Source organism: Crocodylus siamensis, chromosome 7, assembly GCF_052110815.1.
Source record: "Crocodylus siamensis isolate JL-2025a chromosome 7, ASM5211081v1, whole genome shotgun sequence".
In the NCBI taxonomy this organism is placed as follows: Eukaryota; Metazoa; Chordata; order Crocodylia; family Crocodylidae; genus Crocodylus; species Crocodylus siamensis.
This window is the reverse complement of record NC_143401.1, coordinates 92,155,181-92,277,076: the sequence shown is the minus strand read 5'-3', so window position 1 is coordinate 92,277,076 and position 121,896 is coordinate 92,155,181. Positions and strand designations below refer to the sequence as shown.

Genomic DNA, 121,896 nt, shown 5'->3' with positions numbered 1-121,896 from the left:
GCTGCCCATCTCCCTTCCCGTGTTGACTTTGCCAGCACATCCCAGAAAGGTCTTCTCCCCTCTTTCTTTCCTCCTCTCCTCCCCGCAGTCCTACATGCCCAAAGCTCAAGGGCCCAGTTCTGCATGGTGTCATTTATGGGAGCACGTTGCTTCTCGGGACCTTGCCTCGCAACCAGGTTTGAGTTCAGAGCCTGCTCACGGGAGATTTTAGAGATCAAAAAGGACCGGTACCATTTCTAGCTCCACTGGGACTTGCTATGCAAGCCCAAAAAAGCCACATGGCTGCCCTGTACCTCAGGTTCCCTTTCTGTGAAGCAGACTGCCCTTGCCTGGGCAAAATGCGAGAGGCCGTAGATGGTTTTGTTGTTGGCTCAGATGCTGAGGTCCTTGCTCAGTTTGCATTCAGCGCTTATTCAAGTCCTAGCTCAGACTGGCTGTAATGGTAGTTAGATGTAGTCACGGCACGATTTCATATATGCCTTGTTCACTCTGTGGTCGGCATGAAGAACAGCTGCCCTTGAAAAATGTTTTTAAAAAATGGACAAAGCATCACAGAAATGTGATTCCTACATATCTGGTGGGGATTCCTCCTCGCAACATCCATCCTAGCCGGGGGAAGGCCCTTGTTCCTTCTAAGCCGTTGTCTTGCCTCACCTTTCAGCAATAGCTGCCCCACGGATGGTGACACCCTTTCTCCTGAGAGTAGCAACTGCAGGAGTTTGCTGATACAATGTGCTTGCAAAGCAGAAAGCTCAGATATGCTCAGCTCAGGAATCTTATCTCTACGTGTGTTTGTGCCGCAAGCAGCTCAACAAGGACCTGGATGTGGGGGCCAGAAGTAACAGTATGCAGATACTGAACAATATTACTGGATTTGCTAAGAGCTACATGGGCTGTCTGTTTTAAATGGTTCCCTCAGTTAACTGAAATTAAAATCCTGCTGCAAGTGCAACAGGAACACGGCAAGATCTGGGTTACATGGACTTTATACACAAACTCCTGGACTTCGTACGCGGACTCCATTGCCACTCGCTGCCTTGGAGAGCATTAAGGCCTATTTCATCCTGAAGGATGAATGGGTCGTGTAAGTCACATATGTGGCCCTTTAATTACGAGAGGTTAACAGGAAAAGAAATAACCTTTGGGCAAATTCTTCCGGGGTGTAACTCCCCCAAATATGTACGATGAATTTGGCACTTTGGGCCCCTCTGTGAGCTTTGGGACAAGTGTTTTCTCCTTGAGTTTTTCCAGCATCATAATTATCGTGTGCCCCACCAGGCTTGTTTTAAGGATCAGTTGTAAAAGCTTTGACAATGAAACAGGCAACATAAGGATGGGTGGCAGAAACATTTAGAAAATGAAAAGCATACAGTTCTTAAAACAATAATAATTACAAATCCTCATATTCCTCCCTCCTACCTTCCTTTCCCCTAAGTACTGTTCAGACTCCAAATCGTTATCTTAGACATGTAAATGGTTCCTGGCCTGTAGTTCTGATGCATTATAGTGGTTCCCTTAAAACCGCAGGGATCGTATGTGTGAGCAAGGTGTGTGGTATCAGACTGACCAATGTACATAAAAATAGCTGTGTTAATCATTGTACCAGCTCCTGGCAGCACCGTGCAGTCACCTGAGCTACAGGTTCCTCCTATAGAGTCATAAAGGGAACGTAGGTTATGGCCTAGCGGTGTCAGCTGTCATGGAGCTCCAGCCAGAGCAAATGCATCAAACCACCCGGGAGCAGGAGGCTATCTGAGATGAAATCGGTCAGGATGGCAGGGAGGTGGGCGAGATATTCAGCATCAGAAAAGGCTCAGGAAATCGTCACGCTCCTTCCGAAGGGCATATACTCTCCCTCCCCTGAGCAGCACCAACCGAATCATATTTCAGATGATTTACAGGTGTGTTGCAAAGCCACCAGCAGTGCCTATTCAAATACCGCCTGTGCCGTTGGCCCCAAGCCCCACTGAAGGGGAGTCGATAGAAATAGGTCATTTGGATCCAGTGACGCCCATGCTGCCCACGTCTGTGCTCCCAGATATACCTGTCTGGGCTTTTATACCTATTACTTCGGTATCTGTTAGTCTGGTGTTTCCTGTAAGGCATTACTGCACCATGCACGGGGTGATACATTAAGCAAGGAAATGACACTGTATTGCATTAAACACTCAGAAATGCACATCAAGAGGTTTCAGGAGTCGCTACTTTTTGGAAGGAAATAACTTACAGCCAGGTGGATGTCCGTTCATGTTTTTAGGGGGCAAATTCACAGATAAAATCACAGACAATGAGGGTTGGAGAGACCTCAGGAGGTCGCATCTAGTCTAACATCCAGCTCAAAGCAGGACCAGCCCCAACTAGATCATCCCAGACAAGGCTTTGTCTAGCCAGGTCTTAAAAATCTCCAAGGATGGAGAGTCCACCACCTCTTTAGTTAGCCTGCTCCAGTGCTTTACTACCCTCCTGGTGAGAGAGGTTTTCCTACTATCCAACCCTAACATCCTCTGCTGCAACCTGAGCCCATTGCTCCTTGTCCTGTCATCTGCCCCCACTGAGACCAGTCCAACTCCATCCTTTTTGCAACCCCACCCCACAGGGAGTTGAAGGCTGCCATTAAAACCCTCCTCGGTCTTCTCTTCTGCAAACTAAATAAGCCTACTTTCCTTGGTCTCTCCTCATACATGCCAGCCCCCAAACTGTTGTTGCCCTCGGCTGGACTCTCTCCAGTTACAGGAGGCTTATCTTATTCCCCTGTTTCACGGCATCTGACAAAGTAGGCTATACCCTAACAAAAGCTCAGGTTTGTGAATGAGTTAGTTTATAAGGTGCCACCCTGCCCTGCCTTCTTCCCCAAGTATGTTCATCGTCTTTAGTAAGACAACTCGGAGGAAGGCGATTATACTGACTCAATCGTAGGGTTGGATCAGGCGTGTTTTGTGTTTTTTCGCCCTGACCGTGCTCAGCCAAGGAGGGAGTCCTGGTCCCAGTAGAGTTGACGGGAGCTGCACATACATATACAAGAGGGAAAGCTGGCATGCCTGTGCACAGATGCCATGGTGATAAGGCTTGGTATAAGAGCCCAAGGAGACAGCGTGCAAAACAGCTCACTAGAAATATTATGGCCTCTTTGAGCAATGTCAAGCGACCTTCTCTTTATCCGCCAGCCCAGACTCGTTTTTCAAGAGTGGATCAATCAAAGTATTCCTCAGAGTGGTGTGAAATTCATATCGCAGCAGACAGAGGACTGGATCATCCGTTTGGCCTGTCCCGCTGGGGATATGATCTCAGGGCTTTCAGTATCACTCCATCTATCAGGGCAGATCCCATCAATTCCCATACAAAGCCACCCCGAATGAAAAGGCATGCCTCTCCCCTGCCAGTGCATTACAGCAGTCAGCCTCAGCTGTATTTTCCTTTTCAGGGTGTTAAGAGGAATATTATTATTTATTAACTTACATTTCAGTAGTGCCTAGCAATGCCAATCACAGGCTAACTGTGCTAGGCATGGATGAGCAAGTAATAAGGACAACAGACCTTTCCATCTAGGTGCCGGAAAATCTGCAACAGGTCAAAAAACAGGAGGATGAGGAGTGTGAAAGGACAATAGAAAGAGGGCTGTGACTGTACGAAGCTGAAAGCACTGCCAGTGCAGGGCAAATCTCGTTCAGAAATGCAGCTTTAGTGAACAAGGATTTGCAGATGCCCAACCTACTGTGCTGAGCATGCACCTTTGGAAAACCCAGGGCCTTTTCCAAGCAATGAAGCACTAACTAGCCTGGTTGACTCCTTAGGTCTATCGAGCCAGATTTCTTGAGGGACATCTAAAATCTTTGTATAAGGGGGTATTTGGATGAATGACATCCATTTCCCCTAGGAAACCAAGGACAGACTGGTGTTTGCACAGCCGGAGTTCAGACCTCTTTGGTTTCCTTGCAGCTTTCTGGAGTCGCAACAAAACTTGCAGCTTGCGACTGGAGATCAGCCACGGGAGAGGTAGGACTGCAATTTTCCCCACAAACCTGTGAATCTTAAACTGGAAAACAAAACAAAAAAAACAGTACAGGTTAACGGCTGCATAAGCAGAGATGCCTCTGACCCACCTTCCAGTCCCCAGAGCCGTAATAAGAGCAGGTGAATGTGGAGAAACGAGATGGATCAAGGCCTGGAGGATGCACGCCTGGGGCTTGTGATCTCCATCTAGACACGGAAGCACTTCACGTGCTCTTGCCGCCTCTTGGGCGAGGACCCAAGATTTGGAAATGATGTGATAAAGCAGAAGGGAATATTTTCCTTTGCTGCGTTCCCTTTCAACCTCTTTCGGTGCTGAGAAGCTCTTTCCTTTTGAAGTTCAAACAGTAAAATCGGCGAGGATATTTTCCAGGTTAAGGAGCCTGTTGCATTCACCTCCGTGTGATTCAGTCTCTGGCTGATGTGATTCATGCTGAAACTCAGTGGCCATAATTTCGGGCTGGTCATTCTGCAATTAGAAAGTAGGCGTCTCTGGGACCAACGGTTTCACGAGGCTGGTTGACAGGGCACACGTGTGAAGCAGGGGCTGTGTTGTCTCTGTTAGCTGGGGCCATAAATGAAATAAAATTCCATTTCAAAAACTGCTCAAAGATGTTTAACACCATCTGGGGGCCACGTTTCACCTCTCCTCTCGGTTGGTGATGTTCACATCTACTTCTTCACTCCTGACCAGGCCCTTTCGTCCAAACTAAAATCTCTCCCTGCCTTCCTGGCACCTCTATGTGCATATCCATCTCACAGCTCACAGACAAAATGGGCAAAAGGACCTCTTTATACCTCTTTTCCCCTTGCATCCACTTTCTCGAGCATCTGACATCCTTCTGGCACTGGGGGGTCAGCTTCGACGCAGCCCTCTCTTCCCATCCTCGTGGCAGTCTGGGTCCTCGTGAATTCTTGTTCCACATGGCTAAGATCCAGCTTTTATTACTTCTTCTGTACTGTGACCTCACCCTCTCCGGCCGTCACAAATGCAACCAGGTACCTTTGGTTCCCATTAAAAATGCTGGAACAAGGGTTATTTTCCTGGTTCAGGGCTCCTAAGGGTCACCTTCACTTAGCATCTCTTCACTGGCTCCCTCTTCCCCATGTCCTCACACACAAACCGCACGTCTTTGCTGTCCAAACCCACTCTGGCCCGCTCTGACCATATGTAGCATCTCTTCTGTTCTCTGGGTCAGGGACTGGACTTTCTCCTGTGCCTGTATAGCACTTGGTCCAGCTGGCATTCACAGGGGCTCCTAGGTGCCCATGATAAGAAATGATAATAATCAGATAAGTAGTATGTAAATCAGAAATTGGAGGAGACTGATGGGATGGTAGCATCCGGATCACTCGAGTGCAGAAGTGTCCCTCATTGCATAGCCTGTTCTCCAGTACTCAGGCCAGTTTTATATGATCCTTCAGCGATTCTGTGCTGTTTCAGGGAATCCTTAATACATAGTAAGGATGTCTAAAAATTGCTCCCGTTAAAGCAAGCTTCTACGTTTAATCAGTGGAACAACTTGCTTGCGTACAGGCAGGTGTTTGCACGTGCACCCTGCTGTATCGGGGCCAAAGCAAGCAGAGCTTTGTTTAGCAGTTTGCTCTGCAGCACTCAGGACTGCTATCAGGTGCATCCGCGAGTCCCAAGAGCACAACGGTCGTGGTTCTCATCTCGGGCTGTCGAGCACCTGCAAAAGATGATGCTCCTCCGTTGGGGGCAGGTCTCGAGTCCGGCAGCTGAGAATCGATCCCAATATCCCCACTGAAAACGTAGACGGAGGGATTCTCCCACTGACATGGAAAGCTTCCACGCGCGGCCCAGGTCTTCAGAAACATGGCGTTCCTAGTTTAGCCCCACTTGCGTACGTGACCTAACCACAGCAAGATGGGAGGAGAGCGTTCTCCCATCTCGGGGTGTGACGGCCTGGAGCATGGGTGCATCAGCAAAGGGAGGGAGGGAGGAACAATTTGGAGATCACCCATCTGTTGGATCTGTTCTGGTTGGCACATCACGCTTCACAAGAATTAGCTGCTGGATTGCAGCGAGGAAAAGGGAGCAGGCCCAGGTCAGAACTGTCTTCTAAAGGGGTGAGTCATTTTGTTTGTGGATCACACCCACAGAGACACCCACTTCTTTTGACACTAGAAAGGATCCTGGGGGGGCAGGTGCACTGCTGCAGCCTCAGTTGCTTCCTGCTCCACCCAAACTATCAAACCAGCTGCCCGGCAGTGGAGCAGCATTTCTATTCAGGCAGCAAAGGACTCAATTGACTCCACAGCTCATTACAGTGCCGATCCTTTCATCCCACACATACGAATGTCCCTCTCTCCTTTGAAAGGTCTTGATGTTCGGTTAATCAGATTTGCTTTTCTTCTGTGTATTTGCTGCTTGTTATCTGCCCTCGGTAATGCACAGCCCTGCAGATTGTTTTGGACCCTAGCTAAAATCACCTCAAGGGTGGCAGTAACTGTCTGTGACACATCGGATGCAGCGTCAAGATGCTCAAAGCAGGCTTTTGTTTTAGAGGTGCACTTCATTCAAACCAGCGCAAGACTAATGAAACGATGTATTTGGGTTATTTTTGCCTTGTTTGCTGTGTTTTTATGGAGAATACACGACAGAGCAAACTAATGCCCATTCCAATACATTGCTATTTCTTTTGTGCTCCAATCATAAACTGCATAATAATTATTAATACAGCCCTAGCTTATCACCAAGTCTTCTTATTTCTCTTTAATTTGATAAAAACATGCGCTGTGTTACATGTGACGATGCATCACACCATACGCACCCCCCTTTTTGAAATCTTAGATCCACCCATATGTTCATTATTCACCTCTTTCTTCTAGTGTGGTCATACTGAGCAGTGTCTCCGTGAGGCCCCGCAGCGGTGGGTTGTGTACGAGCCTCCCTCGATTTGCAATGCAGACATCTCTAGGATGGAAGACGGGTGACTGAGCTGCAGCTTGGGGTGGGGCTGTGAGATTTTCACCTAACTGGCTTTGTCTGAAGCTGTCTGCAGCTGTGCACTTGTGTTTGGTCATGGGTAGCAACTGCTTTCTGCCCCCAAATGGGGTGCAAATTGCCCCTGCGTGACAGGGAGCTTTGAATCAAGGTAAATCCCAGCTGTTATGAAAATCAGCTGAGGCTCTGGGGGCACACGGCATTTATGGTTGCAGCAGCGCCATGACCCCCCTGAAACGAAGAGCATCTAGTCCAGGCTGCCAGTACACGTGTGGGGATGACAGGCAAAGACCTGCAATCTCCGTCCCCAAAGAGGAGATGCAGGGAGGCTTGGGGTTGCTTTTTCAGGTCTCATCAGCATGTCTGAAGTGTTGCACCCCCCTAGGTCACGAGGGGAAATATTTCCCCTGTTTCCTATATGACTAAGAGTGCAGAAGGGGGTCTCAGCTGTGTCCCTACCCCAACACGTCGAGGTGGCAGGAACAAAAACAGCCAGGCAGTCGAAAAACGAGCCAGACCTGTGTAGGGCTCCAGGGGTGGGAGCCAAAGCCATGAGACAGCAGGTTTTCACCCGATGCAAACCGGGCCCCGGCAGCAACCGCGCGGGGGGCGCGAAGAGCGAAGCGGGGCTGTTGTGCAAGCGCTGGCGGCGTCCTCCCGGGAGAGGCGGCACGGCCCCGCCTGCCCGCCCTTCCCCGCGCTGCGCGAGCAGGCTCGGGAGCGCTAGGACCGCGGCGCCGCCCCGCCGGCAGGACGGCGCGGCCCGGGACGCGACGCCGCCCGATTCATTCAGTGCGGCCCGCGCACCCGCACAGCTGCGGCCGGCGCGGGGCAGCGGCGCCCGGGGCCCATGGGGAAGCGGGGCCGGCCGAGGAAGGAGCTGCGGGGCGAGGCGGGCGGCGCGGGGCCGGCGGCCGAGGGCTGGCTGCCCCGCTGCCCGCTCGGGGACATCTGCAACACCCGGGAGGCGTCTCGCGAGCAGCTCGGCACTTTCCTGCACAACGTGCAGCTGCTGCTGGAGGCCGCCAGCTACCTGGAGCAGATCGAGAAGGAGAATAAAAGTAAGCGGCGGCGGCGGCGCGGAGCGCTCGGCCGCGTCCTGAGGCGGGCTTTCGGGGGCGTCCCGGGGGGCGGTTGGAGGTGTCGCAGGAGGGACACGAGCGCACCCCCCCCCCCCCCGCCATGACGGATGAAATGAGGCTTTGTTGGTGCTTTTACCGCGCACGAGTGTCCGCGTGAGGGGGAGCGCTCCCCGCCGGCGCCCCTCCTCCCCGCTCCTCTCCTCTCCTCAGCGCCAGGCCCCGCCCCCCAACAGCGGCCACATGGCTTCCACATGGAGACGGGCTCCTCCGCGCCCATTGGCCCGGCCGCGCTGGGGGGGCGTGGCGGCTCGGCCAATCGCGGGCGCCCGCAGCCCCGTGCCTGACGTCACGCGTTGCTGAGCCCGGAGCGGAGGGGGCAGCTATTGGGGTGGGATGATGTCATGGTGCTTCTTAAAGGGGCCGCGCGGCGCAGTCCTGGTGGGGGGGGGGGGGCGGGTTGTCCTGAGTGTGCAAACTGGGTGCAGGGGGGGATATACTGGTGTGAACCGGGCATATGCTGCGTTGGGGGCAGTGTTCTCGGTGTATACTAGGAATGCACTGGCTGGGGGGTATATACTGGGCATGAACTGGGAATGTACTGGCTGGGGGCAATATGCTGGGTGTATGCTAGGAATACGCTGGCTGAGGGACATATACTGGGTATGGACTGGGAATGTCCTAGTATACACTGGGCATATACTTACGGGGGGGGGGATATGCTGGGCATGTACTAGGAGTGTGCTGGCTGGGGGGTATATACTGGGCATGAACTGGGGATATGCTGGCAGCAGGGGGATATGCCGAGTGTAGACCAAGAATACACTGGCTGGGTATATACTAGGAAACTACTGGTGAGGGTGTATACTGGGCACAAACTGGGAATATGCTGGGTGTATCCTGGGACTGTGCAGGCCCTGGGGGAGGGGGGCGGACACGTACGTCATTTCTTTGCAGAAAGCGAGTGAAACAATTGCGGTCGTGAGAGTCCTGGCAGCTCGGTGCCCTGATGCGATTCTTTTCCCCTAAGAATCAAACTCGAGTCCTTTTGTTTTTTCCCCGTCTTTGCGGGAACCTTTGCAGCTCTCTGCTCTGCTTTCCATTCGTTTTTGTGCTGAAGGCTCGAGACGCTTGTGAATGGCACCATACACATTAATTACCGTATATCTTTGTGGGCAGGGAGCTCCCCTGATTAGCAGCTGCACGGTTACCATGCAGTTCTGAATAGAGGATGCCCTTGTTTAGCAGGCACAGCTTTATCTACCCGAGCTGCAAGAAAAAACGATCACGTTTCAGAGAAGCTGCCCTTCTATCAAAGCCGTGGGGGGGATTAATTGAAAGCCATGGCTTCTCTGTGCTGACATACCCTTCGGCTAATCATAAATACACGGATGGAGTGTGTTCATATTTTTAAAAGTTAAATTAATTAACTTGTATTTTCTTGGATTTGCACGATGCTGTTGTACTCACTGTCTCCAGAGAGCAAAGCGTTTGGCTCTATAAACAATTTAGATCTCGGTGAGAAGAGAGGAAAAATGACACACGATACCTTGCAGAAATAACGACCTTATTTTTAAAAACACTAACAGCAATCGAGTCTGCTACTGCTGCATTTTTTTTTAAAGAATCTCATCTTTAAAGGATCAGAGAGGTTTAAAACCAAGGTTTTCTCTTCGTTTAGGCTGAGAGCACCAACGTTATGTGTAGGGGTTATTTTTAATAATTGCTGCCAAATTTCTTGCTCGGTCTTTGCATTGCAATAAGCTTGGAACAGGAAGACGGATGGGTCTGTTTCACTTTCTAAACCATGCGCGCTGCTGCTTGGATTTACGGTGCAAAATCCCACAAAGGGAACGTGTCCATCTAAACAGCCCTCTTCCGCACTCCCTGCCTTCCTTGAAACTTGCAAATATTACAGTTCTTTAAGAAAGAAAATCTGTTCGTAGCAGGTTTAGCAAAGCTTTCCATTTTTATTTCTAAAAACAGCACCAGGCCTGCGCGTGCAGTTCAAATGTTCGGTATTGCAGAACTGTATCCATCTCATGCTGTCTTGCATTTACAGTTCAAAATACGATCATCATAAAACAGCTGGATAGCGCCATGTGAGCATGTTGCTCCCAAACAAAGGAAAAAGGCTACCTGGATTGGAAGATGATTTGCCAGCATTACAGGTCCCGGGCATCTACTAGGGAAGGCTCTATCTCCAAGTATATTCTCGTTCCTAGTGGATGGAGACTTACATCTTCAGCTCAGATTATTACAGCAAAAGGGAACTGCGCCCTTTAGCCTGTTGGGGCAGGAACTATTGCACCATTTACAGGCCAGCTGACAAAGACATCAGTAACAAGGAGGAATATACTTCCTCGTTAATTAGCATGGGGGTAGAGGGGGGGCACTCTGAGGTGCTCTGGGTTAGAGTAAAAGGCAGTCCAGGGGAGAGAGACTTAACGGTGGGAGTCTACTATAGACCTCCCAACCAGGGAGAAGAGCTCGACCTGGAATTCTTAGGTCAGCTCACAGAGGCAGTGAGGGCTAAGGATGTGGTCATCATGGGGGACCTGAACTTCCCAGACATCTGCTGGGAGGAGCAGTCAGCCAAGTCTGATCGCTCACGTCGGTTCTTAGCCAGACTGCAGGACCTCCATCTAACCCAGGAGGTGCACAGTCCCACCAGGGGAGACGCCTTGTTGGACCTAGTGCTGGCCACGGGTGATGACCTGGTGAGGGGGCTGCGGGTGATGGGCCACCTGGGAGACAGCGATCATCGCTTGCTGGAATTCACCATCCAGCGTAAGGTGGCAAAGGGCTGCAGCAAGGCAACAGCCCTAGACTTTAGGAGGGCTGACTTCAACAAGCTAAGGAGGATAGTTGGGGAAGCGCTGAGGACCCAGAGGGGAAGGGAATCAGATGTCGAAGGTGAGTGGTTGCTCCTTAAGGAGACGATCCTCCATGCCCAAAGGGAGGTAATCCCAACAAGGGTCAAAGGGAGCAGGAGGGCACATAAACCCCCATGGCTCACTAAGAGCATCCGGGAATGTCTCCTTGCTAAAAGGGAGGCATATACCCAATGGAGAGATGGGGTCATCGCCAAGAAGGACTATGTTATAGTCGCCCGAGGATGTAGGGGGGCAGTCAGGAGGGCCAAGGCAGAGTTGGAGATAGGACTAGCTTCCCGGATTAAGGACAATAAGAAGTCCTTCTTCAAATACATAGGGGGTAAAAAGAGGGTCCCGGGTAATGTGGGGCCCCTGCAGGACACGATGGGCAACTTAGTCATCACGCCAGATGACAAAGCTAACATATTTAACGATTTCTTTGCCTCTGTCTTCCTAAGTAGGGACCAGTTCAGCCACCTCCCTGCTGGGCCCCCCTCGGGCCCCGAGAGAGACACGCCTGGGCCAAGGGTTAGCGAGGAGTTAGTTAGGGTACTTCTGGAGAAGCTGGACGTGTTCAAGTCCGCTGGTCCGGACGATCTTCACCCTAGGGTTCTACAGGAACTGGCCGAGGTCATTGCGGGACCCCTGGCACGGCTCTATGAGCACTCGTGGTGCTCTGGCGAGGTGCCGGAGGACTGGAAGAGGGCCAATGTGGTCCCTATCTTCAAAAAGGGAAAAAAAGAGGACCCGGGAAATTACAGGCCAGTTAGTCTGACCTCAATCCCGGGTAAGCTCTTTGAAAAAATTATCCTGGCACACATCCAGGAGGGCCTTGCGGGGGAATGCATGCTCAGGGGCAACCAACATGGGTTTATCAGTGGCAGGTCTTGTCAGACCAACCTGGTGGCCTTTTACGATCAGGTCACCAAATCATTAGACGCAGGGGTTGCTGTGGATGTAGTCTTTTTGGACTTCCGGAAGGCTTTCGACACTGTCTCTCACCCTGTCCTCATCAAAAAGCTGAGAGACTGTGGTGTCGATGCCCACACGGTCAAATGGGTCGCCAACTGGTTGGAGGGCCGCACCCAGAGGGTGGTAGTGGATGGGTTCTTCTCGACCTGGAAGGATGTGGGCAGTGGGGTTCCGCAGGGCTCGGTCCTCGGGCCCGCGCTGTTCAACATCTTCATCAGTGACTTGGATGAGGGGGTAGAAAGCACCCTGTTCAAGTTTGCTGATGACACTAAGATGTGGGGGGATGTGGGTGCACTAGAAGGGTGCAATAGGCTACAAGCTGACCTTGACAGGTTGCAACGGTGGGCGGATGAGAATAGGATGGGGTTTAACACTGATAAGTGCAAGGTGTTGCACATGGGGAGGAAGAACCGGCACCACACTTACAGGTTGGGGAACTCTCCTCTTGCCAGCATGGAGACGGAAAAGGATCTTGGAGTCGTCATTGACTCCACGATGAACATGGGCCGGCAGTGTGGGGAGGCAGTCAAGAAGGCCAATCGTACCCTATCATGCATCCACAGATGCATATCGAGCAGGTCCAGGGAGGTGATCCTCCCCCTCTATGCGGCACTGGTCAGGCCGCAGCTGGAGTACTGCGTCCAGTTCTGGGCGCCACACTTCAAGAGGGACGTGGACAATATGGAAAGAGTTCAGAGGAGGGCCACTCGTAAGATCAGGGGTCAGCAGGGCAGGCCTTATGAGGATAGGCTACGGGACCTGAACCTGTTTAGCCTCCACAAGAGAAGGCTAAGGGGGGACCTTGTGGCCTGCTACAAACTGGTCAGGGGGGATCAGCAGGTATTGGGGGAGTCCCTGTTCCCCCGTGCGCTGCCAGGAGTGACCAGGAATAACGGTCACAAACTGGCGGAGGGTAAGTTTAGATTAGATATTAGGAGGCGCTACTTCACAGTCAGGGCGGCTAGGGCCTGGAACCAGCTTCCAGGGGAAGTGGTGCAGGCTCCTAGCCTGGGGATTTTTAAAAGGAAGTTAGATGAGCACCTTGCCGGGGTCATCTGACCCCGGTGCTCTTTCCTGCTAAGGCAGGGGGTCGGACTAGATGATCTACCTAGGTCCCTTCCGACTCTAGCTACTATGAAACTATGAAACTATGAAACATCTGCACGCTTATCTTTGCAGCCTGGAAGTGCTGGTTAGCAATAGCAGAGGTAAACAATGCAGAAAGGTGGACGATGGAGGAGCGTCCCAGCAAAATGAGGGGTGATCAGCGCTGACACCTCCCCCCGCTTCCTGCATCGTGCTGATATCACTCGACCCCTTCCATTTCTTTTTCGTCAGGTCATTGTTATTTCACATTTCTATTATGCTATGACGAAGAGGACAGGCAGGTCACGGTCCTGTTGTGCTAAGTTCTGGGTAGATCCCAAAAAACGATAGTGCCTTGCCCAAAGGGCTTCACACTTGAAAAGACAGCATGTTGCAGAGGGGTGCAAAGGAAAGCGGGTGAGCGAAGGAAAACGGGTAACAAAAAAAATAGGATGTGCAAGTGTCTTAACTGGGCAGGAGGCAGAATTGCAACTGTTACCCTGTAACATTACTCTCCAGTCGTTAGAATCACAAAATCATAGAAGTCGGGTCAGACGGGACCGTGTAGATCTTCAAGTCCGACCCCCTGCCTGGGCAGGACAAAAACTGGGCTCAGATGACTCCAGCCAGGTAGGCATCAAGCCTCTTCTTAAAGACCCCCAGGGTAGGAGCCAGCACCACTTCACTTGGAAGTTGGTTCCAGACCCTAGCCGCCCTGACCATGAAGTAGTGGCTTCAGATGTTTAATCTAAACCTCCTCTCCAACAACTTGTGGCCATTATTCCTTGTTTTGCGGGGGGGGCGCTGGGGGAAACAAGGTCTCTCCCAAACCCATCTGGTCCTCCCTAGTGAGTTTATAGACGGTCACCAGGTCCCCCCTCAGCCTCCTCTGGACCCTCTCCATGTTGTCCACACCCCTCCTGAAGTGGGGCGCCCAGAGCTGGACGCAGTACTCCAGCTGCGGCCTGACCAGTGCCGCATAGAGGGGGAGGATCACCTCCTTGGACCTGCTTGAGATGCACCTGTGGATGCACGACAAGGTCCGGCTAGCCCTGCCAACCGTGACCTCGCATTGTCGGCCCATGTTCATCTTGGAGTCAGTAATGACTCCAAGATCCCTTTCTGCCTCCGTGCTCTCAAGAAGGGAGTTTCCCATCTTATAAATGTGCTGCTGGTTACTACTGCCCACGTGCAGCACCCTGCACTTGTCAGTATTGAAACGCATCCTGCTTTTGTTAGCCCACCCCTGTAACCTATCTAGGTCTTGCCGCAGTCTTTCCCTCCCTACAAGTGTGCTCACCTCACCCCAAATTTTGGTATCATCAGCGAATTTAAACAGGTTGCTTTTCACCCCATCGTTCAAATCACTGATTAAGAAATTGAACAGCGCAGGCCCAAGGACCGAGCCCTGGGGGACTCTGCTACCCACTTCCCCCCAGGTGGAATATGACCTGTCAACCACCACCCTCCGAGTGCGACCCTTCAGCCAGTCTGCAACCCATCTGACTGTAGGCATCAATGCCATAGTCGCCTAGTTTTTTAATGAGGATGGGGTGGGAGACAGTGTCAAAGGCCTTGCTGAAGTCCAGAAAGACTACGTCCACAGTGACACCTGCATCCGTTGCTTTTGTGACCTGATTGTAAAAGGCAATCAGGTTGGTCTGACATGACCTGCCCCTAATGAAACCGTGCTGGTTGCCCTTGAGCATCATCCCTGAAGCCGGCCCATCACAGGTGTGCTCCTTGATGATCTTCTCAAAGAGTCTCCCTAGGATTGAGGTAAGACTGATGGGCCTATAGTTGCCCGGGTCTTCCCTCCTCCCTTTTTTTAAAGATGGGGACCACGTTGGCTATCTTCCAATCATCTGGCACCTGGCCCGAGCACCACGAGCGCTCGTAAAGCCATGCCAAGGGCCCTGCAATAACCCCTGCTAGCTCCCTCAACACCCTGGGGTGGAGAGCATCTGGACCTGCTGATCTGAACACGTCCAGCCTCACCAGAAGCTCTCTAACCCGGTCCTCCCCAGCCTGAGGTCTGGAGGCATTCCCCTCGAGTCTGTCTTGCATCACGGTGGGGAAGTCCCGGTCCCTGCCCAAGAAAACGGAGGTGAAGAATTGGTTAACGAGGTCTGCTTTCTCCTCTGGCGCAACCACCAGATTGCCCAGAGGATCTTGCAGGGGCCCCACATTTCCTGGTGCTTTCTTCATCCTCGCTACATATTTGAAAAAGGACTTTTTATTATCTTTGATCTTGGACGCTAGTCCTAGCTCTATGGCCGCCTTAGCTTTCCTGACAGTCCCCCTACGGGCCCGAGCAGAGGAGGTATACTCCTCTTTGGAGGTAGCACCCCCCTTCCACCGGGCGTACGCCACCTTTCTGGCAATCAGGCATTCCCGGATGCCCTTGGTGAGCCAGGGGGCTTTTGGGCACTCTTGCCCCCCTTGCTTCTTGTTGGGATGGTCACCCCTTGGGCCCTGAGTATCGTCTCCTTAAGGAACGACCACTCATCTCGGGCACTGAGCCCCCCTGCTCTCGGGAACCCCAGCACCTTTCCCACTAATCTCCTTAACTTGTTGAAATTGGCCCTCTTGAAGTCTAGGGCAGTGGTGAATTTGGAGCAGCAGGTCGACGGAGGATAATGTAGCAAGTTTGAATTGTGCTGGGAATTTATTTTTATGCCTTGGTGGCAGCATGGGAAAAGGTGTGACAGGGAGAAGGGGAGATGCAGGTGATAGAAGTTGCTGCTGCTGTTTAAGAAAAGGCTGGAGTTATCCACACAATTTAGGTTAGATATTGGGAAGGACTTCCTAACCGTGGGGGTGGTTAAGCGCCAGAACAGATTGCCTAGAGAAACTGTGGCTTCTTTGTCACAGGAGGTTTCTAAGTGCAGGTTAGACAAAAACATAGCGCGGATGGGTTAGACCAGAGATCCTCTACAGCAGTGCTCTCCAAAGTGGGGTGCACGCACCCCAGGGGTGCGCAAGACGATCTGTTGGGGTGCAGGAAGAAAATATTAGAACTTCTATTGCAGTTACGTGTGCCCGGTTAATACATATATTAGGGGTACGTGCTCAAAAATTTTTTACTGATAGGGGTGCACAATCAAAAAAGTTTGAAGACCACTGCTCTACGGGGTGCTGGGGTACAGCCATATTCCCTGCAGGGTACTGTGAGATATAAGGAAATAAGTGAGGGGTGAGGAGATGAGTAGATAGCAGATAAGCCAGGGTCAAGCTTCTCCTTGCCTGGGTGATCCCCAACCCTGGTGTACAAAGAGAAGCACTGTAACATATACATTTGTTTTTGAAATTGGGAGCTGCTCAGGTCACAAAGGTAATGGACGGGTGCCTCGACCCCAGAAAGGTCGAGAAGCCCTGGTTTAGAAAGAGCCGATCCTGCATTGTGCAGGGGGCCAAGATGACCTTCTGAGGGCCCTCCCAGTGCTATTTTTCTGTGAGTCTGTGATGAGATGATAATGCAGCTAAGGTAGGGACTAAACTGTGATGGACTTCGAAAGGACCCTATCCATATACATTTGACTTGCAGTGGAAGAGGTGGAACCAAGAAAGGGATTCGTTAAGGGGTGGCATTGATCAGCCAGGAACCTGATCTTAATACAAGTAGCGAGATCAAGTACCAGTTATGTTCAAAGGCCGCTCCTCTCTCAGGGTGTGCTCCTTCATACAGATCCCCAGAAAGTTCATGCTCTCAAAACACTATCACCAACTTTCTTCTTGGGAGATCAATCAAGCAAGGGAACGGAGCGTTTCACCCGTAGGGCAGCATCTCAGCCAGGCTGGTAGTTTGTTAGCAGTTTAGTGGCCTAGGAAAATGAGCTGCTGATTTCTCCCCAGTCCCTCTTAGGTCCATTTATACTTCCATCCCCATAGTTGCATTCGATAGTAGAGAGGCTGGGGACTGAATGGGTTATGCGGAGACTGAACAGCCCATTTGTTGCTATTGATGATCTGTCCGGGCAGAGATGAGGTGCCGATGCAGCCGGGTGTATTTGCTGGTACCCTGCTGACCGGGAGCTGCTAAGAGCTCCCCACTCCATCCAGCACCTGTTGCCAGTACTAAAATAATGTACCGTTTTTAAAATCCCTTCCCCTTTTATTAAATAGGGAAGCTTTGCTTGCCACAGAATAATCTGTATGGGAATGCTAGGATTTTGTTAGAAATGTCTTTGTCAACTGCAGCATTTTAACTATTGATTTAAAACTGAAGTGTGTTTTCCTCTTAGGTTTCTGGAAGCAAGTCATATTGATGGCTGGCAGAGTTTCTCACTGTAACCAATACTGCTATACCTGGCTAACTGACAGGGATAGGTTTCCAGCTGACTGGTTTCTAGAAAGTTAGCCTTGGTTTGAAAGGGACAGAAACCTCACATAGGGAAAAAAAATGCCAATGGCGATTTTCTGACGTTGAAGATTTGCTGAGGGCAATGCTGTTGGCTTATTTGTAGCCTCTGGAAGCTCCTCTCTAAAAATAATGACAGCTGGACATCCACAGCAGCCTCCCGAAGTGGCTGAAAGAGAGACAGCAGCCATGCTGGATTTGAGGCTAAAAAAAAGCCTTTTGAAGGACACGGAGGTAATTAAAATCATCTGTGGGAAATTATGGCCCCACCCTGCCTTTTGCACATAGACGTGAGACACCAGCATATGTCGCACGCATGTGTAGTGACCTCATTTTCTTCAGTGACCCGATGTGTAAGAGGTACAGTACATGCCATGCACTCTGCTGATTACAGATCTGCCTATCTGTTGCCAAGCTCCTGTTGAAATGCAAGGAAACCATCGTCCATGGCACTCATGCCCAGGTTTGGATTCCTATCCATGGGACAGCTGACTTTATCCCCTAGCATAAAATAACTACAACGTACTAGAAGTCTGGCTTTCAGGGACTAGCTACGTTTGCTGACCTTACACGCTAGTCATGGTGAGTGAATGACTGTAGATATGCCCCTAGCCACCAAATAGTAATTTCCGAGATTGAGAAAAACTGAGCCCTGAAGGCGACTCGACAGACTCTCAGTGCAACTCCCTCCATTGGCAGTCACTTTTTTTACTGCACAGAGGTAAAGATACAGTGTGTTTTGGCGAGCTGTAGTTAGCAAAGAGCACAGAGTGCATAGACATCTCTGCACGTGTGTGCACAGCTGCTGCTAAATCACTGGACCAAAGACAGGGTAGATAGCCTCTGTATATGGCCTTAGCCTGTAAAGCAACAGAGCCATGGAGCACTGCAGAGTTAATCACCCATCTGGCTAGCAAGACAACGCATCATGACCTCCACAGGGGATTATGCACTATCCAGGTCCAGGTTGTATTACTGTGTCCTGGACCTAGCAATCCGGTTCAGGAGGAAGCCAGAGCAGGAGAAATACAACAGGGCAGTCCAAGGTAAAATCCTCTGATGAACACTATGGAGGATTGATCATGCTTCATGACAATAAAGCATTCTGAGAACCTCCTGAAGAAATATCCTATGAATTTCCTTGCATCTTATTTAGTCAGGCTGTATCATCTTGGATGCATTTTTTTAAGTGAAGACCTTCTCTTACATAATTTTGCAGCTGGATCAGACAGGGTTCAAATCAGTCAAATGACCCGTGGGAAGTCGCAGGGTGAGTTGCTGAATCAGAACAACCTGGGGTATAGTGCAAGTCTGGGAGAAAAGCGAGCCGTCATCCAGTATAATGGCCAGAGTTGACTGAGGAACCCGTGAGGCTGGGGGCTACTTTCCAGCCAACTTGCTGGGATGCATCTTGTTGAAACTCTGCTTCTTGCAGTCAAGCAACACAGAATCCCACCAGAACTGAGGGCAATGCAATGTGTAACTGAGGGAGATCTCTTCAAATGCAGCTGACTGAGCTGAAGATGATTCTGTGGCACCTTGTAAGAGGCTGGTTCAAGAGCAGAAATACAAACCATATTGTAAGGCAATAGTAGGTTACTTAATGAATGTTCTGCAAACACTTGGAGTGATGCAGATCACAGGTGCGCTGGCAAAGTCCTCTAGCCATGGACTGTTCAAAGCAGTGAGCAGTGATTGTCAGTGTGGTATACAGTGATAGGAGGCTTCGCTTTTGGGCATCGAGCACAAGTCAAACTAGTTCCTGCAAATGTTTTGTCTTTAGGCCCCAGTGACCCCTCTGACTGATCAAAGAAAAGATCCCCTGGGGATCTCTGTTTTGGTCACAAAGCTGTTAGCTCTCACACAGTGCTTTGAAGGCAGGATTAAAAATTGCAGAGGGTTGCCTGGCACTCAGGTACTTCCCCTCTACTTCATTAAGTGGGGGTTGGACCTGATGATCTGTTTAGGTCCCTTCCAACCCTAAGCACTATGAAGCAGGAAAGAAGCAGTTGCTGTATGTCAGCTCTTGCACAGAGGCAAAGTGCATATGTAATGCGGCCATTATCATGTTTGTCTTGAGGATTGCAATAACTACCAGGAAAGGAGGGGTTAATTGGTCTAAAAAGAATCAAGGAATGGATGGAACAGCCAAATAATTTTAATAAAAAATAATAGTGCAGTGTGAAGATGACTTTCACATTTTGCTGCACTATGTTTTTTTTTCCTTAGGGATTAGTGGTAAGTGGTTAGAGCTAGATGTAGGCCACCATAATTCCTGTATTGGATCTCTGATGCTCATATTAGCACTGTATGTGACCTGAATAAATCGGTAACTTCTCTGTCTCAGTTTATCCATCTGTGAAATAGGGAGAAGACAGTCTTGTGTCCCACGAGTCTCAAGAGGCTCAATTCATTGCTGCTTGTACAGGCGGAGAGTGGGATCAGTCTATCTGCAGTTCATGTCCCATGCCTTGATGCAGATGAGGAAGCAAAAGATGCTATGGTAAACGTGACCAAGACCTGCGATTTGTCCCCAAAGAAGTTAAGATAATTCTTGTTGGAAATGTCAGTGCTGGAGTGGGCAGGGACTCTGTACTATGGAAAGAAACACTTGGAAAGGAAGAGGTGGGGAAAGTATATACAAATAAAAATCTTCTCCTGCTCAAAACACTGGCACCTGATTAACGGCATCCTAGTGTGCATCAGGGGCTGTTGCAATATCTGTATCACCAAAGCCATGACAAGCGCAGACAACTGCCAGATGGATCATTGTCGGATATATTTTGTCATGTCCATACATATCTCCACAAAATTACATAAACAAAAGAAGCAACAGCGGAAGAAGTTCAGTATTGAGGGCTTAAAAGACCTGCTAAATGAGATCATCTCCAGCAGTACCTCGGTGAGAAACTGTCTGACCTCCCTGATGATCTTGCAAGGTCCCTTCCAGCCCCTCGCATCTGTGAAACTATGACACCACTGATCACTGGGATAGCCTCACAAAAGGTATCCATGAGGCATGTGAAGAATATTTAGGCTTCTCCACAAGGAAACATCAGGATAGGCTGGATGAGAATGATAAGGAACATCAAGCTCTCATTGATGGAAAGAGGAGAGCCTTCAAAAGTTGACAGAATGGCATCATCTCCCCAAAGAAGCAAGACGGTTATCATTGCATTAAAGCTGAGATCCAGAGGAAAATTTGAGAGTGAAAGAACAAGTGGGAGGACAAAGCAAAAGAGATTCAAAAGTTTGCTGACAGCCACGATGTGTAGTTTCTTTAGCACAACCAAACCTATCTATGGGCCAAGCACACAAAGAGTGAAGTCCACTGCTCTTTAAAGGGATGGAACAACATTTTAAAGACAGCAAGGTGGAAGAAGCACTTTCAAGAGCTCCTGACCCAAGATTATGATGTCAAAGACAATGCTATCAAAGCTGTGCAACAGCCCGCTTATTAAGGATTACCTTGCAGATCTACCAGTTTATCAAGAGGCTTTGAAAGCCATTAAGCAGGTGAAGAGCAACAAAGCCAATAGGTCCTGATGGAATGCAAGCCAGTATTGATAAGCAAGGTAGAAAAAAGCTTTCTTACTATCTACAAGTTACTATGAACATCTAGAAAGATGAACAGACTCCTTGGGACTTGAGAGATGCCAGAATCATTACCATATTCAAGAAAGGAGATAGATCAGATTGCAGCAATTATTGAGATATTGCTGTCCTGTCCATAGCAGGGAAGATCTTTGCCTACCTTCTCCTCAAGAAACTCACTTTCCTAGCTGAGGGGATTCTACCCGAGTCCTGATGTGGCTTCAGATCACTCAGAGGTACAACCAATATGATCTCTTTTGCTAAACATTTGCAAGAGAACTGCTGCAAGATCTTTACGTGGCCTTCATTGACTTAAGCCTTCGATTCAGTCAACATAAAGGTCCTGGGGATGATCCTGATGAGAGTTTGTTACCAAAATGTGTTACCATTATCACATTTCTTCATGATGACATGACAGCAACTGTCCTAAGCAATGGTTTGGGAATGGCTCCCTTCATTATTAGGATTGGTGTCAGGCAAGAACGTATGATTGCACCGACCCTCTTTTTCCATCTAGATCATAGCTATTCTGCATCTCATTGCTGATGGATTTCTATCTGGAGTCAGTATCTGGTACCACCTGGAGAGGAGTCTCTTTAACATGAACCAGTCACATTCCAAGTCCACGATAACCAACACCGCCATTTCTGACCTTCAATACGTGAATGATTTTGTTGTGCTTCCCTACACGATTGAAGAGCTCTAGGTCACTCTTGATTGCTTCTGTGAAGTGCATGAAATGCTTAGGCTCACTCTCAGCTTCACGAAAAGCAAGATACTTTATTAACCAACCAGCTACTCCACACATTACAATTAGAGGGCAATCTTTGGTGAACATTGAGCATTTGCCCTACCACGGTCGCCACCTTTTCCAAAAAGTAGACATAGATGATGGTATTCAACACCAGATAAAAACTGCCTGAGCTGCCTTTGGACAGCTCTGAAATCGTAGCTTCAATGATCGCGACATCCAAACGCAAAGCAAACTTCTTGTCTCCCAGGCTGTTTTCATCCCTACCCTGTATAGGTGTGACGCTTGGATGACGTATCAGAAGCACCCAAAAGCTATGGAACATATCCATCAGTGAAGTTTTCAGAAAATCCTCCGTACTAATTGGAAGGAAAGAAGAACGAGTGCCAGAATTATGGCTGAAGCAAACACCACCAGCATTGGAGCCATGTTCATACAACACCAGCTCCACTGGACAGGATGTTTCATAAGGATGCCTGACAGCTGGCTCCCAAAATAGGTCCTATGCTCCCAGCTCACCAATGTTCACCTCTCTAGAGCGGGCAAAAAAAGAGATTCAAGGACACGTTGAAAGCCATTCTGAAGAAATGCAATATTAACATCAAGACCTGGGAGACTCCAGCACTGAATCATCCCCAGTGGTGCTGTGATGTGTGTCAAGGAGCAAACTCACCTCTCTATGGAGGCAGCTAGACAAGAGAGACCAGTGGAGAAACCAGTGACCCAACATCATCAGGATCTGCTCCTTCCGTCTGCAGCCAAACATGAAGATCTTGGATTGGCCTCCTCAGTCATCTATGGACACGCCAGAGACTTCCCTGTTTGCAGGAAGACTGTCACCCTTGTATCAATGGACTTCTGCCATCATCAACACAGATAGGGAGAAGACAGTCTCAGGCCCTAGGGTCTCAAGAGGCTTAATTCGTTGCTGCTTGCAATGGGCAGAGGTCCTCTCCCAGAAGGTTTTGTGTTAGCACAAAGCATTATTGCCATTGCTGTAACCCAGACCAAATGTATTCTCCTTGATTAAAACAGTAAGGCAGCATTTTGGATGTAAATATTAATTGATTTCTGCACTGCACGTTTCTCCTTGGACTTTAAATTGTCGCTAAGGAGGAGGAAAAGGCTATCAGGGAGATTAACAAATCCATTATTGAGGCTAGAAGCGGAGGGCTGTCGAAGTGCCATTTAATAAAACATAAAAAGCCCCTTTCAAAAGGGCGAAGCAGCACAAGACAATGAAAGTGAATCACAGCTGCCAGAGGAGATGCCAAGCAGCAAGTACTTCTAATCAGAAAGCCGGGCTTGCAGATCCTCCCGAGCCAGTAAATTCAATGATCTCACTGTCCCTCAGAAGAGTTTCCTCTCTTCTTCTCTGCAGCCTTGCACATGTACGCTCGACAACGGGTTTAACGTGACCGTGGATTTTTACTCCGTATCTGAGAATGGCAGTGAGCAGCCCTGACCTTCGCCATGGGGCCTTTTCCTGCCATCCATTTTATGCCCGCGCGTGTCTCTGGCACACACATCTGACCCTCCCCGTACCACTACTTGAAATGAAAGCCAAAATACTTTCCAAATACTGCGGTTTGCCTGCATGCCTCCCAACTTGCTCCTCGTTCGGGGTGGCCTGCGTCTTAGTCTCAAGTAGGCCTGCGCCCCGTACAGACCGGCTGTGATATCTCTTGTTATTGTTGACTATTTGCAGAAGCTGCGTTGGCTCACTGACACTTTTAATCGCTCTAGATTTACACATCACACGACAGGTTTATACGTCACACGTATCATGTGTAACAAGAGTTACACGTTTAATTTAACTTTAGAGTTACATTTTTAATTGTTTGTTTCCTTTATTTTTCTGCCTTCCCTCCTCTTGTTTTTGTGTCTCAGACTTCAGGAGGAAGAGACAGCTGTTTTCACCCACGCGTATCACCAGCCTGTTGGGATCTTGCCATGGGCTCCTCCACTTCAGTGGCAACTATTCCCAGTTGGGGCCCTCTGAGAAGTCAGTCTTAAGGCATGCTGGTAAAGGCCTTACTCTGTAATCAGGTTCAAAGTGTACAAGAATTCCTCCATTTGGGTGGAGCCCGAATGGGTTTTGCAGGGATACAGGCATCCAAGCCAGTTGAGCAGCTTTAAGAAGCACACCTGGAGGTGCTCTGGGGCCATGATGTGCTTTTGAAAAGAGCTCACAGGGAGTAGCTGAAGTCCTGATCAGAAGAGAGTTAGGTTGCTGAATCAGTGCAGGGTGATGGAGGGGAAATTCTCCTAGGGTCAAGGCAGTTTGACACCGGTATATCTCACACCGGTTCTGTGTCCTAACATAAATGACTCTGGGTTCTGTGTCCTAACATAAATGACTCTGGGATCTGGAGCAGATCAATGTGTAGGTATATTGTGGCGGCTGTTGATGGCTGTTAAAATGCCTTGTCTGTAGCTGGAAGGGGAGTAGGTAAATAGCCTGTCTGCTTTAAAGAAGTGGCTACTTCAGGGTAAGTTGTAGCCACACAACACCTCCTTCAATGTAACTTAAAACTGATAACATTTTCCCTCTGTCTTTTCAGCAGTAATTCTTCACTGAGGTGGGCCTGTTTTGGGTTCAGTGTTACAAAAAAGGCTTGTCATTTTAGCTCCTAGCATTGTATTCCTATTTGGTCCTATAGCATGAAAAAAAGCAGTTCCTGCAGGAGCCTCGGTAGTTTATAGCTGAGTGAGACCTATTCGATCATTGAGGTCATTACCCTGCAAGAGAGGATGTAGCTGATATTAAATTGATCTTACTTTTGAACTAAGCCAAAAAGCCATTTCAGCGTCATTTAACAGTGGCATGGGATAGCACTCTGTTCTCCGTCCCCTTTTTAGATTTTGGAGGACATGCAGGTTTTGCTGAGTACTAGTGAGCAATAATGACGCTCCAAAAGGAGCATCCTCCTTTGTTTGGGAATGCTGATGTGTTGCCAACTCTTGTAATATTTGCTGTTTTTTCTGAAAGTACTAGCTCTTGGAGTCAGGTGATTTTGGATTACGGATCTCCTGCTTGTAAGGGGAAGCTTGTAAACATGAGCTCCAGAGGCTGAAAAACAGAAGGCCAATTTAAAAAAAGCATTATTTTTAAACATCTCATTATTTTTAATAATCTCATCATTTTGGAGGTCTAACTTGTGATTATTTTTAATGCATGTGGCTGGCAGTACTGAAAGAGAGATGATTATATGGGTTTGGAAGTCCTTACACTGAAAGCAGCGTTCATCTGTAAATGTTATTGCACTGCACCACCGATGATGAGGCAGCCACACATCATAAATCCTGATCCTTTCTTACACTCACCTCCTGCTTTACTTGTGGCAAGTTGAGGGGGGAGGTCTTATGGTTTTTGGGCACCGTGCCTGGAAGTTGGAGGTGGGGGTTGCTCACGCAGTTTTAAAGAATAGGTCAGGCAGACACTTGCATAGGATGGTTTCAATAGAGATGATCTTGTCTTGAGCAGGAGGTTGAGCTACATGATTTGCTGAGGTCCCTTGCAGCCCTGCTTTTCTATGATTTTATGATTAAGCATGTGAGTTGTTCCAGTGACTGCTTGCATTTGAAACTTTCCACATCCTTTTCTCAAACAGCAAGCAGTTTTCAATGTGAAAATAGAAACCAGAATGCTTCCTCCCCTGAATTTGTCCTCATTTTCTCACAGATTTCTACAAGCATTGTGTGTCCAGCTCTATCTGCCGTACTGCTGGCTGTTCTGTGCAATAAAGCAGCACTTTCTATTTCTGTTATTGAAAATGAAAAGGAAGTATACCTCTGTGTCTAATTAAGAGATGCTTTGGTCTGCTTTTTTTTAAACTCTTCTTTCTGAAGTGATTTGAGATTTGCAGGTAGAAAAAGTGCCATATATTGCACAGTATTCTTATTTTAGGCCCCTGTTCACCCCCATTGTTTTAAAGCCTGCAGATTTAACGGAGACCCTCATAAATGGTGAATCAGCAAAACACGAGGAAGAAAAAGGTAAAGAAACTAAAACCTACATTATTTCAGGCACTCTCTTGTTCGTTGTTGCCGAGTCTTGCAGTTTTATTATGAGTCTCATGATGGCTGGTGTTTCATTTAAAGCCCTTGCTACTACAGACAAGTCATTAAATGAGACTCTCAGCTTTCCTTTAAAAAGTGCTTTTTTAGCCCCCACGTTGGGGAAAGATGCTTGAAAATGTGACCCAAAATGGCTCAGAAAGTATGAAAGTAACTCTGATTTTAAAAAAAAAATGCCTACAAATTTTTAAGACAATCTTTCAGACTTAAGACATTTGAATACTCAGGTTTGGCTATTCGGAACAGATCGTCTCTGTGCCTCATCCCATGCCTGGGTCAGATATTTTAAAAGCCAGTTTTATGCATGCAGAAGGTTCAAAGCTCTGCATCAGCAACCTATAAAGATGTCAGCAGGATGCTAAGTCCCTCACACTGCCCAGGACAGTTTGTCCTAAAAAAAAAGATAGGACTAAACTAATTCAAGACCTGGACTAGGAGCAATGGCCTCAAGCTGCAGCAGGGGAAATTTAGAGATTAGATGGTTATCGTTGCATTCAAGATAAATCTCTACATGTAGAGATTAGGAGGAGCTTTCTGACGATGAAGGAGGTCAGGTATTGGAGCAGGCTGCCTAAAAAAGCCGAGGAGTCGCTGTCCTTCAGATCTTCCAAGTTCCTGGCTGGGATGAATTAGGACGGATCCTGCCTTGATTGTGGGGCCTGGACTAGATGACCCTGTGAGGTCCTTTCCAGCCCTACTTTCCTATGATCCTAAAGGCACTGAGTGGTGGGGAATGGCCAGCAGGGTGTAGGTGACACCGGCCATCTCAACTGGTTGTTCACTACTCCGGCTGCTTAGCATTTGTGTTGCGCTTCATCCATAAAGAAACCCCCCAAACTCCTTTAAACACGTAAAATCATAGAGAAGTAAGGCCAGAAAAACCCTCCAGCGGTCATCCAGTCCAACCCAGTGCCTGAAGCAGGAAGGATCATCCCCCTCCAAATCTTCCTATACACTCAGCGCTACATAAGATTAAACCCTCTCCAAACCTTCCTATACAGGAAACCCTACATAAGGGTAAACCTGCTCCAAGCCTTCCTGTACAGGAAACACTACATGAGATTAAACCCTCTCCAAACCTTCCTGTACACTACATAACTATCAGCCCCAATACAGCATAGACTGTCGCAGGTGAAACCGGGGAACCACAGCCGCCACCGTCCTGCTTGTGTGCCGGGTCGTCTATGTGTAGACGTTAGGGCCCGAAGGGATCCAGTGAGATGATCGGGTCCAGCCCCTGCCCAAGGGGCGGGAGGTCGGGGGGGGGGTCACAGGATCCCGGCAAGATCAGCATCCAGATGTTTCTTGAAGGGGTCCAGAGTCGGCGCTTGCACCACAGCCGGGGGGGGGGTCTGTTCTGGGCCTTGGGGACGCGGACAGTAAAGCAGTTTGTCCTTGTGTCCAGGCTAAAACGCTCTTCCAGCACTTTGTGACCGTGGGCCTTGTCTTCCCGTGGGGTGCCCTGGCGCGCAGGTGTCCCCCCGACCCCGATGTACTTAGAGGCGGCCACCAAGTCTCAAGAGGTCCTGAATAAAGGGCCGGGCCCCGCTACGAAGCAAGGCAATCCCGACCCCGAATCCGGTGGGGCGGCCATCCCAGAGGCCAGTCCGGTTGTCCCCATCCTCTACTGCTACAAAACCGGACGCCCGCATGTCCTCGGTTTTTCTCTAGGAGGAGGGGTTCTTTTTCCTCCCCCAGCCTTCCTTCTCCAACCGAAAAACGGCGGGGATGGGTTTCGTGTCAAACCAGCGGAGGGGGCAAGGCCACGGGCGCAACCTGAAATCCCCCCCAATTCCCACACCCTCTGAGGGAGACGTGAAAACCCCCAAACGCAGAGACCTTCCCTAGGCCCAGGCATCCCGGACACGATGATTGGGTTTGAATCCCCTCGCTGTTGGCGCGTGAGGCAGGGTTTTGCGTCTGTTTTACAGACGGGAAAACTGAGGCCCGCCGAAATAACCACAAATACCAAAGCAACAGTGCCATGAGAAAGAGCCCGGGGGGGGACGTGTGTCACGTGCCCCTGGGGCGCCTTCCCGGCGTGCCTCGCGCGGCGGCGGGCGAGGACTCCATTTCCCAGGCGCCCCCGTGGCGCAGGCCCCGCCCCCTCCCCGTGGCGGCGGCGGCGGAGGTAAACAAACGGCGGGCGGGCGGGCGGGCGAGCGCGGGGCCGGGCCATGGAGCGGGTGCAGCTCATCAACGTGCAGCGCCTGCTGCAGGCGGCCGAGTACCTGGAGCGCAGGGAGCGAGGTGAGGGGGTGCCCCGAGCCCCCCGGGGGCTGCCCCGCGGCGGGGGTCGCCCCCAGCCCCCACACGGGGCTCGCAGCCTGCAGCGGGGCTCGCCGGGCCCGGGAGGCGGGGGAGGAGCCGGGCTGCCGCCTGTCCGCCGCGCGTACTCACCTGTCCGCCTTGTGTTTGTGTGCAGAGTGTGAGCACGGCTACGCCTCCGCCTTCCCCGCGCTCCCCAGCCCCGAGGCCAAGCCGGCGCGCAGGCTGAGCCGGGCCAGGAAGCACAGCAGCGGGGGCAGCACCGCCGGCACGGCCAGCAGGTACCGGGCGTGGGGCGCGGGAGTGGGGAGGCTCGCGGGCTGCTGAGGGGCGAAACCGGGGTGGCGGGTCGCGCCGCGGAGCGTCCGCAGCAGAGTCTCCGCGGTAGAAATGCAGATGATGGAGGCAAGTTGAGCGCTGGGGTCCGGTTGCGCCTGCCGCGCTTGTCGCCGTGTTGCCAGCCCAGGAGTCGCAGCTTGTGGAGGCTTTTGGGATCGTGATGTTGCCGATCGTCCGTCCCACAAGTTGCTGCATTTCGGTGCAGATGCATCTTGTTAAAGGCCTTTGGGATCGTGATGTTGAATAGCACCCATCCCACAAGTTGCTGCATTTCAGCGTGGTTCGTAATGTATGTTAGATAGCATCCATCCCAGAAGCTCCTTCGTTTTGGCGAGGGCACATGCATGCAGCTTGTCAAGGCCTTTGGGGTCGTAATGTTAAATGTCATCCATCCCACAAGCTGCTGCATTTAGGTGAGCGTGCGTGTATACAGCTTGTCAAGGCCTTTGGGATCGTAATGTTAAATAGCACCTATCCCTCAAGTAGCTGCGTTTCAGTGAGGTTCATATTGTTCAATTGCATCCATCCCAGAAATCTGCTGCATTTCAGTGAGGGTGCCTGTATGCAGCTTGTAAAGTCCTTTGGGATCGAAATGTTAAACATCAGCCAGAGGAAGGAACAGGTGTCTGCAAAACGGATCTTGTAAAATCAAAGGGAGGATCTTCACTGGCTTTCCTATGCGCTTCGTGAGCTTTCAGGTTTGGGAATCGCGGTCTCTTTCACTCATTCTTGGCTTTTAGAAAGGTGGGATTTCAGCCCCTCGCCCCTCACCCCCTGTCTTAAGAAGCTCTCTGGTTTGTGACGGCTTGGTGGTCTCAGATCGCCAGTTTGGGAGTTCACCGTTTTATAAGAACGCCGTGTTGCCTGCCTAGCCAACCCTTTCAATCCAGGAGATAGCCAGTGGAGGCCCCACCATTTTGCCTCTGACTATTGCTCATACTCGGCTTTTCTGCTGCATTCTTGTCTGGCTCTGGTCCCTGAGGAATTGGCCCATTCTTACTGGTTCCTTATGGCACGAAGAAGCTATGGAAGCATAAATACCTCTTATTCAAAGGGGGTGCTTCCAGTTTAGGCAGCTGTTCTTTGCACAGAAATCTTCCTATTTATTTAGTCAGCTTGCATTATCTCACGTTCAAATGATACTGCTTCCCCAAAGCTGTCAGGATGGGGCGGTAAGTAGGGGTGTTTTTGCACGTTCATTTTTCATTCGCTCCAGTTCCCTGAAGCTTCGTGATAAACATGGCTCTCGGTAGCGTTGAGACATCTCGCGATGGGGAAGGTTTTCCTATCCGGGCCAAACGGCATCCTTAGTGGTTTGCTGTGGGCTGAGAGGGGGTGGGGGTGCTCCCCTGCATCCTGCAGCTCTGCAATGCTTTCCCTGGTGATTTTTTTTTTCAGGGCAGTTCTGCTCACTTCCAATTCCCCCTTGATCCCAGACCCGAATCTCACGTAGCTTCTGCCTCTGCTGGGAAGTGATTCTGCAGACCTGGAATCTGTTTTGCCCTGTGTAGGATGCCCTGAAGGCTCCCTACTCCTCTTCCCCTGTTCTTCCTCTCAAAGGCTTTGGTAATGGTGGCTTGGCCATTGGCAAAAGAGGGCTGGAAGCAGAGCCCTCGGCGGATCCACGGTTCCAATTCCTGCATTTGCTGAAAAATGGCGCAAGTCAGTCCTACTCCCCGACAGCTGAGTGCTCGGACTGCCCTGCCAGTATGGAGCCCTGAGATGCGTCCTTCGTGCTGTGCTGCTATTAGACCAGCAAGTTAGTTGGCAGGATGTGCACAGTATCTCAAGATCTCCAAGGCCACAAAGAAATAGAGAGGATATTTTGTGGGATTATTTAATGCCTTCTTTGTGTGCCTGGTATGAAGGACAAAGGCTTATGTTTAGTTTTGGTGTTGGCATCAGCTTTGGTGCCATTTAAGAGAGCAGCAAACATTGTCAAGAAATGGCTTGTGTGGTGTATTCCTAGTGATCGCTACTGGGTGAAACTGGGCAAAACTGGGTCTGGCTGGCTGCGTGTCGCAGACCTTATGCTGCAAAGAGAGAACAAATGTCACTCAGCTCAGATCATAGGAGCCTGGGCCTGTGGTAAGAAATCACTGGCGTTTCCTGCATCCGTAGTGTGCAGGGTAGTGACAGCTGTGAAGTCCCAGGTCACTCGTGATTGCTGCAGTCTGTTTTGTGTGACTTTTGTAGCATTAGGCCTTTTTAAAATGGGGCCCATTTTAGTCTCTTTTTGAGAGAAATCAAAGTCTTCTTCACCTAGGAACTGTGTGTCTAGACGGAGCATCTGAATGAGCTTCAATGTTCAAAATGTGGTTTTGCTTAGGGAGTGAAAACCAAAGTTTGTGCTTGTGTTTCTTAAGACATTCAGTTTTACCTTGAGATGGTAGCCTCTTCACCAGTAACAAAAACGTTAGCAGCCTGTGTCTGAGTGCAGGGATGAACTTGGCAATATTCAGCATGATGGACTGATGTTTCTCTCAAGCAGATCTAACAAAACACAATTGCCTTCTTTGTTTTCCTTAGTTGGTGTGTTTTAAATGAACCGAGTGTCCTCATTTTAAATCCATCTTGGGCTAGGTGGCTAAGACTTTTACAAAGCCTAGAGGCTCTTTTTTTCATTAAAGAGAGAAAATGGAAATAGATTTTTATGTATTTCAATCTGAGCATTTTCCTAAATCTGCAACTTGGACGTTGCAGCTGTTTTTTCCCAATTTGCTTCCTTGCACGGTCACCCAGGCACTTCAGAGCAGTAGAGAGCCTGTCCTTGTGCATGTGTAAAAAGGGAAAAAAAAAAAAGACTTCTCCACTACCCTCTGAACAGTGCTGTCGTGTGTGTGTGTGTGTGTGTGTGTGTGTGTGTGTGTGTGTGTGTGTAGAGAGAGATCTCTCTCCATATGCATGTGTATGTACATGTACTTACATAACTATGCAAGCTTTTCCAAAGCATGTGGGGTTATTCTTTTCTGCTCATACCCCAAATAGGAGTGCAGTCATCTGAAAAAAGCAACATCTGTTTTTTTTGTTTGTTTGTTTGTTGGTGTTTTCCTTTACTCACTTGATGTGGCTTTAAGTAGGATATTTTGGTTCAGGATGTCTTCTCTGCTTTGGCCTGATCTTGCAGTTGGCACAGCACACCAGCTTGCTGCATCCGTGGGGCAGTCCCTTGGAAGCCAGAGTCACTGGTGGGTTTGGAGCCTGTGTCTGTTTTGCATGGGAGTTTTCAAGGCCTTCTGTGGCTGGCGTTGCGGGTCCAGGTCACAGTCCTGCAGCCACGGCACTCGATTCAGTCCATGGTCAGTTCTGTGGAAGCCAACAAGACTGCATGTGTGCTCAGTGCTCGAGGAGCTGTGTAAGTGCAGGATGAGGGCCAGCACAGGCCAGCATGGCTGGTAACAAGGGAGGCAGCAGAGTACAAAATGCCTTAATGTTTAAGTAGATCAAAGGAATAAGTTAAATCCCTAACATCATTTGATGTTTTTTTTTAAATAGATTTAACAAGTCTAGGATGATTTCCAATCCTCTGAGATGAAAATGAGTTGCTCTGTGTTGTTTATTTGCTGTGTGCGAGGGAGCAGCCATTTGAGGGACAGTGCTTGACTTGTGAGAGGAGAATAAAACATACGGAGTGGGGTTACGCTTTGATCAATGGATTTGCGGCCCTTTGTCTGACCGAGAGATGTTTCTGTGAACCTTCTTGCTATCGGTAGAAATGAATAGTCCCCCTTATTTGACAGTTGTTGAACTGAGGAGTGTCCTGATTTTGTTTATGAATTCTGAATAATGGTATAGGAAGACTTTAATCCATTTAAAATGCTACATGAGCAGGAAATGCAGTAATCAGCATGGATGCTAACTGATAAGTTTTGCCCCCAAAATACAATCAGTTTTAACGAAGTTAAGATTTGTAATAGAATCAGAAATTCAATTATAATATTAGCTCATCATTTGCATTTGTAAAACTCCCAGGCATTCTGCAAAGCCCATGTGATCTCAGAAACATTTGGGGGCTGATCCTGGGAAGTGCCATGCATCATCTGATGGGTGCTGGGAGCTCTTGGCTCCCATGTAGTACCGTGGGTGATCAACACCCTGAAGGCCGAGTACATGGAGCATCTTCCCACCACTCTCAAAAGTTGGGATTGATTGAATTATGGCTCCTTCTCTTTGTTCTGTTCTCTTCGCCCTGTCTCTGCTGCTGAGCACAGAGGCAGGTTTTTCAAGCCCTTGCAATGGGGTTAGGTATTTCAAAGATCCATCTGCATTGGAGCTCTTAAAAATCTGACTATCTGTGTCTCTTCTTCTGTGGCTCTCATCCCTACCAAACCTTTTCTTCTCTCCATTTAACAGTCCTTTCCCACTTGCGTTTTGTACCCCAGTTGGCAGTGTTGTTGCTCACACTTCTAACGTCCGTTCTCAGGTTGTTTCCTGCTGCTTTTCTGCAGCTGTGGTGCCCAACTCTCATGCCCTTTAAAGCTCCTTTGGGAAGGGAGAAGAGATGCTGGTTCTCCCAGGACACGAGGGTTCAGTGTTCAAATGAGTTTGTACATGGTGTCCTGACTACCTGCCCAGGGAACTGCCACTGCCTCGGGGAATAGCCTTACATGTCACAGGTTCCCAAACGGTGGCATCGAAGATAAGAAGATGTGACTTGTGTAGCCACAAGCAAACCTTGAGCTGTCTGGGGCTGAAGGAAGCCAGACTTGACCCCATATGGGGTGACTTCACCATCTAGCCAGGATGAGTAGAGGGCCAATTTTAGCCTCGGGTAGGCCAAGCAATTCATATCTAGATGCTACTTAGTTGGTTGGTAGTGTTGGAGCTTCTCTTGGTCTTTAACATATTTTCCCTTGCAGCATCCTGGGGAGGCGGAGAGGTGAAAATAACCTATTATCTCAACAGATGAGGTTATGGAGGGAGGTAATGGTTGTTTCAGTGTAGAATGATACCTGTATAAGTTGTTGTAGTGTAACTGTTCCTATAAGTGTAGCGCAACCCTTGTCAGGTTAACACTTCTGTTCAGGGTTAATGTCACGCTGGTGTAGTGGCCTTGTCACTGAAGGAGCCCATGGAGGTGACAGCTGGTGGCTGCTCACGGGGCGAGTCCTTCCCCCACCTGATGCTGAAGCATTGGAAAATGATGTCCGTCTTTATCGCTGTGAATTGAACAAGTAGCAGGGGTGCCATGAGAATCTGATCCCGGGTCTCAAGTCCCACATCGACACCCTGACCACTACACTTTGTGCTCAGGTCATAATTCCAGCTATTTTTTTTCCCCATTATTACACAATGCTTACTCCTTCCCCTTCCCCCCCCCCCCCACTCCTGCTTCTCTTCCTCTTTAAAACAATCTTCCTTATTTTTACCCTTGCTCTTTGTTCTTCCCCAGTCTCCTGCCTTCCTGCACTTCAGTGGGCTTCAGGCAGAGGGGGGCTAAGTGACTTGGCCAAGGTCATGCAGGGAGCCAGTGGTGGAGCAAAATGACTTATCTGCTGGGAATGCTTCCCCACTTCCTTTTAGTTGGTCTAATAAATATATCAGATTTACCCAAGGAACGTTGTCTCCCACTTCTCTGTACCTAACACCCACCCCTGTTTTGTTCAGGTCCCTTCTATCAGTGCAAGAAGTGCCTTCATACCGAAGTCTCCATCCTGCTTCCAAACCTACATGGATTACTTGTTTTGAGATCTCATTTTGATGCATGTGCTCATGCTCACTGTCATTGTTCTCCAGAAACAGTGAGAAGAGCCAGCTTCTGCTCGGGAGTAAGGGGCCTTGACTCAAACCCTACCCCCCTTTGTCTTTTCCCTCTCTAGGGTGCAACTTGCCCAACACTGGGAGGGTGTTTAAATAATTCGGCCTTGCAAGACCAAATAGTCCTTGCTACAGAGTAATATTTTGCAGTTGTTATCAGCCGTACTGTAGCACCTTGGGACTCCAGTATGTTGCACAGACGTGTGCGAGATACTGTCGGGCTGTTTTGCTTGTGACCCAGTTTGATGCTCTTTAGTTTTGATGATGTAATGAGCAGATCCAAGACGGCTGGAGGCTGGGCTTGGTGACTCAAATGGCTTCTTTCTGTTCCATGATCCACTGTCAAAGGAGGAATCCACTACTGTTTCTTTGGTTTTGAGACCTTCACAGTGTCTCCTTGATGTCCAGATGGACTATGTCCTGCTTAGCTGGGGGTAGGGGGCATCTGTGCGATCACATTCACACGCAGCCTTTGGGAGGACTGAGGAAGAAGATCATGGTTTATCAGATGGAGGCAGGCCAAACAGTTAGGGGAGATGGTTTTCCTTATTTCAGGTGGTGTGAGGGCATTATGAACAAGAAAGAACATGGCCAAATGCAAATGGGCACGTTGCTTTAAGAAATGTCAGTGAAGTTTTAAATATTCTGATGTGGAAAGCAACCGCTGATTTCCCCCTCCCTCCGTTCCCTGTGTCCCTAAACACCTTGCCTCAAATTCTGCCTTCATCAAGAAGAGGCGAGCATGTAAGCGCTCAGTGCCAGAGCTGAATTCATGCTCAGCTGGATTACTTGCTTGTTAGTACAGGAGCATGGGTGTCCTCTGGAAGCAGTTTCTGGTTTGATTGCACCAGCATTGGTACCATATTACTCTGTTACAGGTATGACCCAAGGCAGTAGAGAGCCCTGGACAGCAGGGAAACTGCTATGTACACGGTGGGCCAACTTCTCCCTTGCTGTAATTCCATCGGCTTCAACAGTTGGGGATGGGTTTGGTCAGTAGAAGACCAATTTCCAAATCTGTTCCTCAAGACCTCATCCACGCGTGTGAGAATAGACAAGGAAACCGTGTGCCATGCTGGAGCATCTGGAACCAGCAACATGAGTTGTGGCTTTCCTCATCTGTACTTGTGATTTTGCATCCGTGACTGGCAGTGGAAAAAATTCCCAGTGTATGGGTTTTCAAGCCATCTCTTGCAAACAGTTTGGAGAGCACCATGCTGTGATACCGCAATTGCCACGGTAAGAGGAGAAACCAAGAACATTAGGAAGGTCCCAGCTAAAGTCAGTCAACAGTGTAAGTCGTGGTACAGAATTAAAAAAAAAAAGAAAAAAAAAAAAAAGGCCTGGCTTTAGCAGGTCTTCAGTGTGTGGCTCCTGTTACCCCTTGTCACCTTGCTTATTTTACAACCCTTCGTGTGGGAGAAGCCCACAGAGCTAGAAATAATGCTCTCCAGGTAGTGCTTTATTTATTGTTAACATGGCCCATACAGCCCTGTACTATGGATGAGCTGTGCAGTAACGCAGCAGGGATGGAGTTTACTCTGAGCCTAGTTTTCATTTATAGCAGGATACTTTAGTGGTTGTATATGTAATTTAAGGCCCCTTTTACACTGCTAGAGTTATGGGGGAGGGCTTGATGTAAATGAGAATCAGGGTGATATGCTGCATGGATGTAACTTATTTATTATCATTACTGCGGTATCTTCTGCGTGTAAATTATTCTTCTCCATGGCTTGAGGTCCATCAGCACACCACAACCTCCTGCGCACTGATTAATTATAGGAAATCCTTTTGGAGCTGTTGTCAAAGTGACGTGAGCAGGTCTCCTTTTTTTGCAGTTGTACCATTGCTAGGTAGGCTTGGGTGTACTCCCCCTCTGTTTTGTCTGGCTCTTTCCAGGGTAAGAGGTGTGTGGTGCAACCACCAGTGCCTGATCTACTCTTACCCTGGTGAGGCTGTCTCTGCACTGGAGCAATAAAAGGAAACCTCAGCAAGCATCCCTGGCTTTTTGAAGTACGTATAGAGGAAGCCCAACTACTTGGGAGCTTTAGAACGACCAGGCTGGCTATTTGGTCAGCCTTTGCTGTTAGTGCCGCGTCATCTGTGTTGCCTTGATTCCTCTAATAAGCAACATGGTGTACAGTACAGCGGGTTCCCTGGTTTAATTAGTATGCCGCCTTCGTCAAACTTTTTGTCTCGCCTTCCTTTTACCTTTGCTGTGTGTGCTCCTCTCTGGAATGCTTCGTCCACCGCTCACAAGCTTGTGTTTGCTCACAGTCCTGCTGCCTTTACCCCTCTACCTCTGCAGAGACATTGCCACCTGTAGCACTGGCTAACCTGGCACCCTGCCTCTTCTCCTTGTAGGAGGCTGCGAAGGAGAAGCGGTTGTGCTTGTTCTAATCCTGGGTCTTGGTTGAGCTTTAAGATGTATTCCTCACTGTGGCCTGAGCATCCCAGCCCCCTTTGCATGTCACCCTGCCAAGTTAATTGCCTTCCTTTTTGGAGTTACTACAACCGCATTGTCTCCCAGGTCTTTTAGGCAGTCTGAATTCAAAGCCTGGCTTCTGTTTGTCTCCCCTGGAGAGAACTGACTCCCGGTTCCCTCCCTGTTGGATCCCACAAAGATCTGATCTGTTTTTTGTTGACTCTTTTGGGTTCTCATGTTCGAAGCCTGCACGTCTCCAGGGCTGTGCACTTGGCTGGCCTTTGCCTGGCGCTCGTATTTATGTGATGCTGTCCCCTTGATCATTTTGAAGGGAACAGTCCTGCATTTTCCACCCCTCTGGATATTTTCCCATTTCTCATTTCAGTGCTGTCTACTCCACTTCCCTTCTCTGATCCTAATTTGATTTCATAGACTTTCATTTCAGTGATTTAAGGCAGTTGTTTATACCTTGCTTCGTTCCTAAGGAACCAGCATGTGCACTGAGCAGCTCTTTCCTCTGTGCTGAACAAGAGCTCTAGGCCAAATCCTTCCCTCTGTTATGCTACTATAGCTGAGGGAGGAGGCGGCGTCTCGGTCCAGGGGAGGATTGAGAATACGGTATTGAACTTTGTTTCACAGACTCGCAAGGTCTGAGAGAGACCCCCATCTGCTGGAACAGACAGTCATTGTTTAATATCTTCATTAATGGCATGAGTGATGGGATCAAGTGCATACTTAGCAAATTTAATGGATGACACCACGTTGGGTGGGGTTGCAGACACTCTGGAGAGCAGGGCTAAGATCCAGAATGACACAGATCAACTGGGAAAACAGTTTACAAGCAACCAGATGAGATTCCTCCAGGACAAGTGCAAAGCCCTGCACTTGGGACAGAATAACTGCATGCACAAGTACCAACTGGGGAATGACTGCCTAGGCTGCAGTACTGCAGAGAAGGACCTGGGGGATACAGTGGACCATAAGGTAAAGATGACCCAACCGTGTGCTCAAGTTTGATTTTAAAAAAAACCAGCAGCATACTGAGTTTTTTTCACAGGAGTGGCACCTGCAAATATTCAGCACTGGTGAGGCCTCACCTGGAGCACTGTGTCCAGTTTTGGCCCCATACTTCAAGAAGGATGTGGACAGACTGGAAAGAAGCCAGCACGAAACATCAAAAATAATTAGGGGTCTGGGAAGCAAGGCTTATGAGGAAAGGCTGAAAGAACTAGGGTTACTTATTCTGGAAAAGAAGAGACTGAGGGAGGATTTGGTAAGTCTTTAAATGGTCATATAGAGAGGATGGAGACAGACTTTTCTCCACAGCCTTAAGTGATAAGACTATGAACAGCAGCTGCAGCGGGGGAAATTTAGGTTGGAGATGAGGACAAACTGTTTGGCTCTGAAGGTGATCAGACATTGGTACAGGCTACCGAGAGAAGTAGTGGACTATCGATCCTCGGAAATTTTCAAGAGCAGGTTGAACAGATGTTTGGATGGGATGGTTTGGTCAAGAGATGATCTTGCCTTGAGCAGGGAACTGGACTAGATGACCTCATGAGGTCCCTTCCAGTCCTGCTTTCCTATGATCCAACCGGGCACAGGCGTGGCAGTCGGGGGACTTGGGGTCTGTTCCAGGTTTGGGCCTGTCTTGTGACTGGAGGCAACTCTGAGACTCAGTTCCCTCAAGTGTAAAGTGAAGATAAATGATCGTTTCCTTCCTTTTGTTAAGGCTTTTCAATCTAGAGTTAGCAAATGCTACATAACAGCCGCACTGATGGAGTAAGAAAGGCAGCTGGCAAGCTAGAGCAGTAGAGAAAGCCCAGCCACAACTGCTGGTTTTCAAGCCCAGTGGCCCTTGGAAACCAATCGCTTCATCTTCTTGATGTGACTGCAGGGAACTCGCAGCCCTTTGGGGGAGGCTCCGTGGGGCAGGAGCAGTCCGCTCTGGTCTCAGCGAGCTGCATTTCCTCAGAGTTGTGCCTTTCACTGGATGTTGCTGAGGCCGTGACCATCTTCCAGAAAAAACAATGCAGCGTGCGAGAGCTGCAGAGAACTAGGGCTGGAAGGGACCTGCAGAAGCTGTCTACTTCAACCCCCTGCCTGATGGGGGATCGTGCCTATGCAAACCATCCTCTGCAATCCAGAATCTAAACTCTACAGTCAACCTTGACACCACGTAGACCTACCACCCTACCCTGCCACAGGGAAAGCAGGTGAACCATGGCAGCCAGCATCCTGCTTTGATGAAAGGTTGTCAGTATTGCAGAAGAAATCCTGGGCCATGCCCCGTGCTACAGAGGAAGGCAGAAACCCCCACAGTCTGACCACGGGGTAAAATTCATTCCTGACCACAGATAGGGCAATCAGTCTGATCCTCACTGGAGGGGCAAGACTAGCCAGGAACCTCTGGCTGTGGTCCCAGCAGGAGCATGGGCACGCTGCAGTCAAAGTCCCCCAGGCCAACACCCAATTCCTCGCACGAAGGCTTAAAAACACCTTGCCACAGGTAGCCGGAAGGAGAGGGGGTACAACCAGCAAAGCCCAGAAGCATGGGAAAATACATAGTAAAAAATAGGCATAGCTGTGCCTAGATCGCCCCTGACAAGCGAGGAAGTGAGGTGCGGGATGCGGGGCACAGGACTGGGCCTTGAGACCTGGATTCCACTCCTGACTGTCGCCCGCTGTGTTGGTGTTAGGCAGGCTAGAGAGCTCTGCAGGTTGTACCATCCCTGCGAGAGGAATCCCAAAGCACAAATGCTCCATTTTCATAAGCACTTAAGCTCCTAAGTCTTATTGAAAGCCTATGGAAGGTAGGCTTCTAGCCCAGTGCCGTGCTTTATCTACTGATTATATCCTCCTTCCTGAACAGCCTTGATGGGCTGTGCTTTGCAAGCGCAGTGCTCAGTCTGAAGCCCTGATCCCAAGGCCCTCACTGGGAGGGGGACAGGCATTCATTTGACTTCCAGTGTGTTCAGATGCGAGGGGGAAAAACAGAAAAACGATGATTTTGTTTGCATGAATAATGATTTATAATGGAATTATTTGATTTTCAGTGTGGCAGGTCCCTTATTTCTGCAAAATCTCCAGTTTTGCTTGTCTGTTTGCATTCACTTGGTTTGTCCAGGAGCCTTTGACTCAGTCCTGAATCATAAGATCCTAAGACGTTTAGCATCTACCTCTTTGGGTTTTGGGGACCTACCGTGCGGGTGGTGTGAAGCCGTTCTGTCCATCCACATCGAGTAGAATCCCTCCCAGCCGGCATTCAGAAGGGGTCTCTGAGGACTCGCTCTCCTTGGACTTTGATGTCCCTGTCCCCTGTCAGGGATTTTCATGCAGGTATGAAGAAGCTGCTTCCTATGTTATAGGCCACAGGCTGAGCATCCCAGCCCTGCAGGACTCCCTGAGGGTCAGGGAATTGGTAGTGGGGAGCAGTGGTAGTTAATGCTGCCACCCTTCCATGCTGCCAAATTCCCACGCCTCGTGTAGTGGGACCCTCGCCCCACACACTGTCAGATCAGGGCTGCGCCGTGCCCCCTCCTCCTTTGCAGCCAGGTTGGGGCCAGGCCATGTCTCCTCCTGTGCAGCTGGTTCAGGGCTGGTCCATACCCCTTTCTCCCTCCCTCCCTTCCCCCCCACCCCAAGGTCCTGGCCGTACCCCCTCCCTCCCAGCCAGGCAGGTTGGGGCTGGGCCATGCCCCCTTCCTCCTGGGAGCTGGGCTACACCCCCTCCTTATGTGGGCTAAGCCATGCCCCTTTACCTCCCCCCACTCCACCGGGCTTGATTGGGGCCGGCTGCACCCCATCCCACTCTGCGTAGCCAGACGGGGCCCTGCTTTGCCTGCCCTGGGTACTGGATTTGGTCCACTGGTTGGATCCAGTCCACGGAGGGATCAGGCACTTCCCATCCAGCCCTCTGGATCACAAGTTTTGAGCACCGCTGTTGTAGATCTGCAAAGCTCCTCAACCTGTGGAGCAGGCAGGCTGGTAAGGTTCAGCAGATTCACTTTAAAAATATGAAACCCACCGCAGTTCCACCCCCGAGGCAGGGAGAAGTTGAGACAAGCTTCTGGGAGCGAGATGATGGGAAAGAGAGATGTGATGAGGAGGAAACTGGGACTGGCCAGGCAGCGTGTGGAGACAGGATTGGGCTCGGGGAGGAGAGTGATGACAATGATGGGGCCAGAGATGGGCTGAGCAAAGGGGCTAATATTTGTATGGGAAAGGAGAGATGGGGACTGGGACATGGAGACGAAGGCTGCCTGCAAAAGGGATGGGGACCGGTTAAGTGAAAATGGGAGGCAGCTGCGGTGTTAGGAATGGAGAAGAGGACGGGATCGGGGCTGGTTGGAAGGGATGACCCAGAGGAGCCTGCCCACCAGAGCATGCTCACCTCCAGGGCCTGGCATGGGACCCAGGACTCCTGATCGGACCACGTCTGTGCAACCGTAGCTTGGCCTCCTTGGAGGCATGGCTGTGACACGAAGGAGATGGTTGTCCACAGGACCCCTGCCTCTTGCGCTGCAGAAATTGGGAGGTGTCAAGTGACCGAGGCAGGGTTTTGCAGGGAGAAGAGTGGAGGGTGTCATGCTAAGGCAGTTGACTCCTATGCTGGAGAATGGGATTGTTTGAAGGCTGAGCTGATCACCTAAACTTTTCACATGTGCTCACTCGTGGTGTGTCCCTCAGTCTCTGGGTGCCAGCTTGTGGGTCTGCTTTCCTGAAGCTGGGCACATGCAGCCACTGGGAGCTGTACTCTGAACATACAAAGCGCTGCAGGATGCAAAGTACTCTGGAAAAGGTCTCCACAGCTTCCAACAGGATACCTGCTATTTTTTGGGAAATCTAGATCTCTCTCTGCTTTCTTCTACATTAGAGGTTCCCAGACTTTTTCTTATTGCATACTCCCTTCCAGATTTACCAGCTGCCCACATACCCCTACCAGCATTCGGTTTATATTTTTAGCCTTTAAGTGCCAATTAGAATGAAAATTAAATCCGCCATTGCATAATTTCTCCCCCGTGCCCCCCAGAGATGTCTGGTGTACAGGGGTATGCATACCACAGTGTGGGAACCCCTGCTTTACATAAAATGGGGAGCTGTGAGGATAAATGTTTGGATATGGGAAGCATTTGGTTTCTGCACTCAATGAGCATTGTAGAAAAGTCTGAGAGAGAACGAATGCTGCGTTCAGAGCAGGGTTTGGCATGAGGCCACACAGGCCAGCGGGGAGAAAACCAGATATTGAATAGCTGCTCATTTGGTGGGCACCATTCCCTGTGGCCATGCAGGGCAGTTCTACCCACTGCATTGGGGATCACGGGTGCCTGTGTCCCAGCACTGTCCAGGCCCGGGAGGAGGCACCGAGGATCTGACCACGCAGGCGGAGGGCACACCAGCTGTGGGCTGCTACGGGGAAATCCTTATTGTGTTTGGCTCCCAGATCAAATGTTTGGAAGTGGTGGTGTGGAGGGATGCAGATGCCCCCCAGCTCTGCCTTCCAGCCTCCTCAGGCTCCGTGGGAGATGTATGGTGTATAACATGGGACAGTAGCACTGTCCGTAGCCTTCCCCGCCTCCCTGGCAAATTGACTGCGTGACTCTGGGCCACACTCTGCTCGGACACCCCCTTCACCACCTGTGGGTAGTGCACTGTGTCCTATCTAACGGGGTTTTATCCGGAGAATAATATTACTTGGCTTTGATCTCTCAATTCTTCTCTGGTGCCTCGTGGAAGTGTCCGAGTGCAGTGTTGGCTGATTTATTATCAGGAGAGGACATGTGCTTGGGGTTTTCATTTTCCTATTCAAAGTCCGCAGCACGTTGGGCGGCTTGCCACCCCTTCGATCTCTCCTCTTGGGTCTGAGCATCCGATGGTGCTGTTATTTCACCCCTTACCCTCTGAGTGGCAAGGTGACTCGGTGGCTAGGGTGCTGGCTAGGGACTGCAGAGGCCTTGCTTCAGCACAGATTCCCTGGGTGACATTGGGAAAAGTCACTTAGTCTCCTCGTGTCTTGGTTTCTCCCCTGTCTGCGCAGGAATAGCACTGGCTTCTCTCCCAGTGGTGCTGTAAGCATAGATCTTCTGCGGTGCGTGGGTACCCTGGTGAGGGTCGATAGCCAGTGACGTTTCCAAAGATGAATGACCAGTCACGGATGCCAGTGGCTGTGTCCTCGTCTCCCTGTGCTGCCTTTGAAATTCCAGCTTTGAACTTTCCCAGGTTGGTGGAAAGATTTGGGATTTCATGCGCAGGTAGTGCTTTTACTGCTTGTATTATGATGGTCTTGGAGGCATCTGCCAAGATGAGGGAGGTGCAAGGTGCTGCGCAGATGTGATATAGCAGGGACCATCTTACAAGGGTACTATAGCCCAGGATAAGGTACAGAAAGCAAATGCAGGTAGAAAGCGGGATGTCAGACGGGAGTAACAGAGGCAGGCCTCATCCCAAACCTTTCTGTTGATGCGCTTTGCATCAGGCCCGTGGCCCACAGACTGGGTGTTTGTCCATGTCTTTGAGTGTGGTGGCATGACTCTGACTTCCTTCAGCGTGTGATTAGCACTTACATGCACAAGTTTGGGGTCAACTTATTTAGAGAGAGAGAGCGCTGCTCAGCATCTCTACTTCCTTTCTACCTCCTCGTTTTCAGTTGGCAATTTCCAGCAGAGGTCAGTTTTGAGGAGGGAGTTGGAAATGGCTTGTGAATTTGTTCAAGGAGAGGCTGGTCCACACTGAAGGGGTGGAAGAAAGCATCGAGGCATTTGCTGGAGGACGTGGTGGACGGGTGATGGAAGGTTAGAGTTGAGGACTGGCATCGGAGAGGACAGTCGGGGCCAGATTGGAAAGGGCCATAAAGCCAAGAACAAGCAGCTGATATTTGATGTGAAAGAGAAGAGGAGTCAGTGGAGGGACATAAAGGGGTTGGGGCGACCTGACCAGACTGAGAGGACATGGCCAAGGTGAGGAGACGTTGGAACGGTCTGCGTGCACCATTGAACTTCCCAACGTGCTCTCCTCTTTCAGGGTAACGGTATTAATGGGAACAGTGTCTGGGCTACTTGGATACAGTGTTCGTTAGAGACCTTAGCATTGGGAGAGGGGCGGGTGGATAGCTTTTGTGTTTGGTTTGAGGGACAAGAACAGCCTTGCATCTGTGTTTGTATGGTATCGAGAGCAACGAGGTCCTGATGCTGGAGCTCAGAGCAGAGCTTTGTATGGGGTGAAATGGTGGCACAGAAACCTTTGCACTCGGGAGGGAGTCCCCTGGCCTCCAACTGCGCTAGCTTGACGGTCCGTATGTACAGTGATTCAAAGCCCTGAACTCGTCCATTGGCATTCCCATCTGTAGCCAGTATTGCAGCCCCATAGTCTACCTGCAGTGCAGTTTTGACCTACTATAACCTTGTTTTCTTCGCTGCATATACTCACCTACTCCGTCTCTATGTGAAGGGTGAGTCTTTGCCCTGAAGCACCTGAGTGTTGCGTTAAATTTTTGGTCAAGACTCTCCTGGGATCACAAGGGTTACTATAATTTTCACCTCTTTGTGGGTGGAGGTTAAAACATCCTGTTGATTTTATAAAGAATACAGCATGTATTTTCCCAGATGTCGCCTGCTGTATGTTGGTAGGCAGTGAGGTATTCATGAAATTGTTGGTTTAGAGAGAATAAATTGGACCTGACCATTGACTTGTTTTGATGCATCTTTCAAGTGCTGTGGTTCAACATATTTTAATTAAATTGAGCTAAACTGAGGACAAAAATGATAGCTCATAAGAAGAATTCTCTGCGACTTGTTCCAAGTTTATTGGAACAGGCTTAAAATAAAGTTACATATTGGAGCATAGTGGCTAACTTGCAAACAGGGGGAGGAATTAGCTGGTAAATGATCGTTGTTGATAGTCATTGTTTCCAGTATTTGGCAAATTATGTCCTATTGTTATTTTGCAAGCTTTGCTAGACTTCTGTGTTAGTAAAGGCAGTGGGAAGCTGTTATTCCAGCCCTTCCCTTTCTAGCTTCATCTTGGTAACCAAGCCAGTGGCTGACTGCTTTCTTACTTTTATTTTTTTTTTCTTTGTCAAATTGTTTCTTGAACATCTTATGTAGGAAACTTCTAATTCTCTCTCCATGAGCCCCGGCCAGACGGTCTGAAGTAGAGTCCTTCCTTCCCCTTATTTAAACACTTGTGTCGGATTTAAAACGGCATTGCCAATTAGATTGATTCTGCGTAATGACCGATGTATTGAATCCCTTTTCTGCCATGATCATATATAGCCGTATATATATTTCTATAGCATGTTTTGACTTTTTAAAACTATAATGCATTTTCCTGTTCCCTTGCTGATGTTTAGAAGGAAGTTTGGGAACAGGGGATTTGGGATAGCCAAATAAAACAAATTAAAGCAAATATTCTGGGGCCGCCTTGTCTGGATAGGAATTTGTCTGTACCTGCTGGCCCCTGCTGCTGGTGGCAGATGTCCTTGTGCTTAGCCTGGGTGGCAGCATGCATGTGGACTCGCTTAGTTCAGTGCCTGACCGTGATGCGACTGCTTGTTAGCAATAGCAAGGCCGACTCTACATGCAGTGCTGACAAATATGCAAAGCGACACACTTACACAACCCAGAGAAGCGCACCTTGCCTGTGTAGTCGTAGCACAGTACCTCGATGGTGGCTTGTACCTGTAGATACAAAATGTTCAGGTTATCAAGTGGCCGACGTCTCTTTTTATATAATGCAATAATAATTTTGTTGTTTGATCAGAAGGGTATTCTGTAATTCTGAATATTTGCCTTTAGTTTGATAATCTTATAGCCTGACTTTGTCCTGGTTACTAGCTGACTATCAGAGAGAATCACAGAAAAGTAGGGCTGGAAGGGACCTCGGTAGGCTATTTAGTCCAACCCTGATCAAGGCAGGATCATCCCTATCTAAATCATCCTATCCAAGTGTATGTCCAGCCTGTTTAGAAAACTGCACAAACAATCCTCTTGCACAGGTACCAGGCACAATGTCCCCAAATATCCCCTAATTTGCCACAGGTAAAGCAGGAGGACAAAGGCATTGCCCACGTTTGGCTACTGCAAGGACAGAGTAATTTTGTTAAAATACATTTGAGAGAGCATCATCAGAGAAATAAAGATTTTTTTGTTCTAAATATCATTCAGTTGTCAGTTTAGACCCAGTATTTGTTTTGGGGGCTTTATTTGCAGAATCTTGTATTTAAAAAAATTAATGAATACATGTATTATTTTTTTTTTTTTTTCCTCCATTTGAAACGGGCAGTCTTGACATTCAAATCCAAAGAAATGTTTGTAACACACAGAGCCTAAAGATGAAGAAAACAATAGTCAGAAGTTGTGAAAAATTAAACTACTGTTTCCACTGTGTATTGTCCAGGCTGAATAATTGGGAAAAAAAATCCGTTTGGATTATCTGGACTCACCTGACATTTTAAAAAATGTTTTCAGTTTGCTTCATCTTAACTAGTGCTAGTAACCCAGGGAGCAGCCTAGCAGGATATGTTTGGTGGTTGCCTGAGATTCTTTTGTCTGCATGCAGCTGCGGTGGGAAAGTTAGCACTGCTGATATGGTTAAAAGTCACAGCATAAATATCTTGGCTTGGTGAAACGTCTGTGACCCCTTGCAATTGTGTTGTTTGTCGGAAGGAAGATAGGTAATAAAGAGTCTCCTGTGTGAGAGGAGTAGGGGGAACCTGCTGTTTTAATTTTGTTCACAGCAGTGAGCCAAACTTTGTTCTTTCAGTGCTGGCCTCTATAATTGGCTCGATTATAATATAGGAATTCAGTCCATTGCATATCTTTGGCTTTACAGCTGTTAATGTAATAGCCAGGAAGGGTACAAAGTCTCCTGCAGGAACGTATAGTAAATAAGACTAATAAAATGATCCAAAGAACTTGGGGTCAGGTTTTTAAGGGGTGGGTGTGGTGTGTGAGGGAGGGGACATGTACCCTAGCTCCGTTTTAGGTTGCATGGCCAAATGGGTTTTGCTGGTTTAAGGTCAATAACTTGTGCGGCCAAAGGTGAATGTCATTTCATATACGCAGGCCAAGGAGTTCGGCGTTGCATAGGTAAAAGACACCTGGACTCAATGGGTGTGAAAATCCCCTGCATGCTTGAGGCCAGAGCACTGGGCTGGGGTGCAGCTCCAGTGCCTAATGAAGTACTTCCATGCTCAGGCCCCCTGTGCTGGTTGCAAAGATGAATAGGGTCACAGGATCCACAGAACTGAGACTAGCAGCTCCTCGTCTTCCCCGAGCAGTGCCGCTGTCCAGGCCAGGGTGTATGAGGATGGGACAGACCATGGCAGACGCTGTCCTGACTTGCAGGTGCCATTCCTCTTGCAGCGCAGACGGCTCCCCTTTAGACTTTCATGTGTGCTGCACGTGCAGGTGACTTGAGTATCTCTAAATTGCTGAGCGCTAACTAGAGGCCACTGTTTGAAACGGGAGCCTGGGGCTTCTGGATTCATCAATGATCAGAAGATGCACAGAAAAGCAGAAGAGCCAGCAGTAACTGCTTCCTTAACCAGGGTGCCGCGTGGAGGGGACCTTTCTCGGGCTTTGCAGAGATTGGCATGCTGACAAATGAAAACGGCTACTCTGGGAGCTTTTGAAGTGTGGTGCGCTGTGCCTTTAAGGGCCAATGCCAAACAAGGACAGTACTGATGTGGCGTTAAAGCCCGTGTTCATCTGTCTGCAAGTCCCAATGATGCCTCGTTAATCTGCAGTCCTCAGGGGCCTCGTTCTGTTAAACTATGTTCTGTTTCCCAAGTGGATGTAGGTTTGTTCATGGTCTTTACTGAGCTTTTAACACCTGGTCAGCCTGCTTTAACCTCCCCCCTCCCCGCCCCGGTTTTCCGTTTTTGAGACGAGCTTAATTATTCCTGGGTTTCCCTTGGAGTGGGTCCTCCAGTCAGTTCCCTAATTGTAGAAATCCCTGCGGGATCCTCCAGATGGGCGGGGGGTAGAGGATAATCTTCTCCGAGCTCCAGAAGAAATGCAATGCCAAATTACAGAAAATAGATCCTTTTTTATTAAATGCTTGACTCCTTTGCCCTTATTTTAAGGTTACCGTATAGTGAAAGGCTGCATTGCGAATTTCAATCCGTCTATATTTTATTTAATTATCCTTAACAACCTCGCTTGTGTTACTAATGCCGAAGATTGTAAGCCCTGGAAGGTTTTTTTAAAACATAGCTTTTTCTGCAGTCGTCATAGATTAGGGGAAAAATAGGCAAGCCTTTTCTTTTGTTTCTAACCAGTTTCATTTCTCAGCAGGAGGTTGTTGCTGCATAGACAGGTATTAAAACAAGGGTCCACATTTTCAGGGCCTATCTAGTGATACAAGTGAGCGCCCTTTTTCGAGGGCACAGATGGCCGAGCATAAGCGAGTGCGCGGTGGTGCTGGCATCTCTTGATTGTCAGCGGTGCTGGAGGTGAGGTGGCGAGTCATCCTCGAGCGCCCGTGATGCTTCAAAGCATCTTGAGAGAGGGTATCGCTTGCAAGGAGGGCAGAAAAAATGCTGTTTCCTCGTGTCCCTACATAAGTACATTCTGCCTTCGTGGGTCCAAATGCCGAGTTATATTTTGGGTCCTGACAGCACGTGGGACAAATCTAACTAGCCACCCACTGTCTGGCTTGTATGGGCTTGTCTTTCAGAGCAGCTGGCCACTAAAAATCTCCCAAGTATTTTATGCATGTTAATTAAGTCTCAGAATACCCCAGTGTGAGAGGTGATATCAATAGATGTGCAGACTGAAGCACAGCAGAGGTAAATAGCTTCTCTGGGGCTCCTGACTCTTCATCTGTTCTTCACACCATTTCCTTCCTTTTTGGCTTGCAAACATTTCCCGCCCCCCTTCAATCTGGGGGGCAGATTTCTTGCAAATCTGAGCGAAAGCCCTAGGCTTCCAGATAGCCGTGTGAGAGAGGGGGCAGCGTGGCGGCCGTGCACACCGGTAGCTGCCGGCGTGCTGGGATGCACTGCGGGGAGCGTTTGCAGCTCGCAGCAATTGGACTGTCGTGTGGCGAGGTCAAAGGAGGCTAATCCACATTTTTGTTTCTCTTCCAGGTCTACGCACAATGAACTAGAAAAGAACCGGTAAGTAGCTCGTGAACTGAATTCTAAGAACTACCCGCCCTGTCCATGCAATATGCTTTCATGCTGCCCGTGTCAGCATCATTTGAGCAGCTTGGACAGCTGTAAAAATTGCCACGCCGCGCCAGGTAGGTTTAAACTCTGGGTGAAGGCCCAAAAGGGTCTGAAAAAGAAGTCCCCCTTTTTTTTTTCCTCTCCCCCACCCCCCAAAAGCAAGAAGTGACCCAGTTTTGGGACTAATCTGCATGCAGAGTATATGCTTTTCCTTTTCTCTTGACACGCTGAAGTCTGATTGGGTCGCTCTCCGTACATGGGGTTGCTAACGTATCAGGTTTCTCGGGGCCCAGTTAATACGTGTTACCATGATCTGAAGAGCAGCACTTTGCTTTTCTAGTCCCTTTGGCAGGACTGTCCTATTCTCTGTGGCGTGGAGGAAAACGCCATTGTCCGGAGGATCTGAAGTCTGGCTAGCAAAGTGCCCGTGGAGCGCCTTGCTCATAACCTGGCTTAGGACAGAGCCTGTTTATCCTCGAGCAGAGTTTTAGCAAGCCTTGCACTTTTGCGACTTGGCTAGCACTGCTCTATGACTCAACCCTTTTTTAACAGGAGTTATAAAGTAAGATAAATACCATTGAGACAATGGGAGTTAGTTCACATGCAGATCAGATTATGGCATGCTATAGTTAAGGTTGGGTCAGGGTTGGGGTTTCTTTGTCTGTTGGAGCAGTGTGAACTTCCCAGGCTGACTGTTCCTGCCCCGTTGACAGCCCCACTGTGTTTAGGGGCGAGCTGGGGTCTGGGGGCGAGGGCGCGGATAAACTTGCCCTGAATATGCTACTGGGGTCTTATTGCCACAGGCCTCCCCATCAGTTAATAGGGGATGGCAGCATTGCAGGGGCGAGGCATAGCTGGTTTGGCCAGGGGTTCATGGGGAACTAACCCAAGCATGAGTCCCTGATCAGACTGCCAGAGCATCTCCCACACAGGTTCTCGGGGCTGTGGCACGATGCATGTTGCCCTTGCTTTTCTCACACTCCTGCGGTCTCTTGGGGGTGACAGGGAGACAAAATTGCTATTCCTTGAGGTTTGACCTTTTTGATGCATGGGGAGACTTCCCTGCTGTCCAGCCCCTTCTCCTGGAAGGTTTGAGGAACTACATTTGCAAAATAGTTGCATGCAGGTTCTTGGCAGCTCAGAGGAAGGATGTGGATTTGGCTGGCTGCTTCACTCGCCCATGAGTCTTGATGTTTCCATCGTTTCTCCACGCCCAGGTTCTTTTCCGTACTGTGTAAGGGGGGCAGGTACCCAGGGTTGATTGTGCTCTCTGATGCTTTTTGCTGCATGTTTTGCAAAGTAAAAACAAAAAAGGAAACCCCTGAGTGTGAGCCTGAATGACAAGTGCTTTGCCCGTCGGTAAGCCTGCCCGAATTCTTGCTTGATGGTTATCACCACACCCTGTTCCCGCCTGTTTTCAGAGCAGAGATTGCCTTCTCCTCCCTGTCTGACTGTCTGCTTTGCAGACATGCCTAACCTGCTGCTGATTCACTTCCCAGTCGCAGCTGTGAATCGGTGAGGTCCAGCTGAGTTGTTTTTATTCTTGTCATTCAAACCTAACTATTATTCTAACCTGGAAATGGCAGGTGGATGACAACGGTCGTCCTGGCTGCTGCTTCACTGTTTTGCTTGCTTTGCTCCAGTTCAGTTACTGTAGTTACTTCCTGGAAGTCACTGGGCAAACTAAGGCTGAAGGGTGCAGAGAGATGCCCGAGATCCTTCCTGGCATGAGCAAGGTGGACTAGTACTGAGACCGCCTCATTCCTCGTCTTTTGCTCTCCGATGCATCTCTTCTTGCACTGTCTGGGATTATTTCTGTAAAGGAAGTTTGTCCTGAGACCATTTTCCTGGTACACGTACTGTTGCTGTCAGTTGGGCTTTCCCTCATCCATCATACTCGTGGCCTAGGCCAGTGGAGCTCCCGTCTTCGTGTGGCTCCGACTTCATTGCAGTTGGGACATCTGTCAGGCTGGATAAGGCAGAGGACAGCTACGCACGGGGCTTGGGCACACCTCGCCTTGAGTCCTGATTTTGACAGGGACTCTCCATGACCTCGGGTGAACTGCTTCATTTCATTGCTTAAGTTTCCCTGTCTTTTAACTGAGGGTCGTGGTATTTATCCGCGTGCTGGAATGGCCATTCGGACAGCAGTTGGAGTGCTATTATGTGCTTCACAGCTCATTCCTATTGCTACCAGTGTTTCATCTCTGTGAAGCCTTTTTTTTTTTTTTCTTAGTGATAAAAGCTGTTATCAGTTGAATTCGTCTCCACTGTTTCATTTAAACAGAGGTTGCTTTCAGGGGCTTTCACTCCCCTCTTCCTTGCCCCTCATTCCCCCTCGGCTAGGTGCAGTCTTGATCTCCTCCACTCTGCACAGCTTCACTGCACAATTCCTGTCTGGGTTAGAACAAGACCTGCCAGTTATCACCACTATGATACTGGCCTTGCCTGGGAACTTGTAAATAGGGTTTCAGTTTGGTCATCTCAGTCAGCGTAGCCCAGGCCAAAACATGTTAGAAACTGTGTTAAAAGCTCCCCGTGCTACACACCCCGTGCGTTGCTCGAGCTACCCCAGGAGCTCTGGCTTGGGCCCCAGTACTCTAATCCAAGACCAGGCTCCCTCCCTTATTGTGTGTGTGTGCGCTTGTCTTGGATTTGAGTAAATACAGTGTTACCTAGTGAAACCATAGGTGGAAGATAGTCGTGGCCAAGATCAAGCAAACACACTTCGAGAACCCTCTACTCTAAGCAAAGGCAACGTGCCATGTAAGTTGTCACGAGGAGTGAAAATACGTGCATATTGGCGGAGGGCCCTTTTGTTTCCCATTTGGATGTGGTTTTTATTAATGGCGTGCACATGGAAGCAGCTAAAAATATGGACAAAAGGCAGAGGCTGTAGTTGTTTCTCATAATTTATTTCCGGTAATTGTGTGGTGAGCTCCATGCTGCTTGCAGCCTCCCGCGTTGTAGAGGGATGGGGATCGCTTCACGTTTCGACTTTCATCATGTTCTGTCTGTAGTGTCTTTAAGTTTGTCTCCAGCTCCAGCGTTAGCTGTGATAAAGATAAAAGCCCTGATACTAATGGTTTTGTTGCTGGCAGTTGCTCATTTTTCCTATTATTTGAGATTATTCCTTTTGAGTTTCACTGTTATCTCCATTATTGACACACCCTATAATTTTCAAAATTGTCCACTATTAGGTCCCTGACTCAGTGTTTTTTTCTGTCTGCTTGCAGCAGACTGTCTAGTATGCAGTGAAATTTTCATTTTAACCCATTCAGCAATTAAACAGAGCTGCTTTCAAGTACAGGCAGGCATACAGAGTGGGGGGAAAAAAGAAAGCCACCTTCTTCTTGGATCTGCTCTCCAAAAACTTGAGTCAGAGTACGAGGAAATGCATCTAGATTAGACTTGTTCTTCTTTGCTGCCTGAAAGCAGTCACTAGTTGAAAGAACAAAAAAGTTGTGTTCAAAATATACATTTTCTTTATCCTGAAAGGGCAATGGGTCCATAAATAGTGTAGTGAATCTGATAGGGAAATTGTGGATTGGGTGCCCAAATACTGTGATGCTCAGGGATTTCTCCTTCTTTCCCTGATGTTCTCTGTAGTTCAGCTGATTTAAGAGAATGCCCTGACACCTTTTTATTTTGGGCTTTGCTTGTTTGATTAAAGTTGATTTGCATTTATTAGCTGCCTTTTAATCTTTATGGTGGAAAATCCTAATTTTTATTTATAGTTTCATAGTTTCTAGGGTTGGAAGGGACCTGAACAGATCATCAAGTCCGACTCCCCCCCGCCCTGGGCAGGAACGAGTGCTGGGCTCATAATACCCCAGTGGGATATCAATCCAACCTGCTTCTGAAGACCCCCAAGGTAGGGGGGAGAGCACCACCTCCCTTGGGAGCCCATTCCAGAGCCTGAGAGCCCTAACCGTAAAGTAATGCCTCCTATATTTAATGCACTTTGATATTTAGCCGTATCTTAAAAATAAACCCAAAAAACAATAACTGCTTCTCCATTGCGGCAAGATGCGACTAATGCAACAATGCCGCTTGCCCACCGGTTATTCAGTGGGAAAGTTTAAAACTGCAGAGAGCCTTCAGTGATGGTTTTCTTACTCTGTAGTGACTCCAGGCTTCTGTAATATTTTGGTGGCTAGAAGACTTCATGTATATCGGACTGTGATTATAAATTCTGTTTAGCTTTTAACCTTTAGGAAACCAGCTTTAATTTGGTGGGAGTGTGTATATTGGTTTTTATAGCGCAGGATTCATTTTAAGAAAACAAAGTGGTGTTAGCTGGCAGACAAGAAACTACTAATACATAATAACCAAATTCTGAAGTCCAGATGCGTGAAGCCCTTGTTCAGGAGGGCACTGAAAAGTGGCCTTGACAAGCATTTTTGCTTCTGTGGGACTTGAGTATGTATTGAAGTGCTTTCTCTTAGAGATGTTTTCCTGAATTAGAAGTCAAGTAAAAGCATCAGGAGTCTGTTGAATAGTGCCCCGCAGTCTGTTGAATAGTGAAGGACAGGTTAAAGCAGCTCATGTATTTGCAAGAATCTGGGTAGCAGAGGCACAGAGAATGGGAATGAGGAGATCTGCTTGTGAGAGGCAAGGGGATGCTGTCCGAACATGCACATCCCATAAATCAGAGCGCCGTAGTGATATGCTTAGAAGTGCTTTTTCGTTCCTTTAATTTCTCTCATAAATGCTGGCTCCTGAAAAAAGGTGGCCCATTGACAGAAAAGAAACCACTTGTAAAGCTGATTTACAAAGCTGAGCTTTGAAGTTTTATTAGGACAACATTTTCTGAAAGCAGGTTTGCCGCTTCTCAGAATTAAATGTAAACTAGATTTATTCAGAAGGAAGTCCAAGGTTATAAAGACAGCAGCAGTTCTTCTACTTGACATTTTAGTTTCTAGTGTTGCTGGAAGGATGTGGTCACTGTGGCATGAAAAAAACCCAAGCATGGCACTGAGATGACTTCCTTGCCTTTCAGTAAAGTGGCAATTTTGGTAGACCAATATGGTAATAATGTTGTTGCTATTTGTTAGCTGAGTTTTACATCCATTAATAGATGGAGTAAAGCTCGCTAGGTTTTATGATGTAGCTGATCTGGTTTTTAGGGACAAATAAAATTATATCAGCTTCATATTATCATACCCTGTGATTGCCCATCACTAAAACCCAACTGTCATAGGCACAAACCATAGATGCTTCCACGTCTTTCAGTTCACTGTAGAGCACTTGGAAGAGAATTGGTAGCAGTCATTGGCAGCAGGATTGTGAGCAGTCGGCCGTGCTCAGAGGTAACCAGGCAAGAAGCAGATTTTTTTCTGGTATCTGAAGGAGACCACAAAGCTTTTCTTACAGCCTTGCTCGTTTCTCTGCATGGCCCAAATTCAGGCCTCCTTTCTTTTGTGTCTCTTGGCTGAAGAGCTAGTGGGATTATGGTGCATCAGCAAATAGCAAGAATATGGGAATCCCAGCAGCTGAGCGGGGAAGGAATCCTTAGACTTTGATTCTGCAAACACCTTTTTCTCTCTGTCATCTGATAAGTGGGAGGAAACCTTCAGTGAAACATTCAAGATACCCTGCACCCCTTGAACCTTTCCAGAGAGACCCCTGGTCTTCCCGGGAGCCTGCTACTGATGAGCTGGGAAGACAGAATTTGGGGTCATGTCACCAACTTGGAAAAGTTTTCTGAGGATGAAGGAACCTTTCTTGACTTCTTCATTATATATGCTGCAAGGACAAGAACAGGCAATTGCTGATTTCAGTTCTTCTCCTCCTGGGCTCCAATATATGTGCCTCCCAATCCTGGCTGGAACAGGGCTTGGAGCCTGAAAGAGGGAGATGCTCCCCTGTTCCTTCCCCCTTTGTAGGCAGAATCTCCTTAGTGACAGGTTTGGACAACTTTAATAAGGAGCCCAGGTGCAGAGAGTGCTTCAAGATGTCAGCTGCATCTGGATCGTAGTCTCTACCTTGCTCACAACTGAAGCGATAAGGCTGGAGCGTTGTCCTACACGCTTGTGTAGTGTTGCTCTAGCCATGGCTGTTTAGTCATGGGACAGTTGGGATCTGTGCTTGGGGGGCAAGGGAGGAGATGGAGAGAAAGTAGATATGGTGGGGAATCTCAGGGAGGAGAGCTGGAAGGTAAAACATGAGACGGAGAAGAAATAAAGTTAAAACTTCAAGCAGGGGATCGGAGGTGGAAATCATGTTAGCAGGGTGGCACGGCAGGGGCGGGGAGTGGTATCTTAGAAAGGGGGGTGGATTTGACTATTTGGGGTGTATGTAATCGGGGCTGCATATGCTTATCATGATGTGATTAGTACAATGGGTTAATTTGCCTGAAATGCCAGAATTCTGGATTTATGGCTTTATCGGGGCTGGACACAAGAAGCAGTCTTCTCACAAACCCATTGCAGTCCAGCTTTAGGTGTGCGACCATAACATTGTACCAGAGTGACTTCTACATTATTTCATGGCTCTTGATTGCAAGACCCTTGGTTATCAGTGTCTCTTCATTATAATATCTTACCTCCTTTTTTTTTTTTTTTTTTTTTTTTTAAATCTATTGATTATCAGCAGTCAGATGCTGCAATGATACAGGTGCATCCAGAACATCTATATGGAGTTATAGAATCTTTATTTCCTTAGTCGCTAAGTAGCAAAGCTAAAATTATTCACTAGGAGTGGGGAAAACTGGTTTGTAGGCGAAGTTCCTGTGAAAAGGTGGACCCAGTGAAAGGTACACCTTAAGCAGCATGGGCTCGTTTCTCAAGGAGGTCATCTGAAAGGAGCACGTGTGAGGTGAAAGGTGTAGGGGACAAAGGTGGACAATATGCAGTAAAACTGGTCTTGAAACTCCTTGGCTGTGCCAAGACCTTTCTTTTCTGCTGGTCTACTCCTCTTATACAAACATTGGTCATAACCTGTTCAGTACAGAGGTGCCTTCCTTAAAAGGGTGTCTGAGAGTTGGGGTCCTACCCAGTGTTGACTAACGAGCCAAATTGAAGATCAGGGTTAGCCGAGGCAACAAATCAAAAACCTCTTTCACCCTTCAGGGAGAACGCTGACCCGGGTCACTTTTGACTGAAACATACCTGGCTTACCGAGTCTCCGTGACCAACAAATAATGTATCGCTGCTTAGCAGAAACTAGCTCAGCTCTGCAGATAATATTAAACTATGGGAGAGAGAGGAAAAGTATTAAGCTTCATATTAAAGCCAGGGATTCTGGAATGGTTTTGCACCAGGGTGGGAATATCGAATGACTTCTGTTGCCAAAGTAAGAGGAGTGAGGATGCTTGACAGTTAAGAGTCTCTCTTAAGTAGTTCAAATGTTTGACTAGAAACCAGAGTAATGGTGGGGAGAAGCTATCCAGGGTGGCAAGAGAGGGGGAGAGGAAAGGATGTGAAAGGATAGTGCATCCCTACCATTAGGAATTAAACAGATGAGCTCTGATTGATTTAATTTGTCCTATTTTACTTCCCAGAAGAGAATCGTTGCTGCTTATCCTGAAATGCCTTTGAAACAACTGCCAGTATTAAGAGGTGTCTAAGTGACTTCCGCATCCAAAGGTCCTCTGAGCATATTTCACCTAACAAATTCCCTTCCATGCAGAGGCCCCAGCTGTTGTGACCCTGGTCTTTCCTTCTCCCTTCCCTCCCTCCCCTTCTCCCTGTGGTGCATTGTAGTGGTTGAGGATTTGGTCTTTTGGGGTGCATATACACATGCAGAGAGGCTGCTCATTTGACAAGCTTTAGTTAAAGCGCCCCTGCTGTCATTTTTCAGCATGGGGATGCTGATGCATGAGATGCTACAGGTGCTTTAATTAGAGCAAGAGCTGCTCTAATTGAAGTGTTCCCATCCCCATCCCCCACTCCCAGAGCATGTGTATAAATGCCCTTGGTCTTTAGGTTTAGTGTTTGGTTTGGTTTGATGTGAAATGTTAGGGGTTGCTTAGGGGCTCTTATTTTACGATGACCACCCCCCCCAGCATCCCCAACTCTTTTAGTATCTTGTTGCTCATAGTTTTTAATACAGAAAATGGCCAAACTTGATGTACGTGTGTGGCGCTTGGTTGGCACTGGAAGGAACTGTTGCAAAGAATGTGTTCATTCTTTCGTATCCCAAAATGGTGTCTTTGGCTGGATAGCAACTTTAAAGTGAGCCCAAACATTTGGAGGAAACTTGTACTTTTAGAGTTAGGACCTCATATTTACTTATCAGTCTTTTGCACTCAGTGGTCTCTAGTTACAGTTTCCAGGGCAGTTGTTAGAACCGGCATCAAATGGTGCCTTGCTGCTTGTGGACTGCCCCGAGGGAGCCGCGAGGGGTCTCGTAACTGCGGTAGCTCCGTCATGAAAACTGGGACTTCACAGTCATCTGTACCGAGATGATATCTAACCTGGAATGCGCTGCAGCCAGCTTTGGCATCTTGAATGTCTTCCCAAACCTGCATTTCCGAGTTTGTATTTCAGCCTGGTGCCACGACGTTTATTTTAGGATAACTTCTGTGGCTGTGACTTTTGGGGGTGCAGCCTAAAATGTCCGAAGACTGGGGCCAAATTAATTCATGGAAAAACCTCACTGTAGCCAGTGGAGTTGCACAGAGGAAGAATTTGGCCCCAGGTGAGCACATTTTTTCTTCCTAGCTTGCTGTTCGAGCACCCTTGAGATGCGCTCCTCCTGTAGCCCTCCCAGGCTGCTTGCTCTGTAGCAGGGAGCGATGTTTGTTGACGTGCTCAGAATTAACTTTAGTCCCAAGTCAGTCCACACACGACGTTTAATGCAGTTCAACGCCTGCACGTGTAGATGCCGGCCTATTCCCACTTATCGTGCAGTAAATTTTAAGTTGGCATAAATGCATGTGTAGACGCACCCACCGTGTCTATACATACTTAGCATGAAGCGGACAAGCCAGAAGTCTTCCTGAGACCCGATTCTGAGCTCAAGTCACCTCAACCTCAGCCGCTTCCTTGTTCTCAGTGTTAGACATCTCTTTCCACCCCCTCTTCTTCCCTCCCATTTTAAAACATTAATTTTCCCCCTCATTCCCTGCATCTCCACAAGTCTCCTCTCCTCTTCCACTGCCAGTGTCACAGGGCTGCAGCTGACCCAATGGCTCCCAGCCCTTTGTGACTTCTTTGGTTCATCTTGGCTGTGGGTTGCCGGCTTTTTTGATTTGAGAAAAGGTGATGGACGCCAGGTGAATGAGAGGGTGCCACTGCCAAGGGAATGCTGTTAGGGAAGACCAGACGGAAGCATCTGGGTCTGAATACTGGAGCTGATCTGTCCAAGTACAGAAAGGGCCAACACAGGTGGCTCATGACATACGAACTGGTGTATCTAAGCCAAACTGTTGGCTGCTCTGTGCTACCAGGGTCCTTGGGATGGAGCAGGGAGGGAGGGAGTTTGCCCGTAATGTTGTTTTAGTCGAGTTGTAGCTGTTCAGCCATGAATGTCCCTGTCCTTCCCGGTTCTTTGTCTGTCCATATTGCCGCCCCGGAGCCTTCCTTGCACAAAAGCAAGTTTGCACAGCTGTGGGCAGGCACACTATGCAGGTGTAGTCTCAAGCAGTGCATGTGATGACAATAAAACAATTAAGGGGCAATGTGTACTAAATGAGGGGATTTCTCTGGTACTGGGAGATGGCTAGAAGTGCTAGCAAGAAAAACTCTGATAACACAGGCTGTGCCTTGGCCAGGGCCATATCATCAGTACCCGATAGGGAAGTGTTCAGCTTTGTGAAATCCTGTGGGTCTGAGATTTGGATTTTAGTTTGTCTGCTAATACATGTCATCACTCGCAAGGTGTTCTTGATCCTCAAAGAGTTTAGCAAATCGTCCCTCAGCCCCTGCCAGGTTGGAAACATCCCCTTTTTTAAGAAAAGGGAGAAACTGTGGCTGCAATATCACCACCCAGATGGAGCTTGTGTCAGAGCCTGTCATGAAACAGGTAATCCCAGCCCTCTGAGCTGTGTATAGAGACCTTAGCAATAAAGCGTTGGCTGCCTGAAGATCATGTCCCTTCTGTGCAGGAAGAATGCATTTCTCCTGTTAATTATTCATGTTTGGAAGAAAATACATAAAACAGCATGATTTATTTAAAAAAAGGCCCTTGTAGCCAGCAGATGATGAAGTTGCTGTTACTCTGCATGGGAGTGGAAATGGAGACTTGAGCACTTGGAGAAGAGACTCTTGTAAGTAGGGAAAACTGAGACACTAGCTCTAGCATGCACGTGTAGGTGATGTTTTACGGTACCTCGTTGCTGACCCTGTGTAATGCAGTGCCGTGACCTCCCGCACCTGACAAAGGGACTGAATGGAGGATGTAAGAGCACTGATGCATTGACAGATGTACCTTGAAAAAGCATGCTTCTGATGAGTTTTGTCAGTAGGTAAGCTCAGAATCCGGGACTGCCTTCCTAGAAATGAGCACTGCGCGTGGTATCTCCAGGTTAGCACACGTTGTGTGATAAGAAGTCTGTTCCTTTTATCGTGATCAGCAGTAAACAGTTGACGTGGAGCCTCAAGTGTACCCTGCTGCCTGCCTGCGTGTGCTGACCTCCAGTTGTATTCTGGGTAGGATTTTCAAAGCATCCAAGTCGCTCGGGCATTCCTGAAAATCCCACCGATGTGTTTTGTTTTTTTTCCTCCTTATATAGCGCTCTGCTTCTGACTGGGCCTTCCCAGGGGGCACGATTCCTGTCCCAGAGAGCTTCGAGTCATCGGGGACAGGGAGTGCGGGAGAGAAGGTTTGACAGGAGATGCCATCAGCGTAAGCAGGGGGGCATGTCGGTTCTGAGGGGGACCAGACTAGGGCAAGCGAGGGTGGCAGAAGTGCTTGTGCCAGGACCCCTCCCCTATGTCTCCTCGCTCTTCCTTTAGGCTTCTGGTGAGCTAACTTGCTCCCAGCCAAACCGCTTCTTGTCAGTGAACAAACCTGAGACTGTTGTGATGTTTTCAAACCCTCCCATTGCTCACTTCACTTATGTGTTCTGCCCTTTCCCCATGAGCTTCATCATAGAAAAGTAGGGTTGGAAGGGACCTCAGCAAGTCATCTGGTCCCAAAGCAGGACCAGCCCCAACTAGATGACCCCAGCCAAGGTTTTGTCTAGCCAGGTCTTAACTTGCACGAAAAGAGAGTTCACAACCTTTCTGGGTAGCCTGTTCCAGTGTTTTACTACCCTCCTGATGACCAGTCTGTAGTTTGCCTATGTTCATTTAGATTGGGGGTGGCTAACCCACAGCATGTGTGCCACAAGTAGCATGGGCAACTTGTGTGGCTTGTGGCAGATCAGGGAGGGGACAGGCAGTGCAGCATCAGGAAGCAGAAAACAGAACGGCAGGCTGGGCAGAGAACAGAAAGCAGAGCTGCAGGTAAGGCAGGGGACAGGGATCAGAGTGCTACCCAGGGAGGGTGCAAGGCTAATCTGTGGCACACCTGCTAAAAGGCTGGTCCCCAGAGTCAGATTTTGGTTGGAGACTGTCTTTTTGCAGACAAAAAAATCCTGGATTCAGAACAAGGCCTCAAAGGTCCATCTAGCCACCCCTCAGTACTCCTAACCATCATGGGGCATTTTTGCATATGCTGTGGGACACAGCACTGGGCGCTTTAATTAGTGGGCCATGCTAATCAAAAGCTCCCTCACATCACGTGTGTTAGCGTTGCCCCATGTCCCCATGCTGAAAAATGGCAGCGGGGTGCTTTGAACTAGAGCTCATCGAACGTGTTTTATTTCAAAGCGCCCCACCGCCATTTTGTTAGCACGGAGCTGCGCAGCAACACTGCTACACGTGACGCAGAAGCCTGCCGGAGCGCATCGGTTTTCGTGCTCCAGCAAACTCGGTTAATCGAGTCTGCTCCGGCGTGCTTGATTTCCATTGTGTTGCAGTGGGATCCCTGCGTGTATATAGGAGCCCATTATGACCACTTGTAGCTGCAGAGTGGCAAATGCTCATCTTCTTTCTGTTGGGCCCTAGACGGAGAGAATGAGGGGCTAAAGATGAAACTGGACTGTGTGTGCCACTGTTCAGTAAGAGACTGTCTCGGCACTGCAGTTGCTGGGACACAGCGGCTTCCCGGGCGTCATCGTTGCGTTAGGAGGAAGGACCTGAATGTGGAGCATGTTCGGATGCGTAGGAATGAGAACGTGTGTCCTTTCAGCTACCGAAAACATTTCTCGAGGGTACACGCAGACGGTTCGAACCTCTCCGCCGGCCCTCCCCCTGCCCGTTCTTCCTGCTCCCCCAGAAACAACTCTGCTCCATCGATGCCAGGAGAAGTAGGAAACCAGATCAAGAGAACAGCTTGTCCCTGTTGGATATTCGAGGTAATACGACCCTCTTAGGAAACGTGCGCACGGCGTGACCTCTGCTAAACTGTTCTTGGCTTGCCAAAGTAGCTTACATGATGTTTGCTGGATCAAGCACATATGGAAATGCATTTTGATGAAGAGATTGCAGGGGGAAAGGTTCGGGAACCCTTACTGGTTGCAGCATAATTTAACAAAGCCTGGATAAGGCCCTCTGGGATCATGCACACAACTTGGGGTTTCTTTGGATGGCAAGCTTCCCAGTGATCTGTGAGAGTGCTTAATGCAGTGGGCCTTGGGGAGGGGGAAGAGACCAAGCAGGGCTGTAAAGAGCAGCAGGCTTTCTGAGAACATAGCAGAAGCATAAATCCTTCAACTCGGGGTCCAAACCCCTTCAGGCAGCCAAATGAGGAGGAATTTTTAAACTATCACTTGAAGAAAAAAAAAAAAAAAGAAAGTGCATTAAAAAGAGATACAATTCAGGAATTTAAAATGGAAAAAATGTGGTGTTGCCAGCCTCGAGGTTTGATTACACATCAGGTGGTGGTATGTTTTTGTTTTGCGCTCCTACCCCCAAGTGTGTGCATTTAAGTGAGAATCAAAACTTTTACTCAAAATAACAATAATGAAGTGGTGTTAAGTTTCCCACTCTTGGTTTCAGAGGTAGCCTGAAAAAGTTGGCTTGCCAATCGTGTCAGAATTCAAAGATCAGAAGGGGGGAAACATAAGAGCGAAGCACTTCTAATTTAAAAAAAAAAAATCTTTTAAGCTGATCTGATGTTTCAGGGGGCGGGTGACTCATCTTTGGAGATTGGGAGTTTGCAGTTCTGAGGCAGGGCCAATTGCGGAAAGAAGCTGAGCTCTGTAAACAGTGCTGGTTGCTGGGTCAGCAAAACTGGCGCGGTCTTGTGCTCCTCCATGAACTTTAGCGCGAGTTCCTTTGAGTAGGGGTTGCACAAAGGTCTTTCCATGCTGATACCTTCGCCTCTGGGTGCGGTTTGTGAACTCGGGTATTTTTAAGACTCGTGCTGATCCCATGCTCTGGTTATTGACCAGAGGTGAATACTGAATGAATTCACATTTCGAGCCGTGCCCCCTCTTTATCTAGGAACTTCGTATGCGAGCACCAGCCCCAGATCATATGAACACTTGAAAAACATCCGTGGGTTTAGTGCCACGGCACTGTATGTTCGAGTTGTAGTGTTACAGGTGGGGGAACTGGGCACGTGCAGTTGAATGACCTGCAAGGGCAAGCCGTCTGGGGCAGAGTTGGGGAATGAATTCTCCTTTGTCCCAGTCCTCCATCCTGCCTGCTAGTCTCCCTCCCTGTCCTTGGAGCCGGTTGAATGTCCTTTGGAAGGAGAATTCATGCATCCTTAAAACATGGTAAAATTTTGCAAACTTCTTACTAGGAGCATTTGTGAACCTGTACAATCCAGGCTGCTTATAGGTATGTTCAGGACGATATTCCCAGTGTTAAGCTGAATTAAAAGCCATTTCTTAGCTAATGATTTTCAGTGAGAATTTTTCAGTTAGTATGTATTTAAATAATTACAGGTGTGGTTAAGGCTCAAACGAGTGCTGTGTCCCACAGGGGCACTGAACTGTTATGAATTAACAAAGTACTAGCAGCTTTGTCTGAGCAAGGAAGACGAGTACCTTGGGCTTTGGCGTGTTTGGGGGGAGGAAGGGAGTTTGTTGGTGTCTGTAGGACAGAAAGAGAGATTAGGCAACCTCTCTGAAGACTGTTTTGTAATTGTAGCATGTGTGGCTATGTCTTTTCAGTTCTTCCCTAGCATTTGATACTAAACAAATGGAAATGAACACAAGGACTGGATGTTCCAGCTCCTTTTTTTCCAAAACAAACTGCAGTTTTCCCCCATCTGTTCCCAGGTGGCATCCTGACCCTTGCATTGCTGGCTGGATGCTGAGTGAGGCAGCATGTGGCAGCTAATCCTCCCACACTGATAGCTGACCAGGCTGCAGCTGTCTTCCGTCTTCAGCAGTTAAAACCATGCCCTCCACTCGCGGCAAGAGGCGGTAGTGACCCTTGTACAGGGGAGCAAGGTTTGGGTCAGTAGTAGCAACCACTTAATAAAGCAATTCTCTGCATCATATGGGCAGGACCTTGGAATTTGCCAGATTTTCATTTCCACGTTCACCCTTTTGCCACAAAAAATGATTTCCAAGTGGACAGTATTGTGTCTTGCTGCAGGCCTTTTGTCCACCTGGCCTTTCTCGGAGCAAGGCAAGTATCAAAGGAATGGGCGCTCCGCTGCTTTGGTTTGAATCGATGGGATTTGTATCCCCAAGAAGTTGCCAACAGCCTGTAAAACTGCTCTTGCCCCACGTCCAGAGTACCAGATCGGTGCCTTTCTGCACCTGCTCCTGCATCCTCCCCATCCAAATTTCTGCAGGGGGTCATGAGCACAGCCGTTTTCCTCCTCCCCTAACGTGTCACCTGGACAGTAAATGACATTAGTACTGAACGTGGCAGCTACTGGCAGGAATGGTCAGATACTGGAAATACCATGTGATGATGATTTAATAAATGTAAGTCATGTGTAAAAGGTCCATGGTCACTAGAAAAAAATGCATTTGGGGTTTCTCTGTAATTCTCATCTGCCGAAGGAGAATGCTGTGTCTTGTTCTTTTTTTTTTTTTTTAGCTAGATATTTCTGTATTGTGCATTTTTCTTAGGTGTAACTTTTTTTCCCCCCACTTCTGAAATGGCTTGTGGATACAAGGTAAAATTACATGCACTGCTTCTACTGTTCCAGATGTATGCCCGCTGTATCTGAGAGGTACAGTAGATATTTGATGACGGCCTAAATATTTCTGACAGTGTGAAGTGGTATTAAATGAAGAATGCATGTTTTCCTCCTGGTATAAAACGTCTGGTGTAAGCAAATGTTCCTAACTCCCACATTTTGGGAGTTATTTTGATTAAAGAATTGTGATTTTTCTTCCATTAGCAGAGGGCAATTGAATATGGTTTCTAAGAGGCACGTGGGGTGAATCCCTCACTCTTGCATTAATCAACATTAAAAACATCTTCGCTTTAGTAATCATGGATTAGCTTTGTCATTTAAATATTTGCACAGCCCTGTTTTTTCATGCATGTGTGAATACAAGACAAAGATGTGCTTCTAGTACAAAATCAGGTTATCATTTTCATACTCTACATAATCCTTGCTTGTAATCTTGAAAATAGTAAATGGATTGTCCCAAGTAATTGGCTGGCACCTTCCTTTCCTGCTTCACCAGGAGTCATGAGTTGACCTATTTTTCTCTGGCGTGTGTGCACACGCACCTTTTGCGTTTGTAGGCACTAAAACCAGGTCCCTCACGTTCTAAGTTTTTATTTAAACTTTTGATTTAGAAATATTGTGCCTGTACTTTATATTACCCAGTTAGGCACCTTCCTGAAGAAAAGTAGTTGTTCCTCATGCGACCGTGTGAACAGTTCTGTCCACTCGGGAGTTTTGTAGAAGACCGTATAGCTTTGGGGGTCTCTTAAGTCTGGTAAAGTATGCTCTGGGAGCACTGCCTTGATGCGCCTGCACGGCAGGGAGGTGGTGCTCGTGGATCTGTACAGATCGCTGAGGTCTCCGTTGTAGTGTGCAACCACCAGCTCTTCCGGGCCTTGACTCCTCCAATCTGGTCTCTTCCCAGTGTTGATCCACAAGCCGCACCCCACGGATCCTTAGCCAACACTTTAGGAAACCCTTCCTGGTGGCTTTGGGGAGGTCAAATTGGAGGCACTTTACAGGAGCCTTGCTGTTTTTTAAAAAATTTTTTAATTTTTTTTTTTTTTAAAAGAGAGGACTGTCTTTCCACAGCTTGAAAGTGAGGCCCTTTCGGGGATCTCCAGTTGGGTACAGGGCATCCTCTAGCTGCTTCTAAACATCTTACTGCTGTCACCCGTGACCTAAGTCAAGCCACAAAGCTGAGTGCCCCTACGTGACGGGCACATGTGCTCCCACGCACACCTTGGGCTAGCTGAGATCATCCCTGGCAGGCTTGCAACCTGTCCCGCAGATGCTCTGTGGGGTCAGCTGGTGCCACGGAGGCAAATTCCTGCAGCGGGCGAGAGTTTGCCCTGTTTTGCAGCAAACGCCGCACCTTGCATCCAGGAGTGTGAGTATAATGGGATTAGCAAGAGTGAGGGCACAAGCCGCAGTCTCAGCTATTTAAAGAGCAGGTCTCTATTTTTAACTTTAAAGGCAGAGTTCTGTTAAGCTAATCTGGCTTTTGTAATGAGCATGGCTAGGCTCCATGTTGTGGGGTTTTTTAAGGCTGGTGTTTGCCACATGGCTTTGGTTTTTAAGAATAAAGACCTCTCTACTATCTTCCAGGCAAGCAGCTAAATACATGACTGGGTCTGTATCATGGCCCCAGCCCTCCAGCTACATTTCACTGTAGTGCTGAAGTATTGCGCGCGGGTGCTACTGAGAGGTAACCCCAGCACCAAGGAGCAGGCCTTGTTTCTAAGTCAGAATGAGGTCTGATTTCTGCCTAGTGCAACAAGCAGCTGAACCTACAAGGAGTTTTGCTTATAAAGCCGTGTATTGCTCTCCAGTAGATTAAAGTGCAGTTCATATAATTCTAATCACGAATTTAAAATCTTGTGGCCAAGATAAGTAGTAATTGTCCCCATCCCCGCCATGTATGACTTTTGGGGAAAAGAATAAGTTTGAATGGCTCATGGACGCCGCTTCGGTGCATCCACTGCAACGTCCTGTCTCTTGCCAGCCTCTCAAATCCCATTGTTTGCAAAGAGAGGAGGAAAATGTATCTCTGTTTTGGAGCAAATTAATAAACCAGCACTGAGGATTTGGTACAAGAACTGAATGTAAACACAAATGGGTTTAAAGATGTCACAGGCTTGATTAATCCGAGTCCCAGGCGCCCACGGGCACTGAGCGCTTCACCGACTCTTTGCTAGGCCCCTTTTTCATTAGGATTTTGTAGCAGATGAGCCAAAGTTTAACAGTGTGCGTTGCCTCTCACCTGTTGAAGAGAAGTCCAACAGGTGAGAAAAGACTCAATTACCTTGTTATGTTTTTCAACATGACGTGGGATCTGGGACTCAGTAACACTCCTTGCATCGCATCGCTGGTGTGCCGCCTTATAGTCGTATTATTTTATTATGAGTCCCATGATTTTTTTTTCCCCCTGTGTGTCACTAAACCCTTGCTGTCAGGATCATAAGGTGACAAGCTCTGTTTTTTATTTTAAAATATGAAATGAGTTTTCTTCTTGACTAGAAAAAAAGCCTGAAAATAGGAATTGCGTGTGATCTAAAAGCTTAGCATTCAAAGGGCAAATCAAAACCATCCCAACTGGATTATTTTGGGACAGTCTCATGATTTTTAAGCCAGTCATGATATTTTTAGCTTACCATTGAATTTTTTGAAAGCTTGGGGTTGACCATACGGTGGAGTTATAATAGGAGCTGGCTGGCTCTACGAAGCCCCTGCAGGGAAGAGACAGACCCTCCCTCAAAGTGGTTTCTGTGCAAGAGACGGAACAGGTGCCAGGGTGGAAGGAAAAGTGCAGGGAAGCAAGGTGACTGGCTCAAGGTTACTCGGCAGGTCAGTGGCAGAGCTGTGAATACGGGCTGGTTCTCCTGCACGCTGGACAGCTATGGTCCATCTGACCAGAGCAGCTTTGTCCCAGACAGAAGTGTGGTTGGAAACGAAGAGCATTGGCTGGACCATGCTTTAGGAAGGTGGCCCATGTCCACTACCCCAACCTGTGCACTGGTTGGCCATGAAGCCTGCCACCGGAGCGGGGTTCTGCACGCGTCTGTCTGTGTGGATAACTGGTGTATCTGATTTTGGTCTGTCTACGATTAACAGAATCCGTAGTGGTCTGTTATTCTCGACTTGTGTGACGTGCAGATTGTGCCAGGCTTGAGGCAGCCTTGGACATCCAGCCCAGATGAGGACAGAGCATGTCCCTGAGCATCATGACCCACAAAGCGCCCCCAACACCTGTTAACAAACTTAGGCACATTGGTACAAAACCCAAGTGCTTGGAGAAGCTGCTCGATTTGACATGCTTTCATCCAGCGCTGACCCTGCCCGGGGGCTTGTTGGATCTGTGGGCGACTCGGGTACGCTCCTGCAGCTGAATCGGCCCCCCAGGTTTGAGTCTTTTCTTTTGGGGTGAGGGTTGCATTGGGTGCTCTCTCTGTGCCTTCCCTTTTTCCTGGGGGAAACCAGTCTTTTTTATTATTTATAGATTTTCTCTGTATTGGGCAGTTTTCAAAATCTGTCTCAGCTGTTTTGTTGAGGAAAAGAAACAACCATCAGACTGGCCCATTGTATTGATAGCTTTTATCATGTGGGTGGCAGTGGTCTATAGAATAATCCTTTATAAGGCTAACAATAGATAGCCTGGATGTTGTTTCCAAAGTGCACGGATGCATTGTTGTCACTGCCTGCGTTTCAGTACCACCTCCGGGGCCTAATCCCGCTCGGGGCCATATTGTGCTGGGCGGTACAGGCCCAGATCTCTGTGTTGTGGTTCATGTTGCAGGGAAAGCTGTGCTGATTTGCATAACTTCAGCGAGTTGCAAGGTCGGATGGGTTTTGTTTTTTCCCCTTCAGTCACAAACCTCTTCTTTAGCGCTTAGCTTTTCACCTGTCCCTGGTCTGCTGGAGCTGTCGTCATAGATGGCCGGCTCTGTTCCTGTGTGCACGCAAACAGGTCTAGTTAAAACCAGGCTGAATATTTCAGCTCGTTTTGACTGGAAGTAGAAATTTCATCCGTTTGGTAGGCAATGAGGGTTGGGAGGGACCTTAGGAGGTCGCATCTAGTCCAACCCCCTGCTCGAAGCAGGACCAACCTCAACCTCATCATCTGTTTAAGCTCAGACTTTAGGGCTTGTTGCTGTTTTTAGAGAAGTAATGTGGTTTGAGGAAACTTTTAGTTCAAAAGATTCCCCCCCCACCCGGTGTGACTCGAGCATCCAGACCAAAGTGACTGGAAACAAAAGTGAAGTAGAGGAAGCCGGTCAGTCTTCAATGTAAAACACCCTAAACAGCCAGAGGGACTGATGAAAACAAAATCCATCTGAATTATTCTTTCCTTTTGGTTGTAATGACCTAGAAGCGTACGGCAGAGATGCTCTTGTTAGATGTGCTTTTGCCCCGGTATGTCCCTGTTGCAAGCCCAGATCAGCTGGGGGGGGGGGGGGGGGAGTGACATGCCACCTGCTGTCGTGTGCAATTGTGTGTGCGAGGAGTTATCGAAAGCTGGCCGCGTGCCACGGCATCCTTGCCAGGCCACGGCTCAAGGGCTCGGAGCGATTACATAATGCTCTGCAGCAAAGAAAATCCAGACTCCGTCCCCAGCACTTCCCCGGCTTTCGGTTCCTGATTTAGCTCCTTGGCAAAATCTTGGATTTCTTCCTCCCTTCGCCAAAGGGCGAAGCATCCAATGGAGAGGAGCGCCGACGCAGCGCCGGCCAATGCGGGGCGGGCTACTTGGGAGGGAGGCGAGCGTAGAGACGAGAGCGGAGAAAAACATCGAGTCATATGACGGCTGTAAAAGAGAAGCGAGCCGCTGACCTGTGAATTGTTTGGAGAAGGAAGCCCTGCTTTCCCCCCTCTCCCCCACAGCTTATGCATATGCTTCTCGTTACTTAGCCCCGAAATCCTTCTCTCGCCATGAATTATTGATGCAGGGTCGCTAGCATTTCTCCAGGAATTGTTTTCTTTTAACAATGATCCCTCCTGAATTTTTTAAGCCAGCTATTAACTCGGACATCCAAACAAAGTTGCCGGTTTCTGATTTCAGGGTTCAGTTTGTTCTGACCCCCAGGCAAGGGCTGTGGGAGCGGCGGTATTTTTAAGGATGCAGCCCCTGATTTGGCGGCTGCGTGTTGCCGAGTTGGGACAGGGGTAGGACGGGAATATCGGGGGACTGACACCCTTGTTTCTGATTCTTCGGAGAAACATCAGCTCAGCAGTGCAGAGGTGAAGCCCTTGCGCCCGTCGCACCTCGGCTGAAGGAGACCCGGGAATCCCTGGGGTTTCAGCTGTGGCTCGTTCCCTCGGCTCCTCCGCGGCGCTCAGCATGCGTGGGGCTGGGCTCCGGCGAGACCGCGGACAGCTAAGCACGGGGTCGAGCGCTCTGCGTAGCGAGATTGGTTCCTCTCGTCCCTGTTCATCGCGGGCCTTGAACAATTCGTGCATTTGGAGATGCTGCAGGGCCCAAGGGGGCATCTTGAATAAGGGGCCGATCCAGTTCTAGGGGAGAGGCCTTCCACTGATTTGAGCCGGGGTTGGTGTGGCCTGGCTCCACAGGCCCACCGCAGAGCGGCGTCTGCCTGGGCCAGTCCCCTCTGCACCAGCTCAGCAAACCTGGGGGGAGCAGCCAGGTGCGGAAGTGCGTCCTGGGATTTCTGCAGCGCCAGCTACCACAGCCTTTGGGGCGATTTTCCAGACAGCTGGCTAGGAGTTTGGGGACGTGTGGCTGTCCTGGTCTCCTTAACGCCTTCAGCGTCCAGGCCGTAGGAGGGCTGAGCAGATGACCTTGTCCCAAGCAGCACAACCAGTGCCTGCCCCCTTGGGACCTGCCTTAGCATGGGGCTAGCTGGTCCATGCGAGGTGGATCCTGCAAACAAAGGACGCCTCCTCCTCGCCGTCACCAGCTGTCCCTCCGAAGGCAGGGTGGTGGCCCCTGTAGACCTGGAGCCCATCATGTGGGGAAGAGCTGGGGCTGGGGCAGAGAGGTCTGACTCGGGGAGGCCAGGGACGGCTCTCGGAGCGCCGCCTGCGTGTCTCGGATAGGCCCAGACTTTCCCCTGCGGTGCAGCTTGGGAGGGGGAGCGAACAGACATCAGCCGTCTGTTTCCCCGGCAGCACTTGCCTGCGTACGGTGCAGCACGGCACTGAGCTCTGCAGCAAGCGCACGCGGATAGAGGATCCTCCCGGAGCCTTATGTAACCGGAGGCAGTGATGTCATCGGGAGAGCACGCGGTGAGACGGCCGCGGCAGGCGCTCGCCGGGGGCTGCCGTGGCCCCGTGTGACCGTCCCCCTCTCCCTGCGATCGTTACTCCTACTGTTACTTATGCAGAGGCTCGGGATGCTGCCTTGCCTCACTTCACCTGCCCCGTACCCAGAAGTATCTCCTCCACCCCGGTGAGCTCGGGGACGCTGGATTCCTCATCGCTGTGCACGGCGTCGCAGGTGGAAGGTCCGTGGCCTGGATCCCAACACTCGCGGGCCCCCATGTCCCTGGGCCGGCTGCCATCAGGAGGAGCAGTCGCTTGCCGAAGGAGTGCAGCAGGCAGGGCGCAGCGGAGGCATGTTTGAAGGCAAGGGCACAAGGGTGCTGTGATCCCTGGGCTCAGGCCAAGGCTAATTTTTGCCCGACATTTTGGGGAAAAAACAAGACCAAGTTCCCTGTGCTGGGGGAGGTAGCTAGTCATGTTAGTTTTTGCCGGTGGCCCCAGTTAGCCCAGACCAAGGGCTCCAGCCTGCCAAAAGTGGGAGTGCACCCCCAGCTCTTTGCAGATTGAACAAAGGAGCATGTGGGAGCTGGGATGCATCTCCTTTCGATCCTCCAAGCACGTGGCCCCTGGTCCCTAGAGATCTGGGCAGGGTTGTCACGAAGCGGACGGATCCAGACCACCATCCTGCCATGCCTGCGTCGCACAAGCACCTGCACCTCATCCTCTTCCCGGGCGTAGGTGGAAAGAAGTGGGAGAAGGCTGGCTGCGAGAGGAGCAGCAGAGAAATCCCTGCCTCCACCACGCCGAGTATCCATGCCCACGCGCAGTCAAAGCCTCGATGGACCCGTTAGCAGAGGAAGGAGGGGGCTGAGCCAGCCTGCCTCCTGGAAAACGTCTTCATCAAGGAAGATCCCCACTCCCCCAAGTCTACCTGCCCTCCAGCGAGTAACACAGGCTCAGCCCACATCCAGCGCTGGGATCCTCCAGAGTCTGATTCTCCTCCTTCCCTAGGGATCAGCACAAGGAGGAAAGGCGACCCTTTGGTCTTGATCTCGGTTGATTCTCCACTTGGTAAACTGTCTGCTTAGAGCTGGGTCTCCAGATGCAAACTGAGCTCAGTGACATGCATGCAAACCCAGCTGGCTCCTGTTTGCTGCCTGCCCAGGGCTGGGATGTTTCTCGAGTGTAAGAGTTGTCACCTTGCCGTGAAGCACTGAGTAAAAGGACCTGCAGTGATAGGGATGCATCGGTGACCCTGCAGCCTCCCGTTGACCAGGTAGTTGAGCTTTGCTGACCTGCTCCTGCAGCACTGTGCATTAATAACCATGGCTTTGAGTGATATTTAGTCATCTGTCACCGTTTTGTGGCCCCCTTGACATTTTTGGGCTTAATAAGCATTAGTGAACAGCTCAGCTATACCCCCCCCGGAAACTGGAGCGGTTACAACACCATTCGGGAGCTAAAAGCAGGAGTGGGGCTGGGAAAGAAGGAGAAATGGATACCTCTCAGACACCACTGGAGGGAAGGATGGGCTGGTGGGGATTTGCCCTCATCTATGCACAAAAATGTTGCTGCTTTTCTGTTACTAGTGTAGGCGAAGAGGTACAACCCCTGCAGTGGGGACACGGCTATGCTGGGGAGGGGGGTTGGCCAAACAAGTGTGCCTGTGGGGCAGGGATTAAACCATGCTGGCACAATCGCCAGTATACGTGCATCTACGCAGGGAGCTGCACTGGGATGACGGTTGCAGTTGAAACGAAGCAGGGTGGATTATGCTGGTACAAAACCTGTCTGCCAGTGAGGCCAGAGATCATCCCATCCAAAAGCGTGTGCCTACTCCTGCGTCGGTGATGGGGCCCTCGGCGGGGTCTCCGGTGACCGGAGCTGCTGCACGGTGTCCCACAAGCCGAGGCTGGCATTGCGGTGGCTGTGGCTTTGTTACGCTGCTCAGCATCGTGACCTGGCTCTTCCTCTGCTGACGGCTCTGGGCGATCTTTTGCCTGATTCGCTGCAGAGAGGGCAGATCTACGATGGCCATTGAAAAGGCAGATCAAAACACGGTCTTTCCAAGTTTGGGAGGAGCAGGGGTCTCTGACACCGTGGTCATTACCTGGCTCATGTTGGGAGAGGTTGTCTACACTTCCTCCTGACCTAGCCAAAACGCTAGCTCGTATTCACAGCGTCTTCCCATGGCTGTACTAGCAGTAAAAATGTGGTCTTCCCCCAAGCCTGGATGGTAAAGGAGGATGCCTAGGGCCTGGTGTGGACTATGCTGGAAACAGGCTTCGCCTCCATGACTCATCCAGAGCCATCCTCTGCTGCGAGTCTTAAGGGATAGCCTCTGCTTTCTCTTGCAAATGGGCCTGGAAGTCGCTGTCATTTGTTGCTGTTGCATTTTTGTATGGTAATATGTCCTAAAGCCCCCAAGCTGAGATGCGGGCTGCATTGCGCTAGGGGCTGTATGTACAAATCGGCCTGAGCTTAGAGCTAGATCCTATTAGGCACCCAAGTGTGATTCTGCTGCTCCTCGCTGTGCGGGGTGACTTGGTCTTGAGGCTGGGAAGCTGGCACGCTGTGCAAGTGGGTATGTTTAGCGGTTCTTCAGGGACCTGGGCAGGGCGGGGTAGGATTGCTCTTGAGCACTTATTAGGTGAAGCAGGACCTTGTCCTTGCATAACAGACAGGAAATGTCACTGTCCCAGTGGGACAGGCCTTGAGACTCCGGCTCGTCTTCGCTGCTGGCGGTCTGGTTCTAGCACGGCCTGCGCCAGAAGTCCTCGGGCCTGGGAGAACAGGGAGTGAATCTCAAGCTGGCCCAGCATGGGGCAGGGGCTGATGCTCGAGTGGGTGCTCCAGTGAGGACACGACCGTGCTGTGCTGCAAATGCTGCCACTCTGCTGGCTTGCAGCGTTCGAGCAAAGCTGGCGTGAGCTGATGCTGCGGTGGGGACAAAGCTCCAGGGCCTGCCCCAGCCCACGCTGGATGTCTGCGGCAGGGCAGAGGATTGATATAATATATATATATATATATATATATATATATATATATATATATATATTTATTTATTTATTTTTTGGTCTCTTCAGAGTCCCCAGCCAGAGCGCTGACCAGGAAACCTTCCTGGGGACACGGCGAGAACCCTCTGCTCTGAGCTGACCTGGCTGCAAGGGGCAGCAGAAATGCTGGGAAGCTCCCGAGGAGCCCAGTCCAGCAGCCCTCCTCCCAAGTGACCACCTTGCAGGTCACTGCCCAGACTCCTGAGTGGTGAATCGAACCACAGCCTAGCTCCCGACTGGGAGCCTGGTGTGGGCATCCCCACGACGTACTGGTCCAGTGCCCGTTGCCAGGCAGGCCCGGGGAGCTGTTGACCTGCGTGAAACAGTGGTCTATGCGGCTGGCTTCCAAAGGAGCAAAAGCCCCTCATCAACAGCGTGGGTTAAATGTCGGCGGATCTCAGCCTGGGAAACAGCTGAGGGGGTGAGACGTGCGCGCTCATCAGTTGAGATGGTTTTGACTTCTTTCAAAACGCCGTTTCTGAACGTTGGCTGAAACGCGCAGGTCCCCCCGCAGCAGCCCTGCTTGCCAAGGCTTAGCCCCGAGGCAGTGCGCGCCGCCGAGTGATGGGCCGCTTGTAAGAGGCTTCGTTACGGAGACCCTGCCGACCCCAGCGCTGCTGGTGGGTGCCGCTTCTCCCCTGACAGTTCATCAGCAGAACCCCTGACCCTTCCCCCCTTAATCATCCTTGCCTGTCACCGACATAATTGCGTGATTACCAGTCCCTCTCCCCCACCCCTTTCAGCCCCCGCACAATAGTGAATCTCGGCTACAAAATGGAAATGAACCATCCAACTAATTTCCGCCCCCCTCCCCTCCTTGCATTCAGCCAGATTGACCATAGCCAGTCTCTTTGTGCATGTGAACAGGGCCAGGGTGGGCTTTCAAGGCTGGAATAACTTGAGTGTGAGCGGATCGGCTGATGTCATTGTGTTATTGATTCAGGATTGCAAGTTCAGTCATAAATCATTAATGGAGGGGCTGGAAAAAAAATACTTTTATTGTTTTCCAGAAATCTCCTGACTCTCGAATGCAGGCTACAGAGGTTGGGGGTGGGGGCGCAGGGTGGATGCTTGGGGATCTCTGTCTGGATCGTTCGCTTTGTTTCAGACGACGGTAAGCAGCGCAGTGGTGTTATGCAGTGATAGTCTGGAGTGCAGTGGACCCAGTGATGCTGAATCGCCAGGGAGCTCTCACTGGGAGGGTTTTTGCGAAGGTAGGAACAGCTAGGCAGAGGGTCCAGGGCTGTGTTGCTCCTACTTAGAAAACTTGCACCAACAGGCAGATCTCAAGTGGAGGGATAAGAAAACACAGTCCTGCCTTTATTGGGCACTTGGAGATCGTGAGTGGTGTGGGCACAGCCCCATTAGCGGGACTGACGTCTGACACCCACATTGGGCTGACGGTCTCGCTGCTGTCCATTAGGCTTTCTGATCTGGCTAGAAAAAAACGAGAGATGGGGAGCAAACGTGCTGTAGCGATCCACACGTATTACAACACTGGCTTTTCCCTAACTGCTAGTGTGCCAAAGGGAGGGCACAGACCAAGTGCAGATGCTTCCTCAGCCTGGTGAAGGGTGTTTGTACCCAAATGCTTGCAAAGAAGAATTTTTCCAACTATTTGAGTTGGTCTAATAAAAGATACTGGATTTACCCAAAGATCCTTGCCACCTTGGCATTGGACACTTGCAGGCACTTTGATCTAGGGCTCTGCCCATTCGAGCGGTGAACTGAAGGGGTTGCTCAGAGCACTGCCCCTTCCTAGAGCGCGTCCAGCTGAGAGAGATTATCAGAGCAGAGGGCAAGAAATAACTGGTGCTGCCGAGCACCTGGCACGTGCAGTATCAATGTTTCAGTGACTCGGTGCAAGGCTGTTGCAGGACCCCGCTGGAAACGGGGATGCACGTAGAAGGAAGCGTCTGGGGAAGCTGGAGGGAAGAGGGTGAGTCTCTGTCCCCATGTAGCCATGCTGCGCTAACCCCTGTCTCTCCCCCCGCAGGCGAGCTCACCTCCGCCTGTGTTTAGAGCGCTTAAAAGTTCTGATACCACTAGGACCAGACTGCACCCGGCACACGACGCTTGGGCTGCTGAACAAAGCCAAAGCACATATCAAGGTAAGCCTCGCCTGCTCGAGATGCCTTTCGTCTCGGCCGGTTCCAACGGCGCGTCCCTCGGTTGCTCCCCGCCCAGAGGTAAATCCAAGCCCACGGAGACAAATGTCTTCCAAATGCATCGCTCCCTCAGCTAATCATCCATCATTATTACCATGCCGATTGCTGGGAGAGTCTATAATGAACTGTTCTACGGCAGTGACTGATTGCAAGAGCAGGGGTCTCGTCCTGTGTTGTGATCAGTGGCTGACAGCGGCAGGTCTTTAAGGCGAAACCTGTCTGGTGCGATGGAGTGAGTGCTGTTTGATGAGGAAATGTCGCTTTTTCTGGTACCAGGATGGTTCCCGCTGCTGGAAAGTTAGTGTAGAGCCCTAGACTAGCACAGGGTTGGCAGTTTGGACATCTGGTTTTCAGTCCGTTGGGACTTTGTACGGTTTCCTCTGAGGTCACTTCTAGCACAGAGGGGGAAAAAAAAGTCTGGCTTGCACAGATCAGGACTCTGCCCAGGTTCTTTGTTACAGCTCAGGATGGCTGAGGAAGGGAGCCCTGCTTCAGGGGTGGCTTGAGCCTGAAATGACTCCCTTCTTAAGCAATGTGCTGGCCACGAGGACCGCTGCCCTGGAGTTCCCAGCCCGGGTTGAAGGAGTCTGCAGTAGGTTATGTAAATCAGAAATTGTATGGAAAATGCTTCTTAGCGTTACTTATCGTGCCAAGCAAGCAACGTGGACAACTCCCTGGGTTAATGTGTTTGTGGTCTGGGCTCGTTACCAGTGCTGAATCTGTCTGATTAAGGGACTTGAGGTCCCCCTGGCGGACAGACTCAGTGGTGCACGCGGTGTGTGCATTGTATATTCAGAAAAAGCTTGAGTGAAAAATCTTCTGCACTGTAGATAGCCGTGCATGCACCCCAACGCACCCAGGGCTCCCCTTTCTACAAATCTGCAGGCCTTGGCAGGGTTGTAAATTGATAAAGATGAGAAGAGTCATGGTTATTAGTAGTGAAAGCAAAGCAGTCTGGTCTGGTGTGGTCTGAGAGCATAAATCCTTTCAGAACAAGGTCCAGAGCAGGGTGCGTGGCTGTGCTTTGGAGAGAGGAATTCCAGCAGTAATCTCCTTTTGTATTTTATCACGTCAGAAACTTGAAGAGGCCGAAAGGAGAAGCCAACACCAGCTCGAGAACCTGGAACGAGAACAAAGATTCCTGAAGAGACGACTGGAGCAGCTACAAGGGTCTCAGGAGATAGAGCGAATACGAATGGACAGCATCGGCTCAACCATTTCCTCCGATCGCTCAGATTCGGAGCGAGGTGCGTACTTACCTGGGGGACGGCTGGGGACGAGGACAGGAGGCTCTGGGGACGTGGTGAGAAGGGCGCTGGAGCTCTGTCATGCACCACTCCTGCTTTGTTTCTGCCCCAACTAGCAGCTGTCTCACAAAGGATGCACCTTGTTTGCCAGTCTTGCTTAAGAGGGAAGTGCCATGATGGCAGCCCCGGGACGTTCTGTGTTGCTGCCACCCCCCTGCACGTATCCGAGCTGTTAAGGCAGAATGGGAGAGCACTAGTAACAGTCTGGGATGCCAAGCTGGATAATGCACACGCTGGCTAGACGGTGAAAACAGGAGTGTGCGCTCTGGCCTCTTGGCAACGCGGAGGGCAGGATGGGACGAGAGGGATGGTTTCTGAAACTGGGGGCAGATCTTGGGCTGCTTCCTCTTTTTATTCTACAGTACACTCTTATCCTCCCAGTCCTTTCTGCTGGGTGATTCCTGTAGAGGACTTGAGGATGAGCTCTCCCTTCCAGGGGTGAAAGATGTTCGGTCTTCTGCCATGCTTTTTCTTCCTTTCGACAGAGTTGAGGGCTGGGATTTGGTAGGTTGCAATAGAACCAAACAGAGCCACTTCCTTGGTGTCCCGTGTTAAAGTCCTGTTGGCTCTCTAGCTGTCCATTAAGTCCTGCTCGCAGGGAAAAAAAGGAGGTAGAGAAGACTTGTGTGTGGTTGTTAAAATTGAGGAGCGTTCCCTTGCAGTTCCTCTGCCCCTGTCCATATATCACAAAGAAACAACCAGAGGCACTCAAGCTGCTCAAATATTTATTGGCACTCTGGGAGCTGAAGCATTTTACAAGGTTTTTGTTTTAAGGTGAGTAGATAAAATGTATTCAAAGCACACAAATGGCTGGGCAGCCCAGCCCCAGCCCTGAGGGGGCTCAGTCATTTTGAAAATAGGACTAAGACTTTAAAGTCAGTCACATGCCTGTGAAAGTATTAGCTTATCTCCCCATGGAAACACTTTTTCTCATGCTGGGTAGGGACCTGTCTAGCCTCTTTACTTGCGTATCCCAACAAGGCATTGTCCTGTTTGTGCTGTAGGGTACCCAAAGGTCCCGTGTCATCTACTGTTGTACAGCCACCCAGACACGGGCAGCTCTGCTCTGCAAGAGGCTGACACCAGCCTGCCGTGCTGGCAATAAATGCAATGCAAGCTGTGGCCACTTGTCCTGACCTGCATAACCAGCGTGGCTGCTCCATGCAGCGTGATGGAGGCAGGATGAGTCAAACCCACACCAGCGGGCTGCCTGCCATGGCAGTGGTTGGCACAAGCTTCCTATGCATGCCCAGGGAGCAGGGCCTCTAAGCAACTAGTAAACACTAATCCTATCTCCACCAAGGTCTTCAGCCTGGGAGTGCTGGGTCAGTTCCCCTGGGAGGGTTGAAGAGTCCCTGTGAACACCATGAGGCAGTAACTTCTCTGCTGCCCCATCTCCAGGAGATCGTTACTGCATGGCCCTTACCATATACACAGGAAACATGTCCCCTGAGTCCTGGCCAATATGTAGATTGGAAGGAACAGTTGCCTGCACCGGCTAATCTGCATGCGTCTGTTGTTTTTCTTGCAGAAGAGATTGAAGTGGACGTCGAAAGCACAGAGTTCTCCCATGGAGAAGTGGACAATATCAGCACAACCAGCATCAGTGACATTGATGATCACAGCAGCTTGCAGAGCATGGGCAGTGACGAGGGTTACTCCAGCGCCAGTGTCAAACTGTCATTCACTTCCTAAAACAAAAACAGGACTCCAGTCTAGTGCAGATCACTTCCCTGGGGCAATCTGAATTCCGACTGGGTCCTCCTAGCTGGCAGTATCCTCTTTCAGAAATGACGTGTCAACAGTGAGATCTGTAAACACGGTCCCCTGGGTGATGGGTGCCTCCGTAGCAGCCCATCTACACTCATTTGGTTGTGTTGCAAAATCTCAATTTCCACTAGTAAGAGGTTGGGCTGAATCCTAGTTCTTCAGACGTTGGGGACATTCGTTTCAGTGGGGCTGGGATTTGGACTTCAATGACGAGTGACCTTGCTTTGACTTTTATTTATTTGAAAGAGGATACTGGCAGTTCAGCCCCTTCTCTCCCTCTCTCTCCCCGTCCCTGCCCTTTCCTCCTCTCCTCCCCCTCCTTTCTGTCATGAGATCTAGGAACGACCCAATTTTCCTCCAATGTATTCAGATTGAGCACCTTGGTTAAGACCCTTCTAAAACGTTTGTGGGCCCAAAAGGACGCTCTCCTCCTAGCCGATCCCAGTCGAGCATTTTTAGACCACAGCAGGAAGTCGCAGCATCTCTGCTTCTGAAGGCTGATCATGTAGCTTGTGAATAATAATGAGGAACCCAATTCATGCCCAGGGAGAGGGAGGCAGCAGTGAAGTACGTTCACAAAAGATCACCGTTCAGCCCAGCTTTTTATTGGACGCCGTTTAAAGCAAGTACCTCTACCGCATTGCTAGCACTAAGGTACTACAGCTAATCTACCAGCACACAGTGGGCTGCTTTGTGGAGTCAGGCTGTGACCCTACCAGCAGTATTCCCCTGTAGACACACGCGTACACACGCACACACACAATCGAGGACAGAAAGATATCAGCACATAAAGACATGATTGTGCCGGAAAGTCATGTCCAGATACTGAGCCACTATGACCTTTTTATTTAAAGATTTTTTGATAAACATTTGTAAATGTGTTGGGAGAAGAAGAAAAACACGCACCAAATGTGACATGTCTTTTTAGAGCTTGTCCATTTGAAACCTTTGGTGTCTTTCTTTTTATAACGAATTAACACGACTGGAGGAAGTATCTGTGTGGTGAAGCACTTGACCCCGGGAAACCTGAAGATGCTCTTTGCCATGCACGAGATGAACCGTGTCTGTGCTAGCTGGGAAAGGTTGGGTTGGCTGGTTTGGTTTAGTTTGGATTCCTTTTTTTAGAGTCATTCCCCTTTCGCAGACCTGATTCTTTACAGTAGTTCAGTCCAGTAGTTAACATAGTCGAGCACAGCACTTCTGTTAACGTAACGTTTTACCTACACAGTCCCCTCACAAGGGCAGCCTCCATCCTACCTGTGCAGATGCTGTTGCTGTCAAGAGCTAATGTATTGAATCTTTTATACTTTTCTTTGAGACGAGATTTCTAACCTGCACTTTGAGGGCTTTGCTTGCTTTTCTTTTTGTCTTTTTAATGGCTTCATTTTGTTTTCCAAGTTAAAAACCTTCCCCTATAGACCTCACCTCATTGTTTGAAACTTTGTATACCTTGAAGTAATTTAACTTTCCCTCGTTACTAAGGAAAAAAAAAAGAAAGAAAAGAGGAAAAAAATGCTTTATAAGATTCATAACTTATTGCTGATTTGAATGGGTTGTTAATTTCAGTCCTGTAGATTTTATTTTATTGTTTTTAGGTAGGGATGGGCAAAAAAGTAAAATTAAAAAAAAAATAAAGACAACATTATTTAGCGGTGCAGTGGAATTGTGTCTAAATGTTAGCCTATGTCCCCCCACTAAAGTAGCACTTTAATGCCATTAAACATTTCTGTATCTGAAATGCATTGTGTTCCTCCATCTTGGTCACTTGTGTGGTTTTTAGCATACTTTCTTGTCTTTTTATCTTGTGCCTGGAAAAAGTTTGTTGCCCTTTTTGATCTTGTGAGAAGATCCTGAATGAGTCTGATGTAGATTTTGTCCTAAGTTCTGGTGTACCCCATGTAGTTACGCCTTCCTATGTTACTGATTCCTGTCCCCTCTTCCCCAAGATGCAATATCATACTATGCGAGGCACAAGACCCATCTTAATAGAGCAGCAGAATAATCTTTACCTGGCTTTGAACTATTTCTGGATTTTTACATCTTTTGGCTATTAAAATCTGGGTCAGACTGTGCTCTAAAATATGCTTACACCTGTGCATGTGTAATACGGTGACTCTAATGCATGTGAACATGTTTTCCTCTAGTGGGTGACCCAGCAGGAACAGGAAGATGCCAGTTGCCGGTATTGTAGTGATTCCTTAGCTCAGCTGATAGAGATTTGGGCTTTGTACTGAACACCACTGCTAGCAATGGTAGAGCCATTAAATAATGCAGCTGCAGCGTTTCACCCAGGTTTAAACTGTACGCATCTGATTTTAGTTAGACTATAAAGGTGCAGCTCTACCCTGCCTTCTGCCTTACACATGCTTGCCAGTGTAGGTCAGGAGTAAGAACGAAGATACTGAGTAATGGCAGAAAGATCCCATACAGGGACAAGGATTGGCTTAGGCCCAGTGATTACCAGTTTGGCCCTGTTAAGATTGTCAACAGCAGGAAGGTCTTTGACACTGTTCATCTGGGTGCTGTTTGCTGCCATTTTGTGACCCTTTCCCACGGCAAGAAATCATGAGATGACTTCATCTGCCACAAGGCCTGATTCTTCAGGCACGCACAGCTCCAGCTGAAGTCACTGGGCATGTCTATGTGTACATTTAGGCGTGCCTAAATTTAATGCACATTAGCTTAATGTGCGTTAAGGGGATTTTAGGCTCATGTCTACATGTGCACACGTTAAAGCACATGGGTGCCGTGTGCATGGCCTGATGTGGGACTAAAGTTAGTCCCACGTCAGTCCATACACAGCATTAATGTGTCTTAACGCGTCTACATGTGCATTAATGCACTTTAGCTATTTGCACCTAGATCTGATACCTGCTTTACAGGTATCAAATTTGGGTACGAATAGCTGAAAATCACCATTTTTAAGGCACATTAAGGATGCGCATGTGTAGACGCACACCCTTAATACGTCTTAAACTGGCACGTGTAGACGCGCCAACTGGGATGTCCTGGGGTTCAGCTCCTTCAAAAACCACTCCCATGGTTCATGCAAGCTAACGTGATCTGTCTGGCTCAGGCAGCCTCATCCTCTATGATTCCTCCTTTTTGGCTAACTTTGGGAACAAAAACAAACGTGATGATAAAAAGTTTGCCTGGAGAAAAAAAAGTCAATTGAGGAAAATAAAAGCTAGAGACTGTGGGGGAAGAAAAAGTGCCAGCTTATTAAGGAAGGAAATCAGCATTTTCTCTCCTGGCTAACAAGGCTACTTGGTCCGTGTCTGTGTGTGTTGAAGGGAAAATGGCTCGAGGCGCCAGGACAGCAGCCCACGTTACGTGCCTTTGTGGTCAGTGTGTATCATCAGCTGCCATCTTTCAAACTGCAGCCAAGAGGTTTGAAACATCTGGGGATCCAAGTACTCTACAACAAGTTTTAAGGGAGGAAATGTTGGACCACTTCCTAGTTCCCAACTGTCCCAGGGACTCGGTCAGCAAAGCAGCAAGCATTAGCATTCAGGTAGGAATGGCCTTTAATGGCCAACAGGCTGCTTCCACAAGCCTTTGTATTGGTAGTTAAAGACCAATGGTTGGTTGCTGACTGGTGGCCGGGTCGGTACTAGGAGCTCCCTGGTTCCTCTCACTTCCGGGCACCAGCGGAAGATTCTCTGGTGAGAGACGTTCCCACACCTGAAACAAGCCGCCGGCAGGATAAGTCAAGCCCACGCTGGTGGGCTTCCTGCCATGGCAGTAGTTGGCATTGCTATATTTACTGGTATAATAACCCTGTTGCTAGCCCAGGTCTTTCTAGCAAAATAACCTAACATTTGTGTGATGGCATTTGTCTAGAGCTGATGCCCTTGTGGCCTGGCTATTGAAACAGAGTTCAGTAAGTCGAGGTCGTTTCTGGGGTGTAGGCACGTCTTGATGGTTTCCCCTCTCTCTCTTCCCCAGTTTCCCTTCATTTTGGGAATGAGAGCTGCAGCAGCACAGGAAGCAGTTTCCTGCTCTCCCAAAAGAGAGAGGCCAGAGGATGTTCTGGATGGGGCGGTGCAAGAGCCTTGTGCTGAAGGATCTGTAGTTTTGACAGGTCTGTTGACCTAGATCAGCGGTTCCCAAACTCTGACAGATTGCACACCGCCCATTTAAAATGATGCAACCTTAAGTACCACCGGCAAATTTTTGTCATATAAAGTAATTATAATAAACCTGTTGACATGTACCACTGAAGGGTGGTCTGTAGACCACTGGTGGTACCCGTACCATGGGTTGGGAACCGCTGACCTAGATGGATCATTCCAGGTTGAAAACAGAAAACCCACCCTTCAGCAAAGCCCTGTTAATTTTGTCTGAACCGTGAGCCTTCACCTCCAAGTACTTCCCAGGCATGGAGACCAACCCATTCACCTGGGAGTTGCAGAGCTAAGACTGAGAAGGGCAAGCTCTGTAGTTTGGGGCTTGGGTGGTTTTGGAGCGTGCCACTCTTAGGCATGGTCTGCATCAATGATGTTCTCTCCACAAATATCCAGGAGACTCTGGCACCTTGTCAAGCACAAGCTTAATTTACAGAAGAAGGTCCTTTCCTTGCTGGAGCTTCTGCTAAGGTGACCACGGATGCATGTTGTGGTAGAGTTGGAAGGTTGTTGTAGGTGCGATGGTCCAGGGAATGTCCAAGAGGCAAGGGTTTTTTGTGATCAGCAATTATTGGACTGTACAATCATGCCTGAAAGCTTGCCCAACAGCTCTCCCAACTATACAGCTGGTCCAGTACAAGGTAGCACCAAAATCCTTGCCTCGTTATACAGGTCTACATCAGAGATGCAACTAGAGATTAAGGGTTTTGGCCAGGAAGATGCATGAAGTAATCTGGAAATTGGAGAATCTGAATTACTTTGAGACGAGCGGTAAAGTCCGCTGGGCTTGCTAAGTTTTAGATGAACTCTCTCTAAACTGAGTAGGCAGAGGCAAACACAGCTACAGTTGCCCCTTGAAGAATGACTGACTTCAAAACCTCCTGTACTTTCCATGCACTATTAAGCTTACATGTATCTGGATGTGGCTGTATCATTGCTTCGTATGTGGATGCACAACTGTTGCCTTGAGGAAGGCGGTGACCAGGAAGTCTTCATGTAGATTGGGAGCTGTGCAGTTGGCTGGTTCTTGGGAAGTTGGATACAAGTTGGTTGGTTACATCCAAAGAAGTGCCCTCCTTTCTGCCCAAATGGAGCTCAGTGAAAGGGCAGCTGTTAACTGAAGATGTACCTTATCTACAGGCCTTCTGATACTATACTAATAACCTAGTCTTCTATCAACCCTGTAAAAGACGGCATGTTTCTCTCTTGTAAGGCCTCACAAATTAAGCAACTACCTTAGGTGGAAGTGATCAGCAATTTTTTAGCCAATCTCCTTTTATTCCTAGCCCAACTAGCTGCAAGTTCAGCTTTTGGCCTACCAGCATAAGACAGACTGCATTGTCTATAGATGAGCTTGGCTTAACCCAGATTGCATACCATGTGACAAGACTCTTTCCAGCTCTCCCAAAATGGATGAGACTTGATCCTTGTTCAAATTTGTTTCCTAAATAAAGTAGCTTTGGGGTTTATTATCAAGTTTGTAGCACCCAGCCTCCACAGCAAGCACGAAATCCGTCCTCTTCTGTTTACAAGAATGAGGTGACTTTTTTTTTCTTGCAAAATACATGGTGTTTCTTCTTTATCGCCCTGCCTGTGTGGTCCACACACATGTATTGCTTCCCCATAAGCTCATCATGACAAGCTTTTCCTCCATAAATTAGGTCTGTAATGGGTCCTTTTGCTACAGAGAAACCCATTAGAAAGGCCATCCTGCATTTTCTTGCTTTTGACATTGGTGTATTATAGCGTGTCATCTCGTGTCTGCAAATGAGGTGGAGACGGCTGTCTGGCTGCATTTGTCATGGTTATCGTTTGGCAAGCTGTCACTTGAAGGTCATTGGGAAGTCCGTTCCGTTAGAGGCATGTCACTGATGGACAATGGCCTTGAATTGTTTTGCCTTGCGGGATCCATAGGTCAGTTTAAAAAAAAAAAGGGCATGGGGGGAGGGTATCTATTGTTCATAGGCCCTCGCATGCAGGAGAATCCAGCTCTCTTCTTGTTTGCCATGCTCTGCTTCCAAGCTCCCACTCCCTGCTGATGTCTGCTCTGTCTTTTGTCCTCAGTTGCTCTCATTGGAGGTTGACCGCAATTTGCTTTGCCTTGCCCCACCTGGGATGAAATCCTGACCACATGGAAAGCAATGCCTGAGATCAGGATCTTACCCCAGTGGCTGGGATGGAAAGGAGCCACTATGACGATAAAGATTTGCTGTAGCACTGACCCACTCCCCTTGCCTCTTGGAAAAATAGGAAAAATGAGCAAGATGTTCCTGCTGATGGACTCCTGGTCTGCCCTTTGCTATTTCCAGTTGGGAGTTTCTGTTATTAAGTCAGTGAGCTCTTCCTTTTGCTGTCAAGTGCAGGTGATGGAGGCCAGTTAAAAGGGCTCCTCATTAATTTAATGGGGACCATACAATGTCAGTGGAATAGTTCATGAATATCATAGTATCCTATCACATATGCAGTCTTGTTCCATACCATGACCATGGTGGTTTATAATAAGATCACAGGCATGTCACTGACGCATTTGGACTTTGTTAAATCGCTTTTGTTTCTGCTTTCTGTAAAATATGGATAGCTCTAGACACTGCAGCTGTGTTGTGAGGATCGCTTTAATGTTTCTGAAGTGCGTTGACCATATGAAACGCTCCAGGAAGGCTAAATGTTGCATTAGGCTGCCCAGCTAGTTGAGGCTGTTGATTTGAGCACATTTCTAGGAACGTTAAAGTCCCTATGGAGAAATCTGGCTATGATGCTATGGCTTCACAAAGTGTATTCAGATGCATTTGAAACCCAATGGATCCTGGTTTAAAAAAAAAACCCGTAATGAAACCTGAGTTATTAGAACTGTCGAACCAGGAGTTCACACTCTAGCTCTGATTTCTGGATGTGCTCATGGCTTGGCGGTTTCAGTGTGGTGGTGGTATATGGTGGAGTCTCATCTTCTTGACCTGAATCCTGAGTTTGAAGTACCAATATTTTTGGGGTTGTATCTTTTATTGGACCAAATGCATGGCTGCAAGAGGCTTAACAGATGCCTCTCAGCACAACCGAGCAAGCAAGGCCCCCTGAACAAAGTAGTTGAAGAAATATGTTAAGAGCAATCGGATTTCACGTTTGCCTTTGCTCTGCATTTGATGACTCTGCTTGCCATGAAAAGAAAGAGTAGTGAGACCAGAACCGTACTTTTTATAAATCAAGGGACCAAATTCACCCCTCGGTAATGCAACATTGAATTAATCACAGCTAACTCAGCTCTGCTGTGTTGCTGCTCTTGTAGGGGAATACAGGTGGACCATCCTATTAATGAAAGCAGATCATTGTAGTCATGGTTTTGGGCTCCACACAGTTGCAATAGGTAATGAAGTGCTATTAGTGGTATATGCTACTAGTTTTCTAGCAAGCAACTGCTGGTCTTGCTATGGTAATTTTTAGAAACTGATTTCCATGTGCTCTTTTTCAAAACATGTGTAACTTTTTGAAGTTTCCTTCCTTTGCTGAAAGTTTCCAGACTTGATCCCTTCCTCTAAGTGGTTCAGTGGGCAGTTTTTCTTTGGGTTTTTCCGGTTTTTAATGAGAATAAGGAAACATCTTCTGCTCTTCTGGAACAATGGTGGGAAGCAAAAATACTGCAGCAGTTGCCTTTTAAAAAGCCACATTTTGAATTTTCATTTTTACAACAGGCCTAAAGCAATGAGTTTGAAAACTGGCATAGACCATTTTCACTGAGGAATAGCATCACCTTTGAGTCTGAGGAGGGAGGAGAGATTTTTTGAATAGCATCTCTGAAAAATCATTTCCAGGCATCTGCCGTCAACATCTGTTTTATTGGAGCTTTGCATCTCCTATGATAAACTGCACATTCTCCCTGCCTGCCCTCACCAAGTGATCCCAGTAAGGTAGGTTAAATACTGGGCTTCAGCAGATAGCCTCCCCTTTTATAATGTGAAATAGTGTCAGTGATATGTTCTTTGCCTATTAAGCAGCCTCTACATCTTGTCTGCAGGGGTTTTGACTTTTAGGTATATTTAAAGTAAGAAACATTGCTTACTCAGATATCCTGTTTACAGCATGCTAGATATCAATGCATACAATTTAGCATCGTGCTACGAACTCATACCAAAAACATTTAATTTGTACACTTGAGTCAAAGTAACTGAGAGCTCAAAAAAAAAAAAAAACCCCCCAAAAAGAAAAAGCAGATTGCAGAGGTATGTCAAGAGCAACACCAGCTCCAAGTACTCTCATCATTTTAACATGACTTACTTGAAAAGAAGTCCCTGTTGTCCCTCATGTAGTTTGTCAGCGACCAAGACGTACACATGTGCAAATGAAGGGGTTAACAGTATCTTGCAAAATCAAAGTGCTTAACTGACAGGTTGATGAATGTTAATGGGAAATGAAAATGTTTGCACCCTTTTCCAACCGTGTCTCGCGCTGAGTCGCAGTAGAATTTATTTGTAAAATTGAACGAAGTCCTTCCTTGTCTTTACAAGCCTTTAAGATGCTGACCATCCGAACAAATGTTAAGTGAAGTGACAATCAAACTTTGGCATGGCTGATGGCAAAAAGGAAGAGATTGCTATTAGGACCACAACATTTGCAATGGCCAGTAATGTTTCCTTCTGTCGCAGATGCTGTTTGCGTTTCCACTATTTGACGCTTGTAACAAAAATGCTAATAATCCACTATTTTATTTTAAAAACATACTTGATGGCAGGATCCTTCTCCACAGAATCTCAATTTGCTGGTTTTTTAAATTGTTCTGAATATCAGTGATGAAGTCAGAGCCGGTGGGAACTTTCCCTTGATTTCAGAGGGAGCAGAAGTGTGGACTCTGATCATTCAGACAGCATTTTTTTAACTGCAGACTGAGCAGTTTCTGATTTGAGTCAAATTTGTACGGTTACAATCTTCCCAGTAGTTTACAAAACGTGTGAGAGAACTTTCTATTTCAGACTACTAGACTATGGGTTTCCTAGAGCAATTTGCTTTGAGAGAGAGGAAACATACACTGTACTATATGTGTCTGCATAGTGCTGTTGTACTATTCTGGAGATGCAGTTCTGAAATTAAACAAATGTGTATCCTTTGACAGAAGAAATATTTTTCTAAGGTGTTTTTAGCTTAGTGTGAGTTTATTTTTGTGATCTTTGCTCTGTGTGTATCAGTTTCTTTTCTAAGCTTTCCTGAGCATCTATTTTTTTGTGCAGTAACTTAACAGGTGCTATAGCCACTTGTTACTTTGAGAAACTGAATGAGACAATTTGAAGTCAGCCTTTGAAACACTCATGCTGACCACGCCTCTGTCTGTAACATGCGGATGGTGCTGACAAATGTTGCATTTTTTCCCATCATTTAAATGATTTCTTTTTGTTGTGGATATCTGTATTAACTTGTTTAAAACATACAAATAAATTTTATGAAATTTTACTTAATCAAGTAGGGTGGTTTTTTTACTTCTCTGAACTTACCAAGCTTCTTTTAAAGACATCTGCGAGTTTGAAGGCATGTCCAAATACGTTCTGCTGATCATTACTAGCACCTACATCCTGGTCTACTCTGTTTATTTCAGTGACCATCATCCTCGTCCATTATATTGATACAGGGTGTTCCTGCCTTATATAGCATTGTTTCCAAGTTCGCTAAGACAATCTAACCTGAAATAATGATCGCTAATTGGATATGCAAAAAAAAAAAGTGTATTATCTAACTATAGTACAGCTAATCGCATTTATAATTGTTTAACACAGCCATGTCCATTTTTAGGTCATTGAGTTGCATGACTGCTGATCCTTCTAAACAAGTGTAATTCCCATGTGACAGCTAGTTTAGTTGAAGCTGATCCATCCCTTCCAGCAGTGCAGAAGTAGCCTGCCCACTTCTATTCTCAGAACTTTTTCTGCCTGAAATTCACTTCAGGCTTGTACTCGCATGTAAAGTGTGACACAATATCCTCTGTACCAAAACACGCAAAGGCAATTTTGTTTAGCTAAGGGTGGGCACCAGATCTGTAGTGTACAGTTTTAGTCCCTTCTCTAAAAGACACTTTGTGTTTTGCAGTTTGGAGTGGAGTTGAGGGCAAACTCGCACAGAAAGCACTTTCTAACTCAACTCTCGTATTTGCTGTGGCTTGATTTTCATTTTGTGATGTCCTGCACAGACTCATCACTCCTTTTTGCCAGGAACTACCAGATCATGTATAACTGCATGTAGACAGGAGCCTCTCTTTCCAGACACACCTGTACTAGCAAGAATGACTTCCCCCTCCAGTGACCAACCAGGTAAGAAGTAGTGAGGTCTTCTACTTTCACCTCATTACACTTTTGTTTGTACCAAAAGACTTCAGTCTACAATAGAAGTCCCTTCCCCAGTCCACCCAGCAGCAGAGACCTAGGAGTTGGGATTCACTGCATGACTAAGGAGGTGCTGCCTAACAGAAGTGCAGAATTCAGGATCTCTTGAATCCCCTCCCCTTCCTCCACGTGCAGTTAGTTCCCCCTTCAATTAGTTCAGCATCTGCGCTTGTCATTACACTCATCTTGGACATCACCTGAGACTTGTACATTTTCAAGCTGCCAAACATATCCAGGAGATTTTAAACACTTTATTTAATAAAAGTTAAACATACAAAACTGAAATTAACACACTTTGTAGTCATAAAAATCACCTTCTTCCATTAACAGGAAGAACCTTTTTCTATGCATGGATTCTAAACTATCAGTTGCAGAGTCTAGCTTGAGTTGTGACTCGGGTAGATGATGGACATTTCCACCAATCAGTGCATCAACAATTGCTGACGTGACCTGATCTAGTTAACAAATTACAAAATGAGCTACATTAACATAATATACAGGGGAAACATGGTCAGGACTAATGAACAAGAAATACCATTGAATTATTCAGCAGGTATTATTCAGTACTCTTGCTCATCAACTCAGCCCTAGATTTTACAAAAATAATATCTACATTGTATACAGGGCTATCTATTAACTTTTGTTTTAAACACGTTACGGATTCAGAGATGGCACCACTACCGTAAGTGAGCGACAAGTAACAAAGGAAAGCAATCACATACAGAAAGTACAAAAAGGCAAGAGCTTTTACACATTGTTTCCTGAATAAAATTGAAAGGGCTCAATGAAACCATAATGTGGCTGAAATTACAAAGAAACACTGGGGCAAAAAAATTCAGATTAACCTTTACTCATTTACAACTAACTAAATAGGATCCAGGCATTCTTATCCGATGTGCTTCAGTTCCGTTTAAATGGGTGGAAACCCACACAAGCTACTCAGTGAGATGCTGGGGATTTGCTGTACGTTATCAAATTTCATAATCACACTAGAGAACCCAGCAGTTCTCATGGTCTACTTTCAGAGCGTATAACCTAAATTCTCCCAACACTTTAAATCCACAATTTTAAAGTGCCTTTCTACTCTGTAATTTGACTCTCTAAAAATGCCATCTTACGGTTTCTTGGTCATCTCTCCAACTTGCAGTTCAAATTTGCTGCTTCTTCAGGTAGGGATGTTTCCCTCCAGTTTAATTCACAGTCTGGGAAGTTCAGCCTGGAACCAAGAAGTCAGGTCACGTTGTTTCTGGCTCATGAATAGTTACTAGTAATAAAAAATTTCCATGCGCCCAACTCTACCCTCATTTACAGATTGACTGTCTTCAATGGGATTGCAAGGGAGTAACTTAGAACTTCATTAACAATTCCATTTGTATACGAGCTTAGGTGGAATCCAGCTAATTCTCTCAAAGCAGCATAGGGCTCTCCAATGCTAAGCTTGTCACCTGAAGCAAGCAGGCTGAACTGACTTTGAGACAAGAGAGAGCTGTTAAGGTGCCATTTTTTTTTTATACAGTCACTTTTCTGATGATTACCCTCACTCAAAGTATGAATGGAAGGTTCTGGAGATCCTTGTTTCAGCTAACTGCTGTTTTCAAAACAGCGGCCAACAGCAGTTCAAGAAAACATTTGTCTGCAGAACTAACGACTATAAAAAGTTTGGTAATGATTAAAGGAGTCAACTCAATAGCTGTAGATTTAAGGCTCATATCAGCTGAAGCCAAGTGATGGTGACAAAAATGGACTATTCACTACGTGCCAACAAATAATTTACTTTTAGAAAAATATAATGATAAAAAGAGAAGTGTAAAGCCCTGCAGAGATGAAGTTTAACCTTTTTTCCTATTACTGAGGCATTAAATGCCTGACATTATATTTAGAGGTATCTTGATACTGTGTCATGGGTTTGTCTGCAATTCCACATGTTCCAACTCCAACTTTGCCAGTTACGCTCTCAGGGGAAGCAAAAATACTCCTCTTGACCTGAGAAGGAAAACAGAAACACCATTCCTAGTTAGTAGCAGTTAGTTGTCAACTTGTCAATTCTCTAATTCTGCAAACAATCCACAACTTTCAACTTTGCAAACACGTAAGCTGAAGGGCTGCTGACTGACTTCCAAGAGGAACCAGTGGCAGACCAGACAACACAATGGAGGCCTTCCTGGAACCTGGTCCTGTGCTCTGGCCAGGCCTCTCAGGGAGCGCTCGTCACTTATTCATAGCCAATGTTCATTTATGTCCCTCAAAAAAGCACTTGCAGGAAACACGCTAAAGGAGAACTGATGCTTTAACACTGCTCGTCTCCTCGCTTCTTCCTCTGCGAGATGCCTACTAACCCAGATACCTTTGTGACTGTCCCAAGGTCATCTCTGCCATGTCTCGCATGTTAGCCAGAATCTAACCTCCAGCAGATATGAATCCTCCCAAGCTACACAACCAGCACCAGTAGACCCTGATGCTTCATCCCAGGTAAGTGCAGATTCATTTTTCACTCTAGGTAACTTCCTTACTACACCAAGCCTATCAGAACCCTTTATTAAGAGGATGTATTAGATTTCCCATCCTCTCCCTTTATTTGCAATTTAAAATGACATCCATCTAGCAACAGCTTCCAGTATCCACACACCTGTAAAGCAGCTCATATTGGACATGTGTTCTATGAGCAGCTTAGTTCCACACATCAGTGCACTGCTTTCCTGCACAGGCAAGCATTTTCTCCCCTGGATAACATCGACATAATGCATTTCTATAAATGTCAGTCCACAGCAGCTGTACATTGACTAGTACCACTGAACAGCTAATAGGGAACTACAATGAGGGAACTCTCTGAATGAAGGCATGCAAATAGTACTGCAAACCAAAATATAAACTGAGGAACAGCACGGCCCCCTTCGCTTGCTACTAGTTGTACAAGGTCTTTCCTTATATCCTGGGCTAGTAAGAGAGCAGTATGAAAATGCTGATGGGAAGTATCCCAATGGAAAGTCTCAATTACACACCTGGTAGCAGTAAGGACTTACAACAATTTACTTCTACATGGTATAATGTGAAAGAGTTTGGCTATTCCTGCAAACACAAATTTGTCAGTGAAGAAGTCTTGAAATGAGTTCTTACTGCACAAATGAAAGCAATGGGGGTTTCTGAACTCCTGTAAGGAAAGGTCCATCACCTGACTTGCATACTGACCCATTTTATTTAACAGTTTGCAGCTGGATGGTCTCATCTCAGATACTGAAATTAAACACTGTGTCTTAAGACATGGACACAGTGTGTAGTGGCTAGAGCAACACAAATGTTTCAAGCTTGCGCACATGCACTGGCAGGATTTACCAACCTGGCCTTTTTTATTCTTAGAGTAGGCTCTGTTGTTGAACTGCTGCCATTTGACTTTCTGGTCCTCCCGTTCCTGTTCAAGTTCTTTGATTCTCTGTGCTTTTTTCAAAGCTTTCTTCTTCTTATATTCTCGCTGCTGGGCAATCATTTCTTTTCTGCAAAGAAAGGAAAACTGTTAGTTAGGCATGTACCTCAGTTTGCCACTCACAACATGCTCTGGCAACAATACAAAGTACAGAGCATAAAATTACAACACACTGTGGGGACACAAAGGTTTAAACAGAACTCTCCTTAAATAAATGATAAAAGCACAAGCCAAGGCTATGCGGTCAGGCTTGGACTCTATGGAGAGCATTCAGTTGCTTCTCCAAGTAGCCTATCAGCTGAGTTTCACTGTGGTGTTCCACAGAACGCTAAAACGATTGGAAGTGGATGAACTTTTCTATGAAAATCTCGACTGCTGCAGGAACCCCTTTTGGCATGGGAAGGCTTTTTTTCCAGGAAGTGTGATTAACTGAGAACACAGTAACGTGGCTCCAGAAAAGCCACACTGCCAGGAGCCAAGGATAGCAGTAGCATTGGTTTCCCAATGCTCAAGACCTCTATACCGATTGGCACCATTCCTCTGGAAGTCAGGGGGAGCACAGGAGAGGAGGATCTGCAGCAGGTCACAGGGACCAGACAGACTCCATGCTCTTTCTGTGTGGTGAGATAATGACAGCCCCAGTATTCCCACAAGGACCACACTAGCATTTCAGCTCTTGGTTTGTTAAGACAGTCAGCATCCACCACAAGAGAATGTACGAACAAAGCAAGAGCCACTCCAAATGCCTGGGTCCCCAAACACACAAGTTCCAAAGATGAGATGCTACATTCTGGTTTTTCACCAGGAAGCTCTAGTGAGTGAAACCATTTCCTCATTCCTCCAAATGTAAGTACATCTGTGAAGCACTCACACTTTCACCTAAAAGCTCTAAAAAGAAATCTTGATAGACTGCAAGTGTCTACTATTTCTTGAATCACCTACACAGGGAGACAGGCAAGGCAAGTCTGTCTTCTCCCAAAACCCAGATGTAACCGCCATCGGGGCCCTCATCCAGAGTCTCCTCTTCCTTGTTCAAACATACTATCAAGGTTAAGTCACTTACTTGGACATGGGTTTGTTGCCACTGTCCTCTTTTGCTTTTCTTCCTTCTTCCACAGGTTTGAGGTTGAACAGAGGGGTGACTTCAGCGTTGCCATATCCAGCAAACGTGACTGCAGCTGTACCATTCTCCTCATCTATCTCTTCAATCTCAGCTTCATAACACCTGTAAAGATATCATGGCTGTAAGCATGTGAGTAAAGGTTTAATACTCAGCCCTACAATACCTATAGTGTCAGTCAGTGAATAACATTAAGCTAAAGGTTTGCAGCCAACGTATTTCATTTCTGAAACAATATGCTAACCAGGCCAAAAAGTCGTTATTCTTTAAGGACAAAGGTACCTTAGTCTAAGGGCTGCAATGCATTATATTTAGTCCTGCACAACACTGATCAGGACCAGTGGCAGCTTCAAGGTCCTGTAGCTTCCAAACCTACTAATAAATGGCTTGTGCAACTGTACAGTTAGGAATCTTTTTGTTTCTGGTTCAAATAGGTCATGAGATGTATCTGTGTCAGACCTTTTAAAATGTCAGTTTAAGCCTGGCTGGGAATTTGTATTAAAAAATAAAGGGGGGGGGTGGGGAGGGTTTTTTGGTGGTAACTGCTGATCTACTGAAACAAAAAGATGTTTATGGGAGATTGCTAGCTTTGACAAATCTCTCCACCTCTCCATTTCTGGAAGAAAAAGTTCTGACATTGTCAAATATCCTGTTTCAACATTTTCATAGTGAAAAGTCCTCTGAATCAGAGTAATTTGGTTTTGAAGTGTGGGCTAGTTTATACTAACATAGGGCAAAAGTGGAAATCCAAACATTTAAAAAAATATCAAAACAAAACATTAAGTCAACCTTAACTGATTCATTTTTGACTTGGTTAATCATTTTATGTTTAAAAAGATAATCCCAATTCAGAACAGAAAAAAAACCGTAGAAATCTCCAATCCTCGCAGACTAGGAGAAACTCTTTATAGACATTATTCCAGCTAACATCTGCTATTTCATTTCTGCTAGAATTTTAGTGACCACCACTTTGAAGAACACTCAAGGTAAACTAGGCACTGATGCTTTAGTACATGGAAACAAATGGGAGCTGAACTTCTGCATGGTTGGCAACATAACTCTCTGGCTAGAGATTCAAGAGACACTGGCAACTGAAATTCAGAAAGGCAAGAGGGCAAAGTGATTCAAGTCCAGTATCCAAGACGTATCCGAACCAGAAACACGTGGGCAGACCAAATATTTTCAATTTCCAAAAGTTTTTCCAAGATCTGGTCCTGAACTAATGATCAGAGTGAGAATACAGACCCTCACTGGCAACCTAAAAACTTTAAAAATGAAACACTTGTAAGCTTGGCCATCAATGCATAGCAACAAAAAAAATGTCTCTGGCACTTAGAAGAGGATTTCTACATAAAATATCAATAATTTTGCATCAGCTCCTATTCTTAGTTGCCACTACACCATGTTAACAGATCCACTGTGCAAGAATATTGTTCTGTATTACAAAGAGATAATGGGTGCTGACCCTATCCAAATGGCCCAGTTGGCAAAAATTCTAAGAAATATTTCTGTGTTACAAAAATGTACTACTCAGAGTATACTTATATTTCACGGAGTATAAACTCAGATTGAAGTGAAACAACCCCAAGACACCGTCACTAAGTGAGTAACGTCTGAATGAAGTATTTTGGTACAGCACACTTTAAGGTGCTTTACCAATCAAGTATCCAACCATAAAGTTATCTTAGAGAGCAGTATCAGTCTCAAAGGGTTTCAGTTTCTTTACAGCCAAAAGCTGGCATTCCAGATTAGATGTACCAATTGAAATCTCTCATGAAGTCATCTTTCATAGCTGTAATAAAATGCCAATATATTAACATAATGGCAAGGCATTAATTACCTGGTGTGTTTCAAAGGCAACACATTACTAGATTAGTTGAGGAAGATATGCTATTGATTTGTCAAGTGAAATGTTTATTCTGAGGGGGAGTGACCAAAAGGGTGATTCCAGGATTTCTTTAAGTTTTGTGCATTTACTACTGACCTACAATTAAAAAAAAAAAAAAAAGAGTCAACAGCTACTTAATCCTAGGTTTCTTCTCCAATTCCTCTTTGCTATTTTACTTTAGACTGATTTTAAATGAGGCAGTTCAAGCTGAATGAAAGTCTCTTACCATTGTACTGTTTTATTTCATGTAACACTTAGAGAAGTTTGTTTTCTACACTTACTGTCCATCTTCACTCCATATTGCCATACATTTATCCCCAACCTTCCAGGAGTGGCTGGGCAGGGCAGAAGCAGAACTGTCGGAACTTGCAAGTGTTTCTGAAGGTTGTGTTGAAAGCAGATCTTTGGTAAGTTCAATAACTTCCTGGAAAAGGAAAATGAAGACAATACCCTTTCAATCATCATTAACTGCACTTATTTCTTCTTCAAATTGAGGAACTTGTTTTTTGTAATAGTGTTAAGAGTGTTTCTGAAGTGAAGGACTTCTAGTTCTCTACCAGTTCGTGGTCTTATGCATCACAGATGTAGAGAAAAGTGATGTATCGCACATACTGCATTGTAAAGAGGCTACTGGCCACTTCTCTATCCTCAGCCGATTCAGTGAGAATGCCCCACTCTTTCTTTTTCGCAAGAACTCTCTAGATAAACTACTTTTGTACAGGCACAGAGACAAAGCCAGCTATTTATGTGGGAACAATCCTTGATGTGACTCCTTGCATGTGATGCTCTTTTACTGACTAAGGAGTACAAGGCAGCAACTAGCAGAGTGAAGTCAGGGTCGTGTTTGCTGCTCTGAGGGGAAGGCAAGGGCTAAACGACCCTTTCAGAAGGCAACCGTGTAGGTAACCATGTTTTTCATTTCCATCTACATTTCAGTTTGTTTTGCATAAATGATTTAAAATTATTTAATGACAAAGACATTACACGTCTGTGTTTCAGATTATCGAATAACAAGTACAAACATATTAATGAGCGCCTCTGAATTAATGTGACTTTTTTTTTCAGTTCCTCCAGAAAAAAAGAGTTAGCTGAATTCAAGCATCCCGAGAAGAAAAAGGAAGTCCTTACTCTTGAGATCTAATTCTAAAAAGAACACCTTTTCAGAAAACCATCCTGGGTGCAGATACATGACACACTATACTACTATGTAGTAAGTCACTCAAATCCAGGATAAATATACCCCTTGAAATAGGTACAGTAGCTTTAACATGTGGGAAAGTTGCTATACAGAAAGTGTAGTGCGTCCACTCCTCAACTCAGTTTCATCCTCAATGCAAACTTGTTCTCCAGCCAATTTGGTAGTGGCTATTGAGGGTATGACAGACCTGACTGCTTGTCTTCTCCGCAGTACAGAGTGAATTTCTATGGATTAAAATCTGGAGCAAGTTACTCTGCAGTAACAGTGTAGTCTGTCTGTACCCTGGGACACATACATGATTACCATTCATAGCAAGATGAACTCCATCTTTTCCTGGAACAGAACCTCAATATTTTAGACAAAGGCCTCCCCATCAACCTGACAGAATGACCTGAACATGGCAAGTGAATAAGAATATGGTCTTTTTCTACTAGACTGTGAATAAATAGTGCTACAAAAGGTACTGAAAAATCCAAGCTAAAACATCAGGCAATCCCCCAACCACTTCATCCATGTGATCTGACCTGACTGGACTATTTCTAAGGGTAAGTACACAGGCCAGTCTCAGTGGCCGCATCTATGCGAGACAGTTAATGCGCAGAAGACCAATTCTACTGCACGTTAGTGTGGTGGCCAAAACCCATGCTAATGTGAAGTAGATTTAGTCTAATGCACATTAACGTCACTAAAAAAACCCATTCATCTGCACTAATGTGCAGTAGCGCCAATAATGGTGCATTAATGACAGGCATTAGTGCCTGCCATTGCAGCTACTAATTTACAGGTACTAAACTTAATGTGCCATAATTATAGTAAATTATGGAATGGTGTAGACGTGCCCAGTATGTCCTACTCTACTAACAGATATCCATGATTAAGTAACCACTTTTTTTGTTGATTCAAGAGCCAGAGTAGATGCACGGGCTTCCAGTATCATGCACTACTCTTAACAGACTATCTGTCCCAGGGGTAAGGCTTTATCATAATAAAGTTGCTAAGCTTCTGTGTTTTAAGATGAAACCATGCCTCGCTAACATCTATTTTTCACCTTACTAGAATAGGCAATTTCTGGTTCTTCTACAGAAATCAAACAAATGCCAGTTAAGTCAGTGCCATGCTCTTATTCTCCCATATTAAGATTCTTGTGGTGCCATAACTTCTGATAAGACAAGTGATTCAACAGCTGACAGAAGAAAACACATATGGGAACTTTCCTATAGGAAGAAAGGCAACTGAAGTTTGTAAACAAAGTCTTCAGTTTTTGAATTATGTCACTGATTTTCACCATCTGATGCTAGTCTCAAAATTAACCACCAGCATTTAAATTAAGGGGGAAAATATTATGGAAGACCTAACTTCTCCCCTTACCCCAGGTGCTTTCACAACAGTGACTTATGTTGCTGTTCCTGCACAAAACACTGCCCAAGGACAAGGCCAGGGGCAGAGTGAATCAGATGCTCTAATCTGATTTGCTCTGCAGGAAAAGTGGTATGTACTTGTGTACCAAAGGCCCAAGCTGTCTTGGTTGTTTGTGACTGTGGGATGATTTTAAAAAAAGGAATTGTTCTTCATTACTAGTACACTCCTGTTCCAAATGCATTTTCAGTTCAGCCTACAGCAAAAAGCAAGCACAGACTTTCACCATTACTGGCTCCAGCCCTTTCCTTATCCCAAATTCCAAGAGGGGGTGGTTTGGAAAGTTGTGTACCCTAAGAAAATAAGGAATTCCCTTTGGCAACTCTCCAGAGAGACTGAATAGGCTCCTCCATTTCTGCTTCCTTAACAAAGGGAAGCAGCAGACCAGCCGGTGGGACAGGAAGGCTCCAGGACCCAGCAGAATTTCTCCATCAACTCATCAGGAATAACAGAGAACAGCTGTAGTCCACTGAAACTATCACTGAAATCAGCTGCACTGCACTGCACTGTTAAGGCAGGAGCCTATAAAGAAAGTGCAAGCTCAAGGAAGGAGGTTGCTGGGGAACAGCTCCCAGACACCAAACGTATATAATGACTGTTCTGTTTTGACATGTAGTTTTGTTTGCATCTAGTCAAACAGAAGGACAACTGGATTCCTTGTCTGCTATTATCTGAACCCATGATGCCTCACTACCAAGGAGACTTTTGGGTGATTATGGTATGTGTGGGAAACAGTGTTAGATTTAGAAGAACATATAGCAATAAAGTGGTAGAGACTGGGAAGAGGCCATAATCTGCCTAACATTGCTCCAGTCTCTTTTTGTATAATACTGTATATGAACCAGCTCCAATTTTGATATCCAGAGTATTTAATTTGAGGGAGGTCTACAGAGTACATGGCACTAATTACTCTTCCTCTTCAGGTCTGAGCTCTAAAGCAGCACCTTCGACACAAATGGGTGGCGGTAATCTGCAAATCCTACCAGCACTGCAGCTTGCCACATGTGCGCTCCACTGGACCTGATGATACAACCACACACTGATTACCTGAAAGTAGGTGTTTCAACTATGCAGTATGCCACTGTAACGAGACAGCTGACGTATTCCTGCCTCTTTCATAAATTATAGAATTCAAATGAGCTTATTATAGAATTCAAATGAACAGCTACATGGACTAGTCAGTCAACAATTTCTTGACTTTACTGCAGCTGTTTAAAGGACAGGCTATAAATTGTGAATTTGTGATAAAACCTTGATTTCATACCTGCTAAGTGTAACTATAGATGGAGACCTGAATTATGCATTGTCTTGCAGCAGTCACAAAGCAGTTAATTTATAGGATTGCTAACTCAAACTTTTAAAAGGTTACTGAGGGGAAAAAAAAAAAAGAGGACTAAACATAACAAGGGGCACTGAGGAAGAAGAAGATATAAAACAGAGCTATTAATTCTATGAAAAGTATTAAGGGTTAGAGAAATAAGATTTGTAAAAAATATTAAAAAGGACAGTGGGCACTAGAAGGGAAACTTGACCCCATAAAACTCATCAAAGTAGCGAACTAAAAAACAAGATGGGTCAATTGACACTTACAAGCAGGCAGAGGCTTTGAAAGCCAGTTTTTTTTAAATGGAAAACAGTGTGGTGCCTTGATACTAAAAGCAGTGAAAAAGCAACAGTGGTTTATGTATTCACCTGTCAGACTAGTAGTCAGAAAAGCAAGAGTATGTACAGAGAGTAGACATTGCATCTCCATATGAAGAGGAAGATGTTGGCAATCAACTCCACTTCTTCCAAGTCAGGCTGAATCCTTGGCTGTATAGATACCTTAACAGAAGTTTTTCAGTGAAGCAAAATATTTTCATGTAAATAAATGGGCTCCCTCTACATCTTGGTCAAACGTATTTCAGCCTGGCAGTTCATTACCCAGCTGAGCATGCTGCATGTGATGCTGCATCATAAAGGACTCTTTCAATCATGTAGTAGCAATCTTTTGAACAGACACAGAAACCATTTAATTGGGACATCTGACACTTAAAAAACAAAGCCAGGACTTATTTTCCATTTTTCCAGTTATAAGGTAGTTCACGTATATTAACTTGTAAATGACAAGGATGACGCCTTGTCAAGGTGGAACATATGAATAGCAAACCTTTTAGAGACAAGAGTGTAAGTATCTTCCCAATTTTGTGCAGAAAACTTTTTCTTAAGAGGAAAAAGTCTTCAAGTTGTCCTTTCAAATCCACAATCTCTACATATCAAAGCCAAGGTACCAGAAACATCATCTTATGTAGGTTTTACGGTGTATTTCTAAAATACACAGATACTTTTTGCTGTGTACAAGGAAATGTATTCAGATTGTTCTGAAAGTTGCCCAGTAGGTTCCTTACAATTAAGGAAGATCTCCAAAAACTAGAGAGGGAAGGTGCTTAAAGGCTTTATCTTTGATGACTTTTTAGTTTTAACTTTTTTGCTACTGTTCTTCAAGAAGCAGGATTGGTTACTGAATTTTGAGCTGGGTAATTTTATCTACTTCAAATAAGAACTTGACAACTATAGTCCCCTATCTTAATAAAGTAGCATTCAGTACCTGCACTGTAACATTTAAGACAGTAGAGACAGGCACAGTTATGCCAGTTTTATTGTCTAACCATTTAAAAGCAACATGGTCCTACTATAATCACAGCTGAGGTGTTCCTGATATTTTTTGAAGTGTGTGTTATGAGGACTCGGGGAAGCTTAACTGTTCATTAAACCTGACAAGTTATGAGCTTAAAAGTCTAAAGATCTTCTGTGTAGCAACACGGCTTTCCTAATACACCCTATGAAACTCTTATGGGGAAAAAAAAAAAAAAAAAATCAATGCAAAGTTTGTGTGCACCAAAATTTCAAAGCAATGCTCAAAGTATTTGGGCTCCTCTTTGATAAGGATTCAGTGAAAGAGTGCATAATGAATGCATTGCATCAGCAGCAAATTACATTCCTTTTAAATGTGTTGACAAACTAGACAGCATAAAATTCCATACTTCTAGGTTACCAGAGGATTATGTCAGTACCACAAGATCAGAGACTAAGGTTGAGTATAATTTTGCCAAAGTTATGAAAAAATGTAATAGAATACAGGTGCAAAAGTAAGGAAGACACTATCAAGGTATCTTTCCTAGTTTGTTCTCCTACTTTAAGCCAGAAAGATTATTCCCCTTCCTAATTTTCTCTTTTTTTCCATCCTGCCTGTACAGTGATGTGGTTGCAATTTCTTTCTATCAAACTGAGAAGCCCTTCTAGTCTTCTATTTAATCAGATAAGATAGAAATATATAACAACTGCTATTTACTGGGTCAGACTGTAACTCCATCTTCCCCAGTGTCCTGTGTCCTACCATGACAGAGAAGAGATACCAAACGGCAGAGTGAGCTGGATCTGACCAGGGTTTCCCCCACTGTTCTTCTCTCACTTGCAGCCTCCAGCACTACAGATCCAAGACAGTGGTTTTCTACCTTTTTTCACTTGCAGATCCCTAGAAAGTTGAGTGGTGCAGTTCTCTTTGGAAATTTTGAATGGAGGTCCATACCCCTTCAAAATGTAAGTGTGGCTAATCAACAGACTTCTGACTGATCACAGACCCCTTAGACCAGGGGTTCCCAAACTGTGGTACACACACCCCTGGGGGTACGCAAGACATCCCAGGGGAGGTATGTGGCAGAAACTGTGTAATGGCATATTTCTCATTATAATTATAATAATAATAATAATAAATAATGGGCACAGGTTAAACCATATAATGGTTAAAATATAAAGCATATGCTGGTAGGGGTATGCATGCAGCTGGTAAGTCTGGCAGGGTGTTATGCCATAAGAAACAGTTTGGGATCCTCTGCCTTAGAGTTCATCTGTGGGCCAAAACCCCTGGTCTAGGATGTTGTAAAGCAGAGGCTGTATCCCTCACTCCCCCGCTGAACAGCTACAGATGCCCCTTCCCTCCAGGGATGCACTCGATCCCTTTGTAGATCCAGATACATACTTTATACTAGCTAAATGGTACATCAAAGGCATACCCACCTTGGAGAACGCTGCCAGCATCTACTGTTCTGGACAGCGAGCTATCACCATCCTTTGCAGAGGAAATCAAACAAAGTCTCCTTTGACTTCCACCAGCAGCTCTTCTAGTTCTCCCAGGCTCCAGGAGCCCAGCTGAGCTCCTGGCCTGCCCCTCTGGTGCTTGAAACCCACCTTCCCAGTCGAGGTGGGCCAGCATTGCCACAATGGGGCAATTATCATGATTACATAATTATTACCCTATCTATCATCATATTGTAATTGCGATATGCCAATAATCACTACGCAATATGATAATCATGATATGATGATAAAATGATATCACGATGGCGATATGATGATCCATCGTGATAGTATGATAGAGCGATCTTTGCGATCACCACGAAGTTACGATAGGACAAATCATTACAATCGTGACTAGAGTATCATAATTATAGTCACACCGTCATATTGTGATAGTAGGATAAGGCGATCACTATGCTGCTATGAATCATGACGATCGGGATTATCACATCACAATTATCGTCGTATCACATCATATCATAATTAGCATGCTGGTAGGATAGGGCGATCATCGTGATGTTATGATACGACGAATCATAACCATCGTGGCTATCGTATTGTAATTACCATCACGATTATCGTGATAGTATATGGCAATCACCACAACGTTACGATACGAGTATTCATAACAATTACAGCTCTCGTATTACTATTATCGTGTCATCACATCACGACTATCTCAGTGGTGCAACACTGCCAACACCAGTCAAAACGCACAATGGTTTTGGAGGCTGCTTGTTGCTGCAACCAAGGCTGACCTCCAGTCCTTCTCCCTCACTGCCTTTCGGGCTCACTGGCAGCCCCCAAAACCAAGCGACGCTTCACCTTTGCCCCGGTTCCCGCACGTAACAGGAGAGGAGGAGAGGACCCGTGGGCCTGCCCCCCGGCCCACCTGCAAGTCCTTCTTCAGCTTGAGCAGGTCCTCGTTGTCGGCGTTGCCCGAGAGCGCCGCCTCCACTTGCTGCAGCTGCGCCTTGTAGCTGGCCAGCTGCTTGGCCAGGTCCTCCGACATCTGCAAGCGGAGAGAAGGCAGCGGGTCAGAGGCGAGCCGGGGTCTAGGCCGCGACCGCCAGGCCGCGGCGCGGGGGGAACCGAGGCCGTTGGCGGTTAGGCCCGACGGAGCGGCCTAAGCCGCGGGGGGGGGGGAGGAGTATGAGGGGGCGATAACGGGCGCGGCCGCTTACCTCGGCGGGTCCCCTCAGGCCTCCGGCGACACGGAACCGGGACGGGGGCAGGGAGGGGAGAGGGGGGAGGGGGACAACGGGAGTTCGCGCGAGACTGCCGGGTAGACGGCGGTTGGAGCGCGGCGCGTAACGCGGAAGCCGCTGCGGCCGGGCACGTGACGGCGGCTCATCCGGGGACTCGGCGGGAGCGGGCGGGGCTTGGGTGAGGCGAGCGGGGGGTGGAGGGGGCGGGGCCTCGACGTCCGTTAGACGTTGACGTGCGCCTCACTCCTTTAAGCCCCTCATCTATAACCCTAATGTACCCTTGCTGCAGCCCGAGCCCGTTGCTCCTTGTTCTGTCCTCTGCCCGCACTGGGAGCGGTCCAGCTCCATCCTCTTGGCGCTGTACTATTAATCCGAATAGGGAAGGATTCAGCTGGCTTGGAAGAAGTGGAGTTGATTGCCAACATCTTCCTCTTCAGCGGGCTATTCAATTCCCCGCTCACTTCTCCAGACTCAGGAATGACAGGAATGACAGCCTCTCCTCACACGTGCACGTCCGAGATTGGCAGCGCACCTGCTGCAAAAAGCACCGCCGACACGATGGGTGGCGGATGGATGCCGGGGCAGAGGAGCTGTGCCCCTGAATTTATCGAGTCTCTGATTCATGCTCAAACATGTCCTTTATTAATGACCGTAATCCTTTGCATTGCAGTGCCTTTTTGAAGGAAGGGCACGATTTAAAAACGAAAGAGAGGACTCCTGCGACCACCGTCACCGCCACCTGAATTCAGCACCAAATAACAGTGGAGAATCAGAAGCTGGGAAAACATACCGTCAACGTGTGCTGCAGGAGTGATTGAGCTAGGCATTTATCTGAATTGCCGCTTCACTGATGTACCTCGCCTGAGAAATATTACCAGACATTTTCAGTGGGGAACAAGCAGTCGTGCACCTCAAGGAAGATGCAGAGAGTGACACAGTGGCCCCTCATACTCGGCGGAGACACAGTCTTCGTTCTGATTCAGAGGGGAGTGCTTCTAAGCCACCCGCACAACTTACCCTGGACACAACATACCCGTTAACTGGCCTTGCATCAGAAGACACTATATTCAGCGCCAAAATTAACTGTTTCATCCAAACGTAATACCTCTCGCTTTGTGTTTTTGGAAACTTCATGAAAGAAAGAAAAAAAGAGATTGATGATCACAGAACAAAAAATAACGTTTTGTAATCCTAACAAAACAAATACCAGTTTTTCTGGTTTCCAGAATAAATGCTTCTTCTGTGCCTCTGTCTCATAGTCTATCCTATGTTTTGGCACGTTCACTTTTTTGGAGGATTCGTACAAAGGTGATTCTTGCTATATCAGCCCTTTAGGTTGGCAATAGTAAGGGTATGAAGCAGAATATCAAACCTGGGCATTTTCTGAAGATGATTCATTCCTTTACTGCTTTCACTATTCAGATTAGTATGATAGTACAAAATTGACACGGTACATATTAAATGGTTTAAAAATTAATTAAACAGTAGGCCTTAAAAATGTGGTCATTGACAAGTGGATGGGCCTTCGATGGGATTTTTCAGGGTTTGGTTTTTGGCCTTACATTGCTTACCATTTTTATTGATGTATTGGAGTAACAACTTTGATGAAGTGTGCAGTTGACACAAGGATTGGGACAGTGGTGAAATATGAAGAAGATGGATTGTTTGGTAAACAGAGTCAGGGAAACAGTAGCTGTTCAGTATGGCCTTACAAGATGAGAAGGACTCTGGGATGACTGCGGTAAAATTTAGTTCCTGGTGTGATGCTTTGGAAAAAAAGAGCTAACTCAGTCCATGGATGTATAAATGGGAATATCCTTTTTAAGTGGAGAGGTTATATTACCTCTCTATGTGAGTTCATATTACCTCTCCTATATATCACCTCCCCTATATTACCTCTGTACGTGAGGTTATATTACCTCTGCTATCCCTGCTGTTAGAAAACTGTCCAGTTCTGGTGTTTGCATTTCAAAAAGGATGTTGAAAAATGAGATGGTTTAGAGAAGAAGCTGACTAAAGGATTAGAGAACCTGCCTTAGAGTGAAAAAAATCAACAAGTTCCATCTTGTTAGCTTCTTTTTAATAAGCTAAAGTAGTTATCGCAATCCTGAAATATGTACATGGTGAACAGAAAACTGATGATACAAAGCTCTTTAATGGGAAAGGGCATACAAATAATGAACAGCTAGAAGTTGAAGCAAGACAAATTCTGTTTAGAAGCAAGGCAAAAATTGTTAATAGGGCAATTAATCGTTGGAACATTGTAGCAAGGGCTGTGGTGGACCCTGTCACTAGAACTTTTTGAACACAGTTGTTTTTCTAGAAGGCATTCTTGTGTTCTTGTGTCTGTCTGGCCTGAAGCACGACTTAATTTAGGAAGTCCTGTGGTGCCTGTTATAGAGTCATAGAAAGTTAGTGTTGGAAGGGACCTCAGGATGTCACATCTAGTCCAACTCCCTGCTCAAAGCAGGACCAGCCCTAACTACGTCATCCTGGCGAAAGCTTTGTCTAGCTGGGTTTTAAAAAAGTCCAAGGATGGAGATTTCACCACGTGTCTGGGTGACCTGTTTGTGTGTTTTATTACCCTCCGAGTGAGAAAATTCTTCCTGATATCTAACCTCAACTTCCCTTGCTGCAGCTTGATACCGTTGCTCCTTGTTCTCTCATTTGCCACCACTGAGAACAGTCCAGCTCCATCCTCTTTTGAACCCTGCTTCAGGTAATTGAAGGCTGTTATTAAGTCCCCTCTCATTCTCCTCTTCTCTAGACTAAATAAGCCCAGTTCCCTCAGTCTTTCCCCACAAGTCATGTCCCCCAACCCCCTCACTGTTTTTGTCACCCTCCACTGGACTGTCTCCAATTTGTCCACATCCTTTCTGTGGTGGGGGGCCTAAAACTCAACACAGTATTCCAGATGTGGCCTCATCAGTGCTAAATAAAGGGGAAGAAACATTTCCCTTGATCTGCTGGCAATGCTCTTACCAGTGCAGCCCAGGATGCCATTAGCCTTCTTGGCAACAAGGGCACACTGCCTTCTCCTGTTTGGTTTATCCACTGAAACCCCAGATCCTTTTCTGTAGAGCTGCTGCCCAGCCAGTCAGCCCCCAGCCTGTACTGGGATTGTTCCCTCCTAAGTGCAGGACTTTGCACTTGTCCTTGTTGAACCTCATGAGATTCCTTTATGCCCAATCCTCCAATTTGTCCAAAGCACTGACTCCTAACCCTACCCTCCTATCTACTCCCCCTTAGCTTGGTGTCATCTGCACACTTGCTGAGGGTGCACTCTATGCCATCTTCCAGGTTATCGATGAAGACATCGAACAAAACCAGCCCCAGGACCAACCCCTGGGACACTCCACTTGTTACCGGCGGCCAACTAGACATTGAGCCATTGATTACTACTCTCTCAGCCCAATGCGCTAGCCAGTTTTCTGTCCACTTTACAGTCCATTCATCCAGCCCATACTTCCTTTGCTTGCCTGCAAGAATGCTGTGGGAAACTATCAAAAGCCTTGCTAAAATCAAGGTCTTCCACATCCACTGGTCTCCCCTCATCCACAGAGCCAGTCATCTCACCACAGAAGGCAGTCAGGTTGGTCAGGCATGACTTGCTCTTGGTGAATCCATGCTGACTGTTCCTAATCACCTTTTTCTTCTTCCAAGTGCTTAGAAATGGATTCCTTGAGGATCTGCTCCATGATTTTTCTAGAGACTGAGATGAGGCTGACTGGTCTGTCATTCCCTAGATCCTCCTTTTTCCATTTCTTAAATACAGGCACAATGTTTGCCCTTTTCCAATCATCCAGGACCTCTCCTGAACACCATGAGTTTTCAAAGATGATGGCCAATGGCTCTGCAATCACATCAGCCAACTCCCTTAGCACCCTCAGGTGCATCCCATCCAGCCCCATGGACTTGTACACGTCCAGCTTTTCTAAGTAGTCCCTAACCTGTTCTTTCATTACTATTGGCTGCTCACCTCCTCCCCAGACTGTGCTGCCCGGTGCAGTAGTCTGGGAGTGGACCTTACTAGTGATGAGCAAAAAAAGCATTGGGCACTCAAGCCTTTTCTGAATCCTCTGTCTCAAGGTTCCCTTCCCCATTCAGTAAGGAACCCACCCTTTCCATGATCCTCCTCTTGCTACCAACATACTTGTAAAAACCCTTCCTGTTACCCTTCATATCCCTTTCTAGTTGCTACTCCTGTTGAGCTTTGGCCTTCCTGACTTCATCTCTGCATGCCCAAGCAATGCTCTTATAGTCTTCCCTACTTATTTGTCCAAGTTTCCACTTCCTATAACTTGCCTTTTTGTGATTTAGTTTACTGAAAAGCTCCCTGCTAAGCCAAGTTGGTCTTCTGTTATACTTGCTAGCTTTCCTATGCATTGGGATGATTTGTTCCTGCACTCTCAGTAAGACTTCTTGAAAGTAGCCAGCCAGCTCTCCTGGACTTCTTGCCCCCTCAGACTGACTTCCCAGGGGATCCTGCCCACCAGTTCCCTGAGTGAGTCAAAGTCTGCTTTTCTGAAGTCCAGGGTCCTTACTCTGCTGCCCTCCATCTTTCATTTCCTCAGGATCCTGAACTCAATCATCTTGTGGTCACTGCTGCCCTAGTTGCCATCCATGTCTACATCCCACACCAATTCTACCCTGTTTGTGAGCAGCAGGTCAAGAAGACCATGGCCCCTAGTCGGCCGCTCCAACACTTGCACCATGGAGTTGTCCACAATGCTCCCCAAAAACTTCCTGGATCACCTGTGCACTGCTGTATTGCCCTCCCAGCAGGTGTCAGGATGATTGAAGATCCCCATGAGGACCAGGGCCTGTGATCAGGAAACTTCTGTTAGCTGTTTGAAGCTAAAGCTTCATCCACCACTTTCTCCTCGTCTGGTGGTCTGTAGCAGACCCACACCACAACATCACCCTTGTTGCTCTCCACTCTGACCCTAACCCAGAGACTTGCAACAGGCCTATCTCCAGCTTCACACTGGAGCTCAGACCAATCATATGGCTCTTTTACATGCATTACAGACTGCTATGAAAGGGATCAGACTAGGTTATCATAGTGGTCCCTTCTGGCCCTAATCTCTATGAATCAGAGGCCTGTTAGAATAGATTTTGGCCTCATCAATAGTGTTTTCTCCCCCAGTTCCTGTTTAGAGTATGGAAACTGATCACTGGGTGTTGTGAGCTACCATCAAGGCTAATGAACATACAATTTCATTATTCATATCATACAACATAAAAAAATTAGTCACTAGACATCTCCTAGTGAAGCTTTCCTGACATTAACATGGCCCAAGAATCAGGGACATACTCCAACAAATTTCTGCTTTCAGTGCCAGGAGCAAATATACAGGGAGACCCAAAGACAGTATAGTCACTCATAGGATGCTTAAAAACAAAGGGGTGAGGGAGAAATGCAACCAGAACAGTAGCAGAAGGAACTTAGCAGGAGACACGCTTGAAGTGAATGTGATGTGCTCCTGAGCTGTGGGAAATACAGGTGCAGCACAACAGGTGTTCTCCTGCTTTCCAGTTTTGTGGTCTTCATGTTAGTGGGCCTCTACGTGAAGATAATACATGGGCTTTTCTCACTGACGGTCTCTTCCCCTTGCTGCATGTTATGATGACTAAGGTGTATCTCAGGATAAAGAACTGGGTGATATTTTCTGTGGATACCTTGAGGTGATTTGAACCACACTTGTCATACAGCAATAAAATAAGTTTTTCCAGGAGGAGGTCCTAAAAGAGAAAAAAGCAAGAGGCACGATTTGACATTTTCATCAGTGATCCAACAGTAAATATAAAATCTCTGCTGATAAGAGTTGTGGATGATATAGTGATTGCTAGTAAGGTAAACTAAGATGTCAAGGCAGTCGCACAAACATTCACTTGCAAAGCTGGATCCATTGAAAAAAAATGAATTTTAATACAGTAAGGTACATTTTGCATATACAAGAAAGGAATGCCAGCCATGTCTTCAGCATAAGGGCTATCCACTGAAAGCACGTTGGTGGCCTAAGCAAGGAAGCAGTGAGTAGGTGGTAGGGACCTAATTTTTAACTGTGTCTGTCATGCTAGTGGGACTAACACTGGAATATTATGTATGGTTTTGCTATCTGCATTTTTGAAGGGAGACTGAAAAACTAGGAGGTATACAGGAAAGCCATAAAAATATTCAGGACCTGGAGAAAATGCCTTTTATTGCAAAACTTTAAGGAGCTTAAACTAGGTTATCAAAAAGGAGGTTGAGAGCCTTGAAACACTTGATTACATTGTGTGCCTTCCTGGGGGAAAACATGACTACTAAAAGGCTTTTTCAGAGGGCTACAAAAGTGTTCTTTAACAGAAAGGTATAACAAGTTTCAGTAAAGCCAGACAAATTCATGTGTAGAAAAAGGTCACAGATTTGTAACAGTGTGAATAATTAACTACCGAAACAAACTGCTAAGGGTCATAGTGGATTGTCCATCCCTTGGTGCGTTCTGAACAAGATTGGATGCCTTTCTAGAAGTTATGCTTGGTCCAGCACATGTTATGGGTGTAATGTAATGGCCCCTGATAGATATTGCTCTACTCAAAACCCCATCCAAAATGTCCCCAATCATGCAGTTGGTCCAATCAAAGCTATTACCCCACAAAATATCCTTGCATCTCTCATATTTCCTGGACATTGTGGCCAAACCATCACTCCAGTAGTAGACATACAGCCAGAGTAGATGATCCCTTCTGATCTCAAGCTCTAGGGACCTAACAGGAATTTTAAATAATCTTATCTATAAAACTCTATTCATCTTGATTTAGAAAAATAGATACAAAGTATTCAAAGAGGCTGTCTATGTTGGCCAAAAATGGCAATGCCATAGTTCACTGGAGAAAAGGACTCACATTTATACCACCTTTCTACTTAAGTGAATCATGTATATTATACAGCTATCCTACAGAGCACATTGCTCCACTTACAGAACGCAGGGGAGATATACACCTTTATATATCACAAGCTTCATATAGAGCACAAGCTTTCACAGGCTGAAGCTTACTTTACCAGTTGCCATGAAAAGATGTGCAGAAAGTAGAGTATAAGGAAGAGAGAGAAATCAGAATACAAATACAAGCAGGAGGAGAAAAAAATAATACTCAGCTGTTCTCAATAATTTGCTTTTTCTATTCCCAGTAGGTGTCAGTCAACTCAGGTGTGTCCTGGCCACAGCTGGCTTCTAGCTCTAGCTCTGATGCACCCACTTATAAGGAGGAAATAAAACAAAGCAGCTGCTTTTAGAATTGGGGTTACCTGCAGTTCTTGCTTGCACTGTCATGTCTAAGGCAAGCCTCTTTGCTGTTTTGTTACTGGATTTTGGCTACATGTTAGTTTAATACAGATCTTTGCTCATACCTTATCACCAAAATGTGTCTAACTGAAGCCTGTTCCATACTGGAGTCCCCCCTCTCCCACTTACAAATGCCATCGGCACTTTCCTGAAAGACAACACAGTTAAGTTGGGTCACTTAGGTTTTTGAGCAAAATGAACTTTGTTATATGTGGCTTAAATGTTAATGTAATGAGACTAAGCTGAGTAGCAAGAAAACATCTGATAAATAGTAGTGTAGTTGGGGGAGATGGCTAGAGTAAAGCTGATAGGAAATAGTGTTAGCTTTTTTTTGCTAAATGCCTCTCTTGTCCATTAGATGGCAGTTCTGCTTCATAAAATGTTCTTATCGTTTGATACCTGTGTTTCCTGCTAGTTTGCAACACAACAAATCAGTCTTATATAGGAAGAGACTATGATTCATTCAATCTATGAGATGGATTTTTTTTGTATCTGCACCTGACTGCAAATCTTATATCCATAAAACTAACAAGAAGGTATATTTATACTTTTATACTTACCCTAAAAAACAGCTGAGGCTTGTCAAGTCCCTTAAAAAGTAGGTATTCCCTACCTTAGGCCAAAAAGAAGTCTTCTTTTTCCCCTCAGTGTTAATCTTTAAGGTTGGTCAGGAGCGTGTTACATAGGAGGGAACTGAAATCTCTGCTAGTGCTGAAGCAAAGGCAATTGTAGTTTGAAGTTTTAGGACTACTCTTCCATCTTACAGACTAAAAGGGCTAAGGTGTGTGCCTACATAAGCACCTAGACACCGAAGTCACTTGGGTGCTGTGTAGGTGGGGGTATGCTTTCTAGCTGAGGTTTCCCTTGGTGTAGGCTGTGCTGTTACAAAGACAATATACTAGACAGGCTTATCTCTTTGGATTGGACCCGGAAGTAAATCACTACAGGGAATCATGTTCCCATCTTGGAGGTTGTTTAGGATTTTTTTTTCTCTCTTTTACTGTAAGTGATTCTCTCCTGGGCAAAATTAAGTAGTTGTGTTTAACAATTGTTCATTCACAATATAGGCAGCCCTGATGTAGTTGTCATGCTTTACACTGGAAAACCTCATTGCTTAGCACTTAGCCAGGTATTAGTTGTTTGGACTGATGCTTTCTATTAGCTGTTTGGTCTGTCCCATGCTCAACTTTTTTGGGAATACTTCAGAAAAAAGGGTTTGGTCACTTCATTTGTTTGATCAATGATAAAGGTTCCTAAAATTAGTTAGCTGAAAAGGCCTAATGCTGCTCTGTGTTGGAGCAGGAATTTAAAATTTGGTAAGAGGGTTGCCTTAGTGTCAAGGATGTGACTTTTACTCTCCCCACAGAAACTAATACTATAAATTTGGCCAAGTTTGCAGGTTTTAATGAATATCTCAATTTGCCCACATTCAGTAGAGGTTTGTTAGTTGGCAGCTACATTTTTTTTTAAGCTTTCATCTCACTGGGCATGCGCCGGTTCAGGAATGCAGGGCGCTGTGGCTGGATTTTCTGAGAATATCTATTCCTAGAAGCCAGGGGCCACTATAATATTCATGCAAAGAAACTGATAGCTGAGAGAGACTTTCTGGGCTCTGGGTGCTCCTGCTTTTGTCTAGGCAGTGGGTAGGAAAGGAACTGCTTGATTGAGAGGGGGATGAAGAGCAGATGAGGTGGGGTTAGAAACAGGGTTGGGACAAGAAGGACTTGAATTTGGGAAGGACATGCAGAGGGTTTGTGCCCTGGAGAGCACAATCTTCTCCAGAACCCCAGATTCCCATGTCTTGCCCTTCTCCTGCTCTTAGCAAGTGTCTGTGAAACTCAATGGCAAGGTGCATCAGCCTCTGTCTAGCGTTGGTCTATGGAGAGGACGATACCCTGCTATTGCCACCACTTACTATGTTAGGTTAAATGGCAGAAATCTGCTCTGGAGCTAAAAGTTCAAACCCAGCTCATGATCCATATGGAGGGCTGTGATTCACATGAGATAATTCGTCTTTCACTGGCTTTGTTTTAGTGCAGGAATCGCACATGTGAAGCCTACTATGAAAGCATTTTCTTAAGGCTTCAAATAGAACTTTAGGGACAGAAAGCAGCATACTCCCGTATAAATCATGGGGCACCCACACCTTGAATCCTGTGCATGGTTCTGGTTCCCCCACCTTAACAGGATGCAAAAAGGTACAGGGAATGGCAACCGGGATGGTCAGTGACACAGAGAAGCTTCTGCATGAGGAGAGATTAGGATTTCTCATCTTAGAAAAGAGACAACTTGGGGCGGGGCAGGGGAGAGGTAGAATATGATAGAGGTCTAAAAATAATAAGTGGTCTGGAAACTATGCAAGTTTAAAACAAACAAAAGGAAGTTCTTCTGTCCACAGCATTCCATTTATGGACCAAGTTACCACAATATTTTATGGTGATTTAACCAGGTTCAAAGGGCACTGGACAAATTCATGAAGGATAAGTCCATGGTTAGGGGTCGCAACCTTCACTTTAGAATTTCCTAGGTCTCTCAGTGCTGGAAGCTGTAGGGGAAGAGAGACTAGGGATGGATTAGTTTGGCGGCGTCTTACTTATTCTTCCCTTAACATCTTCTCTGTCACTATGATGTACAAGCTACTGGGCTAGACAGACCCTGGGTCTGACCAGTGGTTTTTCATACATTTGTAAGTCAAACACTTAAATAATTAGGGAATGATTGTTTGTGCTGTCTTAAGTTGGTCCCTTCATTCACAGGAAAGACTCTTTAACTATATGATCTCATTCTGTTTCTCCCCACAGGGTCCTAGTGGCATTCATCATGGAGGGTGGACAGGACTCAGTTCATACAGTAAAGAAGGCCGTGGCATCATTTGTTGCAGGATTCAGAAGGTACGTGATGAATGAGATGGAGGATTGGAAAGACAGAAAGGGAAGCCCTGAAAGAAAGCAGCTGAGTGCCAACATGAACAAGTTCTGTGCATTGCTAAATGAGTCCCACAAATCATACTTTTCCCAGGGCTTGTTGTGTGCTCCTCATTTTCTGAATGCTTGACTTGGGACCCTGTGTTCTGGCCGCAGAAATGTTGCATGCTCACAGCTGCATTCAAAAGGCAAGAAGCATATACATTTCTATATAATGTTGAATACTCTGGGGAAAAAAATCAGGTCCTGAGTGTTTCAATTTGGGCACTCAAAATCTGTGGGAACTTTGTGCCTCAGTTCCCCGTTAGTAAAACGAGTATGTTGATAAAACCTCCCCCTCGCAGGGTAAATGATGAGAATGAATGACTGTTTATACAGCAGTGAGATGTTACAGTGATGAACCCCCTGTGATGAAAAGTTCAGGATGAAAATAATCAATCTGTCTCTAAAGAAGGGGTAGAATAGTGACATAAAAAAGACACAAGACTTTGTCTGAACAATGAGGTTACAACAGAATGTAGAATACCTGTTCATTCAGTGAGCACCTGTACAGCTGGCATTTGAATAAGACATGAGTCCTATGGAAAACAATGGCATGTGAACATGTAATGAAAGACTATCATCATGCATCCGCCTGAGGGAGCCGAATTAAAACGTGTACATACAGTGATCCTGGCACCTTCTAATTTTTGAGTGCTTGTATTTGCATCTTCAATATTCTTTTAGCATATGGTTTGTGCCTAATATAAAATTGGGTTTTTAAGCTGTCTTGCTGAATCATGCTGACATCAGAGCCGGAAATCATGAATATCTGACATTGGAAAAATATCCAAGGGCTAATTCAGTGTGCTCTGTCTTTCTACTTTCATCTTGTATAAAGAGAAACTGCATAAGAGAATTAATTATTTTAATGCTGTACTATGAATATTGTGATGTTTGTTAGCTAGGTAACCTCAGTTAAAATTTGCAACTTTTAAGGGTTTGCTTAATTATAACGTACAGCAGCAAAATATGTATTTATCATCACTACTTTCTTCACAGAACTATATAAATGAGTATAGTTTACATACGTAATACCTACAACGTGAAGACACTTGTCTGAGAGCTTTCCCACCCCTTATTTCACTGACAGCCGTTGAGATAAATTCTTCTGAAATGTCAGAATCCCTAGAATACATGTGAACCGATGAGGTATGGCACCCGCTCATCCTGTTACATGAATAAACCTGCTAAATCATCCCCCTGCACCACGTTAGTCATTGTTACTTATGCAGTTGGACTGTTTTCATGCCGTTTCACATCCTGTTGCTAGTAATCAGAGTGCTATGTCTCATTTCTTACACCTGATGGACTCTGAAGGGAAGAAGGCCATAGATGGGACATTGAGGTTTCCTGTGAAATTGAAACCAAGATTTCCTATACAAGAATAAGTTATGTAAATACCTTTGCAGATGTCTCCAGATGAACCTGGCTTTGTGACTTTTGCAGATATTTAGGTGTCACTATTCAGAGGCTAATATTAATAGGGATTCATACTCCAAGGGAAGCTAGGAACGGTGGCAGACAAAATATAGTGACTGTAGAATAGGCAACTAGGATCTCTTCATATTACAGATTGGATGGAAGGAAAATTACACACAGCTATAGGAAAGACATGTTTATATTCTTTTAAATGTTAAAAGAACAATTAGAGAATGTTAAAGCTCACACAGGTGGTACTTCAGTATCCACTTGTTAAGATAGGAGGGAAAGAGGAGTTGTTGTATGTCTACTGCTCTCGAGATGTGGGAATAACTGTGCTTAACAAGGTGATTGTTGCTCATGCCCCTATAAGACTAGCCCTTTTGGACTTTGGAGTAAACTTTACTCACTGTGTGTTAGTTGGGAACCTACAAGTCCCTCCACCTGGTTTCAGAGACATTTGTGATGATCTCTTCTTCACGACGTATGTGGGTATTTGGCTTACAGTCCATTTCCTCTGTTGTGGGGCTTGTTGGTAGGCTGAACTGTTCCCTTTACCAGGGCAGTTGTTCTGAAATTTATGATGGCAAAATGTCAACCACATCCTCTGCATTTTTGTAAGCAGGTCCTAGTGCTTCATTTGATCCACCTGATCTTCAAGCTTTGGAGCTAGATTCAAACTTCCTCAAAGCTTTTGGGCTGTTGTAGGATCCAGGGTTTTGTTTGGACCATTGTTCAGTTTAGTAATATGGTCAGACATCTGATAAATTTGTAGATGTTTGGGTGTGTCTGAGTTTTCCTCTCCGCTCATCTCTGCTACTCATGTCCTGTGCTAAGATAATGTGAGAGAAGGCTGACTGTTAATCAGATGACCTTTGCAGTGGGTTGTGTTAAAGCTAATTATATTCTGTTGATTTTTTCCCCCTCCAAACAAGAAATGACTGACAAGAGGGAACAGAATTATTGAGTTTTATGGTAAGCAAAATGCTGCCCCAGTCCTCTGTACACATCGGCTAGTGGTACCCTCTGCCTCTCAGCTGTTTCTATACATATGACCTTCATCTTCGTTAGCATCCAAGCCTCCTATATAAAGGAGTTAAAGCGCCACTTGCTAGGGATTTCAAGTCACCACTGTGCTTTTTTGCGGGCATACCCATATTGTAAGTATTTCTCAGATACAGACTGTTTTTGTACAGATTTTTAGTTGTGCACCAGTAAAACAGCACATCTCCAAGGGAGAAGCCTGGGCAGCAGTGCATCTATTGAGTGCCTATCTTGTTACTGTAGGTAGCATTATTTGATGGGGGTTTTTTTAGTTATGTAATGTGCTCAGATCAGTTTGTGAGGGGGACATAATGAATTGCTGCATACAAAATGATGGACCAAACAATTACCAACCCATGAGGTATGCTGCATCTGAGGCTTATCTTCCAGACATTGCTCCTTTCAGCACTGGGATTTGGGACTTGCTTGTTGGGCAAATCACTGTCAGGATCCAAACTGCTTCAGAGTTTGGAGCCATTGAGAGTGAGGGATTTGTTTAGAGCCAATCATGCAGATATCTCACTTGTCTAACAAACGTTGATCCCCCGTGAAACTACTTTTATTCTGAAATGTAGCATGGCTGGTGTGTAAAATAGCCCACTGTTGCCTGGGGTATTAATTTTATTTAGCTAGATATGACTAATGAGGGAATTGTTGTTTCCTTCAATGTACGTGGATACCCAATTTGTTCTGCTAAGGGGAACAAAGCTAGAGGACGATGTGTTATCCAGGTAACAACCAAATCCCTGAAGTGAGTCATGAAGCCAATATGTTGAGCTTTACAAGGAGATAAAAATGGCAGCAAAAGTTGAACTTCAGCTCTCAGCTGGAGAGATTTCTAGGAAGCGATGCCTGGTGTTGGATTTCCCCCCCCTCTCCAAGTTGAGAGAGCATCTCGAATGAGGGATTTGTGGGGGGCCATTTTAGTATGAAAACGTGGGGAAAATGAGAAAGTTGCTGCCTTATAAATCAGAAGGGATGTGGAGCTGAAGAAGTGCCTGTTTGCATATCCGCCCAGCTGAGTTTTCTTAGGATTGCTTTGTTATTAGTCTAGACACCCTGCAGATCTCACTGCTGCTTTAGACGGTGTGACCCAAATATAGTCAGCATTATAGGAGTAGGGAGGGGAAACACATGAGCACAAGGGAAGGAAAAGGTGTTGAATTATGAAACATCAATTAGCAATCCCTGGTACTAGTGACAGTATCTAATTTGACCTTCTGGAGAACGGGTGTCTCCTCTGGAGCCAGAGAACACAGGTCCAGCTGTGATCATGTCCAGCTGCCCTCCTAAATGAAACCTAATCTTTGCTTGCACTATCTTTTAAAAAAGTAAATAAGACTACAGGGTGATACTCTATTTTTTTTGTTTGTTTGTTTCCATCCTCTGTCCCGAGTTCTTCACTCTGTTCCACCCCGCTGACAACTACCTTACAAACAGATGGTGTCTCTTCTCAGATCACCCACAGAGAGAGCCATTGTCATGAAATCCTGGTTTAAAGTGACTGAAATATCATCAGATCAACTGCTTTCTATAACGATTTTTGACATCTTGGAGTGAAATCCTTCAAGAGTTCAGGTGCATTCATCATAAAATAATTGAACTGAGAACCACTTTGAATGGGTTTAGAGTTGTGTACTGTCTGCGACAAGGGCATCTGGCTGTCAGTTAAGACTGTCATATGCTGTACAAACATGGGTGATTTTCATAAATAACTCCATAAGAGAGAGATATCTAGTAACAACTTCATAGGAAGTTAATCTCCATTTACACAGTATTGAAGTATTCTCTGAAGGTATTGGTGGTGTGCTTGATGAGATCAGATGCAAGCCTTCTAAAATAATTCACCAGTCCTACCTCAAAATAATGGCTGGAAGTGAAGGAAAAACTTTGTTTTGTAATTGCATATTACAATTAATTAATATTAATATCCTTTTTTGCCATTGGAAGAGGCATAAAGGGGAAAATACAAATTAATTAAAAAGAAGAGAATTAGGCATAATTTGCATAGGAATGAAATGGGATGTATGGCAGGAAGAAATTAATTGTATTTGCCCAAGTTCATGTTGCAAAAATATACCGAGCTTAGAAAACTCTTTGTGCTCATCACACAAGAAACAGAAATGTCTGTTTGAGTTCTCTCTGCCCCTGTGTCTGAACCTCTGTAACTACACAATGTTTTTCACCCTGCTGCAGGCCACGAGTGAAAATTCACTGCACAAGGGTAGAGCAGCCAAGTCAAAAAGGCTTGACTAGATTTCTGTATTTCTGAAGCAATTTCTGTAACTAAGGGTTCTGCCTATTTAAAAGGCTCTTTCAATGGTAACCTGCTCTCTGGGTATAGTTTTGCATTCATTTCTATTGCATACTTCCCTTTCTCTGTGTAATTTGCCATTCAACAAGGCTTTGATCTGAGAGGAGGACAGAACAATAGGCAGGTAGGTCAGGAACACCCACTGGGTGTGTCCACACATGCAAGCACCTGTGCTTGCAGCAGCTCAAATAGAAGTGGTGGAAATTTGATCCGGGGCTTTTTGCCTCAGCGCACATACTTGGACATGCACTTTGTCGTGGAGCAAATTGTGCCACTTGGGGCAAAATAACCCTGCCTGGCTCCTCCCAGATCTGCAGCCGGGGGGAGCTAGAGCCTGGGGCCAGCACCTGTGCTGTCTCCAGCAGTATAAAAAAGCTGCCCTGTCCTGGCCCCATCCATACAAAAAGCTGCCCTGGCAAGTAGCTCAGGGCTACTCGCTCTCCAGGCTTCTGGGACCCAGCTACTTGGTACCTGAGGACACTACCCCTTGTGTCGGCTGGACTGCTGCAGCACCTTCCCAAATCCATTTTTATAAATACCCCAAAATCCATGTTCTTCCACAGTTAAAACAAAAAGCCACTCTACACATGCGCACACACCTATCTAGAGAGAGAGAGAGAAAAACAGAGAGACAGCGAGACAGCGATCAGTTGGGTAATGCTTTATTGGTATATTTACAATGTTAAAGCAATTTGGAAGCCTACCAATGTCTCTATCATCATGAAAAAATAAATTCTAAATACCTATATGTGTTGATGTGTGCTTTTTTTGTTTTCTTCACACATGACAGGTATGTGATGAGGGGATGTGGTGTTTGCAGAAAGCGGGTGGGAAGGGGTGTGGGAGAAGGTGGGTGGGTGAGTGTGTAGGGATGTGGGTTGGTCTGTGGGTAGGTGTGGGGCAATTGCTTGGAGGACTGGATGTTGGGGACCTTGTGGGGGGGCTCCTTAGGAGGGGTGGGTCCCCTGGCCCACACAAGGTGCAGCCCCTCTCCGACAGGGCCCCAGCTAAGCCCCGGAGGGCCATAGCCCCTATCCCGCAAAGGGCACCTGCCCAGGGTCCCAGGCACCCTGGAATGCCCCCCCCACACACACACCCATGGTCCCAGCTCCACCCTGGAGGGCCCCAGCCCCCTCCCCCCCCCAAACCCATAACTGACCTTTCACAGCAGTAGTGGGGGGACCGTGCACCGAGCCCAGCCAGGTCCTGCCGGCTCTGGGGCTGCTCATGCTGCCCAGCCTGGCCCGGCATGTGGGGACCTCATGGAGTCAATCCAGGTCCTGCCAGTCCTGGGACCAGGAGGCACGAGCAGCCCCAGGGCCAGCAGGACCCAGCTCAGCTCCGTTTGGTCCCTGCACGCCAGGCCGGGTCCTGCTGCTATAGGAAGGGCTTGCCTGGGTGGTAGGATCTTGCTGGGCCTGGCAAGCTGCGGCCGCGTGCTGCGCCAGATCCTGTCACCATAGGTTGGGCCCGGCCCAGCTGGACGGCAGACGGGCCCCAGGGCCAGCTCCTGCCTCTGCCCCACTGTGCCTGCGGCAGGGTGAGGACCTGGGCCAGCCCCATGTGGCTCTCTAATCTGGCTTTGCACCGGAGTGGGTCACATAGCTCTGGGAGGCGCAGCTCCTGGGCACACCTCCTGGAGCCATGCAACCCACTCCGATGCAAAGCCAGACTAGCGAGCTGCACCGATCTGGGCCAGGTCCTCATCCCCAGGGACTTCCCCCTGCAACCCCTCATCCACCCACACCCATTAATTCCCCCTCCACTTACCTTGGACAGCGCCGGGGGCAGCAGGAGCACCAAAGAGACGCTCTGGCTGAAACCAAAGCATCTCTTTTGGATGATGGACTCCCTGCTGGCTCTGGGCACGGTCTAGGACCATGCTTCGCTCCACTCTATTGTGGAGCAGTATTTTTAGACCCCTGGATATCCAAGGGTCTAATTTTCTCCCTGTGCTGCAAGTTTGCAGCACAGGGAACATTTTTTTGTTCTCGCACATGCCTCTTGCCCTGCCTCAAAGGGGTTTGAGGTGGGGCAAGAGGCACGTGCGTGCTCATCTGGACGTGCCCACTAAGTGCTCTGGAGAGAGGCTAACCTTGGTGGGAAAACAAGATCAGAATCCATGGGTAAGGTTTCAGTTTGGCCCTTTTCTAATAAAGTAGAAGAAAACTTTTGAGGGTCTTTTACAGGCATGCTACCTTGTGTATGCATCTACACATCCAGGTTTTGTCCAAACTTGTAAGCAGAAATATTTTGAGAGGCGCTCTTTGTTTGGATGGCCTATGGCACAAGAACAGCATGTACTAAAATAAACATACCAGAGAGCCTTATTTTTACAAGAGAGAAGTCTGTGTTCTAGATCAAAGGATTTGAAGTCCCAAATCCAAACTTTGACAGGCTTTTTTGATGTGGGAAAGCCTGGTGAGAATACAGGAGTGGGGCTCAAAGTGATGTTCAGTCCTTGGCTCTATCAGTGATTTTCTATGGGACCTTGGACAGGTCACTTGCTGTTTCTGTGGCTGTTTCACCACCTGTAAAATAGGAATGATTGTGACCTCCAATGGGTGTAAGACTTAATTCATGAATGTTCTTAGTATGTTTTGAACTTCTTGTGTTTCCTAAACTATGAAGGAACTAGAGCTGTGCAGAACTGGGTCTGATTCACAGTGAATATTTCTTTTGGTTTTAAATTCCCTTGTGATGGGCTCAGGGTCCACCCCCACCCCGAGGTTATTTGGGATTCAGCTGTGCCACTGTAGTTAACCCAGATGAGTACCTTCAGGGGATTTGGGGGGGGGGGGAGTGCTGTAACATTCTTGATTTAATCCAAATCTGGTATCTGTAATCAGGTTTTCTTTCATTCAGTCAGGCCACATTTGTACACCGGAAATAAAATGCTGCCTCGTGGCTTTGAGGTTGGCTTCAGAGTGGGTTTAATATTTTTCTTAGTATTTTTTTTTTGTCCAAAAAAACACTTTTAAACCACAACAAAAAATGAAGCTCAAATTACATGGCTTAACTGAAAATCTGTGGTTAGTAACATTTACCAGAACTGGTTCTGAGAATTCTTTTACAGTTCAGATTTTCACTGGGGAAAAAACAAAAAATGTTGTTGAAAGAAACATTTGTTGGGGAGACAGCAAAAGGCCAAAATTTTCAGTAGAAAATAAGCATTTTCCACCTATTTCTGTTGTTCAGAAAAGTGGCGTTCTTTTATTACGGTGTTCTGTACAATGTCTGTCTGTCCGTCTATCTATCTATCTGTCATTCTCTTTCAGATCATATGTTAATATTCTGCTTTGCAGAAAAATCTTGACAGCTCTAAGCAGTTCCCAAACTGGGGGTTGCAACCCTAAGTGTTGTGACAATTCAAAGTGGGATCCAAGAGCCTCCAATTCCACTGGCCCTGCAGTAACCCCATATACCTCTTACCCCACCAGGCATGTCTATACATTCATTAATACGCTTTAGGTAATGCACATTAAATCTAATAATTCTGGACCTTTACACACATGCTCTGGGAGTCAGGGTGGGGGACTTTAATTAGAGTGACTCAAACAAGCTTTAGATAAAGTGCCTCTGCTGCCATTTTTAAGCACAGGAACGCTAATACATGAAACACTGGAAGCTGCTGGAGTGCAGTAA

The 121,896-nt window shown here is 47.1% G+C and overlaps 2 protein-coding genes across 4 annotated transcripts; one reads left to right on the top strand and one right to left on the bottom strand.

The window, feature by feature from the left end:
* Positions 1-1,301: 1,301 nt before the first annotated feature.
* On the top strand, positions 1,302-87,885 carry MXI1 (MAX interactor 1, dimerization protein). 3 transcript variants are annotated; one of them, XM_090056644.1, is made up of 6 exons: positions 1,321-8,037; positions 28,200-28,323; positions 48,652-48,681; positions 75,082-75,196; positions 76,329-76,500; positions 78,092-87,885. In XM_090056644.1, the coding sequence occupies exons 1-6, from the start codon at positions 7,827-7,829 to the stop codon at positions 78,253-78,255; spliced, it is 816 nt and encodes a 271-aa protein (XP_089912770.1). In that variant the 5' UTR covers positions 1,321-7,826; the 3' UTR covers positions 78,256-87,885. The 3 variants fall into 3 exon arrangements, with proteins under 3 accessions (XP_089912771.1, XP_089912770.1, XP_089912772.1); XM_090056646.1 differs by lacking the exon at positions 1,321-8,037 and adding an exon at positions 27,886-28,024; XM_090056645.1 differs by lacking the exon at positions 48,652-48,681 and having other exon boundaries at positions 1,302-8,037.
* A 1,159-nt stretch (positions 87,886-89,044) lies between these two features.
* SMNDC1 (survival motor neuron domain containing 1) lies at positions 89,045-103,308 on the bottom strand. Its single transcript, XM_090057599.1, has 6 exons — positions 103,154-103,308; positions 102,862-102,981; positions 95,521-95,663; positions 93,295-93,456; positions 92,148-92,301; positions 89,045-90,796 (listed from the first exon to the last, which is right to left on the bottom strand). Exons 2-6 carry the CDS (start codon positions 102,979-102,981, stop codon positions 90,659-90,661), a joined length of 717 nt encoding a protein of 238 aa, XP_089913725.1. The 5' UTR covers positions 103,154-103,308; the 3' UTR covers positions 89,045-90,658.
* Positions 103,309-121,896: the final 18,588 nt, after the last annotated feature.

Excerpts from the sequence above, each read along its gene's own strand:
- MXI1 (XM_090056644.1), top strand. The coding sequence starts at position 7,827 with ATGGGGAAGCGGGGCCGGCCGAGGAAGGAGCTGCGGGGCGAGGCGGGC. Across the intron at positions 48,682-75,081 it reads AATGAACTAGAAAAGAACCG|GCGAGCTCACCTCCGCCTGT; the intron begins GTAAGTAGCTCG and ends CTCCCCCCGCAG. Across the intron at positions 76,501-78,091 it reads TCGCTCAGATTCGGAGCGAG|AAGAGATTGAAGTGGACGTC; the intron begins GTGCGTACTTAC and ends TTTTTCTTGCAG.
- SMNDC1 (XM_090057599.1), bottom strand. The coding sequence starts at position 102,981 with ATGTCGGAGGACCTGGCCAAGCAGCTGGCCAGCTACAAGGCGCAGCTG. Across the intron at positions 93,457-95,520 it reads ATATGGAGTGAAGATGGACA|GTGTTATGAAGCTGAGATTG; the intron begins GTAAGTGTAGAA and ends ATATCTTTACAG. Across the intron at positions 90,797-92,147 it reads CTAAGAATAAAAAAGGCCAG|GTCAAGAGGAGTATTTTTGC; the intron begins GTTGGTAAATCC and ends TTTCCTTCTCAG.